This window comes from Sturnus vulgaris, chromosome 5, assembly GCF_052056855.1.
Source record: "Sturnus vulgaris isolate bStuVul1 chromosome 5, bStuVul1.hap1, whole genome shotgun sequence".
In the NCBI taxonomy this organism is placed as follows: Eukaryota; Metazoa; Chordata; class Aves; order Passeriformes; family Sturnidae; genus Sturnus; species Sturnus vulgaris.
The window spans coordinates 30538369-30672452 of NC_142247.1; the positions used below are offsets into that span (position 1 = coordinate 30538369).

Below are 134084 nucleotides of genomic sequence, written 5' to 3' on the forward strand. Positions count from 1 at the left end.
TGACACCTCCCAGTGATATCAGGCTCATGTCACACATGCCAGGGAGATGCCAGACACCAGAATCGGCACACAGTTGGCAGGAGCAAGTTACTCCAAAGAGCTGGTGCTTACCACTGCTTACACCTCTCCCATTTAATCTACCCTGTTCCAGGTGTTTGAACAACAGCACTCTATTGATGTAGCAAACCAGCCCCTGCAAGGTTAAAGATGAGCTTGTCAGCCTGAGTGATAAAAAGTAGGATAGAAAATAAGAGAAAAGAGTCATTAATTAAGGCAAGAAGCTGGGAGCAGAGACTGCAGAATGCCAGTCAGTCTGGAGGGAAGGCTGCATGGAAAGCAGCAATCAAACTCCTTCAGTTTTAATTAAACCTGACTCTATATCAAGGATGTGACATCTTCGCTTCACCTCTGCTTTTGAGCTGAGAAACCAGCTGGAGCATGTACACTGGTACTGGATAGACAGGAATTCCCTTCTGGCTCCAGAGCTTCCCACCCAGGCTCAGCACCTGCCCTTTCTGCTCATGTACTCCCCAAAACTGGGGCTTAGCACCAGGCAGAGCTTAGTGAAGGGGTCCAGGGCTTGTAGCCACTTGTCATGCTAAATGCACCTTCTCCTCAAGATCTTCCCTGTCCTCTCTGTCCTGTTTCATTTAGGCTTCACCCCAACACGCAGCAGTCGGTCCTGATCTGATCTGCTCCTTTTGCAAGCTGGGATCAGGATTAGGGGTGAGCAACATCCCAGCTGCTTCTAGGCAAGAACAAGCAGCATCCAGCCACATCATTGTTCCTGCCTGCTATTCCCTCCTCCCCCCAATGCTTTGGGATGCGGAGTGAGTCTTCACCTGAAAAAATGATGAGGCCATGTGAGCTGGCCACCAGCCATAGCATCATGCACATAGGGTGTCTGCAGAACTCACTGTTCCCAGGAAGGTAAGGCACATTGGACACGTTTCTGAAAGACATCACTGTAGAGGAGTGGCAGCCACCATGAAAGGAGACAGGTGGAAAAATCAGAAACAAGGATAAAGGCAAGGGAGTCTCAAAGTACAGAAAACAACATCAAGCACTTGAATGGAAAAACTAATTCCTAGCACAGTTGGCCTTCCTCTTCAGTTAGCCTCTGCACAGAAAAAGGGATGTCCTTGGAGCTGAGCTCTAGCAAGGTGAACAACAGCTTCAGTGAGCATTAGAAATACCATGTCACCTGGGGATTAAGAGTGGGCAGGACAAAGCAAAAAGGAAAGATTTACGTAAACAGAAGTAGGGAACAGGAAAAGAAGACAAATAAGGGGGAGATCACAGCTCTGCTCATGCACACCACAGCTCTGCAAGCTGCCTGATGTCACCCAGCCCCACTGTACAATGCCTACAGCACTGTCTGGGGCTAAACCCACTTTACTTTTGACACTACTTCCAGCACCATGCATGGGGACAAGTGAGGACACCAGAGGATTTTGTAGCCCGTGCAGGGCTCAGGACACCTACAAGTGCCATGGCAACCTGTAATTGTTTCCCAGCTTCAGTGTGGAAGTCTGGGTGTCCCACAGTGTCACAGCTTTCCCTAAACACTTTTTCCTGAGCTTCCCATCTTTCATCTTCTCTTAAGAAATTATAGGTGCAGATCTGCCTCACATGAAGAGTTACATATTCAGGAACCACACAGAACTAATAAAACGCCATACATAAATAAAGAAAAGGACGGCTGTTGCAGTCACTTAAAGTTTACTGTGAATATTGAGCTGGGATGATGGCAGGTCTCAGACATGGCTACAGGATTGTGGAGGAGGTGTTTGAGGAGTTCTAGGGGACTTGAACTCAGTTTACTGGGTCTGAACGAGTGAGCTCATCTCTCAGTGCCAACATAAAACCATCTTAGTGGGGATAAGGTGGGCACAATGATCCTGGAGAAAAGCAAAACCACTGCAATGTGGTCAGAAAATTTGATGTAAATGGATACTTCTTTCTTTGCTCCCTAACCTTTTTCTAGAGCTTCTTCTTGGTCTTGTCCAACAGTTCTTCTTAGAAAGGTCATATCTAGGGAATGGCCAGCTGTTGCCAAAACTTCCTCCTCCAGTAGCTCCTTCTCAGAGACCATGGCATCTTGTACCTGCTGAGTCCATGCTCTGGCTCGACTGGCACCTTCATGGTCCCTCTTCCTGGTGTTCTCCTCTGGGACTTGGGTCACCTCAGTGTTGCCTCCATAGAAATCTCCCGTCCTGTTGGCAAAACCTCTTTCCACATTGACCATATGGACTTTCCTTCCAACTCTCCTCTTCTTCTTTTTCCTGATCTTGTTCTGGAAGAAGAGGCAGGTGAAGGCCTGCTTAAAACGCTTGCGGAAATGCTTGGAGATGAGGGCGTAGACAATGGGGTTGAGGCAGGAGTTGGTGTAGGAAAGGCAGTGGGAAGCCAGGCGGAAAGCATAAGTGGCCCGGTTGAAGGGAAAGTGGCCAAACCAGAAGCAGAGGATGACCAGGTGGTGGGGCAGCCAGCAGAGGCAGAACAGGATGGCCACTGTGACAATCATCTTTGTAACCTTACTCTTGGCTTTCCGAGACACTGAGATTCTTTCTATGGGGTCTACAGAAGTCCACAAGAACTTTATGGTCCTAGTGTATGCCAGGATCACCACAGTCACAGGCAGCAGGTATCCAAATACAAACGTGATGATGTCCAGAATCTTCCGGCGCTGGTCCTCCCAGATGGGGACACAGATGGGCACGCCATGGTAATGGATTATCTGGTAGTAACTGAGGTAAGGCCCTGCGAAGAGCAGCGACAGTGACCAGATTACCACAATGGCCACTCCTGCATTTCGAGACGTGCGGAGATCCCGGGACTTCAGTGGATAGCGAATGGCCAAGTACCTGGCAAGGAGGGGAAGAAGGAGACAAAACACAACACAGGTGACATGAGGCACTCCTGCCCTATGGAGCTGCCATTTGTTTACCCCTTCCCATGCAGCCACCCATCTCTTCCCTCCCAAACCTTTTGGGAATGAGAGTTACAGTGAATTCACAAAAATATCAGGGTCATTCCAACAGTGGGTGTGGGATCTCTGTCATCCACTCTGCTGTGCTAGGTCAGGAAAGGCAAGCAGTGTATCTCTTGAACCAGGTAAGAGAAGCATAGGAGCAGGACTCTCCTGTTTCTTCTGAGTTGTATTGCTGCCCTGGGGGCTTTGCTGTTCTTGCTTATGCATGGTGGACTCCCCTCCTTCCCAGGTGAGCACTAGATAATTAGGCTGAGAGCTTGGCTTAGTAGAGGGGGAGGCCATGGGTAGCTGGGGAGATTGGCTCTGCTGGCCCTACCTCTGGAGAGACCCAACCTACTTCTTACAGGACACCCAACAGGATAAGTAGTGGCCTTTCTCCCACCCTTAGCTCAAGAGGAACAAACACAGTGTCCCTGAGCTGCAGAACTCAAACGGAAGGGGACACTTACCTGTCAACAGAAACAGCAGCCAGGGTAAAGCTGCTGGCATACATGGTGAGGTAGATCAAGAAATGCACAGCCTTACAGGCAAAGGCCCCAAAGAGCCACCCATCCAGGGTATAAATGGTGGCCTGGAAAGGGACACAGCAGATGATGAAGCACAGGTCAGCCACAGCCAGGTTGAGGATGAAGAGGTTGGTGGTAGAGTACTTGACTTGGCCATTCCACAGCAGCACAGCCAGCACCAGCCCATTTCCCACAATACCCACAAGAAAGATGAAGGAGAAGATGATGGGCACAATAATCCCTGCTGCTCGTAGCTCTGGGCTGTCAGAAGAGATGTTCAATCCCCCTGGCATCTTCCTGTCAGACTACAGAGACCTGCATTGGGAGAAAGGGATAATAGGCCCCAAAGTGCTTGACCCCAGCCTTTGACACTCACATTTTTCCCAGAGATGCAAATCCCAATCGGCTGACTAAATGATGCCTCCAAGATCCTCGTGACATCACTGGCAAGAATGCTGTTGTGGTCAGTCAGGCCATACCTGCCTGGGTTGAGCAGAGCTGAAGCCTCTTTCTCCTGCCCGGATTCACATTGCCATCAGAACATCTCCTGTGCTCCTGGCACTCCAAAGGATCCTTCCTGCCCTGCCACCTGGCCTCACCCACATTCCTCTTACATTCCCAAAGCTGCTAAATCCCATGGGATTGCTTGCTTTGGCAAATCTAAACCCTGGCTAGTGTTCAACAGAGCCATGGGGTAGGAGGCTACTATGGGCTGCAAGTGGTCCCAGGGCTGTGCCACTTCTGGCAGAGGGGACCTGATGCCCACATTCCCACCCCAAGGGAACTACCTCAGCTGGGACCACCTCCACCCTGAAGCTGGTTGCTCTTTGCTCCCAGTGCAGTAGTTATGCTCCATAGAGGAGAGGCAACTAAATGCCCCTTTTCCTGATGCTGAGAGGTGGTCAAGGGCTAGATGGTAGCAGGTAGGTGATGATGGGGAGGAGACCCTGGAGCCACCAGAAAAACATGATGATCATTGTGAAGGAGTCTGTTATTATCCCAGCTCAAGGTATTGTGATTTGCTGCAAAACTTCCTCCAGCCCTGAGTAACACTGTGCTCAGGCAGGGAACATCAACAGTCTATCTCCAAATAAGCCTTTCCCTTGTTGTGCTATCATTAGAACAAATTGTCCTTCTCTGAGCAAAAACAGAGAAGGAAAGACACTGTTATCTAGCTACCGTTGACAAGCAATTAACTCGATTTTGGGTCATGCAAGCTCCTTCACTCCATGCTCCCCCATCCCTCAGTTCATGCACTTCTGCTTCCCAGCTTCTTTGTGTATCACACCAAGAGACTGTCCCTGCCTCTCTGGGTCTTTGGTCCCCTCTATCCTACTAATAGCTACCAGCCTCCAGCTTATCCATTTGGCCCCATGGAATCCCCTCATTGAAGCTGAGAAGCCCGGTCTCCTTCTGGGCATGCATAATGCACCAGGGTGTCATTGCTCAGGGAGCCCGAGACCACCTTTCAGCTTCGGAACCTGGCACTCACCTTTTTGAGGAGGGGCCTGCAGCTTTGCCACTCGCTCAGGAGGAGACTTCCAATCCAGCCCACGCAGCGGTAGCAGGAGGATGCAGACCACAGAAGAGTTTATCTGGGCAGCTCGGTCATCCCAGTCGCTCCTACCTGCTGCTCCGCTGCCTCCCCCTCCCTGCCACCAGCTCTGCTCTCTCTCCTCCCGAAGCTCCTCTCCTCTCTCTCTCCAACTCCTCCTTTTCCCTCCCTCTGCTCTTGCTGCTGATCCATAGTTCTCTTGGTTTTTTTTTTCCCCTCTCCCTGAGGTTGGGTTTGAAGTTAACTCCTCTCTGCCCAGTTTTCCTGCAGGCTCAGCTGCTTCCTGCTTCTCCTGCTGAGAGAGGGGTGGCAGAGAGAAAGCTCGTTACTCTCTGGTAGCAAAGGGAGGATGGAGGGGGAAAGGGTCCCTAGGACCTCAGTGGCCACCTCTTGATGCTGTGTGTTTAGGACGTGTTGTCCAAAACGTGTTGTTCTCTGGGGAATGTAAGCCTGTGAGCCTGGTCCCTGCCCTGTCCCTTGAATATAGGGTCCTAAACCCTCTGGAGGATGAGCAATTAATTGCTGTCACTAGCTGTTATTAATTAATTGTTAATAGCACTGAGCAGATTGAGCCTCTCCCACAATGTCTGACCTAGGGAAGGAGAAGGCAGGTTTTGGATTCCATCCAGTCCAGGTCTCCACCCCACCAGTACTGCAGTATGGGAGGGAGGACAAGACCTCCAGCATGGTCACCTCCAGAGATCCAGCTCCATCACAGCTGCACGGGACACAGTGGGGCTGGTTGATGTGCCAGGAGAAGACAGTGACCCACATAGCCCGCCTGTCCTGACACTCTGCTGCCGTGTCCATCCTGGTGACAGGACCTGTGTCCTGAGGACTTCCAGGTGCGCTAAGACTGAGCGCAGCTTGGTGATCCTTTCTCAGCAAGACTCAAAGGCCGCCAGCTTCCTTTCACTGGGAAAGCTGTGGGTACCTCTTCCAGTGATGGAGCAGGATGTGGAGAAGGAGGCGCTGGCCCCTTCCCCTCCACAACAGCCTAAACTATCCCCATTAGCTCTGTGGCAGGAGGGACGATACAGCTTCTCCTCCCTACCTGCCCTTCTGGTGGGAAGGAGCGAGGTGTCCCCGCCAGCTCCCTATCAGCCGCTGTAACCAGGGAAAAGGGGAAGGCCATGCCTCGGGACGCGGCGATAACCCAGGGGATGCGGCAGAGTGCGAGCCTGCAGCCAGGCAGAGCCTGCCACAGTGCTGCTCGCCATGGAGGGACCACACCGCAGCTGCATCCTCCTCCTCCTCCTCCTCTGCCTGTTCCCACCGCCGGGCATCCCAGGCCCACCGCCGCCTCTGGAGGAGCCTCGGGAACCGCCGCTGCCGCCGCCCAGCCCCGCTGACCCCACCGCTCACCTGCTGCGCGGCCACCCCTCGGCCCCAGTGCGGCCCTACAGCCTGTCGCTGTCCCCTGAGGATTATCGCTACGCCCCCAAGCCCCGGCACCTGCGCCCCGGGCGGCTGCGTCGGCTCCTGGGCTCGGCCTTCGACCCCTTCTGGATGGCGACCGAGGAGCCCCGCAGCAGCAACGGGAGCGTCCTCGAGGAGAACTTGGAGTCCATGAGCAGGGACCTGGCCGAGGGTGCCGGGCGCTATCACCGCAAGCTGTGGCGAGAGGTGGAGGGGCTGGAGCTGCCCCCCGAGCTGGCGGGGGCCCTGGCCCGCCGCCTGCGGCAGTGGCTGGTGGAAAGGGCCACCTGCCGCCTCATCTCCGCCTGGGTGGACCTGGGACCCGTGTTCTGGCCGCGCTGGGTGCGCCACACCACGTGTGAGACCGGCGACCCCGGCTGCTCCTGGCCCCCTGGCATGGCCTGCCGGCCCGCACAGCTCACCCGCATCAAGCTGCTGGCCTGGCACTGCTGGAGCCCGCAGCAGCCCGGCCCCCCAGACTGCACCTGGCGGCAGATCCCATACCCCGTCGTGGCTGCCTGCAAGTGTTCCTGCCGCTGAGGGGCTACGGAGGTACTGCCCGCTGCCTGTCCTTGCGGCCGAAAGGCCTGAATGTCTGCCTGGACTCACCCTGGGAGCTGGGGGAAAATCCTCCGAACACAAATAAACTTCCAGGAAGGACGTGGGGATGGCTGTGGTCGTTGCTCTGTCTCGCCGAAACCCCCGGGTGGGGGGGTGCAGCTGCTTGGCCCCTCATTCAGCGCTGTGAAGCATTAGCACCAGCAGAAGCCCTTGCGCAGCATTTACCTCCAGCAAAGGATGAGGGATGAGAGACGGAAAAATTATGGCACTGAACAGCAGGTTCAGACCCCATTTGCACCAGCCCCAGTCGGCTCCGTCCAAACTGGAGCATCCCTGTCTGCCTGCACGGGGCTGCAGGCAGGGAGTCAGGGCAAAGGAATTCCGGCAGAGAAAGGGTAGAGGTGGGTCACTATTGGGGTGGAAACAGCAATGTGGAGGGGCTGGAGTGAATCAGTGGGCAGTGGGGTAGTTTGGGACTGCAACAAGACAGCCTAGCAAGGGTAGAAGAAGTGGGGGGTGGCTCAGGACCCAGAGCTGGAAGCATTTTGGGGGCTAGGCATGTATGAAAATGGGATGGGATAAGATAGTCCCCTACTTGTAGGTAAAATGGGTGAAATACATGCATCCCCCACCTTATCCCATGGTGCAGAGGGTGAGAGCTCCAGATTCAGGACTGCCTGAGCAGCATACAGGGTATGGGGTAGGTCAGGGTACCTAGGGTGGGAATTGCATTTTCAAGAAGTGGTATCTACCTCTACATTCCAGTCAGCAAAATTTCCTCTGCTTTCTGGGCTAAAAGCTACCTAGAGCTGTAGATCGGACCTAGGCTGGAAGGCCTTGAAGCAATAAAGAGCAGGAGGATTTGCCTCAATTAAGTATCACCATGATGCCTACAGGTCAATGAGTATGGCATTATTCAGTGCCAGTGTGCCATCATCTGACCCTCCTGCCTTCCCAGGATTCCAGCACTGCACAGTCTGTTCCCCAGACAGCTCCACAGTCTGCTGCTGAGCATGGCCTTGAAGGAGGCAGAGTGCAGGGAGCTGGCTGCCGATGGACCTGAGAGATACAGAGGTGAGAGGGAGGTCATTGCCTCTGGTGAGGAGAGGAGCAGAACGGCGAGCCCACATGTGCATGCAAAAACAATAAGAAGCATCACAGGAGGGAGGCTGCTGTTACTGCTCTGGCCTGCAGCTGAGCAGAGAGACACCTGCTCTGCCACTGAGGAAGACTTGAAAGCTGGAGCAGGGTTAAACTACTTGGGTTGTGGAGGCATCACAAGAGATGCCTGCAGAAGGCCAGGGAGAGGGGGAGTCCAGGGCTGGGGAGCAGCAGGAGAGAAACGTGAGGGAGGGTGGTAGAGGTGTGCAATGCAAGTGTGCAGGTAGGGAGAGCAAGGGGCACGCATGCATTGGGCTCAAAACAGCAGTGATTCAGTTTAGGGTCTCACACTCCCTAGACCTGAGCCCATCTGGCTGAACTTTGCTCTCAGGCCCCTTGTGCAACCAGAAGAGATGAATCTCCCTGCCTTCCCCACTACATTCTCCATGCCAAAATACTGCCTGTTGAAAAGGATTTGAAGCACTGTAAAAGCCCAGTGCCACAGAATTCTGTTTTGTCCTTTATCAGCAGGCTGAGTTCAGGGCCTGTGGAGATGGAAGATTAAACAAAATCAGCACAGTTACACTACCAGCTGTTCTAACAGGGTTTGGTTGCAGTCCTGTTGAACATACAGGACACATTTCTTCCCTGTCCTTTGCATCCTTGTAAAGCCCTACAATCCTGGATTAACACCTGTATTCTTCTGCAGTTGCTCTGGCTCAGGTTCATTATTGCCCTGTAGCTTGCTCCCTGACAGCAGAGTGACATATAAGGGCTTCAGAACAGGTCTTTGCTGATGTGACCCAGTGCTCCAGCACCCAGGCACAGCACACTCCATTTCAGCTAGAATCAGTCCCTGGCTGCAGCTACTCGTTCAGCACATGGGCAGCTGCCAGGACACACAGGTTCTGATCTGGAGCAAAACCGGTACAAACAAAGCAATCCTACGAGATACCCAGGTCCCATTTGTGCCTTTTTGAATGCTGAAATACTACATCAGCACAGCTTGGAGGAACAAATCCAGAGATTTCTGCCACACGGAAAATTAAAGGTTTCTGTCACCTGCTCTGCCCCGGCCTCAGTCATATGCAGATCCTCTCACCATGCTGCTGTCCTTTCCCACCTCACCTAGCCCACTGCCTGATGGGGGAAGATGTCTTTCCCAGGGCAGGTTTGGGACCACTGAAGTAATTGGCAATGCCTTATAGCTGGGGAGCAAGCAAGCCTCACATCTAACACCTGAGAGCGAGAAGGAGAGAAAGGAGCACCAGAGCTTTGGCTGGCCCATGTCCTCTTTCCCTAACCAGCTGCCAGTGGCACAGGTTGCAAAGGGCTTGGGAAATACCCCTGCCTCAGTGGGGAATTGCAGCAGTCAGATCTGCCAGGGTGATGCTGCTGGACCCACAGGACAGCACAGAAGAAGCAGGCAACCTCAGGCACATCAGCAATGCTGTATTTCCATCAGCAGGAGACAGCAGGAACTGCAGCGCTTCAGCATCTGGACTGAGGCTCCAGGGAAGACATGGCAGAATGTCTAGTCACAGCATAAGGGGATGGGGTGCAGCTCCTGGATGAGGAAATAGGAGGCAGACAAATATCCGCTGCACCACAGGACACCTTTAATGACACTTATAAGTGCTGGTTGCCAGTGCTACGGCCAGCCAGCTGGCTGACTCGTGATGCAGGCTGTGATGCCTTGAGGAACCGTCCTGCTTTTGGTAGTGTGCTGCTCAAGCCTTTTTCCCCATCAGAGGCACTTGGTTGTGGGCAGGGATGGTGCTGAGGAGGTGTTTCCTGGCCCCTCAAGACAGCGCTCCGTGCTTCCGTCCCACCTCGGTGAAGGCTTCCACGCAGCGGTCAATGTCCTCATCGCTGTGCACAGCTGAGATCTGGACCCGGATGCGCGCCTTCCCCTTAGGCACCACAGGGTAGCTGAAGCCAATGACATAAATCCCTGGGGAGGAAACGCAGGCAGAGTCAGAGCTAGCTGGGATGGAGGCAGGCTGAGGTGTACTGGGTGACAGAAAGGTTCCCCTCCAATAACCACTTCCAGGCTTCAGGGTTTTCAAGTGCCATCTGCTCCCAAGCACGGAAATGAGATTAAGGGCCAGCAATGGGGATGGAGTCCAGCATAACAGGACAAGAGCATTAATGTAAATCCCCTCCCTAACAAAGAAAGAAGATGCAGCCAGCAACATCTGAGGGAGACCATGAGAACATATGCAGCTGGAGAAGTACTGGATTTCATGCAGGAACATCCTCTGAAGGAGGGCTTGTGGTGGCACCACTGCCAACTGTCCCTTCCCTCAGGCAAGGTGTCTGCATACTAAGGTCCCTCCCCAGATCACCTCTGTTGAGCATGTCCTCTGCCATCACTGATGCCAGCCGAGCATCCCCCAGCATGACTGGACAGATGGGGTGGTCTTTCCCTGAGATGGTGAAGCCAGCTGCAGCCATCTTACTTCTGAACCTGGTGAAGGGAACAACAGGATGAGTAAAAACCTCAACAACCCAGTCCTTGGAGACCTGCCTGCCTTTCACCTGAGAGCCCTGGCCACTGAGAACTGGGTAAAGTTGGCTCCACTGTTCATCTTCTGTGCAGAGAAGAGACCTCTCCTCTTGGAGTGACCTCCTGCCATGTCCTGCTCAGCATAATGGGACTGCAGATCCTTGAGTGGACAATGCACCCCAGCTCACAGAGTATCCAGATGTGACACATCTGCCTGACACAGACAGGCACATCCTGCAGCTTCCCCTGAGCCCTGACTTGCAAACTGTCTTCACAGCTATCACCGGGAAAGGGGGGGGTGAATAAATCACAGACAACTCTCTCCTAACAAAGCTGCCCCTGCTCCCACCTCAATACGGCCCCCTCACCGTTGGGTTTTGGCAGCCATAGACTGTGCAATGGCATTGCTCTCCATGAGCAGGTCCAGGGCCTTGGATGCACAGCCCACCACGGCAGGGGGCAAGCTGTTGGAGAAGAGGTACGGGCGGGAACGCTGGCGGAGCAGATCGATGAGGGGTTTGGGACCTGTTGTGTACCCACCTGCAGACAGAGGAGAGAGAATTGGACAAGGCACCCCAGGGTAACCTGATTAGAGTGAGGCTTCTTCATAAAGGCAACCTGGCACCTCTAGTAGGTATTTAGGTACAAACCAGGTCTAAAAATCACAGCTGATGCTTTTGACCAAGAGTTTCCACCTTTGACCCCAAAGGTACATGCATGAAAAAGATGACAGTGTAAGGAGCACATGATTGGATCTCCCTTAATCCTGCAGCAACATCCCAAACCAAGCCTCATGCCACCAGTGGAAAAGGTTAGCATGCATTTATTACTCTATCATTAGGCAGAGGAAGGAAGCATAAGACTGATGCTCTTTAGGGCATGAGGACCCTGGACAGGAAAATGCCTTCACCTGCAGCTCCTCCAAGAGCTTTTCCCAGGGTAGAATTGATGATGGTGACTTTGTCCATCACTCCCAGGAGCTCATCAGTACCCCTGTAGAAAAAGGAATGTCATATTATCAGCTGTGCCAGCACGCACCAGGGAAGCTGCTGGATACCTCAAACGAAGCACTGTCAGCCAGGTCTCTGTCATCCTTCCTTCTAAACAAGGAGGAATAGTCCCTTGAAATAGTTCAACCCAAGTGCTGACGTTCCTCTCATGCAGAAAGCCTAAGCTGGGACCTCACAAAGTAAGAGCATGGGTTCTTCATCCCTTCGAGATGGGCAAGTGCTCAACTTCCCACACAGAAGTTTAATAGTCCAAACAAAGCACCTGTCAGGAGAAGTGGTACCCAGATGAGATGGTCACACCATCCATTACACACTGAGAAGCAGCTGTCACTTGGGGATGGATCACTGCTAAAGTATCTCATTTCAATCCAAAGGAGAGGTGCACAGCCTACAAGGAGTCTCTACACAAAAACACACTGGCCATCAGCACCTTTGTCCTTGCTTCAGAATTCATCAGGGTAGGGGGACAAAGCAGGGCTGAAGCAGTCACTTACCGCCCATTGGGTCCCAGGAATCCCGTGGCATGGCATTCATCAATGAAGACCAGGGCATCGTACTTCTGGGCCAGCTGGCAGATTTCCCTCAGGGGTGCAATGTCACCGTCCATGGAGAAGGCACCATCAGTGGCCACCAGCCGCAGTCGATGCTTCTATTGGAGGGAAAAAGGCATCCCCAGGGGTGAAGATGTCACCCTGAGGAGAAAGACTGGCAAAGGCACACACTCAAATTCCTGTACAGAGAGGATGTACCTAACTGAGATGGGGAGGGTGTGCATCACAACAGCTGCTTTGCCACCTCGCCTATCCATGCCTGTTGGCAAAAACAATGCCTATTGCACAGGAAAAGGCAGAGCTCACCCTTCAGGACTGGTTACTGCACAGGCTGCACAGCTAAGCATGTGCCCTGGCATTGGGGTGGGAGCAGCCCTCCATACCTGTGCTTCCTTCAGCTTGGCCTCCAGGTCCTGCATGTCCATGTGCTTGTAGCGGTACTTGTTGGCCTTGCACAGGCGGATCCCATCGATGATAGAAGCATGGTTCAGCTCATCTGACAGCACTGCATCCTCTGGGGTCAGCAGGGCCTGCCCGTGCCAAACAGAAAGGATCATCCTTGGCTCTGCATGCTGCCACCTCACCAAGATCTCCCAGACTCCCTCAGTACAGAGAACAGGCTGAGATTGATTCCAGCTGCCACGTCTTTCCTGGCAGTGCTAAACTTTATATTTTCTTCCTAGTCACTTTATTCCATGATTTCTTTATGCCAGGCTCTTGCTTGTGGCTTCTGAGCTCAAAACCTCCCTCCCCCTTTCCTAACATGCCTGTGAGAACACCCCTTCCCCTCACCTACCCTTTAAGGGGGAATACAGACCCCTGCAGAAATGGGAGCCCTCCCCAAGAGCTGGAGCTGTCTGGAGACAGCAGAGGTGAGGGTGGTTAAATGCCTCTGCATGGCTTCCCTGGTGCAAGGGCCCCGGGTCAGGGCTCTTAAACACCAGTCACTATTTGCTTTTCTGGTGCACAGAGCTCACAGCAGAGTCTCTACAAGGCACAGCAGCCACACTGCTGTCACCTCCCTCCTCCATGCACAACACAAGAGAAGCCTTATGAACCTCAAAGATACCAGCGTTGGCATCAAAGCAGCTGGCATAGAGAATGGCATCTTCCCGCTGGTGGAAACGTGAGATTTTCTCCTCCAGGTCCTTGTGTATGCTCTAAAGACAAGAAAGGAGCAGGAATCAACAGTGGGGCAGCACAAGTTCTTGCTTGCCCCACTGCTGTTAAATGCTGACCTGAAAGGGGAGGAGACAGACAGGCTTTATCCAGAAAAGGTGCGTGCGTGTGGGTTAAGTTACTTGCATTCAGCAAATACTGCCTTAAAGTATGATTATGGGTTTGGATGCCAAAAGCTCAGCGGGGAGACTCCAATCTCCCCATGCACAAGGGAGAAGTTCTGCTTGTTCTTTGCACTTAACCAGGCAGGACTCAAAAAAGGCTCCAGCAGGGATAAATTGGGCTGGGTCTGATGGAGCCACTTCAAGTCAGGTTCACCATAATTGTGACCCGCAAGAGAGGGGAAAAAGACATCAATTTTCCGAATTCAGAAGTGTGTTCAGTTTATTTGCTCTCAGGTGTTGTAATGGTTTAAATTGGCGTATTTCCAGATGCTTGGCTAGTGGGGACTTGGCAGTCCCTTTTCTCCTTTTCTCACCGTGCCACGCGTAACAACACTGTGCACGCATGCCGAGTGGGAGTACCGAGAGGGGAGTCTACGTAGACACCGTGCGAAGGACCCGCGGGGAAGGGAAGGGGATGCTGCCCATTACCTGGGTACCGCAGATAAAGCGCACGGAGCTGAGCCCAGCGCCGAACTTCTCCAGGGCCTCCACAGCGGCACGGATCACCTCGGGATGGCTGGAGAGTCCCAGGTAGTTATTGGCGCAGAAGTTGATGATCCCTGCGGGAACAGAGAGAAGCAGGGGCGTGGCACCGGGGGAAAGGACCGAGAACCCTCCTCCCCGCCGCCCCCCGCACGCACCGGCGCCGCCGCCCGCCAAGCGGAGATGGGGACCCTGTCGGGAGGCGATAACGCGCTCGCTCTTCCAGGTGCCGGCGCCGCGGATGTCCTCCAGCTCGCTCTCCAGCCGCCGCTGCAGCTGCGCCGCCGCCGCTCCCGACGCGGCCCGGGGGGCGCCGGCCCCGCCGCCCCGCAGGGCCCGCACCGCCGCCACCGCCCGCCACATCCCAGCGCTCCGCACCGCCCCGCACGTCCGAGCGCCGCTAATTAATCACGGGTTAATTACTGACCAATGCCCATTGGCTGCCGGGGCACCGCCCCCCGTCGGGCGGGGCGGGCGCCGCCGCAGCTCCAGTGGTCGGGAGCGCTTAGGCGCTTTCACTAGGAGGCGTTCGGCATCTTCTTTGGAGGATAGGATCTGTCCCAAGGGGTTTAAGCACAGGCGATATGTGATGCCCAGAGTCTGAGGGATTTTGGGGAAAAGCCATACATGATATTTAGGAACTTTAATGGGGTCGTGTACTAGAGTCTGAGAGATTTCATAGCAACAGGGCATCACGGACCTCAAGGATCAACAAACCCAGGTGCATTAGGTGCCTTTACCTAGGGATTTGGGGTCCTCAGCACAGGTGGCTTGGATGCTTGCAGCTAGGTGATTTATGGGTGTCCATCACTGGGGATAATGAACCACAAGTCTGTAGTAGGTGGGTGCATGCAGCTGAGGTGACCAATAATACATTGGACAGAGAAGTTTAGGAATTACCAGGTGAAAATTAGAGTACCCAAGCCCAGGGGATTTGAGCACCTCTGGCCAAATGTGTTTGTAAACTATAGGCTCAATGGCTGTAGACACAAAGGGTCATAGAATGACATGATAGCTTGAGTTGGAAGGGACCTTAAACATCATCTAGTTCCAAGCTCCTTGTCATGGGTTGCTCAGAGTCCCATCAAAACTCAACTGGAGTATTTTAAGGGATAAGGTATCCACAACTTCTCTGGGCAACCTGCTCCATCTGAATTAGGTATCTCCTTCCTCTACTACAGCTGACTAGGGAATTCTGTGGCCAGAATGGTTTAGACCACTTACTCCAGGGGAATTAGGTACCAGGCTCTTGAAAGGTGTTCAGGGTCTTCAGTCTAGGTATTCTAGGAGCCTTTGATCCAAGGGTCTTAGGAACAAGAGCCCACAGGGATTAGATGCATCCAGGCCAAAGATTTCAGTACCCTGAAGTACTGATTTTGGAGTCCTTAATGCCTGAAGAACTCATGCACCATTTACCCAAGTGATTTAGGAAGAACAGGCTGAAGGAGCCATCAGAGAATGTGAAGACCCCGGATTTATGAGATTTAGGCACAGTAAGTCCAAGGGCACTGGGCACCCAGAGCCCCAGGGATTTTGGAGCTCCTGGCCCAGGTGGTTGGGGATCCTGCTGATCAAGAAGTTTATCTATCTCTATCCAGGAGGGATTAGGAAGACCCTGCTGAGCAGTGAGGCCAGCCCACAGGCTCCCTGCCAGCCCTGGCTGTCAGGATCACTCAGCCCAGCCCAGGGAGGGGCTCTGGCAGGGGCCAAGCAGGCCCTGGAGTCGTGCCAGCCCCCACTGGGCACAAAGCCAGAGCCCTGGGGTCACAGCAGGGCTGAGCCTAGCAGTTCTGCCTCGCCCTGCCCTGGCTGCCCACCACAGCCCACCTACAGAGCTGTCCACTGCCTCAAGATGTTCCTCCCTGGAGAGCAAAGCTGCTTATGGCTGTGTTTGTCCTTTCTCCCCACGGTGATCCCACTTCACGGACACCCTCAACTCCTTGAAAGCCAACGTGGACAGACTCTGGCCCCGCTCCAGCTCCTCTGTCCATCCCTGCCACCACCCAGGCAGTCAGGCAGCCCCAGTTATCTCCAGCACCAGCTGGACCTCACACCCAGCAGCCCAACATTCCTCACCTCATCCCCATGGTGGGGATCTGCAGCAGTGGATGAGGGGACAGGGACCCTTTTTGCTCCCCCAGGGAAGGCCAGGCCATATGTTCCAGCTTCCCTCCAATGTTTTTGCCCGGCCCCAGCAAACACCTAACCCCCCAGGAGTTGGGGCAGGACCAGGAACTGAAATCCTGCACAACCCCAACAGACACACAGTCACCATCACTCCCAACACACAACAAGCAGTCCAGCATTAATAAAACCAACAGACACACACAAAAGAAATTTCTGAGACATCAGAATAAAAACCCAGACCAGTAACACTTTAAAATTGTGGTTTTTTTCATTCATCAACTGCCTTGTTTTAGCTACTTCAATTCCAGAATAGAGTAATTCTTTATAAAATGCAGTAGAAAGGAGTAAAAATAAAGGCAACAGCTATTTACAGAACCAACGGAGAGAGTACCGAAACGCCTCTAGTCTTCTCACTTCTTCTTGGGCGATTTCCGGGCACCGGACTTGGCTCTGGATTTCGACCGCTTTGCCTTCTTGGGTCTGGATGCCTTCAGGGACTTGGCCTTAACAGTCTTTGGCTTCTTGGCTTTCTTCGGGCTCCTTGACTTCTTCCTGGCCTTCCTGGCGGCAGACTTGGGCTTCTTGGCCGGGGACTTGGATTTCCTGGACCTAGCCGTCTTCCGGGGCGAAGTGGATCTCCTGCCTGCCTTCTTCCTCTTCCTGGAAGGAGACCTCTTCGCCTTGCTGGCCTTGGCTAGGCGGAAAGAGCCGGAGGCACCAACTCCTTTGGTCTGCTTGAGGACTCCAGTGGCCAGCAGGCGCCGAATGGCCAGCCTGATCTGGACGTCGGCGTTCTGGCCCACCTTGTAGTGGCTCTTCACGTACTTCTGGATGGACTGCCGGGACGAGCCGCCGCGGCTCTTGTCGGCCCGGATGGCTGCCGTGATCATGTCCGAGTACGCAGGGTGGGCTGCTGGCCGCCGCGCTGACCGGGCCCGCTTGGGCTTGGTGGCCGAAGCCGGTGGCAGTGGGATCGGGCTGTCGCTCATGGCGAGTGCTTCGTCCGGCGATGCCCCGCTATGCCCTCGCTGCTGGAAGCGTGGCCCGCCCGGCCTGGGACCCCCGCCCCTGGGCGGGGAGAGGCTGGCAAGGGAGCGGTGGGTGGCTGAAGTCGCAGCAGAGGCAGTGCCGCTCTGCCGCCCGTGCCCCCGCTGGTGCCTCTGCGGCCGCGCCCGCCGCGGGCTCCCTTTAAAGCCGCGGTGCGGACCGCGGGGAGGACTGCCCCGCGCGCGCCACCCGTGTCCCCGCGTGTCCCCTGCCACGCCCTGACCCGACCGACCGGCAGGGACAGGGAGGGACACTGCGGGGGACACCGTGGGATAAATAAGAGTATTTGAGGGAGTGCATGGTGGGGACAAGAAGGAACACTAGTGGGATCAGCGGGGGATAGTGAAGAGCGAGGGCTTGTAAGGGACATTTAGTGGGGCAACTTAGGTACTTAGGTACAAGGTGCATTTGGAAGGATTTTGTGTAGGGACAAAGAAGGGCACTGAGGACAAAACTGGGGATACTGGTGAGACAGGGACAGGCGTGTCAGGGATACTCAGAGTAACATCAAGAGGTGAAGAGGGACACTTAGGAAGGACACGGGTCAGGGAGGGACATTTAGGGACAACACAAGGAGACATGTTGGAAAAATATCAGGGGACAAGGAAAGACGCTGTGGAAGATATTAAGGGGGCAAGAAGGGACAGTAGAAAAGACACTGGGCACGGCACCAACGAGAAAAGGGGGAGCACTGGGCACAAGTCAGCTCAGCAGCAATACCCCATGGCCAAGTATCACTACTCCCTCTTCTGCCCCTTTGCTCTTCACCAGGTGCTTTAGGAACACCAGCTCAGCCCTTACACATGAATGGCGAGGGGTCACAAATAACAGACTGTCCCCTTGTTTTGGGAGACACACACAAGTCTTAGTGAGGGGACAGAGCAGGGACTTCATGGCAGTCAGCCATCCTTTCCCCACTGGGTGAGCAGTCGGCTGTTCCCGGGAGATTAAATATAGCCACTATCATCATCTTGCCTGCAGGATTTAGATGATGTTTTCCCCTTATTTTTTAAAAACATGCGGGTGCAGCCACCTGGTGCCCACCAACATGCCATGCTGGGCTCAGAGATGAACCAAACCTCCCAGTGCTTCAGTATAGCATTAAAATACACAGTGAGCACCTCTCAAGAACTTCTCAAGGACACACACATCAATAAAATATCAATATAGATACGTAAATACAAATATAAGTACAGAAATTGAAATAATAGAAATAGTAGAAATTGAGGAAATAGAATTACAGAATCATAGGATTGTTTGGGATGGAAGGGACCTTAAAGATCATCCAGTTCCAATTTCCTTGCATGGGCAAGGACATCCACAAGGTGACCAACTTATTCAGAGCCACATCAAGCCTGGCCTTAAACACTTTCAGGGACAAGGCATCCACAAAACTTCTCTGGGCAACCTGTTCCAATGCCTCATCACACTAACAGTAAAGAACTTCTTCCTGGTATCTAACCTAAACTTGTTCTCTTCAGTTAAGAGCCATTCCCCCTTGTTCCATCAGTACATTTAAATAGAAATAGAAATATTTGATAGCTGCTCCTGTATTATGAGAAGACCTGGCCTGGGAGAAGACATTCAGGCCCCTGATGCTTTCCCACAGACGGAAGGACCAGGTGCAGCTCCTTGAGCCTTCCTCCCTGATTGAGTTTCTTCACATGCTGTATTCTATTTGGGGAGAGGGAAAGGTTCTCAGCACCTGCAAACCTTTTGATTTAATTACGAGCAAACTGCTCCTAACTGTGGCTAGGAATAACCACTCTCCTGCCTCCCTTCGGGTTTGCTTTTGTTTAAGACCTAATAAATAAATGGCTTTCCATCCCATATGGAGCTCTGATGGCCTCTGAGCACCACTTTGAGCAGCCGAAGGACCTCTCATTTTTCCTATCTGGGAATAAACTGCCGGCGCTGGCTCTTGCACGTAGGCAAAGCCAGGCACAGAGATAAGGCACCATCTGCTTTTATTTGCATCCAAGTTTGTAACTGTCGCGAGTGGCTCACCCACATGCCAGGCTGAGGGGAGACAAGGAGGTTCAGGGGGGGCTTAGGAATTGGCCCCCGGAGTTGGCACAGCACCATGGGCTGCCTGCAGAGCCTCCAGCCCTAAAAGCCAGGCAGCAATTATCAATGCAGTGCAGTGATGGGGAGGCAAAAGCTGTGTGGGGGAAGGCGGCAGGGAGGGACACAGCAGATGCTTTACCTAACTCTGGCCACCTTCGGGGTCTAATCTCAACCGTTCACCTGGGCAGCTCCTGCAGCTGATGCAGGCTGCTCATCCTCCTCCGGCGGGTGCCGCTGCTGACAAACAAACATGATCTCCCCTGCCCTGTGCATGGAGGTTCTGCCCTTTCATACACACTAGATCCCTAATTTTTAGCCAGTCAAACTAAGGGGAAGATCCCGTGTTCTCAAGCAACTCACTGGAGGGAAGGCACACAGGTGGTCACAGCTCACCAGGCTGCTTTGCACATGGGGGATAACCTGGTCAAGGCAAACCTCCAAGCATCCCATTTGATATTGGAATGCACCCCTTGAACCTTGCACTGTTTTGACAATGCATCTTTAATGTGAACTGGTCAGGACTGAGAGGATGAGAGGATTTTCCAGTCCCTGGCAGGATGTCAGGCCTGGAGGTGGAAGGCAGATGCTGCCAAGCAACACAAGCCCTGCTGCCTCTGGGAAGTGGATCCAGTGCTTCTGGCACCCCACTGCAGGCAGCACAGGGGACACATCCAGAAGGAAGAGTTGTGGCACACGTGCCACCATGGCCGTCTTGGGTTCATGCCTGTATTTTTTGCCACAGGAACCTGCAACCATGCCCAGGATGGGGTGGATTACCCCCTACACCCACTTTTCTCCTCAGGAATTGCTACCCAACCATTCCAAGCCTCCTGAGCCTTCCCTTTCTGGCATTATTCTGCAGAGACTGGAAAATCCAACATCTCCAACAAATCCCAGAGGACAGAGCCTGGCAGAAGAATCCTCTCTGTAATCCTGTTTACCTTCTCTTCCCTGCCTGCACTGAGTTCAACCAGACCCCATGGGGATTTACACATTTCCAGCTGCAGATTTCGTCTTAAATGGTCAAATTGTGTCCACTGCGGATGTGCTATGGATCCACCGGGTAACAGCCCCTGCCTTGTAAGGGCAGAACAGCTGTTCATAGGCCTTCGAGAGCACCAGGGCACTTATGGCAATTAATGTCAGAGATAACATTTCATTTTACCCAGTTTCCATTTCAGAGAGACTCAAAATCCCCAGCAGTAGGACTTGGTCTTGGTGTACTCGGATCCAAGTGCTTCTGTGCTTTTTTAAGAGCAAAACAGGGAAACTAGCTGAAGTTCCAGCTGTGCTCATCAGCGTTTCAGCTCTGAGTCCTTCGTGTGCAATGCAGTGTGGTCAGCCCAGCATGAAGCCACTCAGCCTGGCCATTGCTAGAGGCAGAGCAGGCTTGAAGGACACAAATAAATGGAAAAGGGGTATCGCTCCTGACTGCTGGGCTGATTACCACTGTTTTAGAAGATTTAAGGGCAAGCTCCTTATGTGAGCTGGGGTGCTGGCTCCCATACAACCACAGTGCTGTACAGCTGTGGGTTTTCCCTGTACTTGAGGCTGCGATGTTTCTCACAGCCACAATCCGGCTGCAAACAAGCCCATGGGGTACGACCATCGCTTTGGGATGTTTTTTGGGCTCTGCCAGCCATCACGCCTGTCACCCACAGGCATTTTGGTCATCTCCTCTCCTGGCCACTTTTCCCCCACCCGGCTCCCCTGCTCCCAGGAGATAAGGATGTGGAGACAACAGGGTGACCATATCGCCCCAACACAGGCGGGACAGGGTCTGTCTGATTAACACGGCGCCAATTTTGGAGGCGCGTCCCCCATCACCCCAGGATGAGGGGATGACCCTACCCTGCTGGGGGCTGATCTGCAGACACAGAGCCTCAAGGAGGGGCAGCTCCATCACATGTCAGGAGCACACACATTTCGCCTGTGCTTACGCCACACATTTATCGGGCTGAGCAGTCCCCGTCAGAAAGGCAGAAAAAAACAACACACCACCCAACAAACCAACCCAAACACAAGATACCAAGCTCTTCAGGGAAGGTGGCGGGGGGGGGGCGGTGAGCAGAGTGCTGAGCACTGTGCAAAGAGCAGCGTGCAGTTCACCCCTTGATTATTCTCTGCTTGTGCCCAGTGTCCCACTTTTGGGAGTTTCCTCCCCCAGGAGTACAACTATGCAGACTGTTGTCTGAGTGGGTATTTTTTCTAAAAAACACACATGGCCCACAACACTATGCCCCAAACCCTTTTTTTCTCCTCCTCTTTTAGCTCCTATAAAATCCCATGGCAAGACCAAGCTCTGCAGCCTGAAAACAGCTGCCCTGAGTTGTTCTTTTACCTCTTGCCATCCCAGCCCCTCAAATGCCAAATGCTCGCCCCATTCCAGACTCGATGGCAACAGCCATGTCCTGCTGGGAGGCAGAGGGAAAAGCCTGGACCTTGGGCAGCACAGGGACAGAAGGGTTTTGAGGCCAGAGGCGGGAGACAAAAACCATTAACAGCAAGCCCTGGCGCTTGACAGGCGCAGTAGGGAGCTGAGATCATTGCTTGGACTCTTGCACCATCCACTGGGTTGCCCAAGGGCCTTGTGCACGTGACTAAAATCTGCAACCCAATTTTACCAGAATTTGTGACTAACAAAGTGATCTGCCTTACCGACGTAGTCTCTGCAGCCCTTCCCAAGGGAAGGGTAAGCCTGCACTCTCTTGCCCTAGGGGATGCCAATACCACGGCAAGGTGATCGCATCCTGAGTGAAAGAGTGCCACCCTAATACCCCTCATTTCAGCTGCCACCACATTCTTACACCCTGCTTCCATCCCCAGGTCTCACAGTACTCCAGTCTCTCAGCCAACACATCTGTCACCTCCATCCAAGAATCCTCTGCGATCCCTTTGTCTTTCCTTCTTCAGATGCTGCCTCCAGCGCCAGCATGTGACCACAATTAGACCTCTTCCATAATTGCCAGCACCCCCTCTGTAGAACAACAGCTCCTTTTTATATTGAATGAATAGTAGTCACCCCCAGGTTCTCCATCCTGACAAAAAAGCAACGTGCTTCACACAAAAAAACAGGAGGAGGAAAGCATTTAAGATCTCTATCACGATATCCATATACTGTTTACTCTGGCAGCAATTTGCAGTGCCATGTGCCCTTCCAAAACTGGATTTACTAATGCAGCCCAGGCTCAGCTCTTCCTCTGCGAGGCTCAGGATCCACGTGGAATTTTGGGAGCAGTGCAGTGAAGCAGATTATTTTCCCCCTCAAACCCAAAGGTGGGGCAAGCTGCTGGATAACAGCACTGCAAGGCTCCTCTCACTCTCTGGCCAGGGGTGCTCTTGCTGCTTTCCCTTACCAAATCCTGAAGAAAGGAAGCAACTGGTCAGTATAAACCAAAACCTTGAAAAATGACACATACACACACACACCCCCTCCTCTCACCACTGGATTAGGGCCACATGGCAAGCTTTCTTCTCAAGGAACACATTTTTCTCAGCGAAAGGGGAAGATTTTATTAAGTTAAAAGTTGAAGGGCACAGCGGAGCAGCAGCAGCTGCCACCTTGGGGAGGTTGGCTCGGGTGGGTGCAGTAGCAGCCTCACAGCTCTTCTTCCCCAGAAAGGAGAAGCCCCGTGGCTCTGGGCTCCTGCCAATTCAGGTTCGCACAGGAGCCAAAAGGGCAGTCACGGAGAGAGAGCTCAGTCATGCGGACTCTTGCCAAGGTGTCCTCTTTCAACCGTCTCGGGCAAGCACATCCATGGCAGGTTGCCCCAGTGGCTCCCTCCTATGGCTTGCATGTCTTCTCTGCAGGTCCCTGGGGGTGGCATGGGGAGGGGGAGCATGGTCCTTGCCATACATCCCGGGGGACCGTGGAGACATTTGGAAGAGAGGGAATATGTGCCAAAGGTGGCTCTGTGTGGCCAGGAGAAATGTGGCTAGAAAAGGGAGAAAAACCAGGTTCTCTTTTTCAGGTTAGAAAAATGCTGGTGATGTAGTAAAAGTTTTCCTCCTCCTCTTCTCCACCTTTCCATGGGGGAAAAAATTCCTCTATAAAATATAATTTTCACATATAAAATCCTGAAGAAGGTGCATGTAAGGAGCCAGTCCAAACAACGTGCTCAGGTATGCAGGCAAAAAGGGTTCATCAAAAAAGCTTTGGGAGTGGAGTGAGGAGGTTGGGGGTGTGTGGGATTCCTCACCAAGGTGGTGACGGATGGGGATTCAACCTCCCTCTCCCCACAAGTGAGGAATTGAGCAAATACAAAACAAGAACAGATAAACGTAGAGCAGACCTAGAGAAAGACAAAACCAGAAATGGTTTAGAAAGATTCCAGTGAGCACAGAAATGCCATCCCTCCAGCTCCCTGGGGAGATGGCTGTCTGGTGCTCTGCTACAGACCCGCTCATCTCAGCACCCGTCAGCAAGCACTGGTGGAGCAGGGTGACCGCAATCCAAGCAAGAAGCAGAAGCATTCTGGACAATAGGATGCTCTCTTTCCTGTCACCCTGCTCCTCTCCCACCATCTGTAGCAGAAATGCCCGCAGGTGAGTGTGTGAGAAGGGCTGGGTCTAGTCGGACCTGCTTGATGCAGACCTAAAAGTATTGTGCTGCAATAGGGAAACCACTTCAAAGGTGAAGGGAGCAGAAACACTGCCTGCACAGGGAATGTGTAACTACCCACGCTGTCACCCAAGCCACGGGGCGATGGCCAGCATTCGCCTGCCTCCCATAAGCAGCCTGGTTGAGCAGCAATTGGTGCTGGCTGCATCAAGAGCACCATGAAAAGGGGCCTGGGGCCCTCGGGAGAACATCAGGCACAACGGGAGAGCCAGTGGGCCAGGCCAAGAGGATGTGAGAAGCAGAGAAGGATGAGTTTAAGCCTAAAGTTTCACAACTGAGTGGAGCAAGAGAAACTGGCAGCTCCCACGCCCCTGCAGCAGCCAGTCTCAGCCACCTGCCCCCACTGGGGATGCCCCAGCACCCCAGGCTCACCGTTACTTGCTGTTGCACAGCGACTCCCTCTCCTGCAGAGCCGCCATGGCCAGGCGCAGGTGCTCCTTCAGCTGCTCGATCTCTCGCTCCGAGCGCACCTTAATGTGATTCAGCTCGGCATAAACATCTTGGTATTTCCCTGAGGCAAATCTCTTGTCCTGCCAGGGGAGGGAGAGGGGTCAGACAGGTTGCATCAGACAGGCTGATTTTAAGGAGGGTGGCAGCAAGGGGAGCCTAGCAGAAGAGCCAGCAGATGAGGAGGGGAGAGCTAGCCCTGGGTTTGCAGCCCATCCCAATCTGGGCCAGGCAGAAACCACTCAGAAGAGAAGCATGGAGGTATCATTTTGCAAACACCAGGCCAGTGAAGAACGCAGAGACACTGATCCCACAGCAGCGGGGATCTGCAGCATCAGGTTGAGGAGGTGATGTGGGCTTTACCATGGCTTGTGTGCATGTGGGACAGCCATATGGGAAACATAACCCCACCAGGAATGCAAGCCACTGAGAGAGCTGGGTGCAGCTGCTTGTATGGCCAAAAACTTATGTGAGTAATTTATAAATTCCTAGAGCATCACTGAATTCCAAAGCCTCTTTTGGGTTGCCCTTTGGCAGGGGCTTTTGAAAATTCCTCTGAAGGAGCTGCTGCCAGTGGAGGGAGCAGCACACCCAGAAACGGTGCCAAGGAAACACATCCACTCAGAGAGGGGAAGACTAGGGGAAGCAGAATGCCAGGCAGCCTTCATCCAGGTTTCCCACTTGCAGAAGGCGGCCTCCTGTCTTGTCCATGCTTATGTGTGCATGTATCTGGGGAAAGCAGCAGCTCAGTCTCTGTGACTCTTCTCTTGCTCAAGGTCAGTCTATGCCAGTCCGTGCTCTTTGAGCTGCTTTGTGCTGTGCAGTCAGCAAGGACAAGCAGCACATGTAACAAGAGGGTTTGTCTTGAGCATCCCATCAAACTCTGCTGATATGCAGCCCTGCTGCTTCCCTCCCTTCCCTCTCTTGCTCTTTTCCAATTGCTCTCAGAAAACACCGACCTTTTGCATCATCTGCAGCTCCTCCCGGAGGCACTGCACCTCCTTCTTTACGTACTGGAGCTCATTCTCCTTCACTCGCAGCAGCACCTGGGCCAGAGAAGGGGGAGAGGAACCAGGGGTGACTCAAGAGCCACCGCCTCGGAAAGGCCGGCAGGCCCTGGCGCAAGCGCGGCGGTGGAAAAGGAAGGAAGGGCCAGAAGGGCTGGGGCAGGAAACGGCGCAAGCAGCCTGAGAAAGCAGCGGAGGGGAGGCTTGCGTTCTGCTTCCTGCACCACTCCATTCATCAACTCCCTCCCGCTTGCTCCAAGCCAAAGCCATCAGGAGGAGAAGACCCCTGGGAGGGGCGGGGATGGAGGCAGCAGGGCAGCCAGGGGCACCCCCGTACCTCCAGCTCGCAGGAACTCCGCTCATTGTTGTGCGACGCGCGGTCCCCAGAGCCCCGCGATGAAATAAAGCTTCGCAGCTTCCCGATCTCATCCGAGAGGCGGGTTTGCAGCTCCTGCAGGCAAAGCCAAAGGACGTCAGAGTAGCCATGGCACAGATCTCTTACTGTCCTGACCATTCCATCTTCATGGCAGCCCTTGCTCAGCTTAGAGACCATGCTATAACCCCCCCGTCCATAGGCAATGGCAGCATCTATATCCAGCACAATACACTCACCATATTTAAGCCACGGTTAAGATAACCTCTAACTATCAATCTTTTTCTTTCTGATGATAAAATCTCAGAAGGGAAGAAATATGAACAAATAGGGGAATTTTAAGAGAGGGGCTGCGCTGTGTGAGGGAGGAACATGCTCCGGTGCTCCTCTCTGCTGGCAGGAAAGCCCTTCTCTTGCCTGATTTTTCTGGAGGAGGTCCTTCCCCTCCCGCTGACAGCGCTCCAATATCTGCTCCCGCTCTTCTGCCTTCTGGGTGAGCTCCCCGATTTCCAGGCACTTTTGGGAATACTGCTCAGAAAGCACCTGCAGTTCCCGCTTCAGTGACTCCACGTCCAACCTGCCAAAGAGGCACCAGCTCATCACTGCCCCAAAACCCTTGCCAGCTCCTGGCCCCTGGCAGTGCCTTCCTCCTTGCCATGGCCAGCCTCTGCCCACGTCAGTCATTTGCACAAGACAATGTTCCCTGTGAACTTGAGCTTCAGCTCCCACGCTTCTGCACATGAGCGTGGTGCTTCTTGGAGCTCCAAGCCATGCAGAAGAAATGGAGGAGGTTTCCATAAAAAAAATAGAGGGGAAATAGTTATAGGTATGAGGGAGGTGCCATAGGACAAAGAGCCAAGCAGGGGAAAAACCTCTCTGCCCTACAGCTGCAGCAGCCCTGGGAGCCACTACTGGGCACCCACTTGCTCTGAGGAAGGAGCTGGGGAAGTGGCAGGAGGAAAAGCTCAGGGCTAGAGCTGCAGATGGGTGTGGTGACAGTGGCACAAGGCGGCATCATCAGACAAAGGGAGTGAGAGAGATGCTTTCTTACTGGTGCTGCTTCTGAAGGGCTTCTGGGAGCGAGCTGCATTGCTGGAAGCTCCGTGTCCTGCCCAGCTCCTTATTCATTTCCTCCCGATGGGCTTTCTTCAGTGCTTCAATGGCTGCAGAGGGGGACAATGAGAAATGGGGAATCAGGCTGTGCCAGCTTCATGGAAAACACAGAGAACTGCCTAAGCTCTTGCCACTGCAGGTTCCCAGACCCATCTCTGCGGTTTGTCCCTCTTTCCCTTCTTCCCTCAGGGTATTCCCCACCATCTCTGCACTCCAGGATCATCATGCTGCCAAGGAGACTAACACAGGAGTGCTAACTGTGGGAGCTCTCTACCACTTCTGCCTTGCACACCGACAAGAAAGTGCTGGTCCCCTCCCAGCCATCCACAGAGGCATGACCCCATTTCCTTCAGTATCTTTACCACCCCATTTCCACCAGGGCCACAGGAGCGAGAAGCACCAAAGCTTGTGCTCCAAGGAGTGCCAGCCTCACACCACTACAGTCAACAGCGTGGCTCCAGATGCCTGGGACAACTGGCTTCTGGCAAGTGACACTGGGAAGAGGCAGGAGGGACCCAGCTTGGTGTTTGCTCCTACCTGCTGCTGTTGCTGCTGCCTCCTCTGCCAGGAGTCGCTCCTTCTCCTGCCGCAGCCGCTCCAGCTCCCGCTGGTGGTGCCTCTGCAGCTCCTCCATCACTTGCTGGTGGGATGACTCCATCTCAGCCAGGCTGCGCTCACAGGCCTCCTGTTGTGAGGAGGAAAGGTGTGAGAGACCAGGAGAGAAGAAGAGAGGGCTTGGGCCAGGACAGACACCTGGGTGCAAGTCCAGAGACATTTTGAAAGAAGTGTGACTACTTCCCAGGAGGGTCTTTTCCTTCTTAAAGTGAGGTAGCACTTTAATCACTGAACACAACCATTTGACAAGGACACACATCTTGCAACCCCCCTTTGTGCTTTACAGAAGAAGAACGTTGCTCTAGCTCTTAAAACTAAAGCAGTAAGACAGGGACATCCCTCTTGGTCCAAGAGCTGGGAATAGCATGCCCGATACCACAGTCCCAACCCTACATCAGGCTGCACTGCCTGGCTGGAAGAGATCAACAGTGGGAACTGCATCTCAGTATCTGCCTTTTAAATGAAGCAGCATCCCCTGGAATCAATGAAAACTGAGCCTCCTCTCCTGAAAAGTGACACCCCGCCCTACCCTGTGACACGATGGAGGCTGCCAAAGAGCCCCCCCCCACAGCCTAATGGTTAGGGATCCTCTTCACACAGCTCTCCCTCATTTCTGATGGTTCTGAGACCAAGGGGATGGTTCTTTCTATGCTGAGTGCTATGGTTAACTCGAGTTAGAACAAAGCAAAGAGGTTCCCACCTCGGCACTATGCCTTCGCTACCCCTCTAGATGCCGGCAGCCCCTCCCTGAGCCTCGCAGGAAGGATTTTTTCATCAACAAATCATGCCATTATGATTAACAGCCTGGGCCTCAAAGACATCAGCAGCTCCTAGCTGGAGCTGGGAGCTCCTTGCCATCCCATTCCTTCCCCACTAAGGACTAAGGCTCATACAAAAGACACTGGAACATGTTGTGTGAATGCAAATCCTCCCTGGCTACTGCTCTCTGCTGTGATGAGGGAAGCTTCACAGAACAACAGTGGAAAAGGGGAGGAATCAATGTGATCTATCCACAGATCAGCTGCAACCCATGGCAGACAGAGAGACTGAATCCTTTGGGGAAAGGCCAAGTTTGGCCTCAGATGTGAAATGCTGACTTTTTGAGGCAAGTTACTAGGAAGATAAGGAAGTTCCTCCCCACTGCTTTTGCCCCTTTTTTTTGACCATAAACAGGCCTGTAAGCTGTAAATATTAAATCACGATAACACTGAGACTGGTAAGTGTCTGGGCTGGGTGCTACAGGGCTTGTGGGTTTCTTTATCTGTGCTAGGTATGGCCAGCCCTGTGGAACAGACTTCACCAGCCCCAACTTCCTGCCCTGCCAACCCCCTCTGCCCCGGTATCTTCCAACACATAAGGCCCATCCTAAAAACCCCACTGTATGGTTGAACAGCAGCCTCCACACAGGAAATCCCTGCGGGATGTGACCCTGCTTGCTTTGGACGAGTCCATGAGAGGGGAAAATAAATAAACAAAGAGAAGTGAGAGGAAGCAAGAGCAAATTCTGCTTTGCTGGCTCTCCCACGTGCTGTCCCAGCAAATGAATGGGCTGTGCTGTCAAAGTGACCTTCAGGGCTTGGGCTGTCCCCAGGGACTGACTGAGTGACTGCTTATAACAAGACTCACGGGAGCCCCAGTTAGCAAGAACCACATGTGGTGAGCAGCAAACCACCAAAGAACGACCAGAGGCTCAGCAGGAAGCTGCTGACCCACTCCTAAGCTGGGGGATGGCTCACCCCCGTAGGCCAGGACAGCATTGTACCCACATGCAAAGCAGGATACAGCTCCTGCACCTCACCCCAAATTATTCTTCTCTCCCTTTATAACCCTGGCCTCTTTAAGGCCAGGCAACATGCACCAGCCTTTATGTAATTAACATTGATTACAAATGAGCTCAGTTAGGGTCCCCATGGCAACCCAATGATTAGCGATACCTGCTCAGCAATAAGCTGCATACCAGCATTTCCCAGTTTGGTACTGGGAGTGACTCCAAGCCCTGGGTCTGGCACTCTACTCACCTGTGAGATGTACCCCCGGGGCACATGGCTGTCCCCCTGGGACTTCGCTGCCTCCCGAAGGCTCTCATTTCTGGCCCGGCAGGACTCCAGCTGTGCCCGCAGTGACTGGATCTGTGCCAGGGAGGACAGAGAAAGATCTTCACCCAAGGGTGGAAAAGTGCCGTGGCCTGACCAACGTGCCACATCCAAACCCTGGGCTTAGGGATGGGGAGGACAACACACGGCCAATGGAGGCCTCTGCTTCCCCGGCAGTCTGCCAAGAGACCAAACTGGCAAAGCCAGCCCCAGCCAGGTTAGTGACAGTAAGGAAGGGAAGAGACATCCTAGCTTTCAGAGGGGATCCATGCTGGAGGAAACCACCACTGCATAGCTTCTTTCAAAGGCTGGCAGATGAAGTGCTTGCAGGCTTGGGAATAGCCAGAGAAGAAAGGCTGTGAATGTCCTCTCAGGAAACATAGATTCCACACAAATAGTACCACCAAATAAATTATCCCGGACCAAAACATGCTCTGGGGACCTCTGCAGATGTGTGAGAGCTGGCCTCTAGCCTTGCATTACAAGGTTCCAAAAGCTTCCATGCACTCGAGGAGCCAGAAAGAACAAACATCTCCCTGCGCTCTGCCTTGCTCTCGTGCAGAGCCTCCTGTAGCCAAGTACCACATTAAGGGGCCACCAGAATCCCAGTTTCAGAGAGGAGGGATGCTCTTACCTCCTTTTTCAGTGCCTCATTGGTGTCTCCCTGGCCCCCCTTGCTCTGGTTCAGCAATGTTGTCAAGGGCACCCGTCGCAAGTCCTTCAAGGGCAGGCGCTCCAGCTCCAGCCACTTCTTCTCTATCTCCTCGTTCAGACGAATCCGTTGGTCCTCCGAAAGTGGAGGAGTGGGGAGGTCCTGCTCCCCGGCCTTGCGGGAAGGGTCTCCTGCTGTTTGGGAAGGGCCATCGCTGTTTGGGACCCTGCCATCGGGGGTCTCGAACCATTTCCGCCTCTCCTCTGAACGGATGGCCAGATCCCGCTCCAGCTCCTCATACTTGGCAGTTCGGTCGGAGATCCTCAAGCTCCCTTTCGTCCTCTGCAAGGACCCCTGATTTCCAGGGTCTTGTGGCAAGGGAGACAGCTCCACATAGTCAAAGGCATGGCGCTGCCCATCCGCCTTCCAGTGACTTCCCTTTGAGTTCCCCTCAGAGCTGGAGCCCGGCCGCTGCTGCTCCTCCGTCCGGAGTGAGCCTTTCTGGGGAACAGAGTTACGGAAGTTCTCCTTGTCACAGTCAGGGAGTCTGAAAGCAGAGCGGGAACTGGTGAAGGAGACGCACCATGTGGGAAAGGATGACAGCAGAGGCACTGCCAACTGCTCAAAGCTCAGATCCTCACTCAGCCCAGCCTTACAAAACCCCACCCTGAGCACGGAGCTGGGCCTGTAGCATCCCATCCCTCAGGGAAATGGATTTCTCCACCAGGCAGCAAGGATCCACCCTGGTTCCAGCTATGCTGGTGGAGAAATCAGTATAAACTTATGTGGTGAGCCAAAATGCAGGTTCTCAAGCCTCGTCACTGCCTGGTGTAACCAAACCACTTTCAGAAGGGGCAGAAGGCAGGGCTGATCTGGGAGTGGTGAGATTTCCAGAGGAGCCTTCCTTGCCCTGCCAGTCAGGGTAGAGGGACAGCAAGGGAGAAGAGGACAAGCAGCACTGGGCAGCTCTTACTTGGTGACGTCTGGAGCAGTGACTGGGCGCACATTCTTCCTCAGGGCCTCGATCCAGTTGCGTCGGATGCCAGAGGTCATCGCTGACAGGGTGAATACGGCATCCTTTGTCTGTAACAGGGAGGTGACAGAGGCCCTCTCAGCACCCAGTGGATGTGCAGCAGCTCCCTCTTGCTCCCTGAGACCCACAATCACTCACATACACCAGCTCTGGGCTGTTAGAAAAGCCACCCTCTGTCTCAGGCTCTTGGGAACAGGTGGAGCGGTGAGAGAGAAGAGTTGGTAGGGGTGTTTGTATGAGGGGGATCCTTCATGAGACCATCTCCAAGCAAAGGCAAAAGAAACCCTGCTGGCACACTGGGCCAAACATGTACTGGTGCAATCCAGCTGTTCTGGTGCCAGAACTGGTGTACAGCAGCAGGGCACAGGGAAATCCTGACCATGAAGTACCCATCCCTGCACACACACGGAAATACCATTTCTCATGCTGCCTTAGCAGCTACCTCCTGCTGCTACAACAAATAGCCAAGGACAGAACTGTACTAGGGCTGGATCCAGGGCACAGGCTGTCACTCAGAGCATGGTCAGCCAGGTTACATCAAGATCTGCAGTGCTCACCACCTGCCCCTGCAGCTGTGGAAAAGTTGCCCTGGCCAACATGTCACTTAGACACGCCTGGCATTTAGCTTGGTTCCTGGACTGCCTCCAGTATAGCCTTCAGCCAGCCCTGTAAAGCCTCCTCCTCCTCCTTCCTTCCTTTGCGGGCAGGCAGCCCTGATGTCCCAGAGCACTGTCACTCATATGTCAAAAAAAAAGCCTGGGGCCACCATGCTGGCACAAGATCTGTATGAATTGCCTCTCAGCATCTGGGCACAGGGAGGGAGCACAGATTTCCAGCCCGTGTCCCTTGGTGCCAGACACTCACGTGTATCTGGAAGCCGTAGTTGCGCTGCACCGCAAACTCTGTCACATCCGTGCAGGACCGGAGGTCGATTTCTCCGTCAAGGTCATCAGCCTGCAAGCACAGCCACCCGCTAGGACATCAGTGCTCAGCCAGCTTTGAAAAAGGCCACCTCTGCCTTCATCCCACAGTTCCCTGGGAGCCAGGCTCAGCTCTTTGGGAACCAGGCTCAGCTCCCCAGCACAGCATGGCCTCTTCTAGCCCAAGGGCTGCCAGCAGCATGGATGGAGAGCATCCCAGATACCCAGCCACAGGACCAGCCCTTCTCCCCACCTCCCACCACTGACAGTCCCCCTAGACCTTGCCACCCTGCCTTCATCCTCCTCATCACCCCTTGACAAAGAGCAACTTGGCAGCTCTGCCATCCTTCAGGAGGACATGGTGCTTGTCCCTGGTCACGCCAGAGCTCCTGGCTCCAGAGAGCCAGTACTCCTCTCCCCCTGGCCAGGAAGGAAGAAAGGGCTGGCAAAAGGCTGGCCATGCTTACCTCCTCTGCGTTTGAGTCTCGGTAATACCTCAGGCTCGAGTCGGTCAGCACGAACCAATGTTTCTTCCACTGCAGGCGCATCAGGCAGGGGGAGGGAAGGGAAAAGACAGGAGGGAAATGGATAGGCAGTTACCAGGGAAAGCGTAGGAACAAGGAGGGACACTCTGCACTATGACCTCTTGGCCTTCTCTTCCCCCTCCTCCCTCCCAGATCCCCCTCGTGACCCTCAGCTGGGAGACAGGCACTCCATGATCCTCTGTGTCCACACACAGAGCGAGGCACCTCCACCAAAAGTTTCCCATTGCCTTAAACGGCAGGAGAGACCTCAGTAAGCAAGGAGGAAGGAAATCAGCTGGCTCACCGGGGTTCTATAACAGCAGGGGATAGGGGAAGAGGCAGACTCTCATCTGAGGCTTACCTCTCCTGGCTCGTCCAGGATGGACATCCATCCCTTCTTGAAATTGAGAAGATCCGGCTGGAAAACCAAACAGAGAATTACTGTCTTAGAGTGATCCACAAAAGGGCTTTCCATGACAGGGGGTGGAAGGTGAGTCCCCCTGTGGCAGAACAAAAATGGGAATAGCCTTTTAGGAAACTCATGGGGCTATGAGACCCTATGGCAAAAGAAAGCTGGGCATAGTTCTCAGCAGCAGGCAGTCATTCCTGTAAGAGGAAGCAGGAGATAAGGGAAGAGGTTTTTAAAAAGTAAAGAAAAATATGCAGCAAAGAGGTTTCCACAAGGTGCCTCAGAGGTATTTGTTCAGAGAGGGGGAGGCAGGGACAAGGAGAGTGGGCACAAGGGAGTGCTCCACCACCACCAACGGGGCTTGCCTCAGAGATGGAGGCAAAGCCACAAAGAACCAGACACGCCTTGTCCCAACCCTGGCCGTCCATGCCTCAGAGTTAGTCCCTCTTGTAACTTCACCACCAATCACTTAAAAATACAGTAGCTCAGCTCTCACCAAAAACCTACAGGAGGCAATTCAACAGCTGTGAAAACACGTTGACTTTAAACGAAGTGCCCCAGGGTAAAGATGAAGTCAGTGCTTGATCATCTCCCCTCTCCCTCCAAGGTTCAACTCTCTCTGAGATTCTGAGGAATTTTCTCTTACCCAGCTCTTTCTGCTCCCTCCCACTACAGAGCCTGCCCTCTGCCCAGCCACAGCTACAGAAGATAAGGATGAAGAGAATTTCACCCAGACTGTGCCACAAATAAGTTTCCACGCACTCTCTGCCTCCTCCTAACCTCATATCGTTGGTGCAGCATCCCAACCAGTTTATCTTCTTCCCAAGGTGGAGCACCAGAGAGCTGACTCAGGGGAACCTCTCTCCCTAGCTTTGCCCTCAGCCAAACAGGCTCGAGCTGGTCCCTCCTCCCACCCCTGCTGGTTCCCAGGAAGTTGCACCATCAAAGAATTCAGTCCAACACCTCTTCTCCCATGGAAGTCAGCTTTCCAGCCTGCCCTTTCTTCAGCAGCCGAACCAGGCAGAGGCGGTACCAGAGCTGGACCTCCCAGAGGTCCAGCACCAGACCTGCCAGTCCTGTGGAAGCCACCAGCAGTCCCCACGTGTCACAACCACCAGCTGAGATGGAGCTGGTGAGATAGAGGTGGCTCAGCAAGCCGATGGCCACTCCACATCCCCTGAAAAAGCCCAGTGGCCAACCACAGATTCCCCACAAGCCCAGCTCCCTGGCTGTACAGCCAGGCCAAGCCTTTCCCTGCTTTCATCTCCCTGAGCTGCTGCTCGTGGGTTACACCCAAGGTTATGGGGAGGCAAGAGCTGAGTATGTGCCGGCCCACCCTGGCGCTCTGGCTATTGGTTCAGGCAGGAGTAAGGAGTCCTGCCAAGGGGAGGTCACCGCCTGCTACAGCTTCAGGCCTGGCCAGAAGCATCCGGCAGTCCCGAGCTCCCTGGGAAGGCAGGGAAACCAGAGCAAAAGGACACGGGGGGCTCCCAAACCTCACCTCCCACTGAGGTGACAGGCACTGCTGGCAGTTAGGAGACAAATGGGATTTATGCATCCCCATCAACACTGATTTGTGGTGGCTCCACTGCTGCTTTGATAAAGCACCCCAAAAATCAACTATTTCTCTGTGGCAGCAGCTCCACCCTTTTTCCCGTTATTCCTTCCAGTCTGGTGACTTAAGCTCCAGCTCTGAATTCAGAGTGGTAAGAGGGAAGGAAAGGAGACAAAACATCAAAGTACAAACACCCCCCTCCTGGGACACACGTGCACTCAACAGAAGAGAGAGAGATGGGAAGGCTCCATGGAGGCAGAAAAACAATATAGGGAGAGAGTGGGGCTGTCATACAGATCAGCTGGGTCTCATCTTATTGAGGATTTACAATCCCAAAGCATTAGGTGCCAAAATAATTAATATTAACAGGACGCATGCTGCTGGAAAAACTGCCACGAAGTCCTGCCAGAACTGCTGCCCCCAATGCAATGCTGGGGCCAGAAAATCCCCCTGGAGGGCTTTTCCCAAGCAGGCAAGCTGCACAGGGTTTCTGCTTTCCCTGCCAGCCCTAAACAGGGAGCTGCAGCTCTACAGAATTGTCTTTGAACTATTCTTGTCAGAGCGGGGTCAGTACCATAAGTTGAGGCTTCAGTTGATACAGTGCTTAAAGCGACTTTTCTTCACTTCCCCACAACCAAATCCAGTCTCCTCACCCAGCATGAAAAGCTCAGGATACCATCAGAGATGAGCACGGGGCTCAAATAGAGCCCCTCATCCAGAGGAAACGGCCCAGCAGTGGGAGGAGGAAACATCCAGGAAAGCCGAGCTGCTGGGAGAGATCCGGGTGCCAGAGATGCAATGATGTGGCAGGATGCACCCCCAGCAAAATGCATGGCCCTGCAGCTCGCGGCTGCAGATGGCTTGGGAGGTGGTGGCAGTGATTTTGCCCATTAGCATCCATACCCCTCAGAGTTTTATGTTCAGCCCCACAGCTGGCCAGGTAGAGGCACTGGAGGGGGCCTCAGGTAGCTGGGGACATAGGTGATATCTGGAAAGACTGGCTTGCAACAGCAGGTTAAGGAGCGGCAGCTGCCTGCTCTGGTTGAAGAAGGGCTACAGGGAAGGTGATAACAGTATGTAAGTATCCGAAGAATGTAAACACCAAAGAAGGAAAAGGGACAGGGTGGGAGCAAAGGAATGGCTCCTGGGTGGTATTGAGGCGCCAGCATGGAGAAGTGGAGAAGAGGCTGTGGAAGGCTGAGAAAGCTCAGTGTCCGAGCAGGACAGTCAGGTGTGCCCTTTCATCACCAGGCCTTGTCATCACCGTGCCTCCTGCTCTTCCCGAAAGCTCCTCAGCACTGCAGGTTTTGGGGCACTGCTTCCTCTCACCTCCGGGAGACGGTGCAAGGGGCGCTCAAGCCCCGCGGAACGCACAATGTCTCCTCTCCTCTAAAAAGGGAACCCGCTTCATCAGGCGTGGGCCCCAGGCCAAAACACAAAGCAAAACCGCTCCAGCTCAGCTAGGTGAAAGTAAAATCACTCCCAGGCTGAAGCACTCATGCAGCTCCCGAATCTACACGCTCAGTAAGAAGAGCAGCGGGGGACGGGCTCTCCTTTCCCAGCGCGCCCGTGCGAAGCGCCGGCGGCACAGCCCAGCCTGTCACCTCCATTACCCCGCTCTCGGCCGGCACCCGCCCGTGCCAGGGAAGGCTCGCCCCAGGGGTGGGATGCTCCCTGCCCCAAACCGCATCTGTTTCCCACAGCGAGCAGGAGCTCCCCACGCCCGCGGGGACGCCAATTTCGCATCCGATTGCGGTCATAGGTGCGCTGAGCTGGCCTGTTCTCAGCCCGGTCCACGCTCATTCCTATCGGGGTGGGGTGGTGCCCACCGGGGCCGCAGCGGCCACGGGGAGTTCTGGGGGGACCCCAGTGGTGATAGGGAAGGGAGCCAAGGAAGAACCGCCACAGCCTGGAGTCCCGGGGCCAGAGTCCCCCAGGGAGCGGCGGCTCCCGAGAGCCCCGGAGCGCAGGGACCCCGGAGGCGGCGGCTGACAGCTGGGGTCCCCCGCCCCCTCCCAGCCCCGCACTGTCCCCCGGGCTCCGGGGAAGGAGTCCCCGCGATCATCGCCCGCCAAGTCCCGATCCCAAGTCCCGACTCACCGTCATGGCGGGGGCTCCGCGGCCGCCGGGGCCGGGGCCGGGGTCGCGGCGGGGCCGGGCGCTGGCAGCCAGGGCGGCGGGGCGGCTTCAGCGCCCGGGCGGCTTCCGCAGCCCCACCATGCCCGCTTCGCCGCCCGCCCCGCGATCCCCGCGCGCCGCTTTCCTTCTTTTTTTTTTTTTCCAAAGGAAAAAAAAAAAAAAAAAAAGGAAAAGGAAAGGAGGGGGGAAAAAGAAAACCACCCCAAAAAACTTTTCTTTCCTCCCCCCAGAACTTCCTGGGAGGACCCGGGCAGGCCAATGGCAGCCGCCGCCACCGCCCCGACCGCCCGCAGCCAATGGAGCCGCCGGGGCGGGCGAGGCCGCCGGTCCTCACGGAAAGGGGCGGTGGCCCCGGAGCGCTGCGGGCGGGACGGGACGGGAGAGATGCTGGGGCTGAGTCGTGTCCCCTTCCCGCCCCGCTGGCCCGGGAAAGGTGAAGCTCTGGGAGGGACGGGTTCAGGCGCTGCTGCCCCAGGAAGGGACTGCCAGGAGCCCTGCCCTTACTCAGGCAGGGTTTGCTCTCAGGCTGGGATTTTGCGCAGGCAGAGATTTTCAGCAGTGCACACAATGGAGTCCTCGCCTTAGCTCCAGGAGTTGCTCGGTTTTATCCAACCAACTGAACCTCTCTGGGCTCGTGGCAGGGGTGGTAGGAGGTCATGGGGAGACTCCTGGTGCCCCTGGGAATCCACGCCAGCTGTCCTCAGGAAAGGGAATTGCTAGAGAGGGTTCCAAAGGAAAAGGGAAGAGGGACTGCACATCACAAAATGCCAGGCTGTACTGTGCAATCACACCAAAGTGATGCTTCTTGCTGCAAGGCAAAGGGAAGGTGCCAGAGCTCAGTGCTGGCACAGAAAGAAACCTGGCACAGGTGGAGCTATCTGGCCCAGTTGTACAGGGTGAGTTCAGGGCTTTGGGCTCCTCTCTGGCCTGATGCAGGGAAGTGAAGGAAAGAATGTCACCCGTTTCGAGTTTCAGAGGCCTTTGACAGCATCTTTCCTGGCTGCAGTTTGTCCTTGTATAAAGAACAAAGCCAGGTCCTAGCAGAGGATGACCTGGCTGAGGTGACTGATGTGCACAGTGGGAGACAGAGGCAGAAACTTGTGTGCAGCTGCCTGCTACACAGGCTTCCAGAATACTTTCTGCAGCCCTCCATAGCTACTGCAATGCCATTTTGTAGGAACACCAACACAATACACTGTATCTTATTTCACACCACTAAAGCCCACTTCATCCCTGTAAAACCCTCTGTGCCATCACAGCACTGGCCAATAATAAAGCAAAGGAAAGTAGCTGTACTGAGATTTTAGTCCCAGGTCCACTATTTGCCCTTCTCTGGATTTATGAAAAGGCTCCGTGCCTCAGTTTCCCCACTTGAGAAATGGGTGAAGGACAAAGTGAAGGGGAGTGCTAGTGAGCATGGTGTTCAGGACATCATGGAAAGGCAGCACCATGCTGGACCTGCCCAGATCAAGTGCTGGAGACCTAAGTCCTGCCCACAGTGACCCCCAGAGAAGGGCAGCTGCCCTTCCTCACAATTCCCAGGGCCGGGCCCCTACCTTGTTGCGTTTCTTACTGGCATTCAAATGTGGCTGTGGGCTTCCTGAGGAGCCAGTGCTGCTTTGCAGTGGGAAGGTGCTTCCACCCAGCTGGGGCTGCAGGGGAGAAAGCAGGAGCTGAAGCCATTGGGGTTTAGTCCTCACCTCAGTTTCCCAGATCCGAGCATCTGTCTCCTGGCGTGGGCCAGGGAAGAAAGCATCTTCCCTCCTCCCAGTGCCAGGCAGGCAGTACAGTTTCCCTGGAGAAGCAGAGGATCCAAGGGAATCAGGGTGCAACCCGGGGGACCCACCCAGTCTGTGCTTATCAATTTTAGGGCTTGCAGGGTCCCCCATCACCTCTGGCTCCTGCCCTACTCACATGGTAAATGAGAAGACTCTTGTTCCCCCAGTCAGTTTCCAATGGCTTCTCAGGGCTGTGTGTATCTCGTGTGTGCTCACGACCCTTCCAGTCCTCTTCCAGATGCTGTGCTGGACTCCCAGGCCTTTTCCAGCTGTCATCTGACCGTAGTCCCACATCCAGACATCTAGCAGGGTTTTTCCAGTCCCTTTCCAGCTGGCGCATCACATCTGCATGGCACACGGGCGTCTCTTGGCGCTTCCAGTCCTTCTCCCACACTTGTGCTTGGTGAGCATCTCCCCGGCCCCTCCAGTCCTGCTCCAGTGCTCGTGTTGGGCTTGTGGGGCGCAGGGGCTTGCCTCGGCCTTTGCAGTCACTGCTGGTGCCTTTTCCAGGTTGGGAGGATGTCAGCTTTTCCCGGAGGCTCTGCCAGCCGCATTCAAGTGGCTTCCTGGGCCCTGCAAGGTGCAGCGGCTCCCCTGGCTTCACTCGCTGCCTCTCTGTCCCCCGCACCAAGCTGGGAGGGGAGATCTCCTTTTGGCTTTTCCTCGTGCTCTCTGTACGTCTCCCAGGACTGAGGGCCCATGGTGGTGGCCCTGCCCGGCTCAGTCTGACATTATCTGAGCTCTTCCCAGCACCCGTGGAGTGCAGGGAATTCCCTTGGCTCTTCTCCAGCGTTTGCCGTATACCCCCTGCTTGCCAGGTGGCTTGGCCCCTGTCCGAGTTTGGGGGGCGGGCAGGCTCCCCTCGGCTTCTCCAGCTTTTGTCAGTGCGACAGGGAGGGTTCACGGGCTCCCCTGCTCTCCTCTCCGACCTGTGGGCTGGGCTTGCAGAGCGTGGGCTTCGGCTGCCTCTCTCCAGCAGCCAGCCAGGGCTGGCAGGTCGTGGGGAGTCCCCCCGGGTCCTGCTGGCCTTCTCGGGGTGCCGAGCTGGGCTGGGGGAACGCCGGCGCTCCTTGGGGTCTCTGCTGCGCTGCTCGAGCTGCCAGGAGAGTCGCTGACTCTGGGTCACAGGGGAGAGAGAGCAGGGAGTCCTCTTAAATAAGTGCCAATGAGCAGAACAAGACAGGATTAGGGCTGGCAGGTGATTTGGTTAAATGGTTCCCCAGAGAGCAGTTGTAGTTGAGAGCTGGGATTAAAGGGAAGAGGGAGAAGGGGAATGAAAGAGAGAAGCATGTGGAGAAGTAGATGAAAATGTGACAGGAAAAAGGAACTCAGCTTGCAGAGCTGGGATGAAGTCCTGCTGTGCAGCCAAGCCTCACCTCCCTGGGCAGGTTGGGGCTGGACCGCCTCCGAGTTAGGTGGCCTTTGCTGGGTGGCACCGGCGTCTTGCCATCCAGCCGGTCCACACGGCCCTCCTCCAGAGCCTGGAAGGCTTCCAGCGTCTCTGATTTCCTGTGGGCACACACAGTCGGTCCAGCTGCCACCCTGCTCAGCTTGGAAGCAGAGGCCCTGCAAACCCTGCTCCACCTAAGCCTGACCCCACAGACCTCCACCTGCCCCCAGACACTGTGTGCACCGTAGCCTCTCCCTGTCCCTATCACCTAACCACCTCAGCTTTCATATCCTGCTGCCTCACCCCTGTCTTCTTCACACTATTCCTCAACCTTCCCTCCATCTTTACCCCCTTGCCCAGGATACTTTCCCAGTCCCTCTTTATGTCCCCTCCTGCCCTGTGCTACCAGTACTGGAGCTGCTCTTGCTCCTCCAGCTAAAGCCTAAACAGCTACTGGGAACTTTTTGGCATCCCCTATCATTTCCTCAGTGGCTCCTACAGTGAACATGGAATCCCTGGGGAACTGTTGATGTTGGGATTGGGGAACGCCTCTTCCCTTCCCCTTTTACTATGGGGAGCCCTGCTTTCAAGCATGTCCTGCAGCTTCTGGGTGCCTGTGAGGATGAGGAAGGTGGGCTGCTCCCTTCTAGCAGTGCATCTTAGCTCCACCTTTCCAACAGCCTCAGCTGCCGCAATGAAGGAGGCTCTGAGCCTAGATCCAACTCTTGCTTTGAGGGAAATTTAAGCACAGCTGAAAGCTGAGCTCTGCCATCTAGCCCTGCCTTCCCCCTGAAGCACGGCCATTCAGAGGTGGGGGCCCCCCAGCAGCACAGAAGGGCAATCCCCTGCCTCTGACCACTGTGGATTCCCGTTATTTCTCACCTGCGTTCGCATCCAAATATCCTCTCCACCTCCACTCGGCCAGGGCTGAGTGTCCGGGAGCCAAAGCGGTCAACAGCATCCCGCTGGCTGAGGCGTTTGGGCTTGGGCAGGTCTGCCAGCACCGTGTACTCCTGCCTCTCCAGCCCGTGCCGCCCCTCGGCTCCCCCAGCGCTGGAGTGCCCGTGGGACTCCCGAGCCCGTGGGCCAGAGAGGTGCCCACCACCACCCAGCAGGTCACTGCGGGCCGGAGGGGAGCCCGCTGGGGCACGCGGCAGGGTGGATGCCCAGGGAGGGTCAGTTTTTCGGTGCTTTGGCCAGCTCTCCTCAGGCTTCTGGCTGGCAGGACGGCGCTCTGGGACGGGGAGAAGGCCGTTACTGGGGGAGGCGCGAGCGACGCGGGATGCCACCACGTCCACGGCAAAGCAGGTCTTCGGAGGAGAGCTAGAAATGGTCCAGGAGGGCAGAGATAAAACCCAGACTCCCTCGAGGCAGGGTGGGAGCACTGGAACACAGCACTTCGAGCCAAGGGCATGCCAAACCATGCAGATAGAGAGCACCCGAGATGCCCACGGTTCACAGTCAGCACACACAGATGGACTCTCACACAGTGCCCATGGATGTGTTGAACACTTCCTGGGACCAGAATTAGATAAACAGATGCTAAATCTAAACAGAGATCAGCCTTGAACCTCAGAGACCTCTGGGTGGAAAGCAAACCAGAACAAGGATCTCACACAGGAGCAAACCAAGAGTACCTGCTTTCAGTGGACAGATTTCTTTCCTGAAGCCCTGGGCTTCAGTTCTCACCCAGGATCCAGAGGGAACAGGCTGAGCCCACCTGGGTCTGTCTGCCTGTGGGGCTCGTGACCGCACCTCCTCCTTATGGCCCAAGTAGCTCATCATGTCCCGTTTGCCTGATCCCAAAGTACTGTCCCACAACCGGGTCATGTCCCCTTCCTGGGAGACAAGATAGGGCAGATCTCTGCAATGGGGACTAGCAGCTTTTGTGGGCTGGAAGGAGGTAACAGTACATATGAAAACTTACAGCCTATTCAGCCCAAAGCTGCTGGTAAAAAGGAACCAGAAGAGGAGCTGTGTGAGTATAAGATGATCCCAGACCAGTGATGGCAAGAAACAGAAAAATCCACATGGGCATATCCAAGAGCAAATCTCGTAAGCTCTTTAAGGGGAGAGCCTCCTTTGTGGGGACTCAGAGTCTCAGCTGATCCCCCCTTGCATCTCAGAACCTTAGAATCATAAAATATTTCAGTTTTAAGGGATCCATAAGGATCATCAAATCCACCTCCCTGCACATGATTGGGCTCCTTCTTCCATCTGCCCAAGGCAGATGGGCAAATTCAACATGTCTGTGTGCCCAGGAACCTGCTGAATGGGCCCAGCAAAAGTGGCATTGAAGGGCCAAGGGAGCTGGGGAGACCAAAATAACCCAAACCACAAGAGATCCCCATCTCACCCTGGCAAGCGTGGAGCTGGCTTCGGCACAGGCGCTGGGGTCGGTGCCAGTTTCTCTGTGCTCACCCTCAGCTCCGGGGCTGAGTGGGGGATATCGCCTGCTCTCGTGCCAGCTGTGGGGCAGGGAGAGAGGACAGCTGGTGGTCAGCACAGCCCGCAGAGCTCAAGGGTGAGTGACAGCACTGGCAGCCCAAGCCACACTGACTCACTCTCTACTAGATGGGCGGGGGCTGGCAGAGCCCATCCTTAGACCACCAGCCTTGCTCTGGAGGGAATGAGGATGAAGGAGACTCTTTCAGGGGCCCCCTGACCTCTCCAAGGATGGCCCAGAGGAATGGTTAGAAGGCATGGCACGGGGGTTTCTCAGCTCTTTTTCCCAAGCACCGGTGTACAGAGCATCCGGGAAAAGGCAGCTGATTTCCCCCTGCTTGGCTTCCTGCTCCCCCTCCTCTGTTCTTCCCACCGAAGGGGCTTGTTGGAGCTGCAGGGCTCCTGCTGGTACTCACCGCTCTGTGCCCTCCGCCGGGCCCACACACACGTATACCTCGCACTGCGGGGCTAAAATATGGAGGGAGTCCCAGGGCTCTCCTGGGGCTGCGTCGCTGCAGGCATCGCGCCCTGTGATCTCCGTGGCATGATCCTGCGAGGAAGAAGGGGTGCAATAGTGCTGTCAGCGTGCCAAGGATGAGGATGAAGGCTGCCTCTTAGAAATGCCTGCTTCTTCTACCTCCCCTGAGAGCAGTTTGGCCTTCAGGGCTCTTGGTATCTCTCTCAGCCCACCGTTGAGATTTTTCTCCTATATCAAGAGGCCAGAGAGGCCCAGCGTGCTCCTATTTGACGCTGAATGTTGCAGACATCCCAAAGACTTCATGTGTGGATGAGGGTTCAGGGAAACTGCCCCCCCCATGTTGGCACTGATGCTGCTGGTAGCCACTCTCTCTCACCAGCAGGATAGCTCAGGGAGAAGCAGTGGAGCCAAGAGGAAGGAAGATTTTTGCAGAAAAGGCTGTAGTCCCAGCCTCTGCCTCTCTCTCTGTCAGGGCTTGCAGGCATCTCAGCATCCTCCCTGGCTCCCGTTACCTGCGGGGCTTACGAGCAGCGGTGGGGGAGGCTCCGGGGAGCCGGCTGTCTGCGCCGCCTTCCCTCCAGCGTCTCACCCGCACCAGGATTCGCTCAGAGGTGACAGCTCTGAGCAGATCGAGGGTGAAGGGCTGAGGTAACCTTAGAGGGCCCAAGGCCAGGAGGAGAGGGGGAGAGGGCGAGAAAGAGAGAGGGAGGCTCATTACTATTTCATCATCCTTGGCCAGTCGCTCCTGGAGGACGTCAAACAACACGAAACCCTCTGTGAACATGAAACCAGCTGTAGCCCAGTCGGGGACAGCCAAGTAGCTTGTGTGGCCAGCCCTGTCCCAAAGGATCATGTTGGATCGAGGTACCTGGAGCCCAAAATGCCATGAGATTTATCCCTCTCCTGCCTTCTCCTCTGGGAACATCTTGCTGAAGCTGTCACAGGGACAGAACTGAGCCCCGGCCCCAAGCCAACAGCTGAGGCCACAGGGAATCGACCAGGACCATATTTAAGGTGAGGCAAAGCTGTAAATGCCAGCAAGCATCAAGCAGAGATTAATACAGGGTGTGTCCCTGTTCTGCCAGTCTCCAATTCCCTCCTTGTAGCTTTGAATCTGCAACACCCCTGCTTTTCCTTCCGGGCTCTATCAAGCCCCTTGTATCCAATGTTCAGCACTTCCCTGCTAAGCTTGGTTCCCAGCTTTGGTTTGGCACAGTTAAATTAAGCACTCCTATGCCTGGAAAGACTCTCTGCCCATAGAGGTTTTCCCCCCCTAGAAATCCTGGCAGAGCCTTTGTCTTAGGGATTTCTATCTCTAAAAAGGCAGGTGGAGTCCCAGTATAGAACAGAGGCCCTTAATGAAGTATCCGTAGCTGGCAGGTGGGATGGAGGAGCTCACCTGGACAGCATGCTGGTGAGCCCCTGCGGCTCGGAAACAGTGCTGGCACAGGCTCTTTGCAAATATGTTGGCTTCAAAGTTCATGCAAGGCATGTCATCCACGGAACCAGACATTGTGCATAGCAGGAACGAAGATCTTTGGTTGATGGGCTACTGGCAGGGGCCAGCCAGGAGAAAAAGGAGGAAGGAACAGCAGCAGAAGAAGCTGTGGAAGGAATGTTATTTCCAGACTGAAGTTTGCTGCTCCCAACTGTCAATACTGGAATCAAAGGGAACCCAGGTACAATGTGATCCATATAAATAGGGGTAATAAAAGAATGTGCTCTAGCAAAGACCTGTTTTAGAAGGGGCACTGCACCCTGAAACGACTGCTGACACTCCTCAGTTTGGGAGTCCTTGTGAACAGAGGAAATGATGTGCACGTCGTGCTATTTTGTTTGATGGAAATGTTCTTTCTCTCTTAAAAGGTACAAAAACAAAACCTTTCTTCTTCATTGTGTTGGTCATAAAGGGATGGCTCTAAGCAGCTTAGGAAATTTGGAAATCTGCTTAGACTCTTCCTAAACTTGTTAATCCTACTAAAATATTGAGACCTGTAGGACAACGGACTGCTGTGAAGGGTAACAAGCATTGCTAGCATGGCAGCTGGATCATATTTCTGTTCTGTTTTTTTGCAAGCATCCTGCCCACCATCACTTTCTCTGTCCTGCAGAGTTTGAGAGTGAGTCCTCGGATTTGAGGATGTCATCTGAGCCAGGATGGTTCTGCCTAATTTCCCCGGAGGAGGCACCAACAGAAGGACAGGAAATCAGACCAGCATCTCAGATGTGAACATGCCACTGGTGCCATAAACATGGACATTTGAGTCAGAACAGCTGATCACGGCTATGGCTGCTCCCCAAAACAACCAGGGGTAAACGTCAATGCCAGAAACAAAGCTGTATTTTTTGTTTGTCAGTGCACTCATTTTCAGTACAGCAAATTGCACTAGGTGCCAGCCTTGCAGCATCCTTTCTCACACTGGGGCATGTTTGCTTGACTTGTTCACACATAATGCTTGACAGGAGCCTAAGCACTCCCCTGCCAGGGATGCAGCACAAAACACGCCAACATCGCTGCCCACCACTGCCCATGGACTGCCACCCGTGGCTGGGGCCCCTCGTACCCCACTGCCTGATGGGCAAATCATTACTCCCCACATCCCCTGGGTCCTACTGTCAGGACAATGCTGTGATCCCCAGGGCCTCTGGCATGCATGCAGCCGGCCGTGCTCAGTGCTCCCAGTACCTCCCAGTATCCCCAGTACCTCAGCTTCCCTATGGCTCCCAGCACCTCGCCGCCCGCCGAGCTCCCCCCTCAATGAAGCTCGCCGTGGGAATCGCGGGGAGCGAGGCTCCGCCCCCTCCTCTCTAATTGGCTGCCTCCGGGCAGCGATTTGAATGCCGCCTCCTGAGTGGCCGGCGGCGGCGCGCGGCCATGGCGCCCGCGGGCGCGGGCTCACACGTGTCGCGGGCAGCGGGCGGCGATCGAGCGGCCGGAGCTGTGGCCGGGGCCGGGGCCGGGGCCGGGGCTTGGGATGGGACCGGGGCTGGGACCGGGGCTAAGACCGGGGCTAAGACCGGGGCTAGGACCGGGGCTAGGGGTGCGCCCGGGCAGCGGCACAGCGGCACAGCGCTGCCGCTCGGCCGCCAGCCCTTCCCCTCTGGGAAAGCCCCCCCTTGAGGCTGCAGCTCCCAGGAACCGCTTCATCGCTTGCCGAGGGACTTCCTCTGTGCTCCCCGGAGGCAGCACCCCAAGAGTTAGTTATCCCGAAGCCGAATCAGATGCCAAAGCAGCGGTCTTACCCGCGAGCACCGAGAGAGCGAAACGCCACCGTGTTCCAGCACAGCTCCAACACCGGGTCATGCCTACCCACAACACTCAGATTTGTCTGACGTGAGCTTTACCTACCAAACACAAACCCTGCCTGACCCTCGCTATTTCTAGCAGAACGCCCTTAACACCTGTCCTCCACTACTCGTTCTACAATTCAGACTCCTTCTCTTCCTGATGCTGGTGACAGTTACAAAAATTTCAATTTCACTTTTTGTTTTACATTAAGGGCTGAATCTGAAATCCACTCCTCAAACCTACCTACCCCTCACAACCAATTATTCAGCTCCCTTTTGGTCCCTGAAAATTCTCATCACTCCCCCAGTAATTTTTTTCGAGTTCGTTTCTGGTACACAATGCTAGAATCAGCAGTGTGACTGTATTGAGTACAGCCTTGAGCTTGATACACTACAAAAGCAGTAACTACAGTGCACTGATTATCACATAGCTCATGCACTGCAACTGCAGCCTTTCCTGCTTTTTGATGCACTCCAATTTTGCCCAACTGTCTGATCTTTTTGGCTTCCAGTCTGCTTTTGATCCTCTGTAATCCCAATTATATTTTTGCGTGTGCATGTGTGTGGAATTGCAGTGTAGCCAGTGAAAACCATCATGCATGGCAACCCCAATGTGGCAGCCCGTGTCAAAGCCCTGCATCTCTGTGCGAGCCTGGGGCACGTGCACAGCAATGTGCAGGTGCCCGAGGTGACCTAGCTACAGAGCCACGCGTGAAATGCTTGTGGAAAAGGAGGTTCAAAGAGAGCTGCTGGTCTCTGCTTTTTCTTTATGGGGCACCAACTGCACTAACAAGTTGATTTTTGCAAGTACTTTACATTTTGCAAGTACCTTACATTTGGAAGCTTCGTCCTGAGGAGCTAAGGTGGGGTGGGGGAAAAACCCCAAATGCTCAAATCCATCTTGAAAACATGTGGAAGCAGCAAAGAATTTTAAGCCAGAGTCTGGAATGAACTGTCATGTGTCTGGCAAACACTTCACTCACTAACTTTCGTATGAAAACTCATATCCTCATTTCAATATATCCAGGGGTAGCCTGACGATATACCCTGTGTGTAACAAAAACAGCAAGCTAGGGCTGAGTCAGTAATTCACGTTACAGAATAAAGCTTTAATTAATCAAATGGAGAAATCAATAGTGTACTGAACAATACTGATGGTTAATGCTGTACAGGACTTAAGAGTTCTTTTCTCAGTTTTTCCATACACTTTTTTGGTTTCTTAGAATTTGAAAATTAATTTTATAGCAGGAACTGAAAGACTTCAGAGCATGGAAGAGGCTGTTGGAGACTTCAGCTGACACTTGAGAAAGGCTCAAAAATGTTATTAGGCTAAGGAAACAGCAAACTGAAAGATTCTTCTAGATCACCTGGCAGCAAAATGACAAAAACTGAAGTCACTCTTAACGCCTCATCCAGAATACAATGAGGTCATCCAGCTCTGTCCCAGCTACCATTCCAGGCTGCCTACAGTCTAGGGAAGGCAACTGATCCACATTCCACACTCCAGCAGATTTCTCAAACAGATAGTACAGCTCTTTTACGGTGGCCATCCCAGCTCCAGGGCAAACTCCTCGTGTATGGAAGCACACAGGTCACCTTCTGTCCACGGTATCGGCACAAGGCACTATGTCCTGGAGAGAAGGGAAAGCTGCTGTATGATCCAGACCAAGGATGTCACCCTGTCCTCCAGCTTTGAGCTGCAGTCCCTTTGGTGTGATACTCTCCAAATAGAACTTCCTTCTCCTTCCCTCCTTCATCCCTCTCAAATCCACCAAGCACAGAACTCTCTAAAGTATGTAACTCCCAAACCAGAACAAGACATGGGACCTCTTGGATACTTTGGCTGAGGTCCAGTTCAGCATAACGCTTTTGGCCTTGCCTGAGTTGTGTTTTTGCAGCTCTGAAACACCCAAGAACCCCAGGTGAGATAGATGGATAGGTAAGCTCACCCATTAAATCCCATGACCTTTCTGGAGTGACCTTTAAGGCAGCGTTTGAAAACTATTTTGGAGGTGAGGGAACCGCACATGCACACCTTAATAATGTGACTGAGTTTATTCTGTGTTAGTGCCCAAGAACTCAGCCCAGGGTGGGACTCTGAATCCAAGCATACAAGCCACCAGTGATAACAGTGTCCACTTCCCCAGCAATTACCTTCTTCAGAAGGGAAAGGGAAGTGCAAGAGGAGCCCATTCCTTACCACAAGCACACGTGTCACCTGGTTCCCTCCAGAACCCTCCCTCTAGCAGAAACTGAGCTGCTGCTGTCAGTGTTGAGATCATACCCTTAGCACTGGAGAACAGCTCTGTGTGCACACCCTACAAGAAACAATGGAGAGATATACCAGGCTGGTGCCATTCTCGTTAGCGGCTGGTGGCCATCAGCATTGTTCTGATGTTCCTCCATGAAGCCTCAGGCACTGCTTTACTCTTTTCCCTGCCATTTCTGGCATGAGGAATCGATTTACTTGCCCATTGCTGGGTTGCAAATTTTTCTGGTGTGGGTTTTGGACACATAGGCCTTTTCTTTCTTTGTCATTTCCTTTCCAGTGCACACATGGCATGGGAGGAGGCCTGGCTCACAGAGGCAGAATACTCCAGGATACTCCAGGACAGAGGCCAGCATTCTGCCTGGGCTCATTCGCCTCATGAGAAGATTTACTTACAGTTTTGCCACCAGTATTCCTAAATCCCAACCATAGACTGCTGAGGGCAAACACAGTAAAAAACATAAGCTAGGTCCTAAGAAGAAAGGCAATTAGCTGCTAATAACTGCAGCAACCTGAAGTAAAGGGCAAGGGCAACCTCTGCCACTCCCACCCCGGAGAGGGCCACACACATACAGCAAGGGCATTAGGGCATTTCATACTCCCCTGAGCTATCGCAGTTACAATCGGCATATTCAGCAGACAATGGAATGAGCCATTCCTGCTCTAGCTGGCTCTGCCTTGCCACAGAAATAGCTCCTAGCTATTCCATTTTCCAAGCACCAGTGGATTTCAATATCCTTTAAACACCAGGAATTACCTCCCCCTCTTTCCAGTTGGTACTGGCTTTAGCACAGCTCCTGTTATGCTTCAAATAAGTCACAGATTTTATTTTTTTTCTTAGCAAAATTACTTCAAGTTTATTCATAAAGTTACCCAATTTCACCTGGCACAAGTACCAAACAAAAAGTACCCCTGCATTCAGGTGTGGCACTGTGTTGTGTGGTGAAGAAACACAGGAGACAAGATGACACCATGTCTCCATGGAAAAAGGATTTACTGCACAGCAGAAATGCCAGGGCACTGATGCAGGAGTGCAAGCAGAGCTCTCCCAAGTCTCTCAAACTGCCCTGACAACGATGTGCCTGTTGGACTCTGCCCCAGATCCTCTTCTTTGATAAAGCCAAGTATCAGCCCTGAAAGGTCGGGGGGGGGCGGGGGGAGGGACAAGGACAGAAGGGTTATGTCAAATAGTGAACATGACCTTCAGCAGAAGTTTTTAAGAGATTCTGTGGCACCCAGGCACTTAGCTGGAGATTACTGCAAAAATAAATGTGTAGGGTGTCTAGTCACCCTGGCCAGTGCTCAGGAGGCTACAGAAAGGCTGAACTGGGTTCATGGCTAGTCAGAACACCATGTAAACAAGGTGCTTGCACACAATGACAGTGTCCGAAGAGCAGCAGGCCAGACACAGAGCATTGTCCCAACTGGTGTCTGAACATTAGTTTGCTTCTCTGTTAATCTTGGTCACGGCCCATTTTGCCAGTCAGCCTCCGACGCTGAGTCTTGGTGGTTCGCCCTGTGCTGGACTTCTGGATTTTCTTACGTGGGCCTTGCCCACGTTGAGATCTCTTTCCTTTTGTCTTTTTCCGGCTGTGCATGTGCAGTGTGGCAGTAAGAGAAGAGATTCTGTTTAGGGCAGAAAGAGAAAAATGTTTGGGGACCAAAGCCTGGAGAAGCAAGACAATACCACAACAATAGCTGGAGAGCTCTGTGTGGCCCAGCAGGAATGGATGCCAGACACGGCAAGTCTCAGAGGGACTCTAAGCTATGCAGGAAACCTCCAAGTCTCCATGTACGGCAACAACAAAAATTCATGTTGTGAGCATTGTGCTGCCCAGACCCCACAGAGTTAAAGTAACTCTCACACCCTCAAAGCAGCTGTAAAACCCGCATACTGAAAAATGTGGAGGACGCCTGAGCTTCCAGCTTTAGGAGGCTCTGACCTTCAACCCTAGGGACGAGCTCAGCGCGCTGCGGAATGTGCCCGATGAAGGAGTAGGTAAGAAGTGAGGACGAAGCCCACCCTCCTCCTCCTCCTCCTCCCGCGCTGTCCCCGGAGCCGCAGGAGCCGAGCGGGCCGCGCTCCGCCAGCGCCCCCTGCCCGCGCTGCACCGCACCGCACCGCACCGCCGCCACACCGCGCATCCCGGAACACAACATTCCCACAGGCTTCCAGAGCCGAACAGCCAAGGCCTGCAGGAATCTGTACATACTTTTCAGACAGAAAGGGGTTTCTGGACTTCTTGGGCATTGTTCTCACTGGCTTGTTCACCACCTCTTCCCCTTTCTCTTCTTCAGATCCATCAGTTTTTCCCTTAAAAAGAAAGCACTTTAGTGATTCTGGTGTTTCCGTGGCCTTTTTGGTTTCATCCTGTTTTGTGAACTAACTAGTCACAGATGAAGATTTTTTAAATTCTCCACACTCCTCGCCAAGGTTTCCTATTGCAGTCTTGCAGAAAGGCACAACTAGAGATGCCCTACAGTAATCCAAGAACTTCAGCATGATTTTAATGGCCATGCAACTGTAGTTTAAACTTGAATGAACCAAGGTCCTTGGCTTTTGCATAAATTACTATCAAGACCTCTTTGAGTAGATTTTCAGATTAGATGACCTTACAAATGTAAGCACAACCAGTATTTGAGAGTCTCTATAAAAACAAATACAAGATTTTAGTTACAATGTATTTTGAGAATAAAAGTGACAACCAGAACTGAATGGTTTCATTATTTGTGGTCCAAGCATGGGATCGTGGAGAGAGAAATGCCTCTGCATGCAAACAGTAATATTTCTGAACAGGACACAGGAAAGAAATCAAGGACAGACCATGCAGCAAAGTCTGAAATCTTGCTACTTGTCTTGTATCGGCTTTTAAAGTTGCCATCCACTGTTGCCATCCAGTCCACTAACACTTTTCCTTTAACCAGTCAGTCGGGACTAGCAAAGAATTCCAGGGAGGTTTGGAGTGAGCTATTCACACAGGACATTTCCTTCGCTTTAGAGGCCCAATTTAAATTGTGAAAAAACATAAAAGTTATGAGTTTTCCTTTTCATCTCTGTTCCCAGCCAGCTTCAAGGCCTTAGACATACTCAGGGACCACCAGCCCTACCTTACCAGCCCCAGGAGTGTGTACAGCTGATACAGAGAGGTAGCAAGAGGCTTTACCACGGAGCTGGTCAGTCCCAGCTGGCGTGCCCCTGAGAGGTCCAGGTCACTGATGGTGGTCACTGTTACGATGTGGTTTGGGTGGTCGATGTTCACAGACTCTGTCCTCGATGTCACCAAGTGCTCCAGTTCATCAGCCTCCTCTGGGAACACAAGAAATCCTGCACTGCAAAGTGCCCACCTTTTCACGGGATAAACTCACTTGTTCCTGATGCACCATGCTGGGCAGGGGTGACACCCGGCCTTGGCACGCAGCGATAAAAGGCAGAGGGTTTGGCACTGCAAGCCTAGAGGGCAAGCTCCTTCTCCCCCCTGAGGGGACCTGGTGACACCTTGGAGATGTCCTCCAGCTCCTTCCTTTCCTTACAACCCTCACGATTCCCGGGACACAGGGCTGCGGGGTCACCGCTCAGATTGCTGCCCAGCTTGCCTGGGGAATACCACAGGACGGAGCAGCTGCTGTTGTGGGACAGCGTGCGAGCATCCCTGCCCCAGCTCTCAACACCCAATCAAGGCTGATGGACCACGGGCGCCCACTCCCTCCCCATCGAGGGCCCAGCACGTACCGAGCGCCTCCTCCCTCTCGCTCAGCATCTTCAGATACTCCTGGTGCCGCTGAGGAACGCAAACATGTCATGCGGCGCCTCTGCCCGCCCCTCCTGCCCGCTCACTGCCCGCCCGGGCGAGGGGGGACACAAGACCCTTGCCTCACCTCCTCTTTCATTTTCCTCTGCTCTTCCTTCAGCTTGCGTTTGATCTCCTCCAGCGCCGCCTTCCTCCGCTCCACCTTCCGCTTGTGGAAGCCGGTCAGGTACTCCCTGCCGCCGGCAACACAGAACCGCCCGGCTTTAGGGACCGGGAGATGCCTTCCCTCCCCGCCTCCCGCCCTGCGGCCCGCCCGGCCTCACCTCCGCCGCTCCTCGTCGAAAGTCACCACCAGCCGCCCCTCGCGGCCGCCCGGACCCTTCTTGTTCTTCTTGCGGCCCATGGCGGCCCCACGCTCCTGCCGCCGCTGCTGCCGCCCGCCCCTTCCGCCGGAACGCCGGCACCTCTGTGCGCCCCGCCGCCCCCGGCCCGGGCGGGACACAGCAGCCAGCCGCGGACCTCCCATGCGCCTGATCCCGGCCCAGAGTCCAGCCTGGGGTGGACGGGCTTTGCTTCAGGCATTGGAGCCTCCGGCTACAGTTCTCTTCACCTTCCTCGCAGCAAAAGATTCTGTGGCGCTGCCTTGTGCGGAGAACGTGACAGTGTAGCACCCGATCTCACAGCCCGAGACTCGTTCTGACACTCCAGAGTGTTTTACATCTACACCTCTTTAGTAAATGTCACTCTTCCAAATAGTTAGCATCTGCAGTTATTCAACTGAGCATTCTTTAGTACAGCTCTGATTTTATTTCAATTGTCATTTCAGCTATTGTAATTTCTTGGTGTTAGCAGAGCATGTGCGGCTCCTCTTATCCGGGGAAGGCAATTGTGGAGGTGAGTCTTGGCTCTGATCCAGTGTTCAAGTCGCAGCATCTGGCTGGACAGCCATGATTTCTGTATTGGTGGAAAGAGGTACTGGCATGAGTTGGTGGGGGCATCAAGGCTGCCATGTTCTGATGGCTTAGAGTGACATTGGCTGAACTCCTGAGCCTTTATTGCTTCCCTGTTCTCGCCTTAAAAATGGGTGTAATGCCTGTGTGGTGGCCAGCTGTCTTCGGTGGAAGCTTCTGAAGTGTTGTGGGGGCAGCCAAAGCCAGCCCCCCCAGCCCACGGAGCATGATGAGTCCTGACAGGAGTCCTGTCACAGCCTGGCAGTCACTTGTCCACAGCCAGCTTTCCTTTATCAGCTTGCTTGCTGCTTGTGCTCTTTTCCTGGCCTGTCCTTTCACCAGCAGAAATGCGGAAAAACCAGTTCTGTGGTTAATTGCTGCACTTCCCTCCACGCCCATGGGGCAGGTCTTCTCCTCCTCCTCACTCCTCAGGAACAGTCTGGGTGCACTTCAGCCTCCAGCCTCTCTTCCCCTGCCTGTGCTCAGCCGGCTCAGGTGCACCGACAGGCCTCTGTAGCCTTCCCATTAACCTTAACCTTAGGCTTCTCTTGCCTTTCTCTTTTCCCTCTGTCTGCCAGAGCTTGTCTCTCTGGTGGCTCCTTCTCTCCTGGATAACACAGTGGGTTGGCCTGCAGGTGCATAAGCTGCAGGCAGCTGCCCTCCTGGCCCTGTCCTGCCCTTCCTGGAGGGATACCATTCCGAGGTGATGGCTGGAGGAAACGAGCGGAGCACGAAGGCCCTGAAGGAAGTGTGGAAAAGAGCAGAGAACTCTTTGTGTGCGGACTGTGGGAAGCCAGGTGAGTCCCTGAAGGATACTGGAGGAAGAGTTGGAAGCAGGGAGCTGGGACTGATCTCTACCAGCCACTCAGTGCTGGCTATCTGGACTGCACAGGAGCCTGGCGGGGAGAGAAAAGGGAGGCATTGCTCTGGATATTCATTTCCTCTCCCTGGAGTTGGGTTGGCAAGGGAGGAGGGAGAAGATGCTGCCATAGCACTGGTGGGAAGGACAGCAGTCCGGGAGTGCCAGATTAGCAGGGGCTGCATAGCTGCAGCACTGTGGGCTGTAGCCATGTCAGATCTGAAATGCAAATCAAGGTCATGCCCAGTCAGGACCTGACAAGAAAGCTCCCAGTGAAATCCTAATTTCTCCAGAAAGAAGGCATGATTCAGAAGGGCATTGTCTCAGCCATGACTCAGCTCTAAACTGACAGTCTGTCATAGTTGCCTGGGAAATTTCATTTGCTGAAGGATTTGCCCTCTCAGAAGGGTATCCAGTTTGAGGTCCTACAAGTGCTGCTAAAAACACCCATCATACACCTCCAAAAGAAGTGTACTACCCAAGCCAAATTAAGACTGGACAAATTGGTACCATTTTGCCCTATTTAATTATTCCAGGAGAGTTTTTGATTCAAGGTTGTTTTCCACTCCCTGAGCTAAACGCTGTTAGGAGTTTGCTGTGATGCACTAAACAACTCCTGAGGTCTTTTCCCAGTGGTGGTTTCATTTTCGTCTGGGTTATCCTTTACACAAAGGGACTTCACAGAGCACTTTGGTGTTTTTCAAGATATAGGTCATTAAAAAATCAGTCAAAGTGATTGGAACGGAGAATGAATAGCTGTGGTTTTTTTGACTGGCATCCATGCCTTGGGTGTTAATTACTTAGCTCAGATGAAACTGTGGTCACCAGTTCCCTGTTTCTCAGGACTACATTCCCAGGTGAGGCATGTCTCCCAGGGATACTCACCACTTCTAGTTATACCCTTTTCCGTATTCTCAGATCCTGATTGGGCATCCTCTACTTTGGGTGTCTTTATATGCCTCAGCTGTTCAGGAATTCACCGCAACATCCCCAGCATCAGCAAAGTCAAATCCCTGAAGATGGACTACTGGGATGATGCTCAGGTGCAGGTGAGATCTTTATCCCCATGGGCATGGCAGGTGGTTTGGACTAGACTATACACTCAGTGTCCTGGCAAAATCAGTTCTTTGACCTCACAGAGTTGGAATGCAATCTGGTTTAATCAGTCTCTTTTCTACTCATGATAATCAGGGATAACTCCCCACAACCTGCTGGGAGAGGGAGGATACACTTGCCTTATGTGTCTCCTCATGTCCTGTTACTTTATGGCAAATGCAGAGCTCTTGCAATGTGTCTTATTAAGGCTTAGGGTCTTTGCTTAGGGTCTAGATTACTTGTTTTCCACTTGCCACGACCACCCGGCCTCAATGTCTCCTCTTGATTTCAGCAGTCAATTCCATTCTCCAAGAAAAGTTTCCAGATATAATATGATCTCTTGAGAAAAATGGCACTTATGAGAACTTGATTTCTCCCCGTTACAGCCCCCTCAACTCACTAATCTTCAGGGGACTGAAAATATTTTCTGGAGATCCAAAGAAAATAGTAGGTGTCTTGTTGCTCTTTGGCAGAGGTTGGAATGTCCTTCCAGATAGCATTGCAGAGCTGTTGTCGAGCTCTGCAGGAGATGTGGGACATGGCAGCAAATCCACTGAATGTGTGTGCACCCAGCCTTACGGAAGTGACATTTATGGCACTCTGTTGATTCAGTGCAATCACTGTAATGTCTGAGAGTAGATGAGACCTTTGAGCAGCCAGACTGCTGGCATGTTGCAATGGAGGGGAAGAAAAATGCTCCATTAGAGTTTGATGTACATCTAGCCCTGTAGTGGGTCAGGAAAGAAAAAGTGCACTATGAGTCTGCATCAAAGGCAAGGCACGAACTCTCTGTTTTACTCTGCAGTTTCTGGCCAAGCATGGGAATGCTGTGACTAAAGCCGTCTATGAAGCTCACATCCCTATTTACTATTACCAGCCAACCTACAATGACTGCCAGTAAGTTGCTGCATACAGAAGAAAAGGGGGAAAGGGAAATCTCTGTTCCTCTAATTCCTCTGGTTTGTTTCTGAGCTACCTGTTACCTCTCTCCATAGAGTACTGAGAGAACAGTGGATACGGGCCAAATATGAACGCAAAGAATTTACTGAGCCAGGAAAACAGCTGCCATATTCTGATGGTAAGAGCACACAGCATCAAAACATCCTGCTTGTTGCCTTTGCTGAGCATCATGAGGTGTCAGTGTTGCAAGTCCCACAAGCACTCCTGAGGACCCAATTGATACTTAGAGGCTTAGTTTTGGAGGTATTAAATTCTGGACAACATAGGCTGGCACTGCCACAGGTAGCTTAAAAGCCTGGTATTATCAGGTGGCGTTTTTCAAAGGCATTTGATGTCTTGGTGGACACAGAGATCTACAGATATCTATCCTGCTGCATGCCACCCCCTTTAACCATGGCAGTTGTCCTTGAAATGGCACTGCCAGTCCTGTGACAAAGGGCATTGGTACCCAAGAGCCTGCAGAGTCAAGTGAAAAGAGTTCTGGTCCAATACCAGAGTCTGCATGGGCCAGGACTCTAGTGTTCACAGGAGACAGCTCTTGCACTGTCAGAGGTAGTAATGGGAGCAGGACTAGGAGGTGGGAAGAATCTGGGACTGTCTTTTAGTGAGCACTTATCTGCACTGCAAACATGGGAACACCACCATCTTTAGTTGTAAGTCAGAGGTGAAACATCTGAAGTGTTTATTGTCAGCAATAGTCCATCATGTTCTTTGTCCCAAAGGGGTGGCTGTGCCTCAGGCTGCATGCAGCTCTCTGATGCCTCCCATGCCTGTGGGGGAATGCTATTATAAGTGGCTTTTCTGCTCCAAGGGGTGAAGGAAGGCATCCTTTGGAAGCGAGGTCGAGACAACGGGCAGTTCCTACCCCGCAAGTTCCTCTTGTCTGAGAGAGAGGGATGTCTGAAGTATTTCACCAAGCAGGATGTGAGTATGGTGGTCAACTCCCACCTCACTGTGTACTCCACCCAGAGCAGTGGGGTCACAGAGATGTTCTGATTTCCTATGCATGTTTCTGAGGTTGCCTTGCTCATCTCAGCTCAGGGATGATAACAAAACATGTCACTAAGGAGAAGGGTTCCCTTCCTACTCTCAGAGTGACTTTTCCTCATGCTCTCCCTTTGTGCTTCCCTCACTACTGAGAAAAGGGCCGATCTTTCGCTTCACTCCTATCCATTTGCCTGGATGTGTAATCCTGCACTATTCCTAGAACTAACCTCACCTCACTGTGAGCCAAGTTGGCTTTTCTCTGGTTGGTTTTGAGGAGGGCTACTTTTCTGCCCATTCATCTCTCTGAAATGAATGGGACGAGCTAAAATGCTGTCACAAGGGTGGGAATGGTTCAGGGCCAGAGAGAAGCATGACACACCATCCAGAGGAACCTGGACAAGCTCCAGAAGTGGGATGGTATGAACCTCAGAAGGTTTAAAAAGACCAAGTACAAGGTTCTCCACCTGGGTCAGGCCTCTGACCCTGCCTTACCCCACTTAGTCAGTAGCTCAGGTCTCTTTCCTTCTAGGATTGCTCATGCATCATCAATGCCGTTCTGTTTTCAGGCCAAAGAACCCAAAATCAATGTTAAAATAGATGTCATCAATGCTACATTCCAGCCAGAGAAGATTGGGAACCCCAATGGCCTGCAGATCACTTATCTCAAAGACAATAAGACCCGGAATATATTTGTCTACCATGAAAGTGGAAAGGTATCTGGTTTTAGCATCAAACACTGAAAAGCCATTGAGGTGCTTTGAGGAGCTGCTGATATTAAATAGTATGAAGCATGGGTAGGATGGGGTGTGTGAGTGTGAGTTGCTGTAGGTAATAGGGTGAGAGTTCTGGCACTGTGTTTGTGTATCTGTGAGAGAGTTTCGCTGCAGGGAGCAGGGCAGGAGCACTGGCTGAGTTGGTTTGTGTGGGAGGAGTTCTATAGAAGATGTGCTGTCTGTGCATGTGGGGAATGGGGCAGCCGTGCTGGCTGTGTGCATGTGAGGGAGATGCTGCGGAGGGAGAGCTGACAAAGCCGTGTTTGTAGTTAACACGGGGCTGGGTGCAGCTGGGTGAATTTACATAGCCCACTCTTGCTCTGGCTAAGCTTTCTATCCTGTCCTATTCCATCCTCAGGAGGTAGTGGACTGGTTCAATGCCATCCGCTCTGTGCAGTTCCATTACCTGAAGGTAGCATTTCCCATTGCCAGCGATAATGAGGTAAGGCAGCACTGGAGCACGGTGCTGGGTCTCCTGCTGCTTATATGATAAAAGATCTCATTAGTTACTGTTATAACCCCAGGTATGGAAGTGGAAATTGCAGGGTAAAAATAGAGGGATGAGAAGGTGCTTTTAAAAAGGGCCTGTGGTTGTCAGAAAACAACCGCTCTCTGCTGTTTCTGGGCATTTTGGAGGCAGAAGTGATGCCTAGCTAAGCCGTTTGGGAAATATAAATTTAGAAGGTGACTGAATTTGGGGGAATAGAAGGGTGGGGGAGGGAAATGAATAGCGAAGAGGCACAGCTAAGTGAATGTTACTCTTGCCATTTTGTCAGATTAAAAATCGTCTGACGAGAAACTTCCTGAAGGAGGGATATATGGAGAAGACTGGTCCCAAGGTGAGCTGCTATGGTAGAAAAAATCTAACAGAGGCCTGCCAGAGCACCACTGGCTTTCCCTACTTCAATGTTTTTCTCCTGCTGTTTCCTCATTCCCCCCTAACTCTTTAGACACCCGTGGGAACAGTGTGTATGCACCAAGGGAGGGGAGAATAAAAGGAAGGGGAAGGACACGTGTGAAAGTAGATGAAGCCAGAGTCCCTGCTTTCTCCCAGAGCAACAGATCTCTCTGCATGTGTCTGTGTGTGCGTGACCTTACAGGTATTTAGTGTCCAGATTTCTCCTGTCTCAACTCTGGGGTCCTTCATCGAAGTTCACGAGTTGGGGACAGCAGCTGGGACTGAATAACCCGATAGTCAGCCCCACTCTCAGCTCAGAAAGGGCGAGGAGGAGGTTGCTGTTAAGGCAGGGGCTTCCTTCAAGCGGTTGGTTTGAGTTTGGGGTATCCATTCGCACTGCTCGCAGCAGAGGGCACTGTCCCCTCACACGTGTCACCTCTTCCCTTCACAGCAGAGAGAGGCTTTTAAGAAGCGCTGGTTCACGCTGGATCACCGCAGGCTCATGTACTTCAAGGATCCTCTGGTGAGAGGGAGATGTGACCGCCGGGCAGCTGCAGGCAGCGGTGCTGAGGGCAGGGTCGAAGTGCACACAGGGTCTGTGCTCTGCACTAAGGGTGGCTTGCAGGTTTCCCAGCTGCTATGAATGGACTCCAGGTCTTTCCCTTTCCATCCCACTTAATTAATCACATGCTTTCTGTGTTTGTTTCACTGCCTGCAAACAATAGGAACCGGGAGGGCAGTGGTGTAAAGGTAGTGACATGGGAGGGTGACACAGAGAGATGAAAGCATCAGTTCCTCTCCCAGACCTCTTGAGATTTATGCCCTTATTTTTATCTTTTCACTACTGCCTTTGCGCACAGATTCACTGCTCTTCTGAATCCCCTGACCCCGATCCTCACACACTCTCCTCCTGTCTTTAGGTGCATTGTAATGATTCCCTTGTTCTTCTGGGATTCCATAAATCACTGTCTTTCCCTCTTGATCTGCAGGACGCATTTGCTAAGGGTGAGGTATTTGTGGGCAGTGGAGAGAATGGATATAGTGTCCAGAAGGGATTGCCTTCAGGGACACAGGGCAACTTCTCTTGGCACTACGGCATCACCATTGTCACCCCTGACCGGGAATACCTCTTCACCTGCGAGACAGAGGCTGACCAGCTGGAGTGGATCAGAGCCTTCACTAGTGTCATCAACCAGGCCATGACACCACAGGAATATGCAAGTAAGTGCCTGGATGCTGTTTCCTTCCCCTCCTGCCACTCCCATTCAGGATGTTGTCCTAATGCACCACCTTTTTTCTTCACTACAGTTGAAGCCTACTTCAAGTTTAAATCCTAGGAAGCTATGCAGGAATCTCGCTATGACTCGACTCTACCTTGTCCTATTGGGTGGCTGTCAGGACAGGAGAAGAGATTGACATCAGAGAAACACAGTACTCTTGGAGCGCCCTTTGAAGCACTTTTGCCCCCATAGAATATCCACTTTATTTTGAGGGCCCAATTAAGCTGCTTCTTTTCAAGTGCAAGATTTTGTGCGTCTGAATCCTCAGTACAACCTGTCCCTATTAAATTGCTGTGATCTAGCTGGATACTGACAGGTCTTGCCTGTCAGTCGGGCCTTGAAAACTTTGGCACTTACTATGTTGGACATGGGACCTAGCATGAAACTCCTGCATGAAACTGCAGACAGCCACCCACCTGACGAAAGAAAACAGATGTCTGGCTGGAGCCAGGCACCCCAGCAGGCTACAGGAGCTGCTGGACTAAAAAAGCCTGTACCTTTACAAGAAATATCATACCTGCTGGTGACAGAAATGTGAAACATCTAGATATTTGATCAGTTAGTGTAATGGTTGAGAAAGGTCACTTAAAAGATGTAACACAACAGCCGAATGTGAGGCCTGTTTCCTTATGCCATGGATGGTCTGGAAAGCTTCTTCAGATGACATTTGTGTGCAGACCTTCCACCAAAGGCTTCAGAGAAGATTAAGCGATTGTCTCAAAAAAATGTGGACATACATTTGGGTATGTGGATAATGTGTGTGTGCACACATAAGAAAAAGTGATGGAGGCAGAATACTGTCCTAGGGAAGATACTGTGAGGGATATTCATGCCACTGAAGATCATCTGCCAAACTCAAATCTCTATCAAACCAGTGGAGAGGGGTTGGGTCTTGCAGAGAGGAACTGATAACGTGTATAGAGTTCAGAGTCTGCTCTATCTCTCCTAGAGCCTAGGGTTGATGCCTGAATATAGTAATACATGGATCTCTGCTCCCTCATTCTCTGTATGTCAAAGGCCTGGCACTTTCATTCTGACCTTCACATTGCATGTGTTTATCTTGTATATCACACATACATATCGTTGTATGCAGTAGTATAACAGGAGAGGTCTGTATGTTCATGTTCTATTAGTAAGAGTTAGCCTAAAACACTAAATCAATCCATGATTCATGTCTTAAAGCTCATCTCTTAAAGCTCTCTTGGGAAAGCTGTGTTTCACATGCTGGAAGGAGTAGCTGAGTTCTGCTGGTGACTGTCATATCTGATGTATTTGCAGTCTTACACAGGCAGTGTGAGAGAAGGTATCTCATGTGTTAAGGGAAGCTAACTGGAATTAATGAGCCAACCAGTATTTTAATTAGCTCCTAAAGAAATAAATTAAAAAATCCCATTGTAATTTATTTTAACTTCCTAAACTAGCTGACCTGTAAACTGTTGAGGTATGAGGCTGTTTCTTGGAAAAAAGCACAGACAATCAAACAAATAGCCATAGCTGTTCATTGTATTTCCTGGGGCATGTGGACTGTGATTATTCCCATCAGAACCAAATGGGCAGACTCACGGTGCCCCTCTGCTTCTGTAGGGACCCTTCTGTGCCAAGACCATCACAATCTGTTTGGAACATCAACTTCCTGGATGAGAAGAAGCACCCTGCTACCATGGTGCAATGGAAATATCCACCTACAAGTATACTTTCACTGCATTTTGCTGATCTCTCCCAGATTGGAGCATGATTTTCCAGAAAACCAAAGGTCATTGCACAGTGGGGGAGTACTGATGGGATGCCTCCTCCTCCTCCCGTTTGTTACTGTATTACCACTGCTGGATATGAGTAGAGGCATTTGACTCAGCCACAATGAAGCTAATACACTGATGATACAAAAGAGTGTGCGTGGCTGGAGTGGCCTGAAACCCTGAAGTAACAGCAGCATACATGTAGCATGGCACATCTGTCTCTGCTCTGCAAATTCTGTCCCACCGTGTCTTCCTTGAGACGAGGCCCAGATGTGAGCGAGGAAAGGGCAGGGTGGCATCGGGCATGGGTGTCATGTGATGGTGTCTCGCTAGAAGGCGGTGGTGCCTGCGTAATGGGCTTCTGCTCCGTGCTCTGAGGCGAGGCAGCTTCCCAGGGCTTCGAGGGAAGGAGGGGAAAAGCTTAGAGGAGGAGGATGAAAAGGACAGAAAGACCGAGTCTAAAATATACAGTCCTTTGAGTCTTTAGGAGCTTGCTGCTGACTTGAGGGCAAAGGAGGAAAAGGGTCAGGACAGAAAATGTGAGATGTCCTACCATCTGGTGGGCCTGCTTGCAAACTGGGGACTACATCCACAACACCCAAGCCTCAAAGGGCCCTGATGTCTTTAGGAGGGAGCAGGGGACAGGTTCTTTCAGTCTGGCTTGGCTAGGGAGAGCTGTGTGGCTGCTATTGTGCTTCCAGGGCTGGCCCTTGTTTCCCGACTAAAGCCACAGCATGATGCTTTCTACCCTCCTCACCATATTACAGAGTTTTGTCTTTCAGCTGTCTCCTGTCTCAAATGAGGACAACTGTACAAGGAGAAATGGGAAAAAGGAAGGGAAACAAGAACAAGAAGGAAGATGGAGCAGGATAAAAGTGCAGGAAGATATGGGGGAAGAAAGCATGTCTGCCAGAAAGAGGAGGGAGCTTGTGGGGCTTCTCAGCTAGTGGCTAAAAGCCCAGTATAAACTGGGAGCTGTATTCACACCGGTGTGTGAAGCTGTGAGTCAGGCACATTCCTCCATGCAGTTGTCAAGGCAGCTCTCAAAGGGCTGGTTCAGTGGGGCAGGGCCCACCTCCCCAAAGTCTATCTTAGCTGAGCTGACACAGATTCGGGAGCAGAACTCTACTTGTTCATCCACTGTTTCTGGGGTGCCAGCAAACTCTGAAGAAGCAACAAAGGATGAGCTAGTGAAGAAAAGAGACATTTCCTCCTGGCTGGCAGAGGTTATCTTGCATGTCTTGGTCTTGAAGGAAAAGGCAGCGTCCCTTTCTTGGCTCTTTCATTGTTAAGGAAAACAGCCGGACAGAGCTTGTGATGGACAACATCAGCAAAATGGACTGGGCAGCTGGAGGTGAGGAATAGACTTCTCTGAAGCACCCTGTCTATGTCTGAGGAACTCTCCCCATTCTTCTCTGGGCTGCTTTGCTGTTAAGGATAGACGTGTCTCATACAGTGAAGGCGGGAGGAAGGAACAGGTTTCCGAGAGCTTGATTTGCTCTTGCTCAGTTTACCCAAAGATGTCTTACAACTCTTCTCTCCTCAGCCCAAGTCCTAGAGAGGATCCCAAGGATGGCAGTTTCTTGGAGGAAAGCAGTGGTGGAGGTGATGACAGCAATGTTCTGGGAGGGGACAGCCTGGTCACAGGGCCGCTGGGCGCAGTGCTGCTGGTCATGTGCCTCACTGGCATGGTGGGGAACATCTACACAGTGGCAGTGGCCTCTGGCAGGGTGGAAGGATGCTCAGCAGGCTCCTTGGGGGTCTACATGATCAACCTTGCCCTGGCTGACCTCCTGTACCTCTCCACCATCCCCTTTGTGGTTTGCACCTACTTCGCCCACGACTGGTTCTTTGGGGATGTGGGTTGCCGGCTTTTGCTCAGCCTGGACCTCCTCACCATGCACGCCAGCATTTTCCTCCTGACCGCCATGAGCCTGGAGAGGTACTGGGCAGTAGCCAAGCCTCTGTGGGCCAGGCGGGCCAGCAATGCCTACCGCAAGCTGGCCAGCGCCGTCCTCTGGCTCCTCTCACTCCTGCTCACGGCCCCCATGATGGTGATGACCCAGCTGCGGGAGGGGGACGGCCCCCACAAGCGCATCTGCGTCCCCACCTGGACACCATCAGCTTTCCGGCTCTACCTGACGGTGCTGTTCACCACCAGCGTCCTGGCACCCGGTGCGGTGCTGGCCATCGTCTACGCCCGCCTGGCCCGGGCGTACCAGTCCTCGGCCTGGGGCCTGGGGCTGCCGGTGCCTGGCCGGGCCCCTGCTCGGCAGCTCCTCTCCAGGATCGCTGCCATCGTGGTGGCCTACTGGGCCTGCTTCCTCCCCTTCTGGGCCTGGCAGCTGGCCGGGCTGTACCAGGGAGAGGGGCTGGGCATCAGCCCCACTGCCCAGGCCTACCTTAACTTCGGTGTCACCTGCCTGGCCTATGGCAACAGCTGTGTCAACCCCTTCCTCTACACTCTGCTTGCCAGCAGCTACCGCGGGCACCGTGGCCGCACTGGGATGGGCATGGCACGGCCTGCAGCACCCTCTCAGCAGGCTGCAGGAAGCCATGGCATCCCCCTGGCTTTCAGGGAGGTGTTGGGGCCTGTGAGGGAAAGTGTGGGCTGAGCAGGCTGGGAACATCTGACCTTTGGCTGGGTCATGTTGAGAAATAAAAGTGTGTCGCCTTCCATGCCAGCATGCAGTGTCTTCCATCAATGTTGTTGCAGTGCTTTCCTCTTTGCATGGCTGCTCATCCTACTCAGCTGGGTGGGGAGAGTGCTTGTCTCAGGGATCCTGACTCCATCCTCAGATCCTGCAGCCCTCACATACCAGCCTCCACCTTGCACAAGGCTGGGGAGTGGGTGGAAGGGAGCAGTCAGCTTCGATATGTCTAAATTATATATCTGGGGAACCTTTGCCACCCCTCAGCTCCTTGCTAGCAACGGGCCAAGCCATAACAAAGTCAAGACAACAGTGAGTCATAGATTTCACAAGAACGGTGAGTCACCTCAAGAAACAGCCACGCTAGCAGGAGACTTCACTAAGATTCATACTCCTGTGGTAAAGCTACTACTGAGCTTTCTTCAAGAAACAATCACAAAAAAATCTTCGAAGAATCTAAAGAAAGGTTGCCAAGTGCAATTAAGAGGCCTTGCAAGATTCCCCTGTAGTACAGCCCAGGGAGTCCAGTACATTTGCTCAGCTCTCAAGATCAGCAGAGGAAGCTGCAAGGAGCGAGCTCTCCTCTGTGTCCATCATGACAGTTCATGGTACCCTCACCAGCACCTTGGCCCTGCTGTGGTTGAGGGAAATATCCAATACTCTGGCCTACCCCATGTACCCCAGTCTGCCAGACTGTGTCAACACCACTGTGTAAACTGAGCCAGGTCTCTTGTCTTGAGACCATCTAGCTTAGCATGGTTCATTTTCATACTGCTGAACCTCTCTTCTTCAGAAAGGATGGCTCCATCCTTATCACCCCGTGGGAAGAGTCCCCAGGCTATGTTGTCCCCCTGCCATGCCTATGCACAGGGTGGCAATGTTAGATGTCATGTTTACAGTTATAAATGTAGCCCTAAATAGTGTGTGATGTGATCATCCAAAAGAGATGGGCTTCGGGCAACACAGGACTTCAAGAGAGATCCAGCTGCAGAGACCCAAATTGCTCGTACACCCCAAGTGTTCCTACCTTTAGGCTAAGCTCTCATCTTATCTCTCTTCCTCCTCAGACCCACAATTCCTAGCAGCCCAGCCTCTCTGTGCATGGGTACCGAGGACACAGCACCTGGCAGAGCCTCACGAATTATGAAATAAGAATGGCAGGTACAGCTGCTGAAGGGGAAAGTCCCTGTTCTCCAGCTGCTGTGCAACTGCTTAAAGTGAGGAACTAGCCCAGCCAGGCCGGCAGGGAATCCTGTAGTACACCAAATTGTTAGTGCTCTTTGTTGCTTGTAGTCAAGCCTTTCATCCCAGACCAACCTGGTAACTGCTGTGCACTGAGGATAGGGAAGATCCCACCTTTCCCATACCCACCAGGCACAGCATGCTCAACAGCAGTGCCAAGACAGCATTAGACTGAGGGAGTCCCTGAGGCAGCCATGCAGTAACATCGAACATGCCTGACTGCCTCTGACTCCTCAGAGTCTAGCCTCAGCTTAGACTGACAAGTGCTCGGGTTCATTTAAGCCAAGTTAAACAGGAACAAAAGCGTAGTGCACACATCCTTAGCATCCCACACTCCAGCTGGACATTGCTGCCTCCCTCAGCTCTGGATGGAACAGGCAAAGCACAAGAGGCAGAATAAAACCAGACACTTCCACATTACTGCTCTCGTGTGCCACAGCACCACACTTTGTGCTCCTGCAGTTACTGGAAGAAAGGATCTGGATGAGGAAGCCTCTACATGCTCTGCCACACCCAGCAAGGCAGCTTTTCCACTGTCTCCATACAGCAGCAAGAGGTCCCTAGCAGACAAAGGAGTAGGACCAGCCTCTACAGAAGGGTGCAGCCAAAACTAACACAGTTGAGGACTTGCCCCCTCACTCCATGCCCCACTAGGATCACCTAGCACAGCCACTAAATGCCCTCTGATGTCAGCCAGGAGTGCTTAGTTTAGGTAGAAATAGAGTTAATATATTCAGGGAGTGTAAGGTGTCAGTCTAGACCTCAACAGCAGGTCACCTTGCCGAAGGGACTCTTTTACTGTCCCTGCAGTGACAATTAGCCCCAATGCCTCCTCCTGCAACTCTCCTTGGACTTTTAACCTATCCATGACTTTCAAGGACCAAGACTGGGACAATTGCATCCACTTAGGGTACTCAAGCAAAACTGCCTACCCCTATCCACCCATTCACAGCAAGGTGCCCAACCCATGAGGACTCACAATATTAAACAGATTAGATTTTGAGACTTAGTACACCAAAACTCTTATTTATTGATTGCTTTTTCTGTATCTTTGATATGAAGATGTCAAAGGAAGTTATTCCCAGCTAAGGGACTGGAGTGTGAAGTCCCCTTGTATATCAAAGTAGTCAAAGACAGAGAGGTTAAGCCGGTTAGGGAACGTGAACTGGTGGCCTGGCAGGTGGACTGTCACATCATTTTGGTTGACACTGAAAGTGATCTGCAAGGCAAATGGAAAAGTTAGAGAAAGTTTCCTCAAGCCTCTCCCCTCTGCAGCACTGCTGTGCCACCCCCTGCTTCACAGGGTGAACAAAGCTCAGTAGAATAACCTGCTCGTCAACAGAAGGAGCATTATTCTGGTCTCGCAAGAAATGTCCATTCCCTGCTCTGTTCAATAGTAACATCTTTGAGCCAGATGGAGGTTGCACATTTGATCCCCACCCTCCATCAGTGCACAGAGCTCTGAGTGGTGGCACTGGCCAAGCAGGAGAAGCCAGCCACCTTCTGTACAGATAGTCCTGAGACAGCCCCTGCAGCTGGGTGTCTTGTGCCAAACACTCTCCCTTCACCAGAGCATATACAGAGAGTATGTATGCATATATATAAATATATGCATGCCTCACCTCTGCTGTGCCCCCTTTCTGGAAAGGAAAGACAGCCTCCCTGTGCTCTGCACCCCACTCTTCCACCTTCTTTGAGTTGCACACAATGGTGTTCACATCACCATGAGCATCAAAACGGGGATTGAAGTGAAGTCCGAGGAGGGTAGCATCCTTGCCCAGATTCATCACAAAGCTGCAGAGAAAAAAAGTGGACATCAATACAGCTTAAAAAAAATTAAAAAAAAAAAAAAAATCAATACTATGGTAGCATGATTCTCATTACCATGAGCATCCCTTTGTCTGTTTCTTCAAGCCCAGCTTAGGGTAACCCAAGATAAACCCTTTGTTAAATAACACAGCTTCTCTAAAAAGATGTGCTGTGGCAGTTAGGGGCACTTTTCTGGGGTGATAGGCTCGTGAGTGCCATCCCTGGGAGAAACATCACTTGGTTTCCTCAAAGCTTTTAACAAGAGAATGGTTCAGCATGCAGTGCTCTGAACAGAGTTATACACCCAGACCAATTCCCAAGGAGACAGTTGTTTTCCATAGATTTCCTTTCAGTCCTGAACAGTTAGCTAGTGCTGCATCCTGCTTGACAGCAACTGCCTTCTCCCCATCCTGCAGGCAGCTGAAATAATTACCATGTCATTAGCTATCCCAAGTATCTGCAACAGCAGTGGGAGGAAGTTTCCTAGGCTAGTGTCCACCTTTCCTTCAGGCCTCTTACCCAGATGAGAAGAGGCATATTACTTGGCAAGAGAAAGCCTGGGAGGCTTCACTCAGACAGTATCAAACTTCAAAGGCACTGGGAAGAGCTGGGACATGTTTCCTGGAACACCGCTAGTGCTGGTACAGCAGCTACAGGCTCCACCTTACCTGCAAAGGGGGCCCCCCAGCCACAGACCTACACAAGGGCTGGGGGCTGCTGCAGAGGCTTCGCTGGGAAACAGCCACCCCAATCCCTACACATTTAGGGGTACATTTCCACTTAAGCCCACCTGCCTGCTCACCACCTTTCTTCCTTCTTTCCACACCACCACGTGAGAGGTAAATCCACTGGGGTACCATAAATGTCCCTACTCCTGGCCATCTTCGTGCAGGGGAGAGCATGTGGTGGAACAGACGATCTCAAACCAAATCTCAGTATAGACACAGCTTCCATTTCCTTTACCCTGCACTAGAGAGGATGTGGTCACTGCCAGCGTGTGCAGCTGGAACTTCACATCTGCTTTGGCTTAGCCCTGTGGCAGTACTGTGACTGCAATGTGCATTAGGGGATGACTCACTGAAAGCACTGCTGGTATTAACCCCTTCTCCTCTTCTACCCAAGGGACCCTTTTGCAGACCCCCTCAGTGCAGTGCCTTGGCTGTGCCTGGGCAGCACAGCACAACTCACCTCTTGGCATTTGGTGCAATTTTCCCCTTGACAGTGAGGCGCTGGCCAGGCTTGAGACCCAGGTTGGTGCACACTGGTCCCTGGGGAACATGGAAGGAGAGACATTAGCTCAGTACCTGCTGGCTCACTTGCTCTGACTTGGCAGCTTTCCTTGCTGCCTTTCAAGATATGCTTTGCTTTGGACCCAAGGAGAAACAGGGAAGCTCCCTTGCCCTAGGGCATTGCAGCAAGGGCATCCCAGAGAAGTTACCCCAATCACATGGTACATTTGATTGGAGCTCGATTTCCTAATCTGTCTCCTGCTGCTCTCATCAACATGTGTATTTCACAGCAGTAAAGTGTAAGTACCTTCACACTCCAATCACACCCACCCCATCCCAAACACACCCATGTGCCTTGCGGGTCTCGTGTCATCCCACACAAGTCTGTCTGGGATGGATGGCAGGGATGGAGATGCCACTCCCTTCCCCTAGTTCGTGTTTGAACTTCAAGCCTTGCCCACGTCCAAGGGCTCAGACACTTACCATCTCCCAATGGCTTGAGCTTTTTTTTAATGTAGGCTCAGTATTTGCAAGAGCATTCTTATGCTCCAGAGAAGCACCTGCCCCCCATCTTCTCTATAGGAGGACCAAAGTATCCTGGCAAACCCATATGTACTCATTTTTTTCATCGCAGCAGAGCCAAAACCTCAAGAATACTGAAAATATTTTCCTACCCCACCTTAAAAAAATAAGCTTTCTCTTTGGACAATCCCTGCTTAATCATGCTCAGCCTAACGAAAGACAAATTAATCAAAGAAGTGCAATCTCTCTTTCAACACAAGCATCTCCCTAGCAGTCACAGAATAGAGCTGGACAGGATCTTGGAGATCAAGTCCACCCTTCTGCTAAAGCAGGTTCATGTAGAGCAGGTTGCAGAGTGTCATATCTTTTGAATATCTCCTGAGCTGCAGACTCCATAACCTCTCAGCAGCCTGTTTCAGTGCTCTGTCACCCTCACAGTGAGGAAGTTGTTCCTCATATTCAGCTATAACTCCCCGTGTTTCAGCTTGTGCCTCTTGTCCCTTCCCCTGTTGCTGGGTAACTCTGTAAAGAATCTGGCCCCATACTCTTGATATCTGCTCTTAAGATAACCTCTCTAACCTCTTAAAGTATTTGAACGTAGTCCTTGACATTTACAGAACACTTCTGTAAGGCACATTCCTTCCAAAAAAGAGAAGAATAACAATTCAATGACTCATGAAAACTTCAGCCAGAAAGCAAGCGGCAAGGCTGCCCAGAGAAGATGCTCAGACAGCAATAAATGAATGCTATTGTAGCAGCTTCTACAGAGTAGAGCTGCAGTAAAACGGGTTACCCCAGCTTAGGACTCAACCCAGCAAGGATCCCCACACATACTGCCCCAAAGGGATCCTACAGGAAAAAAGAACCACTGCTGCCAGAAATATAAAAAAATAGCAGCCAGCCCTCTGTAGTGGATGCAGCAGGGATCGTCCCTCACCAGTAGCAGGCATCCAATTCTAACAGACCCTCCGATGCTGGGGCTGATGTGCAAGCTAGCACAAGCACCCTCACACCCAGCCAACACAGCCCCACCTCCAGCAAAGCTGCCCCATCCCTTTCCGTACTCACACAAGACATGGTGCTGCTCTGCAGGGTAATGCTCCTCTCAACCGAGGTGCAAGGCTCCCTGGCAAGTAGCTCCTACCGCCCCGCCCTTGCCTTTAAATAGATGGGGAGCTGAGTTGTCCCAGCCCTTCTCCACTCCATGCACCAATGGGAAGGGTGGCAGGGGTTGGTTTTGGGAGGAGGGAGGGTCTATTAGACAGAGCTGCCTCCTCCCACACTCGCCCAGCCTCCTCTCCAGGATGCTGAACGCGCGTCTTCCAAGCGGGCTGCAGGCCACTCCAGGAAAAGATCCAGCTGTGTGTGGCCATGAATCCAATGGAAAATAGTTTTACAATGAATGTTTTATTAGCCAAGGCTCTTATCCCACAAGGAAAATGGTCATATGGATCGAGACTTGGCGGGAAGGGTCTGTAGTCAGGGCGGGGCTCTTCAGCTCAAGTTAAATCAGGAGTAGAAGATATGTCTCAGAGCACACATGGTGCCTCAGAAACTCTTCGTGGTCCAGGTGAAACTCCAGTAACAGAGGACTGAAGCTGCATCCAGGGTCACCCAACTGCACTATGAATCCTTTCTGTCCCCAGAGACTGCCCAGCTGCTGACCCAGCCTTTACCACCCACTTTTGTAGGTATGAGAACCAAAGGAGGGAAAACTCCTTTTTCTACAGAACCCACAGGTACCCTCAAAACTGTACAGTTCATCTTGGCTGCAGGGCAGTGTAAGCCAGGAGGAAGCTGCTTTGGAAAGTTGGGAAGAAATTATCTAGAAAGTGCCATCCCTGGCTCTTGCTTCTACCCTGAACACAGCTAGGGGTCTGAGGAAGAAGGGGTAGGGGCAAAATGCTTCTATCACAATAAGCTATAGGATCTATATGTCTTTTATCTGCCTCTGTGTTCTCTTTGTGGCAAGTATGATTCACTGGGTGAAAGGATTCCTTTGGAAAAAGTTACCCAATTACTACATGGCCCAACTGTAATTATACTGAAAGAGGAGGGAAAAATTCAGGCAGTGTGCCAAGCCTGTGGCTTAGAGCTCTCCTTGTCTTGCATATTTGTCTCTAAATCACAAGACGCTCTGTGATTTCCTTAAGAGGCCCAGAACTGAAACTCTCTGAAACAATTTTTTCTTCCAAGACTGTGAGGCCCATCAGTTCCCCCTGTGCTGAGGACATAAGAATCCCCAGCCCTGTTACTCCCCTCCAGTATGACCCCTGAGGATGGCACTAGTGAGTATTTACAGTTGATGCCATCAATGCCAGCAGAGGTAGCAGGGAGACCCTCTTGCCTGCCTGCTGGGGAGGGCAGAAACAGGCTCCAGCCTTCAGCCAGGTTGCTGATCACTCCATGACACAAGAGGGCTAGAGTAAAGGCCAAAGTGGTCTTCTCTGCTCTGACATGCCTGCTCCCCCTTTCTCCTTCTTGTCACTTGTCTTGAGGTTCAGCTCTTGAGCCTGATCAAGGGATCATGTGGTGCAGGATGAGACGTGCTTCATATGATGAGAAGAAAAAGTAAATAGAGTCAGCTTCTCTCTTTTTGACATGTGTGTGTTATTAAATCAATTCTTTTCAAATCCAAGATTTTGTGAGACTAAACCCCAGGCATCTCTCCAAGTACTTGAGCTGCTGCTGGAGCCATGGTCTAGGGGCCTGGACTGGTAGGGACTGTTGGATGGGGAAGGGAAATGTGTAAATATTTGCTCTCTTGGAGATGGAGGTGGAGAGGGCCATTTAAAAGCTATGGGATAATTTCTGTGTTTTCTGCAGCATTTCTGCCAGCTGGGCACTGTGACCAAGCCTTAGCAGCCACCAGGTCCTTGAGTTATGTCTGTACAGGGACCTTCATCCAAATGCTGCTGGGGAGATTAGAGACCAGCTAATGGCTAAGAGATGATAATGGAGGATGGGCTACCATTCCAGAAAAGGTGCTTAAAGGGCTATTCACATCAAGGAAATTCTGGTTTCAGGCTGGAGTCTACCTCGGGCAGCCTGTATTTGTCTGATAGAAATCCAGGTGTCTCCACTGGCTTTCATGAAACCTTGAATTAAATGGCATTAGCACAACTAGCTAATAACACAAGCAAGGGGGCCATGTGACGTCCCCTCGCCTGTAGGCCATGGGCCACCTCCATCAGGACAATGTCATGTCTGCCTTCCTACCTCTGGGTTGGAGACATAGTGATGAGATGACAAACTAAAGCTCCAGCATCAGCATCCTCACAAAGGATGGCTGAACTGAGGGGAGGAAAGGTCCCTGCTCACCCTAATATCACACCAGGCAGGGATGGTGTCCTCAGGTGTACTGACACCTACTCCACCACACTGGAGACACAGAGGTGCTTGCCTGTGATTTTCAGGAGCAATGTGGTATAGGAAGAGCCACTGTGGGCTGAGAAGGGCAGAGCCAAGCTGGCTAGAGCTGTCAATATTCACCGCCTGTCACGTCCTTCCTTTTATCAGTGTGCAGTGGGCCAGCCAGGGGATGTGCCAGCAGTTTAGCAGTCCATTCGATCTGCAAAGGATGCAGATGAGGAAGATGGGTTCAGATCACAACAGACTTTGGTGTCATGGGCTTGTGTGGGACATCTGCACTGGGACAGGCCTCTTCTCCTCCACCATTCCTGCTTCTCCTCACCAGGAGAGCTCTCCTGCATAACATTTCAAATCCTAGCTTTGTATTAGAGGGAGAGTCACTGATCTGCATTGTAACTTGAGGAGTAAAGTTCTTTGTTCAGTCCAAAGGAGTTCAGTGGATGCTGTTGCTTCAAACAGTGCTCTTGTCGATGCCAAACTCTTGGCCAGAGGGAACCATGAGTGTGGAGAGAGGAGTAATGACTGTGGGATATGACTTCAGCAGTGCCTTACCTCTGGTTATGAGGGTGAGGCAGGTGATGTTTGCATCTGCACTTGCTTTCTGGAAACTGGGGTTTTGTCCTGGACAGGATGGGGCCAGGAAGAGGGGGTGTAAAACAACCAGCTGCCATGACAGGGACAGACCAAATTCACAGACAACACAGATGTCCAAGCCCAGGCATCACAGCAAAGACCCCACCAGGCATGTACTATGCTAGGTGTAGGCACCCCATTCAGGTCCTGACCGTGGGCATCTCCAGTGTGACCTGTGCTTCAGTCACCTGCCTCCTGGGAGCAACGTGCTAACCTCTCACTAGCCTTTCCTTGCACAATCTGCTCATTTGTCCTTGGAAAGTGCAAATTGCCCTTGTGAGCAATCCCAGTCAGTCCTAGAACTTTTAATGCCTTTGGGGCCTGAATCCATCCCCCAGTGCTGGCTGTGACACAACATTCCCATACAACGGACCAAATGTCCCTGTCTGTCCCTAGGGCTGCTCATGGTGCTCATTGTAGCTCTTCTCTCAGGGCCTCAGCCTTCTTCCTACACTCTCCTTGACAGTTAAAGATCCCAGGCTGATCTCTCTATGCTGAGATGGCACGTTTTCTCAAGATCACAGCCTCCCTCATGGACATGCTCACACCTCCCAGCCTCCAAGCTGTAATACACCTTAGGTTGAAGAGGGAAACATGATTGCTAAAAGAGAGTTTCATCATTGTAAGTAGCTTTGATTTAGAGCATGCCTTCTGGTCTAGCTGATAGGCAGTGGTATGCCTCAGCATATTCGGACTGGTCCTGCAGTCTGAGGGCTGGAGTCCAGCTAGTGCAAGCTGTGGGGTTGAGTTGGAACACAGGCTGAGCTGAAGGGTGGCTCTAAATAAGGTGGTTTGGCAGCTGCCAAAGGAGAAGCTCAGTCAGGCAAGTGTCTGAAGCAAAAGAGGGAAGATCTGTCCCAGATCTTCTTGTGAGGGATGCAGCAATGGATAAGGCATCCTGAGTGATGGCCTGGGAGGAATGGGAAAGGGCCTGGCTGAAAAGCCTGTGGACTATGTGTCCAAAGCCCAATTATACCCAGTGTTCTTCAGCTGGCAAAAGCCTGTTTTGGCTGCAGTTGCTCTTGCAGTGATTCGCAACATCTTTTCACTGGGAGAGAGCCTTTGTACCTGTTCAGCCACTTCATGTTATGTGGCCTGTGGTATTTTAGATTAAGGATTAGGTGTGCTAAACTCAGATTTATTATCTTGTGGACACAGAGCCTTGCATCAGGAATGAGCCACAGCAGGATCTTCCAAGCTTTGACTGCTGAAACATTTCCAACCACATCCACTTTCCTGGATTAGGAGCCGTCTGTGAGGCTCCAACTCCTGCTGACTCCAGAATCTTTGCTTTCATTAAATCAGTATGGAAATATGTTCCCAAGTGGTGAAGATAATCCAGCAAATGTTATCAAAGGGTACCCGGACAAGTGATTTATCCGGGCGAGCCTGATGTTACAGCTTGGGGAAGCAGGAATGACTCTTTGCATTAATGATGCTGGGATGTGTTAGACGCACGTCTAAGTGCATCCTGAGAGGTTCCCAAATCCATGTTCCCCACTTCCTCCCCTGCAACTCTGGCTGGTCACACTGGGCTCCATCTTGCCTTTGGGGTGCAAAGTCTCTGGTCTTTGCAGTGCTTGGTGGGGAAGGGAGTGCTCCTGGTCTGCCAGTGGGGCGGTATCTCTGTGGCTGTGGGATGGACACAGAATCCCAGCCAGGAAGGCAGAGAGGGAGCTCGGTGCTGGGTTATGGCCACGGGCAACATGGATCAGCCTGTGTCAGCCCATGGAGGTGGTTGGCCCAAGCTGTTCAAGTGCTCTGGTGGCATGTGAGATCAGTGAGGAGACACCCACTGATGAGGGTTAACTCCTCTGTCTGCTGGGATAACAGGCAGCAGGGCTCCTCACTTGACCATGCTGGAAATCCTGACAGCACAGCAAAAAAGCCTTTGGTTACCTTGGACTTGAAGGATCCCGACTGTGAGGCTGGAGCAGGGGCATTAGCAGATCTTTAATCCCAGCCAGGCTGTGAATGGTCAGGAAGGCTCTAGGCCATCTGCTCTCCACTTGAAGGGCACTTGGCCCGGAGCAGCACAGCAAAGGTAAGTCAAGGAGGAAAGCTTTAGGAAAGCACGTTCTTGGTTTTGACACAGTGAGGTTGCTCACAATGACATAGCCTGGACCAGGGAGTTGCTGCATGTAGAGTATTTCCAGGAGCTACAAACACAGGTTAAGCAAAGCCTGGCAATTGCTGCTGAGCCGGAGGGGAAGAGCCAACTGGGGAGAGCTGGACGGTGACTGGAGCAAGTCTTAAGTTCTGCTCTGGACAAAGTACAATACAGCTCTGAGTTTGAAATCGATACTGTTTTTCTTATTTTAAAAAAGTAGAAAATCAACTTCTGACTGGTAACATGAATTTCCAGTTTTCTTCAAATAAAGAAATAGAAAGAAAGGTAAAGATAGAAGTGAAAATGAGTTGGGGTGCAGCATATGTTATTCAGGTTGTGCAGGCACTGAAGACAAGGCTTCAAACCTAACCTATAAGAAATGACCAATTTTGAAAGCAGAGCTGCAAGCTCAGTAAATGCTGACTGTAGAGGTGAAAACATTGCCACCGCTTGTCTGGATGTTGGCTAATGACTTCCAGAGGGCCTGCAACATAAGCCCCACACCACCACTGCAGGATTGAAAGCCATAATTGTGCTAAAATATGACGCCAAGGATCATTCCTGTACTGGAAGTTCAAGGGCAAGGAAAGGTAGCTCCATGCATAAGGGGCAGATGTTTCATCACAGGTGTGCTGGAGCAGGAGAGCTGCCGGCTATTGCCTGACTGTGGCCATCGGCTCTGCGCTGCTGCAATAACCAAATTGGTATCCTTGAGGTGCCTTAGAAACCTACCATTTACCGAGCTTATTTCAAACCTAGAAACAACCTGCTGAGGCATATTCGCTGTCTCATTTTTTGTCTTTTGTTAAAGTGACTTTTGAGATGCACCGGGCAGAAGTTTGTTTGCTGAACTTAGTATGCAAATTGTAAGTGGATGCTGTGTTTGAACATGTTGCAGCAACCCAGATGCTGGTTTCAGGTCTTCCAACAAACAGTGCTCAGGAGAAATATGTTCATGGAACACAGGCACGTCCTCCTCCAACACCCTTGAGACCGAAACTCAGCTGCATGCCATTTTTCAGCAAGCAATGTGTGTAAAAACCAGTATGGAATAATAATCCCGAAGAAAAGGGTTGCTGTGAACAGGCTTTGCTGCCAGGAATGACAAGAAGCTTGAAAACACCCGTTTGGTATTTTTTTTTTTTTTTGTATGGGAAGTGGTACCTAGGGTGTGGGCTGTGATGTTAGTCTCCACACATGTCAGAAACAGCAGCAGAGATGCTCAGGAGGTGAGGCCAGCAGGGAGCCTGAGCACATCAGATTTTATTTCCTGAGACAAACACTGCTCGGGCCATTGCATCTACTTTGTCAAATGCATTCATCCGCAGCCAGCCCACGAGCCGGTATTAGGGGCACATCTCGTGCTTGGAGAGTCTCCAAAGCACGTGGGACCACAAGGCATCAGCACAGCTGAACAGAAGCCAAGGCAGGCAAAAGGCCAGCTCAGCCTTTCTGAAGGGAAATGGGGCCCCACAAGACAGCAGGGGCTAGAGAAACCAGAATTGCGTTGGGCAAGCATAGAGCTGCTCTCCCTGGGGGTCCTGTGGGTGGCACAGTTCACCATCCCCCAGCACGGATGCACCCTTCTGGCAGGGACAGAGCTGGTGTAGCCTGGGACTGTCCTCCATGGCTTGACTGGGGACCCTGAGTCCCCAAGAAACACTCTTGGGGGTTTCCGTAACATGTGCCATCCTTCCTTGGTGCTCCAAACATTTAGGTGGCAGTGAGCTCTGTTAGGCAGCTGCTGCTTGCCACCCTAGAGCCAGCTGTAACAATTACCCTGGTAAGCTGTCTGTTATCTGCCAGAATCAGCTGCTGAAATGGGAGGGTGTTTCAGCAGGGCTTGGCACCCTCATTTCCCTAAGGCCTGTGCTATTTGGGGGGAGAAAGTGCAGGGCGCTTTCTGATGCTATCACAGTTTGGAGGCTGTGGAAAGCACTGGGATGTGTCAATCCCTGCCTTGCTGCTGGTTCCCACTCCCTTGCAAGGGGCCCCAGACACCCCTGAGGCTGATGGGCACACACACATCACTGCTGTGGTGAGGCTCTTGCTAGCAGATCCTTCCAAAGAAGCCCTTTGCAGAGCCATCTCTACTCCTGCCACCAAGAACATCCACCCATCATCGTGTCCCACACAAGGGCCTGCTCTCCCTCACCTCTGGTTTCTCCAGCTTCCTTTGCCCCCTGGGCAGAGAGCAGGTGCTGAAGCAACCCACCAATACCCAAGCTGGGCTTTGCCAACCTGCAGCACCTGGGAAGAGCTAACCTTTGGTGCTCAGTCCAGTCCAGGTGTTGACTGCCCACATCTCATGCAAAAGATAGGATCCACACTGGGGATCTCCTCGGTTCCCTCCTACAGATCCTGAGCTGGGGCAGGTTCACAGCAACAGCTGGTGGGGTAGTAATGCAGGTCATTTTGTCAGGAGCATGAGCTCACACATTCCCAGCACTGGTAGCATAGACTTACTCTCCCTCTCTTCTGTCCTGTATTCCTGGGCAGAAGCTCCCGGGGCTCCTCAATCTTTCCCAAACAAAGATTGTGTCATTTTTCCAGAAGAAAGCCAAGGACCACCTCACATCCCAGTAGAACTGGGTGACCTGTGAAAAGGGGAGGAAGTGTGTTAATGCACTCAGCACCAAAATAAAAAACATGGCTTTGTTCTACAGGATTACAGTCTTTCTCTTGTTGTGATGGACATGGAGGCTGAGCACTGACAAATTCCTGGAAGAGGCGAGATGGACGTTCACTTGCAGCATCCAGACGCCAGTGCTTTGGTGGCCAGTGCTGCTCGCATGAGCATGAAGCCTGCTCTTCTCACCCAGCACAGAAGGTAAGGGAGGGTCCATCAGCCAGCCAGGTATTTTTGGATATACCCTCCCTTCCTCACAGGCAGCTAGTCTGTGAGGCATTTCCACGCTGACTGTTCAGCCCACAGCAGGTTCACCAGGTACACCATGAAGCCAAGGGCCACTGCACCATCTAGAAATTTCCTTTTACAGGGTGGATTATCTTAAAAAACCATGGACATCTGAGAGGTACTGGCCTCCAGGCCCTCAGGCATTTGCTCCAGAAGCAGACAACAGCTGGGATTCATTATTTCCATTCCCACTGAAGCAAACAGGGTAAAAACAGGGAGGTTCTCCTGGTTTCTACACTGGCTATATTTAGTCAGGCAGGTTCAATTTGTAACATAATCCACCTCCTCCCATTCAAAGGGAGGATGGGAGATGAGAGTAGTCCCCAGGTCAAGCCCATGATAAGGAGGTAACCTTATAGGGAAAGCTCCGTCTCTACAGAGTCTGCTGTTGTGTAACCTTGCCCTGAGCAGGACAGGACCTTTGCAGGACCTAGCCCTAAGCCAAGCTCTGGGTAAGGCATCCCCCATACCAGGCAGGGTGAGCATCCTGGACTTGTTTCACTGGCTCTGCTGGGAGCGGAGAGAGATTGTTCCTGGCAGGAGCAATCCATGGGCCGCTACTAGGAGCAGATGTTGGGTTGGAGCACTGTGAACTTGGTGCTGGGCAGCCTCAAAAGAAGGCAACTTCTTTAGAGCTCAGTTTTGGCACCCCATGAAATGCCTGCCAGCCCAGGGGCACATGGAGAGGTCCAAAAATGGGGGCCAGCCTCCACACCCCTTGGTGAATGCCAGGCTGCTGTCTATTCAGGATAAGAGCTGTGGGGGAGGGAAGTCTCCCTGGGCAAGCAGGCATGAGCCGTGACTTTCTTGGAGAGAAACAAGCAGGGGGCAAAAGCCCTGGCCCTCCCAAAATGCACCCCTTCTTAACAATAGTACTGTCAGCAAGGACTTGTGCTGTGACAGAGCTCCCCATGACTCTTGGGGACTTATCTAACCCCTAACAAGATGCAGGAAGACATGCCATTCTGACAGTCCTTCCCTGGAAAACAAAGGCATTTGTCTCTCTTTGTGGTGTTCTGATTATTTGGGGGAAAGGGAAGGAGAAACAGCAGAGAGCAGAACAGGGCCTTGCCACACGTGATGCTTTATTCATCTGCCCTGGGGATGCAAGCTCAGCTTTGTGGGCAGGGGATGTTTTACCTGCTGAGCAAGTCCGTGAGGATCCGTGCCCATGAGCAGGGATGAGCAGTGGAGGGAGAGCAGTGGCTGGGAGAAGGATCCATCAGGCCTGGTGGGGCTGGGCTGCTGAGGGACAGCCCTACGAGCAGACAGAACCGCTTCTCCAGCCATGAAGGTTTGGGTCCGAGGAGGGTGGTCAAAAATACAATCAGCCTGTCAAAATCAGTCAAGGCACTCAAGGAGGGTATATCCTAGCTGGCAACCCACCTACTTGGCACAGGCTCCCACCCCACCCTCCCTGGGGCCTGGTCCCCTCTCAGAATGACCCAGCCAGTCTCTTTGCTTGGGTGCCACAGAGCAAACAGGGCTCTGTTTCTCCCTCTCCCTATCCTCCTCCTCCTCCTCCTCCTGCAGTGCTGATGACTGCGGTGGGATGACTATCTGCCATACTCAACACTCCCAGCTGGTGGGCGAGAGTACCCATGAACTTGCTCGACAGGTAAAACCTTCCCTCTCTGGGAAGTGTCTCCCTGCATTTTATGACTGCTTACCTCTGAGCCAAGGGTGCCTTTTTGGCAGCTCCAGGTGAGGGCCTGGCTGGGTGCGGAGTGCTGTTTTTCTCTGGGATTTTATTACTTGCTTTCTTTCTCAGGGTGTCTCAGTTGGCCTTCCTTCAAGTTCACCATTGCTTCATCACTATCCACTCTTTTCTTTCCACCAGCCCTGCATAGACCCCACACACGGCAGAGAAACCACAGGCAGCACCTGGAATCTTCTGGAAATCTGTCTGGCCAAAACACCCACCACTGAGCCTTGCTACAAGCTCTGTGTACACTGAACCATTCAACATCTTTGTGATGTGTCTCATGGCCTAGGGAGGAGATGGGGTTCATGCAGAACTTCTGCTGCTGTTACATTCCCATCTCCTCCTTATCCCTGGCTCTGCTCAGAGCAGCCCTGACAGAGAAAACCCAACCCCTCCACATACATACCCATTCTTGGGCATCACAGGGTTGCTGAAGTTTGGTCAGGTCAGCCTCAGAGATGCTGGGTTCAACTTCTTGAAAGCATGCAATGTGAGTGAAGGCCACGACTGACCAAAGCTGGTGTGCTGCTGCTGCCTGGGGAACACTCTCAAGGACTGACCGTGGATGCTGACCAGCTCCTCATCAAGTTGCCATTTCCCCTTTGTAAAACTTGCTTTCCTGCTGCAAAAAGGTTAGGCTGTGCCTACCACATGGCTGCATCTTAGCTCACTTGGGAGACTGATGGTTTTATCTCTCAGAGTGAAATGGAGATGCTGGGCTCTGCACTGCTATTCCCATACAGAAGTGGGAATATTCTTGGCCATGCTGTGAGCTGACCATCCATCTCAGGCAGAAGGAGAACTGTTGGCTCTGAGTGATACTCTCCATGGAGAGACTGGACACTTTCTGAGAAAGGCAGGCTCTTGGCAAATAATGTGCCACGAGCACTCTCTAGGCAGAGAGTGAGAGCTGCTGGAGATGGGATGGCCCAGTTTGCTGGGCATGTGCTCTCCCTGTATCAGGGGAGACTCACACACAGTTCAGAGAAGTTTGCATCCTTTAGGTTTTTTTGGCCTGGCACAGGTCTGCCAAAGGTAGAATGACACCCCCATATGTTTGGAGGGCCTCCCTCTGTGCTGAGTGCCCAAGGAAGGGTGGCTCAGCCCTGGCAGAGCCCCAGAACTGTGCCTGGGTATGGGTACCTGCAGTGGGCAGGGAGGGATGAATCCCAGGAGAAGCCAGAAAGCAGGACACATATTACACTTCACAGCTGAGCTTATACATATTTTTTAGCTTTCTGTAGTATTTCTAAAGACAGTATACCCAGTATACCCTCCAAGAGGCTGAAACATAAAACGCACTGCATTTGTTTCCTACTTTCCTTTTCAATGCAATGCTGTTCAGTCTTCTGGGTTGTGTATGGTTGTGATCATGATTCCAGAAACAGCATGATATCTGCTAAAGAGAATCATCCAGCACTGTCCCACCATGGATTAGATCAGCAGCACCAGCAGTACTGATGGGACTGAAGGCTTAAGCATGTAGCACAAGAGAAAGTCAGAGCTGGCCTGGTCACGGGAAGCAAGCAGTATTTTGGCATGAGAACAGGGGTCCTGAGGCTTCTAAAGGCAACTCCTCCCTGAGGGATTACCATAAATCTCTGGATCCCTCCCATAACCCACCAAAACAATTTTGACTGTATGTTTTGCAGAGTACTGGCACACTGCTATTATCACAGAAAAACTGAGTGGCTGGATGAAAGCCTGCTTCTCACCCACACCTTGCACAGGTGGCTCCCCTGGCTCCCACTGCTGGTGGCATCTCAATACCACCCTGGCTGCAGGTGGACCAAGTCCCTGTCCTCCTCTGTCTGCAACCAGGACAAGCACTGACAGGCCCAATTCCCCAGCAAGCCTTTACCCAGCTGGCAGGTTTCAGCTCTGCCTGAGGAAGTGCAATGAGCTCCCTCTCTGCATTGCACCAGGGTGCCAAGCCCAGCTCCACTGCTGGCTGGGCCTGTGGGACTTGTGACCACAGCCCTGGGATGGGCTGGGATAGCTGGGCATGCTGTGGTGGCAACCCCAGTGGTGTGGCAGCTGCCCTGCTCCGGCTAAGTGTCTGTGGCCTCCTCCTGTTGAAACATCACCACTGGAGGGCAAACCTGCCAGGCACCAGTGAATGAGCTGGGATGAAGGCGAAAGCTGCCATTACATCATCAAGTTTGCATTCGTGCAGCTTCCCAGCATCCTGCAACCACAGTCCCAGGTGCTCTCCTTCCCCCTCCCTGGCCAGCCCTGTGTAGCTGCAGAGGAGAAGGGGCACTGTTCTGTGCAATCTGGCTACTCACCCACTGGATCGGTCACTGCCCTTCATGTGAGTCTGGAAATGGGCACTGCACATGCATTTGAGATTGCTGTATCCCTCAGAAGGGATTGCAGATGGCTGTGGATGTTTCTCCCATCCTGCTCCTTTCATAGAGATTTAAGTACCTGAAAGTGCTGCTCAGGGGTTTACACCAGTGCTTGAACAGATTACATCCTTTTTCACTTTGACTTGGAAAAGCAAAACTAATGTGGTATGGTTCTGAAAAATAGAAGATGAGACTCCTGTAGTGATACAGCTGAAGGATCAACGAGTAAAGCAGCAAGGAGGGTATCTGGTGTTCATCAGGAGTGGATGAAGAGTACTGCACAAGTCGGCTTTTGAAAGGAGAATGATGTGCAAACTGGAAAGCATACATCTACAGCAATTAAACTATAGAGCACTGGTGGAGGGCATGGTCCCTGGAAATATAACAGAAAACGCCTGGCACAGAAGGAGCTGATTAAGCATCCACAAAGGAGAGCTGTGACTTGGATGCAGACTGCAGGGCTGTTGGCCACATTGTGTGCCATTTGCTCTCCAGGACACAGCCTTGTGCTTGCCAGCAACCAAGCTCTCCTGAGCAGAGATGCTTGCGTGACCAAGCCGCTGCCGATTGGAGCTGTGGGCTGAAGTAAGAATGAGCTGTGATGAGAAACAGCTCTGGAGCAGGAGCTGCAGCTGCAGGGTGGCTGGCTGAAACCAGGGAGCCAGCAGTAGTTAGGGCCCTGCAGTGTCAACAATGTCTAGTAAAAAAGCTGACACCCGAAGTACAGCCAAAATTGTCTGTGGGTATAAATCCAGCTTTTCAGCTCTTGGGAAGGGGTCTTGTTGAACAACTCAGAGAAATGCCAGATTTGAATGTGCAAAGGGACAGGATTTCACACTCTTTCCCCAACTAGCTGCCATTTTTCAAGCCATAATTCTGCTAGATTGCTCGTATCGGCTGGGATGACACCCCACACCATCCCATTCTGCTCTCCAACCTTCAGCTGTTCACCCCTGCCTGGCAAGCCTCCTCTCTTGTCTCTTGAATGTGAAAACATTCCTATTGCTGAGCATCAGATCGATGTGAAAATAACTGCGGTTTTTGCAGCACCAGCTTGCGTTGGGTTTACAGATCTACGGAGAAACTCTGATGTGGAACCTCCCACTCCTTTCCTCCTACTGAGACAGACAGACAGACAGACAGTAGGCTCAGGCAACAGCGAAAATGGGGTCTTGCTGGAAAGCAATTTCAGCTGCACTTCTTTCTGATCAATTGTATTTTTGTCTCTTATCATGCCCAGCACTGAGGCCTCTAGGTATCACCCAGCTGTGTGCTAAAGGACAGGATAGCAGCTGGTCTTGGTGGGTTGGATGGTGGCAGGGATGCACAACTCACACCGTTACACAAGGAGCAGTCAGGCAATGGAGTCCCTAGTAGTGGTAACAGAAAGGTAAAAGGAAAGAGAACATTTAATGTGAATATTATGAAATGGAAGAAAAATCTGATGTCAATTAACTTCAGCCAGCATAATGGGAACACAATGCAGCAGCCTCCTACTTCTAGATTTATTTTCAGCCTAAAGAACAATAGTCCAGGGGATGGGAGGGTGAGATCCCTAGACTGATACCTTACCAGGGTTTTCTAATTTACTTATTGCACCTGGCATATCATCCAAGTTCAAGAGACAAGGAGCATATAAGGATGATCCTTTGCAGGTGTCTTACTCCCCTGCATTGCAAAACATTGCCAGGAAAAGAGGAGGAATTATGGGTATTAGACAGGATGCCTACATGTTCTGAGCTTGGAGGCTTGCTGCCAGAAGCAGTCCCAGGGTAATTCACATACTCCTTTTCCAGGTAGATAACTCTCTTTCTAAGTCACTACAGGAATCAGACAGGTTTTCCTGATGCTGTTTGTGTCTCACTGATGGACATGCTGTCCTGGAAAACTTATAACACACCCAAAGGAGTAATGACAGAGATTTGCATTGCACCAGCAAGCAGGACTATGGGGTCTGCCTCTGATCCCACGACTTAAAGGGTGTGCCAGCTAGGACTGTGTGCTACTTGCAGTGACCAGCCACCCCAATCCCTGGGTGGACCTGAGGATCAGATATGCTCTTCTACTGTTCTACTGCTGCTGGGTCATCAGCAAGTGACAAGTGACCAAGAGGAAGACTACTTCTGTAGGAAGGTCTTCTGAGAATCCTTAATACCAGGCTGCTGCAACTACATGAAAGCAGCAAAAACCTGAACCAACAGGCAGATTTCCAGCAGCATTGGCTCAAGGACATTCAGAGTTGTTTATGGCCAAATAGGAATCAAACACAGTGTGGAATTGCTCAATGACATAGGTCCTTTCAGCCTTGAAATTGTTGTGGGAAGGCAGCTAATGAGATGTGATGAATTGCAAGACAATGAGCATCATGAAACAACCTGAACACAGCCTACACTCTCCACTGGAGGAATATGGCCACCCTGTCTCATGAGCTGTATGAGTTTCCAGGTATCCAAGACTGGCAGGCACATGTTCCTCTAGTTGTACTGAAGCATTGAAGAACAGCATATTACCATTCTTCACACATCTACCCCCAACCTTGGACCAAGTGCAAATAGGGACTGGCACTGCTCTGTGCCACTCTCAGGATCTGCCCAAACCCAGCTGAATCAAAAGCCTCCAAACACTAGGCCAGAGAAGGACACCAAGTCAGGAACACCTCTGTTTCATGAAGGAAACCTTGCCAGAGCCACAATCATGTTGTCCCAGCAGGTAGGAAATCTCTAATCTACAGCCCACAAAGACTCAGTTTCCTCTGGCTTCTATGCTGCAGGGATAAACTACCTAACTTGCACATAAGCAGCTGTAGTATTACAGTGGAGCGTACCTGGAGGAAAGAGAAACATGGATCTGAGTTGTTTCATCCTGCTTGAAACAGGTCAAGCATGGAAGCAATATCTTCCATAAATTACATCCAGGTACCACTTTCTGTCCAGCTTCTATGGAAGCCAGGCTAGAGGTTCAGCAAGGGCAGAAAGGCTGGCACAGGACTTCTGAGTGACCTGATGGACAACTGTGTCCATTTAAAGAACAGGTTTCTCTCACCCACAACCCGTGAAGAGAGCATGTCAGTGCTCAGCAATATCCTATACAGACTGGAAACTGCTAGTTGCTGGAGCTGCACATGCAGCAGGCTAAATCAACAGGGCAGAACAACCTGGATCATAACAGGCAGCTGCCCTGTGATCTGGAAATGTTTCTGACATCATGTCTCCCTTGTCTCCATGCTGAAAGCATACAGAGCTGACAGTGCTTTGCTGCAGTGGTGTACTGAAGCTACAAAGACCAGTAAAACTCTGAAAGCTGGTGGAGGCCTTAACGGTTTTTAATTCCCCTCAGCAAGTTCAGCATCTCCCAGGGAGTATAAGGAACACCAAAACAGCTTGTCTGCCAGGGGCACTTCCAATACATTATCCACACACAATTCCCAAGCAGAGTCCAACAACAGCAGCAGTTCCTAGATGTGCATAACCACGTAATTCTCCTGAGCTGCCTGGTGAGTTTTCTGGGGTCAGAGTCCATAGAGCAAATGAGGCAGCAGTAAGGAAGGAAAAAAAATGGATAATGATAGAGAGATGGCAAAGAGGAACTTGAAAACCCACATTATGGTGGGGAGGGGACAAGGCTTTGAGTAAAGAGTGAGGAGAGGGAAGGTATGCTGCAGAGAAGGGACTTGTACACACACTGCTGCTGGAGGAAGAGTAAATGCTGGTTGGTTCACCAGGGCAGGCAGTAACAGGCTGCTGCTCCTCACCTTCTCGTCCTCCTCCTCCTCCCTGCTCCAGCTGCTGCGGGACAGGGTGGCGCCAGAGCTGCCTGCCTTGGCAGAGGGGGACTCTCACATCAGGTTGGGCAAGTATCAAGCGAGCTCTCAGGATCATGATCCTTTCTTGGCTCTGGAGGCACTTTCCCATGCAAAAAAACCTCCTCTGTCCTGCCAGTCTCAACACCTTCCAAATTCTCTCAGTTCTATTACCATGTCATGTGGCTGAACATTAACATCTTCCCAGCCAGGATGATCTCTAGTTCCTCATGTTAAAGGCATCTACTCACCGATTAATATTTTTGGGCCCATTTGTTGTCTTCCTGAAGTACCAGTCACTTGACCAATTTGACAACCTTCCATGATGAAATGGCTGCCTTGCTTGATGAGAGGATAGCAGTGGACATATACCCTGACCTCAGTAAGGCCTTTGACATTGCCTCCCACAAAATCCCTCTAGAGAAGACAATGGAAGTATGGGCTGGCTGAGGAACCAGTGAAGTGGAGAGGAAACTGTATGAACAGCTGGGCCCTAGGAGTGCTGATCAGTGGAATAAGTCTAGCTGGAGGCTAGGGGTCCCCCAAGGGATCAATACTGGTGTTTTTGTTTTGATTTGCTAATTTAAATAAACTTTTTTTGTTGTTGTTGTGAGACAGAACCAGGAGCAAAAGAGCAAGGCAGGCCTAAAACTTGAGAGAGTATAAAAAAAAATAAATTATTAACTACACAAACAAAGAGAAGGAAAAACCACAAATTCAGAATAAGATTTTTTAGATTAATTCTTCCTTCCTTTTCCCAACCTTCATACCAGCAAAACAAACATATAACAAATACTTCAGTTAGTCCCCAATTTAGTCTTTTTCAGTTCACTTCTGGAGAGAGAAGCTTCCTTTTGTTGAAAGCTGTAGGGATTTTTTTACAAGAAGGAAAAAGACAGTTTTCTTGTGGTTTTATCTTTCACGATTTGCATCTGCCTGGGAACTTGCAACCTTGACACTTCTCTTAACTTCATAGCCTTCCTAAAACTGCAGATGTGGGCTATGTTTGTCTCATGAGGTATTACTTTTAAGAATGAAATGTTCGACAGCAAAAGGTTTTCTTTATTTCTTTTTTTCTGTTTAGGCTTCATCTTTAAAAAATCCAAAATCCCTTTTTTCTTCAAGGCAAAGATTCTTAACACAGGTGGTCTTTGGTAAAATCATTTATTAAATAGAACATTTCTATCCCCACATGTCTTTTTTTATGATTTATAGGAATATTTAGTACATCAGTTTATCTCTACAATTTTACAAGAAGATTTTCAGCCATTTTAGCATCTTCTCATTTTCTTTCCATCTAAAAAACTCAGCTTTTACTTCACTGACTTTAGAAATCTTTTTATTTCCTTTCATATTCGAAGAAAAGGCTGGAAGTTTTGCAAATTTTATCTGAATACTAAAGAGTTAAGGTTTAAGACAACTACAAGAGTTGGGCCAGGCTCAGGCCGCGCTGGGGGTGCAGCTGAGGTGTTAATCAGCCTTTCTGGGGCTGGGCTGCAGCCCCACACTGCTCATGGCCACCCGAGCAGGCCGGCAGCAGCAAGAGTCGGCCTCCCCTCCACACCAGAGCCGCAGGCCCGTGGAGGAGCAAGCCGTGAAGGTTTTATCACAAAACTTTTCCTCCCCCCGGCCATCGGGTCCTCTCGTTGGCAAACGGGGCCCAAGCGGCCTCCTGAGCCTCCCCCCGCATGGAGGGGGGAACTCGGGTTGGTGTTACCTGCTCAGCCGCCGGAAAGAAAAAGAGCCTCAGTTCCGGATTACTTCCTTCAAAATGTGTGTGCACGGAGCGAACTACCTTTCTCCAATTGGCTGTTGCAGGTGTTCCAGCCCACACAGAGGAAATTCCCTTAGAGAGAACCTCTCTGAGTTTCTTCTTCTCAAGTCAACCTATCACAACTGGGTATTTTGTTTAGCATCTTCATCAATGAACTGTAAAATGACGCAAATTTGCTGCTAACACAAAATTGGGAGGACCAGCTGACACACCAGAGGGTTGTGGTCCCATCCAGAGTGACCTTAATAGTCTGGGAAAATGGGCTGGCAGGAACTTCAAAAAATTCAATGAGGAGAATTATAAAGTCCTTCATCAATAACAAACAATAACACCAGGGACCAGTAAATATTGGGTACCACCCAGCTGGAATGCAGCATGACAGAAAAGGACCTGAGGTCCAGTGCTGGGTCCATTTCTGGGCTACCTAATACAAGAGTCAGAGACATACTGGAGACCCCAGAGAAGAGGCACGAAGATGCCTAAGGGACTGAAGCCTTGCCCAGAGCAGGCAATGCTCAGCAGGTTGCAGCTGACGTCATTCAGCCAGTGGTTGCCACAGTAACTGCACTTATGGATGAAGGATAGGAGTTTTCTGGTGTAATGGAACAGCTGCCACCTGTCTTGGTGTTGTCTCTGTTGCATGGCAGGAAAGGGCAATGCAGTTTTCTGAGGATGAGAAAATAAATACCTTTTCCTACACTACACCAAGTGGGGCTACCCATCTGCTCCACCTCCTGTGTGCTGCCACAGCTCTACACTTCACAGCCCTGTCCTCCCTGGCAACTGCACTGCTTCCCTAAACACTCAACCCAAGAAGAAAAGCTGCGCTAGACAAGAAGAAATCGGCTGACTTAGGCAAGAACCATTGCTTTTTTCACTTTCAACAGCAGATGTTATCTGCAGCCCTACCAGACCTATCCCAGAGGGAACCAAAGCCTGAATCCCATGAGGATCACAGACCCCTTATTGTCAGCTGCTGAAAGGATGTCTGACAGGCTTGGATAGGGAGCTCATCACCCCCAGGGGTGTTCTCAGTCTAGTTTTCTAACAAGATCTTATCACACACAGTAATAGTAGCAGGGGGAAACCACACACAACCAAAGCCTGACAGACCTGATGGACCCCTACAGTGCTGCTCCATCCCTGTTCAGAGCAGGAGCAGCTGCACTGATGTTTACAGGACAGAAGTCACCCCTGCCTAATGTCCTCACCTACATGATGAACCAAGAGAAGGACAGATAAACCCTTCTGCTCCAAGTCCACGCCTGCTTCATAGCAAAGCCCTCATGGAGAAACAGACCAGATGAAAAGAAGCTACATGGTCACAAGAGATAGGGATCAGCCATCACCTCTGCTGAACTCTGTTTTCAGCATAAGTCACATGAAAAAAACCTACTCTGCAAGCTCACCATTTGGAATCCAAAGGACAAACTCCAAAGTGTCTTTGGAGAGGGCCCAAGCACAGGCTGGAACACTCTGACCAGCTACTGGATTTCCTGTTTCGTTTCCAGTGTGCCAGCCTGGGAGACTACAGCCTCCAGCTGTAGTCTCTGTATCTGCTGTCTGGGAGAACTGGAAAGAACAGAGCAGACAAATGTTTACCCTCCAAGCACCCTAGGAAAAAGGGGGCATGTCCTGGGGATGTTCTCACTGTGAAGAATCTTCTCTGTACACCCACTCAGCCTGGGAAATTTGCAGCCATACAGAGCATTTCCAGCTGTGGCCCCAAAGTCACAACAACAGCGCTTCAAATTTCAGCCTGATAAAAGAACTGAGAGCTCTGAAAAATAAACCAGGGTCTGGGTATCTCTAGATTGGCAAGACAAGTTAGCAGACACATCAGGTCTCAATCTTGCTCTACTTAATGATGCAAGTGTTGGTCAAGTACTCATTAAGGGACTACCAGACCTCTAGTGGCCTAATTTGAGATGGGACAAAGAGAGAAACTGGCATATACAAAGCAGACTGATTAAGAAAATATTTGGATTTTCTTTTATTTTGGAGGGCTGTTTCCTAGGTTATTTTGGACAAAAAAACCCCAAACAACCAAAAAACAAAACCAAAACCAAAAGAAACAAACAAACAAACAAACAAACAAACAAACAAACAAACATACAAAAAAAAAAAAAGAAGAAAAAGGCACTCAGTACCTGGAACTATCCTAGGGAAGTTGCATCCAATTCTCCCACATGAGCTGACACAGCACTACCTTACACAGAGCGTAGTTATTGAATGTTAAACGCTGATCTCTCAAGTGGAAGATGTGATGCTTGGTTGCCACCACCAGCAGTTAAAGGGGTCTGACAGACAAAGGGGAGGATTGGCTCCTCTATGAGGAATGGAGGCAAAATACATTTGAGTCACTTCTAACTTTTCTTACCCCATCTGTTTTCTCCCTTCAGGCTGGGACTACAGACAAACCCAGGACATGGCAGGCTACAGTCTGGTTAAGGCCACCCCAGGGATACAGTGACAGCCACCTCCCTGTCACTTAAAGCATAGCATAGTCAAGAAGGGTCACAGCAAAACCTTGCCTGGGCAGTTCTCACCCCCTGCAAGCTCTATGCACACAACAGAGATGGCACCTCACTCCTACCCCAGCAGAGCCGCACAGATGATTGGGGTCCACCTGGCTAGCAGAGGACAGCCTGAGGTGCAGCACAAGAGGTTCCCAGCAATGAATCTCCCATGCTGTGAAACGCAAAGGCAGCTGACAAGGGCTGCATCACCCACTGCCCCAAGTGAGCTGTATGGACGCTGCACCCTAAGCCACAGCCCCACCAGACACCTCCAGCCAGTTCTGAGGTACCAGTGATCCAGAAAACGGCAGCTCAAAGACACTCGAGCAGACTACCCACCTGTCTTGTCTACCCAGCAGCACCCCCTTGAGTGAGGAAAGGTCCTGCCATGTCCTCACCTGTGAGGGCTCAAAGATACCGAGGGCAATTTCATTTTGATGGGACCGTGAGTGGGAAAAAAAGGTCATTTCCAGCTTATGTTCACACTTTATTATATACAGAGACATAGTGAGTGTAAGAACATCAACATGGGACATGGACAGTAAGGCATGCCCAAAGGCACTGCCTTCTGTCCCCTTGGTGCAGTCAGCATAATTTATACAAATAATACAATATTTGAACAATAAATAAGTTTGATAAATTAGATCAAGAAATTAAAAAACCGTAAAAAGACAAAGCAGCAAGGAATGATTTTGAGGACTGTGACACATTCACAGTAGTGACAACACCATCACCATCTCATTTGCACACCAGTGGCTGGAGCACAGACCCCCATCAGCACTTTTCTCCCACTGTACTATGATAAAATCCAACTGAGAAGGGGCAACCAGGGAGAGTCATACAGTTCACTAGTGCTGTGTTGTCATGGTCTAGGAGCCCTCTGTCCTTCACAAACCCCTTCAGAAAGGGTGCTTGAAAACAAGGTACAACTGCAGACTCACTGTGGGCAGTCACAGCTTGTCTGTTTGGCACAGGAAGAAACCCTCAAACCAGTCTCGTCTGTCCTTCAGATGGACACTGGCACAGTTATTAACTGGGTTGGGGCAGGGGGGTAGTGGGGAAAACATCTCTAAGGAATAGGGGAGAGATGAGGCAGTGCTCTCTTTCACTTGTGGGAGGCAGAGATGCTCTCATTCATGATTCCAAAGCTCTGGCACACTCCTTCCACCTGCCTTGGCACTGATAGACACCAGCTGGGTAACAATGCCAGCCAATCCCCTGGCAACAGGGGGTGCCACAAGGACTGCAGGGATGCAGCTCAGAAGTCAAGAGCTACAAGTCAAAACACAGCAGTAAAAGGCCGCCACTGGTTATCCAAGGGAAAAATAATACTAAAACAGCCAGTCCTAAACTGATGCAGGAAGAGAGGCCACATAGACACAGATGTGACACTCCCCCAGCAGCCTCAAGGCCTCCAGTTCTCTCCAAAAGATGCTGGCAGCTGGCAATGAGGGAAACAAGGATTCTGTCCTTCATGGACAGCTCTCAGCAGAAAGGAGTCAACTTGAAACCTGTCCCCTCCTGCCAATCCCCTTCCCATTTTGCCCCCAAAGAAGGATGTTGGCATGTGAAGAAACTAGGAATTGAGGGAATAGGGCAGTGAGAGAGAAATGGGAACAGATGGAGATCTGGGATGGGGAGCCTGACCCCTCTGCCCTCACATGTACAACCTGTTACTCATCCAGGCCTGGTATCAAGTCTGCAATACTGTCCACATAATAATTGGGCACCAGATCCTTGGCAGCGGCGCTGTCGCTGGCCATGTAGGCCTGCGCCTCTTCCAGGCGGGAAACGCCTGTCAGGGTGAGAATGGTTGCAAGGCCGCAGTTCTTGCCGAAGAGGATGTCTGTCTCCAGACGGTCTCCCACCATGAGGGTGCGGGATGGGTCGACACCGAAACGCTCCACGATGCAATCAAACATGTACGTGTTGGGCTTCCCCACCACCAGCGCCTTGCGGCCCGAAGCCGTTTCCACTGCGGCTGTGAGGCTGCCAGTCCCTGCAGGGAGGGAAGGAGGAGGAACAGAAGTAGCCGCGGGAAGCTCAGCATCCCGGCTCCCGCCACAGGGACAGGCAAGCGAGATGCTGGCAGCACTGCTTCGGGAGCTGGCAGGGACGTGCCAGGGCATCCCTGCTCGTTCTGCCGCTCAGGGAACCGCCTCGCCCGCACCTGGGACAGTGAACCCCACCCGAGGCCACCCCCGCCACCAGCCCCTTCCCCCCGGGGCGGCGCGGGACGGGGCGCGGGCTCACCGGGGGTGCGCTGGCCGTCGCTGAGCGGGTGCCAGGGGTCGGGGTCGGTGGCCACCAGCAGACACTGTGGGTCGCGCAGGTAGCCGCAGGCCTGCGCCAGCTTGGCGAAGGTGAACTGGTCGTCGTAGCCCACTAGGACGGCGCGCACCGGCTCGCCGGGTGCCGGCTCGTCCTCGCCCGCCAGGCGCAGCCCGGCGTCGCGCACCTCGCCGCGCAGCCCCTCGCCGCCCAGCACGAAGACGCGGCCGGCCCCGCTCCCGTTCCCGTTCCCGCCGCCGAGGAGGCGCTGGCGGAGGAAAAGCGCGGAGCAGAGCGCGGAGCTGAAGACGTGCTCGGCGCGCACGCCGCGGAAACCGAGACGGGTGAAGCGCCGCTCCAGCTCTGCCACTGAGCGGCGGCTGTTATTGCTGACGAACAGGGCGGCCTTGCCGCTGCGCCGCAGCCGCTCCAGCAACTCGGGGGCGCCGGGCACGGCGCGCTCGCCCGCCCACAGGACGCCGTCGCAGTCGAAGAGCAGCCCCTGCGCCGGGCCCAGCACCTCCCGCAGCCCCGCGCCGCTCAGCCGCCGGCAGCTCGCCATGCCGCCGCTGCCGCCGCCGCCGCCGCCGCAGCCCGCCGGCCGCCCCGCCCCGCAGGGCAGCCAATCACCGCCCCCCGCCGCACCACCGCCACCAATAGGAGACCGTTACGCTCCCAGGGGCGGGGCCGGGCCGAAGGCCGGACCCAAAGTGACGGCGGCGGGGAGGAGGCGAGACTGCCCCGGACGCGCTGCCATTGGCTGGAACCGCCGTGCCCGACCAGCGCCCCCCGCCGTGCCCGCGCAGCCGCGGAGCGCCCCCTGCCGGCCGACGGGGCCTGTGGCAGCGCGGTCGCCATTACGGGTCGGCCCCGCGTCTCCGCCGGCCGTGGGCTCTCGCCGCGCTCTCGCCTCCCTTCCTCCCCCCTGCGGCCCCCCGGGCTGCACCCTCCAGTACTTCAGACTGCCAAGTGTGCCCTGCTCATACCGGCCTGCGACTTTGACACCAGCTTCTCAAATATTGGCAAAGTATCACAGAACGACTTAGGCTGGAAAAGCCTACTAACATCATCGAGTCCAGCCTAAGACCAAACATCGCCATGTCAACTACACTACGGCACTGAGTGCCACATCCAGTCCTTCCTTGAACACCTCTTTGGAACTGACTCCACCATCTCCCTGGGCACCCCCTCCCAATGCCTAATCACTTACTGTGAAAAAATTCCTCCTGCTGGCCCACCTAAACCTCCCCTGGGGAAGCTTGTGACTATATCCTCTTGTTGCTTGGCAGAGGTCAATCTCCATCTGGCTACAGCCTCCTTTCAAGGAGTTGTAGAGAGTGATCAGGTCACCTCTGAGCCCCTGCTTCTACAGGCCAAACAACCCTAGCTCTCTCAGCCAGTCCTAATAGAACATGCATTCCAAATCTATCTATCTATATATCTGTATTTATATACATCCATCTATGTGCTCCTGGGGCAATGCATTTTAAGGCAAGACGGGGCGGGGATCATGGCTGAGCATCCTCAAATGCCCATGCTGGCCCAAGTGTCTGGGCCTGCAGTGGGGAATCTGGGCAGGGATCGAGGCCCTCACTGGTGGCTGGGCTCCAGCTGGGACATGGTGCTATGGGGAGGTGGAGACTGAGACTGGAGAGCGAGAGAAGGCAGGCAAAGCATGCCAGGTGGTGTGAGCCAAGGAAGCAAGGTGGAGGACCAAGAGATTCACTCCCTCAGGCCACTCTGGCATTTTCACAGCACCTGCTGGATCTCAGAGAGGTCCCATCTCTCTGACCTGTGATTCCTTCACGTTCCTCACCCTGTTCAGTTCTCTGTGGGCTGTCCTTCTGGGGCTGATGTGGCTAGGGGGCTTCCTCCTGCAGGCAGTGGCTGCCCCTCCTCTGTGGCTCCCGGCACACAGTTCATGGCAGCTGCTGTGTCAGCCTCACCAGTGCAAGGCTTGGGGGATGGTAGGGCATCTCGGCTGTGGCGGGGTGCTGGCTGCGGAGGGAGCGGCGGCGGGACGGAGGGGGCTCGGCTGAGCATCATCCGTCGTGGCAGGGCTTTGGGGCTGGCTGCCTGGGCTGGAGCTGTGCTCCGGGGCTGCGTCACAGGCGGTGGTGGCATTGTGGGTCGGGCTGGAGCTGGGCGTTTGCCTGGAAAGAAAGCTGAGGTGGGCTGAGGTCCTCTCCACTGGGGTCTCTCCAAAGGGCAGAGGGGGCTGCAGTGCTAGCCACGGGTCAGGCAGGGGGGCTGCAGACAGGTGCAGCCAAATTTCCCCTTGCCCAGCTCCTGTCCTGAAGACACAAGTGCACAACAGCTTTTCTGGAGGCTTTTTTCTCTTCCCTTCACCTCTTTACTGGAGGTGTTCAACCCAACATTGGAGGACATACTGCCTCCATGCCATGGTCCCATCTTGGCTGGATCCTGGCCATGCTGCCCTGGCCAGAGGCCTTTCCCCTCATTTGGTGATGAGGACATCCCCAGTGCCTACTTGTGTGGGGAACAGCAGGATGATGACTAAACCACAGGAGGTGGCATTGGGAGGTGTAATTTCCCAAGCATCTGGAGCACCCTAACCTTTGCGGGTGGTGTTGTCAGTCATTGTCGGAGCTGGTGGCCCTGCAGCTTCAGGAGATGGCCTGGGCTGTGCTGGGGATGCTGGCTGGGACCTGGCCTCAGGGTCCCTGGAGGTGCTGCACAGAGAATGGGGAAAGTCAGGCTTTGCTTGGGCATGGTGGTCCTGGCTGCAAGGTACCTTGCAGCCACCTGTGAGGGTACAGCCCTTATGAGGGGTGGGAGGGAGGGAGGACATGAGGAGAGCTGGGACAACCAGAGCCTCTAGCTCCCATCAGACTTACGCCTCTCCATCCAAAAGGGTGGGAGTGCTGGCTGGAGGGATCACAGGAGTTGGCTCTTCCACTGATGCAGCCTTGCAAAGTCCGGTGTTTGTGGGCGGCATGAACATGCCTGAGACATTGAAATCTACCTCTGGGTGAAGAGAAAGGAGGAGATTCTGTGAGGAAGCACTTGCCACCCAGAGCAGTGACCCCACAGCAGGGACCCAGAGCAGCATCCTGCTTCTCTCCTCCTGGAGATGGAAAAATGTTCCATTCCCTTCCTCTCCCTGTCACTCTCTGCTGTGACCCACCAAGAGATGCCCTGGCCCTACCTCCAGGGAAGAGAGTGTCCACGTTCTGGATGAGGGCTTCCACCACAGCCTGGATGGAGGAGACTGAGGCCAAGTCCAATTGCATGGGGTCTCTGAGAGAGAGGGGTGGGAGAGGCATCAGAGAAAGGGTTTGGGGGCATTAACCCCAAATGGGTTTCCATGTTCATTCCACAGGGGTCAGGGTCTGAAGGCAGCCTAGACAAAGGCCATGGCAATGTGGGTGATGGGCCTTTTTCCCTGTCTTGGGGACCCTGGTTTGGTGCTGGAGGCCAGTGGTATTGAAAGCCACCCATGTGACAAGTGCTTTGGGTCTCAGCCCGCTCCTCTACTACTTTGCAGAGTGGCTAAGAGGACATGTGCTTGGTGAGGGGACATGCAACCTGGGGAGCGTGGGACTTGTGGATGGAAGAGGTGTAAGTGCTGCAGGCCAGCCTGAAGGCTGCTGGATCAGCTTTTGCCATGACATTTGCCTTCAGGGCACCCTAGCTGGGGCAAGGGAGCTGCCTCCCACCCCTTCAAACCAGAACTTACCCTGTGCTCTGCTGTGACCACAGCAGGTTTGGGCCCAGCACAATGGCAATATTGCTGGGGGTCATTTTATTCACCTCCTGGTGTTCAGCCAGCTTGGCTAAAAACTTGATCAGATACCTGTGGGGGGAAAGGAGAGCAAGGGTTTAGTAGGTAGGGATTTGAGGAGGGAATGGCTAACCCTAGTGATTGCTTGGGGCTGAAGAAGCCCTGTTCCGACAAAACACCTCAGATTGTTGTAGCTGTCCTGGGGCAGGCGGCTGCAGGTGTCTCGCAGGCTCTGTACACGGCTATCAATGTCCTTCAAGCTGTAAGAGAGAAGGAGGAGCAGAGAGCTCGGCCTGTTCCCTGTGGCAGAGAGGGAGGACAGACAAGGAGGAAGGCCAGTGTTGGCTGCCTTGTGCAAGGCCATCGCCCTGGGGATGGAGATGTCCTGCTTTACTGGGCAGTGAAAGCAGGCATCCACATCCACTGTGTTTGTATCTCCCCAAATGAGACAGAGCACCCCTGCTCCAAGTGCTGGGAAGGATGGAGGGACTTGACTGGGGGCTTTTTGAGACCTGCCAGGGATTTCCACCCCAGTGCCTCGACCCACCTGGCCACTTTGACCCATTCATCATAGAGTTCAAAGGTCATCAAAGGCTGGGGCAGCTCCCGCAGGTAAGATTTCAGTGCACCTGGAAGGAGAGAGGGAGCAGTGGAGCTGATGGTAGCTGAGAGATGGCCGGGACTGCCCAGTCATGTCCCCCCACCCTGCGTTGCTGGCACTCACCAGCCACAGCGTGGGGGTCTGAGTAAAACTCCTCCAGGGCATTGGAGCCGCTGGCCAAGCTGCTCTTCAGCTTCTTCAGCACTGAGGCGCCTGCTGCCAGCCGGAAGAGTCCCTGGGGATGGGATGAAGAGGGAAGGGATTCATTCTGAGTTTAGGAGGAGTGCATTTGGGCAGGGAGAAAGGTGATGAGGGGGTCTGGAGCACTCTGTACCTCCTCCTTCATGCCGGAAGCCAACAGCATCATGACACAGGCTTCAATGGGAAGTGCAATCTCCCGGCCCAAGCTCTTGAGGTGTGTCTCTAGGGGCACACCATAGTACCCTGCCACTGGAGTGTCTGTCATGAAGGAAGGCTCTGGAAGAGGAAGGAAAATGTCAAGGAGGATGGTGGACACTGGGACCATCTAGCATTTGGCCATGGCAACATCCACCTCCATCCGAACTTGGCTGGCTACAGGCAGAGGCAGGACAGGCAGCATCCCCAGCCCATGTCAAGCTGGAGTCCCCAGCCTACCAGCCCAACATGGTAGGCAGCAGCAGGTGTAGGGAGGGAAAATGAGCCTTTTCCAGCTTTGCTGGCCACACTTGTATTCCCCAGGCTCAGCTGCAGCCCTTGCCAGGCTGCATGGAGAGCCAGAGGGTACCTGTCTGTCTGTGGCTTTCCCTCAGCTCTGCTAGAGCTGAGTCCAGAGAGTCCAGTGACTGCCGGTGGTACTGGGCTTGGATTTCCAATAGCTGCCAGACAGGGGACAGGCAAACAGCATTCAGCTGGCACCAGCTCCTCTTGGAGAGGTGCCCATTCCCAGGACATCGCACCCACATGAAGACAAAACAAAGAGGGACCTGCAAGGGGAGCCCATGGGACTGTGTCTGTAGTAAGGGGTAGAGGGCAAACTGGAGAGGGGTATCATCAGGACAAGCTGCTTGTTTGCACTAGGTGCTAGTGGTGGCATTAACCTGCAGTGCCTGGAGCAAGGCCAACTATAGGCATCTGCTGATTCCTGGATCTGTCCCCTGCCCTGCTCAGGGGCACTTGGTGTGGATGGGCGAAAGCTGGGCTCAGACATGTTGCAGTTGATGTTCACACAGTGGGGAGAAGTGAGACAGAGGACTTACTTTGATGATGTAGCTGGCATAAATGTCCTCTTTGGTGGAGAAGTGGTAGAGGTCAGCCATGTACTCATCCTGGGAAGGGAGACACAAAGAAGAGCAATCTTCCATCCCCTCCCTGGCACCCGAGGAAGAGGAGACACCTTCACGAAGCCTTTTCATCTGGTCTGTGAGTGGTCTAGACAGGGTCTCTGGGTGCAGTGGGGCTTTCTCCTTGCTTCCATTAGTTGTGTTTGAGTAGTGGCAGCAACCTGCCCCGTGATCAAGGTCCTGGCACAAGTGGCTCAGGAACAAGTGATCTCTGCACCTTCAGCTCCAGTGAGCTCACAAGCTCTGCAAGACGAGGTGCTGGGCTTTTCAGAGAAACAGGACAGAAGTGGAGAAAGTTGATGTGAAACTTCCCTGCCACCCACGGCAGATCCTATCTCAGCTGGTTCCCAGCCTAAGGGGACCCCATATGATCCCTGATTTAGCCCCTGAAGCCTCCTCTCTGCAGCAGCTTGCACTTTGAATTCCTTTACTCTTTTTCTTCCCTGGGCTTGGACCATCTCTCTATTTCTACTTGAGGGGCCCATTTGCTTTCAGAGGGCAGGACATGCCGGCTGGCTGCAATCCATCTCAGTGTGGGGTCACCTTGGACAAGACTGGTGGAGGGGAGCAGGTCTGCAGGCAGCCCTGGAGCTGATCCATAGGGGAGAGCAAGTGACCATCTCACCTTGCACTGCTCCACCTTCCTCTTCACCTCCTCCTCTTCTTCCTTCAAGATCTCCAGTTTGTTGGCAGCAGAAGATGCCCCTGGGCCAACACCAGCCCCAGTGCTGTTACTAGAACTCTTGGCAGCTTGGTTCAGCCTTTGGGGTGGGAAAGAAGAGGCACATTTATGGTCTCAGTGCCAGGAATGCTGGGTAGAACAGGTATGCAAACTTCCAGAGAAATATGGCGAGGGCTACCACTGGCAAGAGTTGGTACAAGGTGATCTTAGTGTGTCAAGCAGCACAGGGGCGCTTTGTTACCTTTAGCAGCAGAGCTGCCCTTCTCTCTGGTGCTATGGAATCAACATCTGAGCCCAGAGCAAGATGCACGTACAGAGAGGAGCTAGCTGGGTGCTCCTGAAGACCTATTGGAAATTGACTCCCCAGGGCAATTATCCTCCTGTCTCCCCCAACTTGGGTCTGGGGGCTGTGCTCTGTATGTCCTGGCCCCCCAGGACTGCAGGGTGCCCCATACCGGCTCTTGATTGTGTTCCAGTCAGAAATCAACTTCTGGAGGGTCTTCTTCCGCTTCAGGATGGTGGGAAGCTCCTCCTGGGGGAGAGAGGGCCAGAATGAGTGGGGGAGGCCTGGGAACACAGGAAGGAGTGGTGAGATTGGAGAGTGGAGCCAGTAGGGCAGCTGGGACTACCTCACTGAGCTTGTTGAGTGGCTGCAGGACATAGTGCTCCAGGGCAATCTCAAACTCAGCCACGATTTTGGCCAGTGAACTCTGTATGCAGCAACCCATCTCCAGGGCTCTCCTGTGTGGGATAGAGATGAAATGACTGCAGGCTGGAGCCATGCCCCTCTCTGACCCAACATCCCCACTGGACCTGTACCCATGTGGGACCCTGAGCCAGCCCCTTACCCTACGCTGCAATGGGAGGCTGAAGGTGCTGGCTGTCCCTTCTCCCAGTGCAACACCAGTGTTTGCTCTGGAGACATGGTTTGAGCCATGGCAGCCCCTGAGCCAAGACAGTGTCACTACCAGGATCTGGCATCTTTTGGGGTCACCCTGGCACTTTCTCCTGCCAGTACTTACCCAAGGCTGGACTCTATGTCCAGTTCCTTGAAGCTCTCAGCCATCGCCATGGACAGAGCCATCAAGGGCAGCTTCTTCTGCACAGAGAGAAGGATTTGGGAGAGAAGTGGTGACACCACTGAGCCTGGCCACACTATGGTGCTCCTTACCGCAGGGCACCATGAGTGCCAGAGTTCACAGGGGTTTGGGAAGAAACATAGACAACAAGGGCTTTGGAGGGGTATTCAATGCAAATATACTGTCTCTCTTTTCAGCAGTGTCCCAAATTAGTGATGATTGAGAGCCTTGCCCTGCTCTGCTCATCCCAGGCATGTGCTGGAGACCACTGCTGACAATGGGACCTGGGCTTGGCATAGCTTTGGGCCACTCTTCAGCAAAACTGGCAAAGCAGGGGTCTGGCATCCCCATTGCTGGCAAGGGACAGAGCTGGGGTGGACTGTGCTGGGAAGATTTTTCTCACCACTCGCTTGTCCATCTCGGAGCCACATTGTCCCTGCAGGCAGGCTTGGAGCCTCTTGGACACACTGTGAGCTGCTCTCTTGGCTGGCTCAATCCTCTGTTCAATCTGGGGGCAGAAAATTGGGACTGGGGAAGCCATTTTGTCAACCATGGGCACCTTGAGGCCATTTCCCCACTACCCAGCCCTGGGTGATGGCCTGCTGTGCAGGCTAGTTTTTGGTAGCAGGAGGCCACATAGGTGGTTTCTGTGAGAAGCTGCCAGAAGCTTCCACCATGTCCTGCAGAGCCAATCCCTGATGGCTCTGAAGATGGACGTGCTGATGGCCAAGGCTGGGCAAATTAGAGATAGTGGTAGTGCCTCTGTGAAAACATATTTAAGAAGAAAATCAAAACAAAGCAGGAACACAGTTTTTTTCTAGCCAGAGAAGAGGAGGAGGTGAGAACATGTGAGGGAAACAACATGGAGACACCAAGGTCAGTGAAAAAGGAGGAGCTGCTCCAGGTGCTGGAGCTGACATTCCTCTGCAGGCCATGGTGATGACCATGGTGAAGCAGCTGTGCCCCTGCAGCCCATGGGATCCACATGGGTACAGAGATCCACATGGGGACACCTGAGCCCGTGGGGAAGGTGTCCGTGGATGCCTGGAGGAGGCTGTGATCCAGTGGGAGACCCAGTGGAGAGAGGGGGCCCTGCTTCCAGGCTGGAGCAGCCTGTCCTCAGAGGACTGCACCCCGAGGAAGAGGGACCCACGCTGCCGAAGTTTTGGGAGGACTACTACTCATGAGATTTGGAGCCGCACAAACTTCACAGAGAATGTCTCCCGTGGGAGGGACCCCATGGTGCAGCAGGGGAAGGACTCCTTTCCCTGAGCAGCAGCAGATCTCGGGTGATGAACTGACCAAAACCCCCACGCCCTGTCCCCTGTGCTGTCAAAGGTGTTTTTAAGGGCTTATTTTACTTCTAATTATCCTCTTCTGATTTTGTTAGTAATAAATTCACTTTGTACCTCTAAGTCTAGCCTGTTTTGCTTTTGGAGTGTTTTCTCCTGGTCTTTAACTCATGAAGCCTTCATTAATTTTTTCTCTCCTCTGCCCAGCTGTGGCAGGGCAGGGTGAGTGAGCAACTTTTATGGGTGCATGGTGTTTAGCCAGTGTCAAACCACGACACCTGCCCAGCATTGTGCCACAGTCTGGAGCATCTGGTCCAGTGAAAAGGGAGCACAACTCCTGCTCAGGATTCATCCTGAGCTCTGTAAGCAGCTGGGAAAGCCCTTCCTGGTAGCCAGACCCTGCCAATCCCTTAACACCATGGTCCTGAAATCACCCTCCGGCATGCAGGCAGATCCCAGCCCCATGACTTGGACATGCTGGCAGGGTGAATGGCAAGCAGGAGCGGGGCAGGTTCCCACACCCAGGCACAAGCAGACACACGCCTGCCAGCCCAGCCCATGCCTCACCTGCAGCAAATCTTCTGACAGGAGCTCAGTTGCTTCTTGGGCTCTGCAGAGGAAGGAGAAGGAACCATCAGCAAATGGGGATGACCTCCACCTGGCTTCCTTGGAAAGGCAGGTCCTTATGCATACTACCCGCCTCTCTTTGGGCTTCTGGGAGCAGGAGACACAGGCTATAGCCTGGACTATCAGACACAAGGCTATGGGTAGAATGAGCCTGGGAAAACAAGAACAGCAGGAGCAGAACAAGGGAGCCAAATTTGCTGGCTGGTGAATACTCCATCAGACAGGGTTTCCAGCTCAGTGCGCCTCAGTCAAAAAGTTCAGATGTGACCTGTGTTTTTGGAGTCAGAGTGTTTAGCAGGGCCACAAGAAGGATGGGATGTTTACTGCCCCTGACTGCCCATCTCTCCCCTGAAGGTGAATCCAGGGCAGTGATATTGCAGTCTGGCACACATCTTTGCAGGCCAGGGTAGTCAGTAGCTGTGGGGCCACTGGTGCAAGAGCAAGGGTACCCTTGTAGTCAAACTGGGGTCCAAGACCAACACCAGCCCTCCTAGAAATGCCTACACAAACCCAGATTGCTGTGGTTCTGCTCAAAACCAAATTCAAAACCCACCAGCCACCATGACCCTAAAACCTCCCTGATGCCTCCCATAGAGGAAGCCTTGCTTCACAGCCTGCTATCATTGCTATGTCCCAGGAACCCTGTTTGATTTCCATCTGCTGCTGCTTTTCCCCAGTTTATGTTTCTCTATTTTCACTGCCTGCCAAAGCCAATGTGGGACAAGGATGTGGAACTGCAGGAAACGTGGGTGGTGTGTTTGAAGGCAACCAAAATCCTGTGAGGTCATGGTCCACAGAGGAGAGGCTCTGCAGCAGGTGAAGAACTTGCTCTTGGACTTCACAAGCTGCTTGAGACTTGCCTGACTGGCATTAAGCAAAAGGGAGGTGCATCTGCCATGGAGATGAGAAGTCTTGAGGGAAGAGGGATGCGAAGGGGCATCGTGCTCCCTTTCAGAGAAAGCAAGGAGAGCAAGAGGCCACCAGCATATAGGAGTTGCTTCCCAGTGGTTGATTTGCTGGGCTGGCTGAAGGACCTCAGTGGTTCAGGGGACACACTCGGTCCCACTTAGCCACCCAGTGCTGGGAACCTGCAGAGGTGGCAGTAGGAAAGGGAATGAGGGGGCTGGGCAGGGAGGGCCCAGCCCTGTAATTTCAGTTCTGGGTTTTGCAAGGGGAGAGCTTTGGAAAGCCAAAGAGAAAAAGAAGGAAATGGCAGAGGTAGGACAGGGACAGAGGTTTTTGTGTGAAGCTGTAAGTCCTCCATGAGTCCAACCAAGGTCCTCTCCTTAAGGGGCATTCTGGGCTGCTCATGCTGCTGGGCTGGCTAGAGCTTTGCAGGGCATTTGGTTCCTGCGGTGCACCTCAGACTCAGCAGGGAGGGAGGTCCCAGCCTGATCACCCTCCTGGTCATTGCACAGCCAGGGGCATGTGGCTGGAAGGTCCCTTCCCATTGCCCCACTGCCCCACATCCTGTTGAAGCTAAGCTTGAGAAAGCCCTGTTTCCTGGTGAATGCAGTACCTATGGGCCCTGGCAGAGGTAGCTGAGCCTGAGAATAATTTACTGCTGAGCAGCACCAATGCAGCCTTCCCAAAGCCCCTCAGCTTATGCTGAAGATGTTCTAAAGCCTAAAGTTTTTCCCCCCTTTCCCCTTTTCTCAGGCCGCCAGCACTGGGAGGTCAGTCCAGCCCCAGTGCAAGCCCTCCAGGACCCGCATCCCACTCCCTCCAGTACTGGTAGTGGAGAAGTACTTACCTAATGGTGGTGTTGGGATGGGACAGCTGCTGGCGCATCCGATTAAACTGTCTTTTCATCATCTTGAGAGGCAGGAAGAGACCACAAAAGCTGCTCTGCTCGGCTGTACACGCTCAGCTCCCCTCGGTAGTTCTTGGCATTGGATGCCTGCAGCCCCTCTCCTCCCTGGAGCCACTTTGCTTTTCCCGGAGGACCTCTCCTTCCTTACTCCTCTTCCTCCTTCCCTCGTTCCCTCTTTTTCAGTTTCCCCAGCTGGTCCCCTCCCTAGTCCCTCCCTGGGGATGCCCTGCCTGCTTTCTTTTCCCCTCCCTTGAGCTCCCTTCTCTCTCTCGCTCTCCTTTTCTGAGCTTCCTTCCTCCTCTGTCTGCCCCTCCACCGCAGATCAGGTAAGAACAGTTCAGAGCTCCAGCTCCGTTCTATGTTCCTGTCACCACCCCACAAGTAAAAATAACTTCAGCCCAGCCTTAAAGGGGAAATTTTATTACAGCATACACATAACAAGGCAGGACAAGCACACGCCGCTGCCGAGCCCGAGTGAAGGGCCCACGCTTTCTTGCTCTGTCTCAGCTGGGGTGGTTCCCCTTCCTCCCCGTGCCCACCACCAGCTGTGCCACGGGACAGCCCGCGACGGTGCCAGCTGGCTCTGCAGTTGATACAGGGCGCCTGATGTACACCCTGCCCTACCTGGTCACCCACCTCTGCCAACACTCCTCAAGCACCTCTCCATGCTCACGGGTGCAGCTCCACCCTCTTCCCCCTTGTTGTGACAAAAGCAGCAAAGCACAAGCAGCAAAGCCACCTTTGCACCCTCGCCTCCCCCTGCACTTCTCACCCTGCTTTCCCTCCTTGCCGTGGCTGAGACTCTCCGGAACCACCACAAAGCTGCGGCCAGCGCCTGTTGCCTTGTGCATTGGGGAGGTCCCTCCCCCCGCTAGCAGAGTTCCTCCGAGCAGAGGCAGCAGCACCCGCAGTTGCACCGGGACCGCAAACTCCCGGTTCTCAGGCTCGGCTGTTGCCTGCTCTCTGCAGAGCTGCATCTCCCTTCACACCACCACGACTTTTGGTCCTGACTCTATGAGATGCAAATCTCACCTAATTTCTGGCTACCTGCAGATAGGACTTTCCACCTGCACTCAGAGAGAGCAGAGGTTGCCGTTGGCTGAGTTACATGGCTGGCAAAGGAAGCAGAAAACCAAGCCAAAATGAGAACCGGTCAGCTCATGGGCAGAAGAGACAAGCAGCAAAGGAAAAGGAGGCCAAAGGGCCACTCCATCTGTGCCCTGAAGACAGAGGAGCAAAAATTTGGGGGCTGCTAGGCTGTGCTTCTTGGCAAGGGTCAAGTCTCCAGTTACTCTAAGTGGTGCTTGCAGTTAAGTGGTTATGGGGTGACAGAGCACCACTCTCTCTCTGCCCAAAACACCAGGCTGTTCTAAACCTGTGGCAGAGCACATCTGATCCCTTACCACAGAGCCCTGAGGGTGCTCCTAACAGGCAGTTTCTTCAAGCACTGTTGCAAAGATGCAGCAAAGTCCCCCCAGATCCTCACTGGCTGCATCAAGTACTGGCTAGGCCATTCCTTATATGCAGTATCAGAGCTGCTCCCAGCCCTGGGCTGCTGCTTGCCAGAGGAGATCCCCCTTTGTACCCCTGAAATAAAACTGCCTCATAGAGCTGCTTCCAAGCACTGCTACCAGCAGTGGTGACGCTGCAGTCATGTGGGGCATGGCGAGCTCAAGCCCTGCTTCCACTGGGCTGTCAGGTACAGATTCCTGCCCACTGCCTCTCCATGGGGCACAAGGGAAGTGGGTAGCACCATGTTCACAGCTGGAAGTGACTGCTCTCAAAAAAGGAATTGAGAACTGCCAGGGGAATTCCACCATCTCTGCTCCCTGTATGTGGGAGAAATCATTGTGGCAAGGGCCTGAGGGAGGGATGAACTACAGGACTGAAGGGGCAGGATTTAAGCTGGGCAGGGTGCAGAGAAGCTCCTCGGGGTCCAGGAAAGTCCAAGGGGAAAAATGCATTCCTTAGGTCAAAAGACAGAGGAGCAGGATCAGGAAAGAACTTTTATTTCCCATAAATACAGCAGATTCTTCGCGCCGGGCGTCTCATTTTAAATGTTTGTTTTCTTCCATTTACAGAATTTTGCACTGAAAATATATACAAGTCTATTCAAGAACCAAACAAGATCTGCAAAGAAAAAACCCATACAAAACCCTGAAGAGATGGGAAAGGGAAGTAAGACACAGCAGAATCCCAGCATAAAAACCTTGCTTCCCCCTCACCTTTACTCTGCCTGCTGTGCCCAGCTCTGAGACACGTCACCTTCACTGCCCCAAGCCAGGAGTGCAAGGCACCCTGCTCGTCTCCAGCTCACACATGCTTCCTTCTGCCTCTGGCAAGCCAATGCAGAACACAGCTTGCCTCTGCTTTTTATGATCAGGCCCTCTCCAAACCAGCTTAGGGATGGGAAGCAGCTCCCACGGTCCTAAGTCCCATGGGAGTGGGGATTGCTTGGGATGTGCTACCCTCAGTCTCCTCTGTGCCTGCAGATCCCAGCTCTTGTGTCACAGTGATCAGGCGGCTGGGGTGAGCCCCCTCCCCGCCACAGGGAGCCAGGCCTGCCCTCAGCTGCAGCAAAGGTGCACAAGGCACAGCTGAACCCCCCCAAGCCCCAGTGCAGAGCTTTGTGGTGATGAGCTGGGCTCCCATCTCCCCGACTCCCAGCCCATCACTCACCCCTCTGCCAGAGGACACTGAAGAGCTGAGAAACCCCCCCACCCCACCAAGCTCTCCAGCCCAGCTGTAGAAAGGAAGCCTAACTGCTGCTTCCTCTTCCCATCTGCCAGAAGGCTGCAGGGAGACTCAACCCCTACAGCACACCCCTCTCTGACCACCGTTCCCAAAGCTTGCTATGATAGAAAAAGCCTGTGGGAGTGGTGTAGGGCTCCCTGCTGTAGGGGTTCAGAACACCAGCTGAAGGGGTTGGGAAGGCACAGAGCAAGCCCTTCCCAGCCCCTGAGGCCCCACCCCTCACCAACAGCTCTGTAAGCAGCTAGAACAGAGATATGTGATGATCACTCCCCCTGACCCCCCCAAAAGCAAGGACAGCTGTCTGCTTTCTGTCTGGTGTTGGAGAGATTTCTAGGCTCTGCCCAGCCTTGTTCCTCATCAGCTCCAGTGATCCCACCAGATGGAATCACTGGGGCCCAGCTCCAAGGAGGAGGCAAGGGGGACAAGAGAGAGCACCATAGAGCACGAAATAGCTGAAGGGCTGAGAAGTGCAAAGGGGGCAGACAAGGAAAAAGATCTTCCTTTGCTAGGCCTTGCCCTGGGCTGAGGTTGTTAAAGGCTCCCTGTCCTTGTTCCCCTATGCACCTAAAGCAGGAAAGCAGGGTTAGAAGAGAAGCTGGACAGACTGGGGAGGGAGTGTCATCTTCAGAAGAGCAGGGAAGGCAACTGTTCACACACATGAAGCTTTCCATTCCGCTTCTAGTCTTGTGAGATGAACATCTCCTGGCATCTCTGCTCTCCTCCTTGAGGCACGCTCCCTCTGGCCCTTGCCCGGCCATCTGGAGAATAGAGCGTGAGCACCAGCCCCCACCCACCCTCCCATTTCCTCTGTCTGCTCCAGCCCCACAGGGTTGGCTTCCTAAGGAATCTGAAGTGTAGTGCCTGTAACATGTGGCCCTAGAGGTTTCCCCAGGATTCTGGTGGGGGAAACTGGTCCACGTCCCCAATTTCATTGTAGGTTTGCTCTCCCATGGTGAAGGTCAGTTTGTACCGTAGCCTCACTTTCTCCTGGAGACGGGAGAAAAAGGATGAGCAGTCAGAACAAGAGGAAGAAAGGCATGAGGCACAAACCATTCATATCTCAGATGTTGCAGAGTAGAGGGAACAGGGTAATGAGGCTTTGCCTAAGCACCAGGACCAGCCTCTGTTCGTGCCCCAGGGACAACGCTGTTACCTTCTGTGGGTTAGCAAGCAGCAAGACTTGGGTGATGGCACTGGGGTGGACAATGGGATTGAATGCTGGCAGCTCCGTGCCTGAGGGAGGCTGTAGCTTCACCTTCATTATCTAGGGAGTGAGTGAGAGAAGAGAGTGACCACATTCCTGAGAGTGACTCGGCAGCTAGAAGCCCTGCTCCTGTACTCGGGAAGCTTCTGCTGTCTAGTCAGAGAAAAACATTGTGCTAATCTGAAGGTAACAGAATTTGCTCCCATGCTAACAGAGCTCTCTCCACCCACTCAATTTTTCCTGCGGAAGTAGAATCATGCTTTGGCCCAGTCTGGGGACCTCAACCCCAGAAGCTGTCTTACCTTGGGGACGGCAGACTGAAAGACAATATTGCGGATGGGCTGCGGGGCCGTGCTAAGCATAGAAATCACCACCACAAGCACATCAGGCCTCTCAGGCAGGGCATCCTTAGCAAAGTGGAAGAGGACACGGAAGCCATGCTGATCATACACTGTCACAGGGAGGATGCTGCCTGTAGGAAAGGCAGGGACAGGCAGCAGTCAGCCAGGTGGGAACTGGCCTGACAGCACCTTTCCCCATCACCCTAATTCCACAGAAGTGACAGAGGCACCATTCCTCTTCAGCCTTCACAAAATCCAACAAGCAAGAAGTTTCTTCACATTCTTCCCTTCCATGTGTGCAGGGTTTAATCCCCCCATGCCTACCCCCCTGTTTTTCCCCAGCTCACTGGGTTTGATTGACTCCAGAGGCACAGTGATGTTGGCCAGCGAGATCTCCTGGGGCAGCACAGTGGCAGGAGGCCGTGGTGGGACTGCAGTACTTCCTGCTGGTGTGGTGGCAGCCTTTAGAAGTGTAGCAGGGGCAGGCAGCTCTGAGGTCAGAGGCAGCGTGGGGTTAGGGGAAATACTCTGGAGCACAGGCGGAGCACTGGGATTGTGGGCTGTGGTGCCAGAGCTGCTCCTGTTCTGCAGATCCCTCAGGGTGAGCCGAGGGGGTGGTTGCTGCTTCTCCCTGCCAGGGAGGAGAGAGAGCAAGGAGTGGAACAGGGCTCTGAAATGCTGTGCAGCACCCCAGAAACGGACACAATGGAGAGAGATGCGAGACTATACTACTAAGTGCTTACCATCGAACTTGTTGAGATTCTGGAGGCAAAGACTGCTGCAGCAGCGTCTTGCCCAGGAGGTCCAGGTCATCCAGGCCACTGCTGCTAGGAGATGGTTTGGGGGAGGATGCACCAGCATCTGCTTTAACTGGTGGTGTTGCCATGATAGGGGTGATACTGAGCTCATTGCTGTCTGATGACTATGAAAAGAGCACACAGGAGAGCCCCAAAGCAGGGTTGCATATCAGCACCGACCATCAGATGTGGCATGTTTCCCTACCTATATTTGTTGTTTCTGCTACCCTCCCCACCCTCTGCCCTAGCTCCCAGTGCATTACCTGGAAGCTGTTCCAGCCACTGTTGTCACTGGCCTGGACAGGATGTGGTGCTGGGTCATTCAGGCCTGCCAGGAGTAAAAGCAAACATGAAGCTTACCTACCAAACCAGTAAGAGCATTACATGTGGCATGAGTAAGACAGAAGCAGCAGGGCAGAACTACCAATGTGGCCTCCATCTCTGGTCCCCATCCTTGCATGGGGGAGAGCCAGAAGGGTGATAGTGGCTTTTTTTATGTCCAGAGAGCTTCATTTACAGTTTAGTTCTCACTGCAATTGGCAGAAAAATGAATACTACTGAGCTGACCAGTCTGACTGACCATGTTGTCTGTTTGATGCTGTTGTACTCAAAAGCGCTTGTCTAAGGAAACAGACACTCTGTCGTGCAAAGCAGGACTCTAGAGCCTTCTAAGATTGGCACTCACATGATTTCATGTGAACAGTTCTCAAAGTCCCATGCATCTGTTGTCAACTCATGACTTCAACAGCAAGCAGAAAACATGAGGAGCTGGGGGTGACCCACCCTTGTGAAACCATCTGGGGATGGCCATTGCATCACTCTTGATTTACCTGCCAAGTCAGTTTACCCAGAGCAAATCAGTGGGAACATCCCTACAGGCTCTCTCTGACTAGCCAGGAAAACACCATGGGACTGAAGTTCAGAATCACAGCAGGGTCTTCTTCCCTGCTCTCTCTCACACTAAGTGAAGGACACCTCTTTGTCTTTCATTATTCACTTCTACCAGCACTCTCTCTTATTCGTGTTCCTGCCAAAGAAGAACTATGCAGAGTCAAAGCTTTTGCTCTGGATTTCTCACCTAAAGACATGAGTTCATCATCCAGCAAGGAGACAGAGCCAGCTTGGTCAGGCACGGGGGCTGCTGAGCCACCTGAAAGGGTGGGCAAGGCTGGGTAGGAAGGGCATGTTGCTGGAAGCTCCAGGCCAGACAGATCTAGAAGCGCCGAGGTGCTGCCTGCAAAAAGAATCTGAAAACGTTATCCCGTCCTTATGCAGTGTGGTGAGGCTAGTTCCCATCCTTCCTCACACCCCCCTGCTCTCCCTTATAGTTCCCTTTCTTCATGCAACAGCCACATCCACAAGCCATTTCCTTATCTCACCAGCCCTACTCTAAGCTCCTGCAGATTTCCCCTTTCCACTTCTCAGTCTTCTCTTACTCCGCAGGAAACCAGCAACAGGGTCCCTCTGCTTGACCTTCCTGTCCCCATTCTTCAAGTCTCCTCACCTCGAAGGGGACTGGCCACCGTCTCCCCATTGATCTCTTCTCCCCGTACAAGCTGCTTGTAGAGATTGATCACCTGGGTCAGATTGTCATTGGCTTGCAGAATCTCCGCTGAAAATAAGTGTGAAAATAGTTAAGACAGTAACTTTTACACCCCAAGTCTGTCTGTTTCTTCAAAGCAGGGCCCAAGTTTCTGCAAACGAAACCGCTGCAGAGAGCGTTTTCCCCATTGCTGCTGCAGGCGGCATCAGGGTACACTGACACCTCCAGGGCAGTCTCAGCTGGGATGAGAAATGCCAGATATGTTTACCTAGAGCTTCATCATTGTCTTCTGTGTCACTGGCCAGCCGGAAAAGCATGGGCCTCATGCGCTCACAGCGCTGATACAGCTCCTGGGGAGTGGAGAAACAGTGATGAGGTGAGCGGGATGCTCAGCTGGGTGTGCAAAATAGGCAGGAGGATGAGGGAATAAGGGTCACCCATTTCTGCTAAGCCCAAGAAGGATTCTGGGATTGCCTTTCCTTACCTTCATTAGGTCCTCATTGCTTTCTGTTGTCTCTCCCTTGCTGTAGTTTGTCACCATCTCCGTCAGCAGCTTCACGTTGTTGTTCACCTCCTCAATGGCATTCACCCTCTTGGAGATCTTCTCCATGCGCTTTTGGTCCTGGAGGGGAAGCACATGGGGAAGGATGTCCTAACTTGGAGAGGAGGAAGGCCAGGCCAGCCAACTATCCTGGACTAAAGCCAGCAACACTGCCCTCAAAACAGCTCCCACTCCAGTGGAAAACTCCAGGTCATCTCTGGGCAGCAATATGCCAGACAGGGATGGAATTGCTGTAGATCTAGTGCTGCAGCAGGGCTTGGGTCACAAAATGCACCCAGAGCCATTCCTCCAAGTAGCCAGGGGATGGCAGAACTCACACAAGGACTCTTTCACAGCTGCTGCTGCAGCCGAATTTTGGGCAGAAGCTCCGTATGTCTGCATGAGGTCACAAAGCCAGTGCCAACCATCACCACCCAGACCATGACTCCCCAGCTCCCTTCTTCCCCAGTCACACCTCCTGAACCATCTCCTTGATGAGCTTGTTGGCAGCCCGGAGATCCTCAGGATGGGAACTTTTCAGGAGGCGAGCCAGTGTCTGCAAATGAAAAGGAATTTCTGAGCCCAAGCTGAGGGACGGCAGCCAGAGACACTTTCAACACTAGAGCCAATTATTCTCCCTATCCCTGTGTCTGGCAGAGGACAATTCCAACCGTTTAGAAAGCCCAGCCACAGGAGCTTGTGGGCTATCAGGGATCAGGGAGAGAAGTAGAACTGGCCCTCCTTTTCCTGTTGTACTTCTGGTTGTGCAAGCTAGGTTTTTCCAAGATCCCCTGCACTCAAAACCTGCTTCCCATTACCCAACATGGAAAGTCTGGAGTACAGCAGCACTGAGACAGAAGAAAGGCTGGTTTATACAATAATTGCCACGGCACTGTAATGGACTCCTACTCGTACATCTTCACATCCTCTTTGCTGGTGAAGACGGACAGCCCCCACTTTCTCTCCCTCTCCAAAGCCAGGGAACAGTCCCACTGCCCACCTACAAATCCCATGGAGGCAAACTATATCCCTTGCAACAAAGTGGCATCACACTTCTGCAGAACTAGACCCAGAGGAGCCCAATACTTGCTTAAATGTATCAGCACTGATACTGCAGATGTTTGCCTGAGTGGTGACACAGTTCTGATGGGATGGAAAGACAACACAGGATGGGTCCAGGTGGCTACAAGTGGTTGGGCAATAAGCAGATTGCAGTGCTGGGAGTGGGGAAGAGATAACAGCAGCATCATCTGGGGCTGGGATTTAAACCTCATGTGATAACTCCAAAGTCTAGAGAGCTCACAGCAGCAAACCTTCCTGAACCTGCCTGGGCCAATGTCAGCGCCTCACCCTTTGCACCATCCTGCAGCTAAGTGCTCCAAAGGTCAAACAGACCCACATGCCCCACTCCTCTGGATATTTCCTTCATCATGATTTTGGAACATGCCCTCAGTATTCCTGTGATGCATTTTCTGAAGGACAGCGTGAAGGAGCAGGAACCTTGACTGTCCCACACCAGGGAGACGTAAGGTACTGCAGCAGGAAGATGATGCTTACTGTCTCTCTCCTTGCACAGAGCCCTTACCTTGGATTTTTCTTCATCATCAAAGATGATGTTCTTAGGTCGAGGAGGAGGTGGTGGAAAAGGAGCATCATCTGGAAGTTTTGGGTCACACTTCACAATCCCTGCAGAAGAAACCAAAGGAGAGATCAGGAGGACTCACTCAGGGATGGCACTGCCACCCAGGTCTTTTTTCCAGTCCAGCTGAGACCGAGCGTGTGTGAGTTAGCTCCTGTTACCCAAGATCCTGGATTGTGTTTCCATTCCCCATAAATACCTTCTCTTAGAAAATTCCAGCATATACTGCCAAAGCACTTCAGCCCTTCAGCCCCAGATCTTTCCAGTGTCCCATCTCCCATGTGAGCAAGCAGATGTGCCCTCCAATTCAGCAACTCATCACCAGCAACTCCCTCTGCTCAACCAGGAGCCCCAAGGTACCCGCTCCTTCTCCTGACCCTGGTGCTGAGTCAAACTGAGGGATGCCCTGGGTCTGGGCAGAGGGAAGGGAGAGCTTGTTTCAGATTTTGCCCAGGCAAAGGAGGGGTGAAGGAGAGCAAAACCATCTGTCCACCTATCCCTTCCAGACCACTGCCTCTCACCTTGCTTCTTCAGCATCTGGTAGGCTTCTGATATCTTCACCTCATGAGGCAGGCCTAATGTCCAGCTGTACATCAGTTCCAGGATCTTTGACTTCACTTTTTCAGATGTCCGACTGCCAAGATACTAGAAGAAGAGAGAAGAGGTGGCTTGAAGCTGATCTCAGCCGTTGCAAGTCTGGCCTGTTCCTCTCCTCGCCCTCCCAGGAGAAGTGAGACCACTCCCAATGGCACAAGGAGGAAAGAGGAAGCAAGCAGGAAAGCTCACGAGGGCCTTGCAACACATCCTATGCTGTGCCTGGTTTCCATCACAGGAAAAACAAGAGGTGCGAGAAATCCTGCAGCAGCAGCTCCTCAGCAATACACAGGGGCAGGCAGGAAGGCTCAGGCAGGTCTCCTGTCACCTTGTGAAGGGACAGGTTCTGTGAAAAGAAGCTGCTCAGCAAAGCAGCCCTTTAGGAATGAGAAGACAGCAGGGCTGGGAGAGGCATGGGGGCAATGGTCTTTAAGGCAGGGCCTGAGCAAGGTGAGCTCCAGATGACCAGCACCCAGAATGTGCCATGCAATCATCTTTCAGCCTTCTCACATGGCTCTGATGGGAATACTGGTGGTAGAAACAGTGTGTGTGCCACCAGAGACAAGTGTCTTAAGGCAGAGGACTGGATACTCTAGGGTGCCAAGCAAGAGGACTTTAGGATGCTGCTGTCACTGTCCAGGGCTATTCATCATCACAGATCACAAGCTGTGACTGGCAGACAAAGGTTTTCCTTAGTCATATTTAGCCTGTGTTTCCTTAACTCTACTTTTGCTGGTGTTCACTGCCTTGACTGAATAGGGAAGCCTGCACAGCTTGTTCTGCTGCAGGAACAGCAGCATCAGCAGAGGAGCAGGTAATGACTTGGTCCTTCAGATGGACTCACCAGAACACCACTGACCAAGCCTGGGCTTGTCCTCCAAGAGTGTCTCAATCAGGTTGGGACACCCCAGAGAGACACAGTCCTGTCAAAGCTGGGGGAGGTTCCTGAGCACATGCAGCACAGACAAAGCCCAACAGGGATGCAGGGAAGGTGACTCCAGTCATGCACATAAACTCAGTAGTCTCACAAATGCTGGCTGCACCATGTCCAGTTGGCCCTCAGCTTCCTACAACAAGAATCAGGCTAGAACAGAGGGGTGAAAACTCACTTCCCACCAGAAAATGCACTGGGAAACAGGGACTAGATCTCTGACTAACACTGTCCTGTTTCACCCACATCTCAGCGGACTCAGTCACCACTTTTTCCCAAAGCCCTCCTGCCACCAGGCACTAGTCCCTTCCAGCATGATGCCGTGAGACCCACCTTAGGGGACACCACCTTGATGAGCTCATTGAGGAAACGGAACTTGCCCACCTCATCGTGGAAGCGTTTGCCACAGCTCTTCATGCAGGACTCCAGCACCTGGGGAGAGGGGCCAGGTGAGTCCCAGCATGGGGTGAGCAGCAGGATCAGGAGCCAGCTCCTTCCTGCTTCCCTCTCACCGGGTACAGAGCCTGTGGCTACTGTCACAGCAGCACAAAGGGACATCCCCTGTTCCCTCCCAGGTGGTCAAGCACCCTCCCACAGGGAAGCAAGATTCTCGTCTTTGGGGCTAGTTTCTGCAGAGATGGCTCAACAGCCTATCCAAAGGGATACCCTTAGAGAGGTCACAAACACTAGGGTTTCAATGTGTAGATCCACAACATGATTAAGAATAATTGAATCCTTTAGGTTGGAAAACACCATCAAGATCATGCAGTCTAACCATTAACACAGCATTGCCAAGGCCACCACAACAAAAGCCAAAAAGCTTCCTATCCAACTTCAACAGGCTATGAGCCTTCTAGGAACAAAACCTTTCCAAGTAACTTCTTCTGACTTGCGGAACCACCTTCAGTCCCTCTCCCACCCAAGGGACCAGGTGCTCCAGGGCTTTCTCAGAGGGAATTCAAAACTTCTTGTGCTTCTCCAGTCAAGCTGGAGCATCTCCACGCCCTGCCCCTCCATCTAGTTCTACCAGCCTGCAGATGCCCTTACCGTGAGGGCCTGGATAGCTTCCCATTCCTGTGGAGACTGGATCTTGTGGGCAAGAAGCCGAGTGGCAAGTGGAGGACTGGAAGGAGTGACAGGAAAAGAAAAGCTTGCCGGTTATTGACAAAAAGCCTGGTACCTGCATTTCTGTCGGGGAATCCAGAGTTGAAAAGCATGGTGCAAGTTGAAGATGCTGAGAAGGCACTGAGACATCTCAAAATCCGGAGGGAACTTTCCATTAGTGGACTAGGACCCCCCCACCTACCCCCACCTTGAGGGCTTTCATGCCTATTCAGCTCTTGGGACAATCCCACTGGATTTTGCTGGGTGGGGAATCATAACTAGGCCTGTGACCTGGAGAAGCCTGAGGAAAGGACAAAGCACTTACCCCTCTAGCTCCTTATTGAGCTGCTCACAGAACGCATTGATACCATCCCAGTCCAGGTCCTTGTTCAGGGGGTTTGTGGCTTTGTCTGCGGGCAGGAGGAGGGGACGGTGAGAAAAAAAAAAACAGCAGGCTCCCACCCTCTGGAGGGACATCATTGATCCCACTCTCCCCCTGCCAACTCCAGCGGGTGCAGCAGCAGGGGATGGCGTGAGAGGAGGAACACACTCGCGTCCACTCGCCCCTTCCCATGGCAGCCCTGTGCACAAACTCTCGCCCCTCCTCCCTGCTGACCCACGGTACCCCTGCCTCCGGCTCGGCCCTGGGGTCTCGCCCGCAGCCACGGCCACCACGTGCGACCCCCAGCCCTTCTCCCGCACACCCCTGCGCCCCCCACCGCCGCGCCCTCCCCGCCCCATTGGGAGGGGAGCGGTGGTCGCAGCCGCACTCACTGATGCGCGCCTCCAGCGTCTCGGGCTCCATGTCGGCGGCCCGCGGCTCCTCACCGGGGCAGCGGCGCTCCCCCACCCCCGCCCTCCCGCCGGGCCCGGCGCGGCCGCGCCATGAAGAGTTCCGATCCCTCTGGACACAGAGACCCGGAAGTCGGCCGTGCAGAGCGCCACTCCGCGGCCAGCGCGCCCCCTGCTGGCCCGCACTTCCACTCCACCATGAGCTCACCTCGCAGAGGCGAGGAAAGGCGCGGGATGCGGAAGGAAGCGGAAGAGCCTCCCGGAGAAGGACACAGAGGTCAAGCGAGGGCGGAGCGGGGCGGGGCAGAGCGCCGGAAAGCAACGGCCGCGCGGGAACCGGGCAAGCCGGCCCCTCCCGGAAGAACCGGTGTTACTGGCAGGTGAAGCCACTTCCGGTACGGAGAACGGGCACTTCCGGCGGGTGCTGAGCAGCGTGTCCTTTAAAAGGACACGGGCCCGCCGGGTGCGGCGCATGCGCCTTGCGCGCCCGCCGGGGCCAAGGCGGCCAGCTGGGGTCAGGTGCCGACTAGTAATAAATATAAATATAAATGGTAGTATGTGCGGTCTCCTACACTGTACTTTAAATAGCAGTTGATTTTCTGGCAGTGCTTGGCCTGGCCCTTCTGCCTGGCCGAGGAGCATGTGGGGCGGGCGCGGGGGTGGTTGGTGATGCTCTAGAAGTCGCTGGATCGTTCCAGGAAAACAAGCCCCGTTTGTCCCCGCTTTCCGTGTGGCTCTGGTGATCTAGGCCAGCGCAACTGTGACACCTAACACAGTTGCCTGTTTTCTCTGTGCTCCAGGGGTTCTGGCAGGAGCAGCACGGCTTCTCTCCGACTCGCTGCTTTTGCAGTTTGCTTTCCTGCTTTTCGGAGCCCGAGCGACTTTGGGGAGCGCCTGTGTGAGGGTGCCAGCGGTGGGGATTGGGGCAGGGGCTGGCCAGAGCCCCGGCGATAAGGGCACAATGCAGCCCGTTCGGCGTTCCGGGCTGTGATGTGGAGACAGTGTGAGCCCTGCCTCCCGGGCTGGGTTACTCATTTACAGTGCTAATCCCACCGCTGACGAGGGAACTGCCCTGTTGTCACACCTAATGGCTTTTCCTGATGGATAGCCATTGTTTTGGTAAAGGCTTTCTCGTCATTAAAAAGCACTTTTTTGGCGCCTGAATGTAGCTCTTTTTTTAACTGTTACTGTCTTGCATCACAAAGCCCTTTTAAAGTGCCTTTCATAGAAAATTGCAACATCCTTCCCTTTGCTGTGTTCAGGCACGTTTTACACAGGTTATTTTAATCTTATGAGTCAGCCCTGCCTGTCACTATTCCTTTGATATTTCTGAGAATCCTGAAGTCATCTCTAGGAGCCCTCCAGGTCATGTACAATCTGCATAGAAGGCACGCATCGCTCCATCCCCCACAGCGATGCTTCTGAATGAGAGGTTTTGCAGGCTTGTGTTTTACACAGCCCCCTTTTGCTCAGGTTTCGGTCTGTCTGAGTCTCAAGCTTGTTTGTTTTCCTTTCTTTGGCAACACCCAGTGGTTACTAAGTCCAGAATGAATGGAAGGCTGCACCTCTTTTCGGCTGGTTGCAAACAATGGCGAGTGCACTCGTGCATAAGAGTCTTGCCAGCGGTGACCTTGCTTTTATTTCTCACAAATTTAGGAGCCTCTTTCCCCTTTGATACATCTGCTTTTCATATAATAAGGACTCAAAGTGCAGCCAATGGAAAAAGAGATCAGAATCTGAATCTTTGCTCCCTGTAAGAATGGCTGGATGATGAGTGAGGAACAACCTTTCTCCCCCCGATTTATTTTTACCGACAGCTGGAATTTTAAGCTAGGCTTGGACGGAGCGAGGCGCTCCAAGTTGTAATTAACACCGCTCCAGAGGGAAAGTACTGGAGCTATAATTAGCTTGTAGCCAGTTGCGGAGGAAAGTGATGGAGTGCAAGCCAGAGGCCTGGATGAACACAGCCCATGGCGTCAGAGCATGACCCTGTGCTCGGCACAGGGGTGTGGGTCCCAGGTTGGGCACAGAAATGCAGTCCGTGGTTCAGCAGAGGGGTGCAGATCCCGGGTTTGGCACAGGGATGCAGTCCCAGGTTTGGCACAGGGATGCAGTCCATGGTTCAGCAGAAGGATGCAGGTCCCAGATTTGGCACAGGGGTGCAGTCCGTGGTTCGGCAGAAGGGTGCAGTCCCAGGTTTGGCACAGGGATGCAGCAGTCTGTGGTTTGGCAGAGGGATGCAGATCCCAGGTTTGGCACAGGGATTCGGTCCGTGCCTGTCAGTCTCCACAGCAGTCGCCCGCAGAGGGCACCAGCAGGCAGGGGAGTGCCTGCCTGAGCAGCTCAGGCTCAGCAAACACTCCTGCTGCTTGTGCACTCGAGGTGAATCCCAAACAGGCCAAGTCCCTCTCCATTGGGAAAGAAAGGCCTCAAAGGAGAGGCTGGTCCTCCTGGAAGAAGGGTTTTCCACCCACCAGGTTGTATTCTGCAGGCCAGAACCACTTGTCACTCCCTCTCTGTCTCAATGTTGGTTTGGTTTGGTTTCTCTGCCATGTGTGTTTATGTGAACTCTGTGATGTTTTTCAGATGTGCTTGTGTACACTTCCTCCTGGGTCATCAGCTCTGGCCCAGGCCATGAGCTTCTCTTTCCCCATCACATTTCTCTTTCTTGGGCAAGGTGTTCTGCCAGAGATCTTTCACTTTCCTGAAGCTTGGTACTGTGGCCTTTTGTTAATTTTTTTGCTTTTTTGTTTTCCTGCCCTGGCTGACTCCAGCAGCCAGTTCCTGGGGGGTTAGCTGAGTTTGCACTCTGCTACTTTCTCTTGGAACAAGCTGACAGCACCTTTTCTGGTATCACCTTGGACCATGCACCTCTTTATGCAATCCTCTGGGTCTGCAGCCCTGCCATTCCCTGACCTTGGCTAATCTCTTTCCTTTTGCAATACTTTTAAGCACCTTTCCCAGCAGAGGCTTGCAATTAGAGAGGCAAGTATAGAGTTGCATACTTCTCTAGAGGGAGAGCAGGTTTGAGCTCCTTTAATCTAATAGGAAATGTCTCCTTCCCTTTCATATGCAGCACTTTCTTGTTGTATGCAATCATCAACCAGGATTGCTCCCTTCCATTTTTTTCAGCAGTTTCCCTTTTAGCTGTAGGAAGACCTGTCACCAGTGATCAAAGGCATCCTTCTGCAGCTACAGGAGCAGAATGAGGAAACAGGATGCTGGATAAGGGATCAGAAAACCTGCTGGCTAGATCTCTGCAATTAAGCATGTCTTGAAGCAAGACTCGGGGAAATACTCAGCTATGCTTGCTGCCTCAGTTTCCCTGGTGGTTAGCATGGGGGTATAATTTCATTTTCTTCCTTTGGGGAATTGCCTTGACCTCTGTATACCAATTTTCCTTTTCGCATTGGTTCTGTCATTAGAGCAACTGGCTCAGCGAGACGAGTGAGAGAAGCAAATAGCAGAGCTAGAGGTGACCTGTGCAGCTCCCTCTTTCCTTGTGTTCAAGCCTTGCTTTCCAGCTCAAGGGGTTTCTTGGTCCCTTGACTGAGCAGGCAGCAGTGCCCTTCTGGACAGTGTGAGGAGTGAAAAGTATCTGCTTACACCCTGGGGAAGGCTCAAATGGATTTGCTGATGCTGACAGCTTCTTTCCAACAAAGTCCGGGGCATTTGGGGTGTGCTCTGAGAATATGGGAATGCTCTTGCTGCTGAGGAACTATATCTGCATCAGGCAAAGATGAAATAAAACTGATGGGATGGAAGCCCTCGTCGTAGCTGTGACTTGGGGGCTGGTAGGTTTTGTAGCTGGAAGCTAAACAGGGAGAGGAAGACCTGCCAGGTTAGAGAGAGCTGCTTGAATTTATGGGGCTGAAGTGAGCGCTGAGGGCTCTGAGCCCGCAAGGGGGAGCCTCGATGGAGTCATTCACAGCACTACTGGTGAGATCAGCTCCGGACTGGAACAGAGCCATGACCAGCACTGTGCACTCGGTGCTCAGGAGTCGGCAGAGGCACTGGAAAATGTGAACAGATTCATCCATTCTTGCTTTACCCCTTGCTTGCAGTGTTGCAGCTGGCAGATGGAAGGGGCATGATTAGAGAGCACAAGTATTGGAGAGAAAAAAGTAGTTCAAGAGCCTGGATTTTGCTGAGATACAGTTTGGCTCTAAAGAACAGCAGGAGGGAGGAGTAAAAGCCTGTTGCAAAGGCATTTTTCACGGGCACCCAAGCGTGATCTGAGCAGAAATTGGCAACATGAAGCTAGGTGTCCTGAAGCAAATCGGGGAGCCCAGCTGCAGCAAATCCCCAAGCTTGGATGATGAGCACATCCCCGCATTGCGGCGACAACGAAGTGTGACTTAGTGAAGCGTTTGCTGGGGATCTTTCATGTAGCAGCTGCCGCGGATCAGGGATGCAGTTGTGTGCAGCCTCTCTTTTCCAACGTGGCTCAGGGAGGAAGCATTCCTGCTGCAGAGTGCTCCAGTGCTGAATGCACGTGTACTGGGCTGTGCAGCTGGCTCAAGTGTGGCATGATGAGCTTGAATAGATGGGTTTTGGCCCAGGCTTGAAAATCCTCCATTGCCAGCAATCCCAATTTGGCTGCAGCTGCCTCAGGTTCCCTAGGAAACTCCAGTGCTGGCTTAAGACTGGGCTGTGAAACAGCAGGAGGAGGCAATCCTGTGGCGCCCTCCCTCCAGCCTGGCTGCTCAGTCTCTGCCGCTTGGCACTACAGCCAGCTTCTGCCCCGCTGCTGGTGATGGTGAGGAGCAGCAGGGCAGAGTGATCCCAGTGCTAGGGCATGGTGGACGTGGATCTAGGGATAAAAAGAAAACTGTGACCCAAGAGGAGGGGGAGGGAGACGCGTACGCAGATTTCCCAAGGGTGGACCTGGCTTTTCATAGGCTCCTTTCTAGTCCCTCTGGCTTCATCTGTCTTAGTAAGTGCAACAGGAGCAGGGCGGGGCCTGGGCATTGCCTCAGGTTGATGGCTCATGCTGTGCAGTTGTGAGCAACCCCCTTGTCTCGGTTTTGAGCACTGCCAAAGTACCCAGGCATGGCTGGGGACAGGACAGGTTGGGGACTGTTCCCAACAGAGCCTTGTCGCCATACTTTTAACCACGGATGGGAGCTGTGTTCTGCTCCTTGGCTTTCGGGACCAAGGGTGAAACACCTATATCCTGTAAGCCCGGGTCCTTCAGAAGGCAGGTTTTTGAAGTGCAGTCACCTGCAGCCTGTATATTTATTCCCTAATTTTCCAGCATTTCCCTTCTCGAAGACTGGGGAATGTCATGCAACAGGTCGTGGGTGAGTGTGTGGGATGGGAGTGTGTGTGCCAGACTGAAACTGGGAAATGCTCTGTCTGCTGGGTACGGCTGAGCTGTGGGTTGTGACTCAGTGTCCAATACTCCATGCTATGCATCATTGGCTACATTTGACCTTCTGTCATGTGGGGTGGGTGAGGTACTAGGAGAAAATGTTGCCCAAGCAAATGAGGGCAGTGTGGGGGCCTGCTCCTGGATGCAGGAATCAGACAGGCCTGGGCACATAAACACGTTGAATTTTCCCCTCTGGCTCTCCTGCCTGAGGCCAGTAGAACAAGGAGCCCATGGAGCACATGCTTCTGCAAGAACTTCCCATGCACACACACCTGTGTTCTATTTCCCCTGCCTTTCCAAGCTACATCAGGTTTGGGAACTCAGGGAGCAGAACAGGGCTCATGTATACCCCATGTAATGTGCTGCTGACAGACGTGTCCCCCAGGCAGAAGAAGGAGCAAATGCATTTGACCAGCCTCTGCCTTGTCTCCACTTGGAGGGGCTCTGTTCAAGCAACTCAACTGTTCCCCTCAGCTCTGCAGGCTTTTCAAAGACAGTGTCCACGTTCTGGATCTTGCTGCTACCATATTGCACTTTTGCTGTCCCTGATGTGCAGCCCAAGTCCCCTCATCTTGGAAGGGGGGGAGATACTCCTAGCAGAGGCTGTTCCTCTTTCCACAGAGGCTGCTCCTCCTCGAACAGAGCAGCTTTGCATCTAGAGTAGCCTGGCTCCCAGCGGTGGTGCTCCAGCTGAATTTCAGGAGGAGGGTGTGTGCTGGGATTTGATAGTGTTAAAAGCTGTGATGTCACATCATGGTTCAAGAGTGGGCTTTGAGACTTCTTCCTTCTGACTGTTGTGCTTCTCCTGCTGGTGTGAGGCACTCTTCAGCTCATCCTGAGCCAGCACTCAGGGAAGCTGTGCCTGACAGAGCTGTTCAGGAAAGATTCCCACCCCTTTCCTAATGAGGCCGAGTGAATAATAGAGATGCTCCTCAGGGATGGTGTAAGCAGTGCTACGTGCACGTTCAGGACCAGAAAACAGGTCTCCACTAGCTTGTCCCTGCTGTTGTGCAGTGGATGTGTGTCCCATCTTGACAGAAGAGATAAGCTATCTGTGTGCAGATGGGAACTTGCCTGGCAGTTGCAGCCACCTGTCCTCACATTGTGCTTATCAGATCTCCTAGTTTGGGAAGTCTGTTTGAGTCTGTTTGTTGGCAACTGTTTGAGGCTATTCAGCCTGGGATATGATAAAATTAGTCTGGGGTGAGTAGCACTGAAGGCATTTAGTTTCGAATACTCTTTCCCCCCCTCTGGAGCAAACATCCTCGGTCCAGGAATCTGACTGCAATTAAAGCCTAGTGTTTGTTTTGCTGCTGGGGGCTCTCCAGGAGGGGAGCAGCACAAAGAAACTTGGGGGCAGCTAGAGAGACACAGCCAGGTTCTGGCCCCTGCGTGTTGCCAGTGGTGAGGAAAAAAAGGACAGCAGGAAAAGGCACAAACTGGAAGGAAGGGAAAGAGAGCCAGAGAGAACAAAGAGCTTGGCATGACTGCCGGGAATGCAGAGTAAACATCCACTCTGCTCAAGTTAGGGCTTATGTACTACTGGCTACATGAGTCAGAAACAAGAGTAGAGGCTCATGGGCTCTGTCCAGAGAAGGGTCAGGATACTTATATGGGACAGGGTGTCCCTTAGTGCCCAGTGTAGTGATGGAAAGGGAGATGAGGTGTCCCATCAGTTCAAAGCAGTCACTGCCCTACTCCCTGGAGTATCCTGTGGAGATGAAATATCTCAGGGCAGTGCTGTGGCCCAGCTCTTTCCCCGTGTCTCTCTCTGAAGGTCCATGGATTCAGGTATTTCTGGTGCCCTTCCCTCTGGAAAGTAGGAGAAGAGGAATATGGAGAGTCATTTGTGTGGGACTGATCTTTTCTTAGATCTCCAGATGCCTGCAGTTCTCTCTTTAGATGCCCATTTCCCGCACTGAGTCAGTCATTTGGGGATTTGGACTCCCATTTTTTGGCAGCTTTTCTTTCCCATGTTCGTCTGGTTTGGTTTTTACTGTTTCATTTTGCAGCGCCATCAAAGGGAGTTTGTTCAAACTGATGTTGCAGCAACACAGTTTTGACTTGACAACCCCTTCCTCTGCAGACCTCAGTGACGGCCCTAGATCCAGGGTGGGTTGCTTCTTTAGATGCTCTCAAAGCTGGCGTGTGGTAAGGTGGCTTGCTACTTCCCAGTGGGGATGAAGGATATTTGGCTTTAGTGACGTGAGCATGGAAGAACAGACTTTTTTTTGCTCCCCTTCTTTCTAGCCTATGAGCTGTTAATTCTTGTGGCTTTTCAAAACTTGCTATTTCTCCCTTAGCATTTCTTTCTCTTTTTTTTCAGTGGATGAGCTACCCTTGGCACTGTGCCTCATGCGTGTGACTCAGATGGATTCTGCTTGCCTGAAAAATTCCTGCAAGTCCTCAGAGTTGTCCAACCTGCCTGGGATCAGTGCTGGAAGCCGTGAGAAACACACTGAAAGCGAGTCCTACAGCCTTGCTGTCCCTGTGCGGGATGGGGACTCGGGAGTCACTCTCACTTCTTGCCCTTGCTGTGCTGTGGGGTTGAATCCAGCATGGCTGGTCTGTGGAGAGAAATCCCCCAGGACCTTTTGTATAATGGTGCAATGCTGCATTTCTTTTTTGCTTATTCTAGTTCCAGCCAGCTGGTCTCATGCTGTGTGATGGAAAATGGTCCCCTCGCAGTCAGTGAAGCTGGGCTTGGGGCATCTTGGAAGTGCCATGGCTTCCACTGCAGGAAGGCTTCTGTTCTTTGAATGCCTCTGGTTTTCAGACTTAATTGGACCCACCCAAGGGCTGATTTTTTCCAGAAGCACCGAATGTCTCAGTACCTCTTGCTGATAGTAGATGGTGTGATGAGAGACCAGCATGTTTGATACTCCAGCTGTATCAGCTAGGGGAGCACAGCTTCCTTTAAGCTTTTTTTCACAGGTTTGCAGTGATTTGATTTGATTTGATTTTGTGGCTGTGCAAACTTTAGGATGAGATTTCAAATAGGAGGAGTTGATTTTGGATGTGAACTTGGGTGTCTGTGCCTCAATTTCCTCATGTGAGGGAGCTGTGATCTTCCTTGCTCAGGAGATAAAACTGTTGTAGATGTTAATATTTTGGTCGAAGATGCAAGTGGACCATAAGATCTCATGAAGCTGATTCTTTGTGGAGGTCTCTTTGGAAGATCTTTTTCCCATTAAGCTAATAATATCTCATCCAGAAGATGTGGGTTAAGCTGGGTGATCCCAAAAGTCCCAGAGAAAGGGAAGCTGTGAGCTTTCTATACATCTTCGCTTTTCCAGTAGGGAAGCTTTCAACACAAGTGAATTTTTATCTCCAGGCATGTTTTTGAAAGCCTTTCCCACAACCCACATTCCTGGCATGCATCTATGAGTGAAAGAATTAGAGAAATGAAGTCTGGAAATGAAACTGGGTGGTATGTCATCAGTCTTCTGAGTTCCCTTCTCCTCCCTCTGCCAGTTGTGTTCATTCTCCTGCCCCTTAGCCAAGCTGGGGACCCAGACAACATGACTTATCTGTTTGCTTGGGTTGATAAAAACAGCCCCTTATGAACCAACTTCCTTGCAAAATGAACCATCTTTCTCTCCTTCCCGTGCACAACTTGGACCACACAAAAATGTTTCCACAGACTTCAGAGCTGCCTGAGAGAGACATCCCCTGCAAAGGTACAAGAACATAACTTGGAAACCGTCCATCAGAGCACATTTGATTGCCCCCATGGAGGTGGGAAATGCCAGCCACTGTGGCACCACTGCCCTTCTGATAGAGGAGGGAAAGAGATGGAGTCTGAGGCTGGACTTGTTCCCTGTGCTCTTGATCTGCTCAACTGCTTGATGCAGACTTCCTCTCTCACTGCTGCCCCTAGCCTTGAAGAAAGGTGTGGGATTTCCCCCCACATTTTAGTTCTTCAGCTTTGTCCTTCCTCCTCCTTTCCCCTCACATCCCAAGGAAGAAAAATTGCACCCTACAGCTGAAGAGGGGTGATTGTGGAGAGCCTACTGGATGCTGATGGCCTCTAATGTCTTGCCCTCTGATTTAGATCATGGATGCTACTTCTGTACTTCCCATAGGTGCTCTGGATGATGCACTGTGAGTGAGTTGAGGCAGGAGGGATGACAGAACATTAACCTCCAGTCCTTTGTTCCTTCCCATTTTACTTGATCTGAATGTGACGCCTTCGATGCTTTCTCTAGAGGAGCCATCTTACTCTGGGTAACATCTTAGGCAGGAGCTTAGTGCTCCTGGGCACTTTTTCCTTGTGCTCATCCTTGCTTTGGCTTCTCCTGTATCTCCTGGACAATTCTGTCCTGTACACACCCTTTGGATCCACAGACCTGCTTACCCAGTTTCTTGCTTACCTCAGTGTTTGGCTGAGGTAAGTACAATTTGTTCTTTCAGTCCTCCTCTGTTAGGAAGCTGGCTGGCTTTCAGAGCTCAGGGATCAGTTGGGTGTAGGTTGCAGCATTCTGCTAAGAGGCCAGGCAACACTTCTTGACTAAAGGGGAAGCCAGTCCTATTCAGGAATTTCTGTACTGGCAGGTGGAGGACTGAGCATCTCCATTAGGAGGTGGTGGAAGCTTCTTTTCAGTTGTATTCTGAGCCCTGGTCTGAAAATCCACCCCATAGCCCTCTAAGGCAGGGGCCATTCCCCCCTAGGCTTAATGAAGGGAGGAAATCAAAACAGAAACAGGGCTTAATCACAACTGCCATGAGGAACCACAACCAGGGCCCAGATGAGGTCAGAGAACACAGTTTAAATCAGGTCACTGCTTGAGATTTATTGTGTGGAGTTTTTCTTTTTTCTTTACTCTCGCACTGAAATCTTTCCCCAGAGGCTATTCAAGGAAATAAATAGCCAGTGGAAACGGACAATAGCTTGCTGTGGAGTACAAATTATATGAAGCAGTAGGAAATAATAGCAGAGTAAGCAGCTGCTACTCCGAGAAAGAATGCATGGTTGGTCTTTGCAGCTCCCTTTGCCTTAAGCAGACACTGATGCCTGGTCCAAGGCACAGGCTCCCTTAGTGCCTGGAGTGCAATATGGGACAGGCACCTTATCCGTGCTGCAGTGTCATTCTCCAGTGCCACTTCTTTGGTGCCTAGTTAGCACCAAGCCCTCCATGAAGGTGCTAAAGGGATTTCTCCCCTCTTCTTGCAGAGCTTGGGTTGATGTGGAGACAGTGGCACGTGAATCCATGCACCCAGCATGGCTGCTTTGCCTTCCTCTATCTTCTTCATGCCTTCTGGATTGAGCATAATCTCTGGTGGTGACCTGTGTCAATCCTGCAGGGGACTGTTCATAGTTCACATTGTCTAGAGAGAATGTGTTGGCTACCCTCTCCTCTGAGCCCCTTGCAGCCCTTCCTCAGAGTACTGAGAGAGAGGGTGGGGATGATTTTGGTGTGCTGGTATGGATTCTGGGGTCTGTCTCTGCCACAAAAGGCCCTGAGAATCCTCTAACCGCTGAGTCTGCCTTGGGTGAGAAGTGGAGAAGTCTGCGGTTTTCCTCAGGGCTTCACACCTAGCTGGCTTATCTCCTGCCCAAATAAACAAAATAAAGACTGCTGCCAGCAAAGATGCTGCTGAGGATCTTGACAGCCTGCTGGGGAGGATGGCATTCAGTCTGTTCAAAACAGCTGTGTGGGTGCCCTGTGGTGGAGGTAGCAGCTCTAGGCTATGGTACATCAGGTACTGCTGTCTGGAGGCACCCCAAGGGTCCTGAGATCCCATTGAGATCACCTCAGGACTAGCAGAAAGGCTGGGAAAGATTGTTGACCCCAAAATCTACCATGTGGGACCTCTGCAAATAGAGCTGCTGCATCTTGTGGGATGAAAGCACTTTGCAGGGGACCTGCTCTGCCATCCTTCTGGCTGAAAGCCAACGTGCTAGCATTAGGCTCTTCCCTTCTTAAAATATGTTTGGGGTTATTTTGTTTTCTCCATGCAAAATTGCACGTCTGCCTGCTCCCTGTTGGAAGCTTGCCCTGCCCTTGGGTCGCATATGGCCCCCACCCTCACACCAAGTGACTCCTTTTTGAGTCTTTGCTGTCCCTCTGGGAATGCAGCAAATTCTCCTCTGGTCACAGTGGTGTGAACATGGGTGTCCCATACCAGTACAAGCCAACTTGCCCTCTAGCAGTGGTAAAAATCTTGGGGGCCCTGGAGGGGTACTCCCAATTAGGTATCCTATTATAGGATCATCTCTCTGGGGAGTGCAGGATTCCTGGATCCTTTGCACCAGTGGCTGCCAGCTTCCACAGCTATTGTTTATGTTTTCCTTACTGCACAGATCCTCCACCTCTTTTGCAGATGCTCTTTAGCCGGATTTCCTCTTTCTTTGGGATTTACATTCCCATGCTATCATTGTTTCCCCAGGCTTTCTGCTTTGCAGTGTCAGCAGGGGAAGTATCAACCTGCCCCTGTCACCCTCCTTTCATCATCTCAGTTGCCACCTCCAACTGCAGTGGAGAATTTTGGCTCTTCTGGGGTCCCTAAAGTGTCATCTCCTTCTGATGTGGGGAGCACATACCCCTGCATAAGGGAGAGCATCTGCACAGGGCTGGTGTCTGACCATATGGAGGCTCAGCTCTGCAGACGAAGGAAGTCGCCAGTGCTGGCAGAATTGCTGTCTGGCTTCCCACTATTGTTCCCATTGGCAAATAAAAGGGGGGTGAACGCCCCTGCTGAGCATTGTAGGAGGGGGTAAATGTTATCTTGATAAAATCTCATGGCCCCTCTCTGAGCAGCTCATGCTCTTTCCTGCTTAGCTCTCTCTCTGCATATTCTCACATCCGTGGTACTTGTGGCTCTGCACTCAACTCTCTCCACGGGTAGTTTTACTCATCTGTTTGAGAGAATTGCAGAATGGGTCAGGTTGGAAGGGCCCACAAGGGGTTATCTGGCCCAACCTCCCTGCTCTAGCAGGATCATCCCAGTGCACATTGCACAGGATTGCACACTGATGGTTCTGGAATATCTCCAGTGAGGGACACTCCACAACCTCTCTGAGCAATCTGTTTCACTGTGTGGTCACTGCACTTCCTCATGTTCTGGTGAAACTTCCTGCGTATCAGTTTCTACCCATTGCCTCTTGTCCTATTGCTTGGCACCACTGAGAAGAGCCTGGCTCCATCCTTCTGACACCCTCCCTTCAGATACTGATAGACATTTGTGAGGTCCCTCCTCAGTTATCTCTTTTCAAGGCTGAGCAGGCCCAACTCCTTTCTCCTAAGAGAGATTCTCCAGTCCCTTCATCATCTCTGTAGCCTTCTGCTGGACCAGCTCCAGGAGCTCCATGTCTCCCTTGTACTATTGAGGAGCCCAGAACTGGACACAGTAAGAGACATATGCTGCTCTCCCTCTCAGGCAGCTGTAAGGAAAGAGTTAGTAATTTGCAGTATATGCCTTAAACAAGGGCTTAGTGCTGAACTTGTTGCAGAAAAAAGTCATGAGTACATATGCACAACCCATGAAGGAAGCAAGGTTTTGGTTTTGCCTTTGCAGTTCAGGTCAAAGTTCAACTGTGGTGTGCTAGATAAGAAGTGAACTCCTGTGCAAGTGCAAGAAGTGGGGTCACAAATAGGACACTTGGGTTTTGAGGTACTTTTCTCACACAGCCCCCAGAACAGACCCCTAGTGCCCATCAAATGAAGATCTGACTATGCATGATGGCAGAACCATGCCTATTGCCTCGTGTGCTAATGAGGAACTGAAATACACGTCTGCCTCTGCTTTTTACCCAAATAAGGGACTGCATAAGAATTACTCAGGAAATAAAATGAACTGGGTGCAATCCCACCATCAAGAAGCCCAAGACACAGAAGGACCAACAGGACGCTGCTGGATCCATGGAGGTGACTACCTTCTACTTGCCCTATTCCTTCTTCTCCCCTCTCTCTTTCTCTCTCCCTTTCTCTTTTCCGTATAAGATTAATTTTGTAAAATAAAGTCGGCATTGTTGAATGGGCATTTAGTCTCCTTTGCACCTTGATTGGAGCAGAAGACTTCAACAGCTAATCATAACATTTTAACTGGCATCACCATTTTCTGACCCAATGTGCGTTTAACAGTTCTGAACTTTTACGGTTCTTCCCACTTGGTGGGAGATTGACCCTCTAAGGGAGATTGACCAGGCTTGTACTGTTATTTTTTCTGTCCCTCTGTGGGTGCCAGCTTTCTCCTGCCTAGTGTGTCCAGGTTGTCTCCCTCTGAGGAGACCGAAGGAAAAAGGGTCACCAAGGGTGGCCAGTGTAAAGCTCAAGTTTTACTCTCTACTGGAGAAGTTTGGTAGTTGCCTCTCTCCTCCAGGGTTGGAATGGGTGTAAACTAATTGTAATTTACTAATTGTTGATAATGTACAGGCAATAGCTGATCACAATACTAGTTTGCAGGTCAAATGAAAAATGGGATGAGGAAAAGGTAAGTTGCCCATTAAAGGTAAGAAGATAAGTTATTTGTGCAGTATTGGAAGTTTATCCTGTGTGCAAAAGGAAATCTAAAGCTTCCTGACACCTGAAAAGGGTTGCAGGTGTAAAATCTATGACTTTGAAGTCAGAAAATGAGGTTCTTAGAACAGCATTGGCTTTTGAGAAAGAGACACAGGAGAAATTGTAAAAACTAGTAGATATATTTTTAAATAAAAATGAGCAAGTAGAAAAACTTCTGTCTGCAGCTGAAAGATGAGAAAAATAGATGCATAAAAATCTAGGCAAATTACTTGATAAAATCGCACATGAATCATCCTCTAATTCAGTCCAGCACATCTATAGGGTTGTATATTGTGGGGATCCTGAAACATGGAAGAGGGACATGTGGTACAATCATGATGATTTCTAGGCAGACTTTGACCCTTCCCCAAAAGCAGTAAACGTTCAGCCTTTAATTGAAACTGAAACTGCAGGGGAGGGGTGGTGGAGAAACCCACACTACTGTTCCCCACAGAGTAAGATACATTGCTGGAAGAGCAGTCTAGATGTTCAGGGAAATACAAAACTGAATGCAAGTTTCCCTTATGGGCAGAGATCAGATCTTGCTGAGTGAGGAAGAGGCAGAAAGATTCTGGTAGCATAGAGTATTTTTAACTACTACCCCAGGTAACCATAACTACTCATCGACTACCTGAGCTGCGGACTTGGCTGGGGGGCAGAGACCCACAGGACACAGGAAAGCCTACTGCTGTTTAAAACTCCAGGTTTCTCAGGTCTGGCAGCCTCTATGCAAAAGGCAGCATGTATTTAAGCAATTATGAAAGACATCAATTAAGGTGATTCCTGATGGTAGCTCCTGTCAGTCCAGCCAGATTAACTTCTCCCCTTCATGGCCTTCCAGGTAGGCTGAAAATGTTTGTATTAAATGCCAAAGATCACATACAAATGGATGGCAACATGAATATTACTGCAGCAGTGGCACAACCACTTATAGACCAAATTCACAAACCTACCTGGTATGAATTCGCCCAGGAAATAGGGAATTACGGGTGCCATATGAGATGGGTTGGAGCAACATCTGGGAAGCCACCTGAATCCCCCTGGTGAGTCTGTCAAATTAATACCAGCACAGCAAAGCCAAAATCTAAACCAAGACTTGATTAGATTAACAATATCCACTGCTGCAGATATTGATAGTGTGATTACAGAACTAAAGTTTTCTGGGCTACTCTTGGGAAGTGAAAGGTAGTTCTGGAAAAATCCATCAAATTATTGTCAGATGGATAATGCCCTCCTGTTAACCCAATGTGCACTGGTTAGACAGAAACTGAGCGTTCGTTTTTATGGTTTTTTCCAGGTTATGGGCACCCTGCATATTAGAAACTGCACCTAGAGCTAAGGGTTCTCCTATTCCAACTTTGAACATCCACAGGGGTTTCTAGCTTTTGTGTGCACTATGTTTTGGGAGTTTTAATTTGTGTATGTATCTGTAAGTTTTGTTTACAAATTTAACCAAGTAATGAAGGTTAACAAGTATGGCATTTATAAACTGTGTTGGAAAGAGATGCCTTAGTTTAATATGTTTATACTTAATGAAAATAAGCAATTACTGCTTGTTTGCTTTTGCCTAAATCTGTAGAAGACCCCCTTCTCATGGGTATATTTACTAAGACTGGAATACCCAGGATACCCTCCAAACAGCAGATCCTTACTCCCCAGATAAAAAGCGAGTTAATGTGCAATTTAGCCAGCCATTCAATTTTCTCCAATATTTGAGAAGGGGACCCTGAGCTCTGTATTATCCTTGTGATGGCTGCAGGGGAGCAGTGTGATGTGAAGTTGGGTACATGTGTGCAGTGGACACAGCAGTGTGGTGGGAGACACCCAATGCCAGATAACACCATCCCCAGCACTGTTTCCTGCTGGTTCCATGCTCAGCCCATGGAGGTTTCACCAATGGTTTCAGCATCCTCCACAGCAAACAAATTTCCCAAGCCTGTTTCCCCCTTGCTTGTGGGAAACACCTCCAGGGAAGGAATACTTACCAGCATTCATTTCTTTCTTCAGGATGTTTTAGGGAAGGGTAGAAGCTGTCTCCCAGCTGTCTGTGCAGCAGCAGGGTGACTGCACTCAGCTGCTCTCTGTAAGGCTTGGGAGGGGCACTGTGGGACTACTGGTCTCCTGAGCCTTGACCTCCTCCTCTGTCTCCCTTTTCCACTTGACTTTTGGAGTCTTACAAATCAGGGACATTGTCTACTGACTTACATTGAAGAAGATAAGGTGATACTCCCCTGTGAGGCCAACATTCCCATATCTAAGGGTTAGGGAGGATAGGACTATTGAACCTGATGTGGTTTTGTGTGTGGCTCCTCAAGCTAACAAATTTGGATCTAAATGGGGCTTGGATGGGAGGTTGCAGGGAACTCCTACATATGAGTGCTGCAATCCACACAGCTGAATCTAGAGCCACAAGAAGGGAAGGAGCTTGGATGCCACTATGTCACTCCTGCTAAGGGCACTCCATAACTCATGCCATCTAGAGGGGATGTGTTGGTTGTCCTCTCCTCCAAAGCCCTTTGAGCCCTTCCTCACAGCACTGTGGGAAAGATGATGGAGACCATTTTTGTGTGCTAGTATGGATTTTGAAGCTGCCCCTTGCCACAAAAGGAAGGAGCTGGAAAGTTCTTTTAGGTGAGCTGTTATGCATAGGTAAGAAGTGAACATGGTCACACCTCCTTGGGAAGGTGTTTGTCCTATGTCATGTCTAAAGCAGCATCTCTAAGGGCTGTGTGTCTTTCCACTGGGAGCCCACCAAGGAGGCTGGGATTTGCTTACATTTCCCAGAATCCCTAGTGAGACATGTACATATGGAAGCTTTTTCCTTGGATCAAAGTCTTCTGGTTTAACAGCAGCCGTTGGAGCTTACAGAGGCAGGGGTCATGTTAATGTGTAAGCCACAGGGAATTTAAGGCTGTAAGGTCCTATGTGCAAAGCATTTCTGAGCTAAACTGCTGGTGTCTCCCTGCCTGGTTACTCTACCCTCTGAGGAAGATGCCTGTAAGGGCTGCTGTTCCTGTCCTCTGGCACCCAGGGCAAAGCTGAGTGAGATGGAAAGTCATAGCCACTCTCACCACTTTCATTTCTTGGGCAGCATTGACTTTCCACCAAACCCTGCACAGTGCCTCTCTGCTTTAACCTTCTTTGTATCTCTGCTGTCCTGCTTTCTTTTCCTTCTGCTGAGGTCAAGCCAGTGTTCACTTCCTCTCTCTCTGATGTCTCTTCTCTCTTGTGGGTTTCACTCTGAATGAGAAGTTCATGCAAGACCTGCAGCATGAGGGTTTTGAGAGAAGCACCAGCTGAGAGCAATATCCTGGCTGGGATGCCTCCAAGCAGCAGCACCCTCTCAGTTGCAGTGGCAACTCAGGAGGAACGGCTGAAGGAGCCCCACAGACTTTTTCTCTGTCTTAGGGAGATATTGAAATCTTAAACCTGGATATGAAGCCTGGGAACATCCTGAAGGTGAAGGGCAAAATACTTGCTGATGCACCTGAGTAAGTATAAAAAAAACACTTTGGCATGCCAGGGTTGAAGGTGAGTTGTAGAGGAAGGTGGTTTTCCAAGGTTGCCAGATACAAAATAACACATTGTTATGCCACCTGCAACACTGAGGGAGGAACTGGGTGCAGAGATGTGTGTTGGATCTTAAGTCTTCCAAGAATCTCTTCTGTCCATGCATATGACTTTCCTCATGCTCATTTACAGCTTCAGCATCAACCTTGGCTACAACTCAAGAGATCTGGCATTTCACTTCAGTCCCCGCTTCAATGAGTCTGTCATCGTCTGTAACTCCAAGTGCTCCGATCGCTGGCAGACGGAACATCGTGACCACCACCTCTCTTTCTACAGGGGCTCCACTGTCAAGGTGAGGGGTCTGTGCCAGCGTGGGGTTATGGGGTGTATGTGGTGTGTGGGGGCGTGGGGAATGTATGGTGAGGGGAAGCCCCTGGTTAGCAGATTCCTATACCGTAGTTATCCTGGTCTGACCCAATATCTCCTGCTCCCTCACAATGGCCCCTCATCTTCTGGGATTTTGGTCCTGATTGCCATTTCTGTTCCTCGTTCAAAACTGCAATGCTGGTTTTGGGAATTTTATGCAAGTCCTGTCCGTCTCAGGCTTTGTAAGTGCTTCCTGGCCCCTCCATCTGCCCAGCAGGTGAGTGTTCCTGGGGCATGTATGAAAGTAAAGGGAATCTC

At 52.3% G+C, this 134084-nt stretch overlaps 13 protein-coding genes across 19 annotated transcripts in view; 4 read left to right on the forward strand and 9 right to left on the reverse strand.

Annotated features, from left to right (window-relative positions):
* Positions 1 to 1703: 1703 nt before the first annotated feature.
* GALR3 (galanin receptor 3) lies at positions 1704 to 6141 on the reverse strand. The gene is made up of 3 exons (XM_014885271.2): positions 4994 to 6141; positions 3445 to 3816; positions 1704 to 2867 (listed from the first exon to the last, which is right to left on the reverse strand). Exons 2-3 carry the CDS (start codon positions 3792 to 3794, stop codon positions 1973 to 1975), a joined length of 1245 nt encoding a protein of 414 aa, XP_014740757.2. The 5' UTR covers positions 3795 to 3816; positions 4994 to 6141; the 3' UTR covers positions 1704 to 1972.
* A 130-nt stretch (positions 6142 to 6271) lies between these two features.
* On the forward strand, positions 6272 to 7413 carry LOC106858507 (noggin-like). Its single transcript, XM_014885218.2, has one exon. The coding sequence runs from the start codon at positions 6275 to 6277 to the stop codon at positions 7013 to 7015; it is 741 nt and encodes a 246-aa protein (XP_014740704.2). The 5' UTR covers positions 6272 to 6274; the 3' UTR covers positions 7016 to 7413.
* Positions 7414 to 9734: 2321 nt separating this feature from the next.
* On the reverse strand, positions 9735 to 14449 carry GCAT (glycine C-acetyltransferase). Its single transcript, XM_014885269.2, has 9 exons — positions 14192 to 14449; positions 13980 to 14110; positions 13266 to 13367; positions 12591 to 12737; positions 12151 to 12305; positions 11557 to 11639; positions 11015 to 11186; positions 10486 to 10607; positions 9735 to 10091 (listed from the first exon to the last, which is right to left on the reverse strand). The coding sequence occupies exons 1-9, from the start codon at positions 14394 to 14396 to the stop codon at positions 9940 to 9942; spliced, it is 1269 nt and encodes a 422-aa protein (XP_014740755.1). The 5' UTR covers positions 14397 to 14449; the 3' UTR covers positions 9735 to 9939.
* A 1954-nt stretch (positions 14450 to 16403) lies between these two features.
* On the reverse strand, positions 16404 to 17380 carry H1-0 (H1.0 linker histone). The gene has a single exon (XM_014885270.2). It carries the CDS (start codon positions 17147 to 17149, stop codon positions 16571 to 16573), a length of 579 nt encoding a protein of 192 aa, XP_014740756.2. The 5' UTR covers positions 17150 to 17380; the 3' UTR covers positions 16404 to 16570.
* Positions 17381 to 22761: 5381 nt separating this feature from the next.
* Positions 22762 to 45634, reverse strand: TRIOBP (TRIO and F-actin binding protein). The gene is made up of 22 exons (XM_088165319.1): positions 45572 to 45634; positions 44266 to 44470; positions 42805 to 42938; positions 42300 to 42411; positions 41581 to 41782; positions 40826 to 41177; positions 39930 to 40062; positions 38690 to 39670; positions 38332 to 38427; positions 33034 to 33090; positions 32616 to 32684; positions 32093 to 32182; positions 31169 to 31278; positions 30178 to 30742; positions 29469 to 29579; positions 27373 to 27520; positions 26774 to 26885; positions 26140 to 26299; positions 25687 to 25800; positions 25302 to 25388; positions 24268 to 24425; positions 22762 to 23566 (listed from the first exon to the last, which is right to left on the reverse strand). The coding sequence occupies exons 2-21, from the start codon at positions 44377 to 44379 to the stop codon at positions 24270 to 24272; spliced, it is 3903 nt and encodes a 1300-aa protein (XP_088021445.1). The 5' UTR covers positions 44380 to 44470; positions 45572 to 45634; the 3' UTR covers positions 22762 to 23566; positions 24268 to 24269.
* Positions 45635 to 49246: 3612 nt separating this feature from the next.
* NOL12 (nucleolar protein 12) lies at positions 49247 to 52648 on the reverse strand. The gene is made up of 6 exons (XM_014885216.2): positions 52496 to 52648; positions 52300 to 52405; positions 52154 to 52202; positions 51588 to 51730; positions 50637 to 50737; positions 49247 to 50049 (listed from the first exon to the last, which is right to left on the reverse strand). Exons 1-6 carry the CDS (start codon positions 52573 to 52575, stop codon positions 49878 to 49880), a joined length of 651 nt encoding a protein of 216 aa, XP_014740702.1. The 5' UTR covers positions 52576 to 52648; the 3' UTR covers positions 49247 to 49877.
* Positions 52649 to 52652: 4 nt separating this feature from the next.
* LOC106858555 (arf-GAP with dual PH domain-containing protein 1-like) lies at positions 52653 to 61372 on the forward strand. Of its 3 annotated transcripts, none has more exons than XM_014885304.2 (13): positions 52654 to 52905; positions 52999 to 53066; positions 53701 to 53919; positions 54900 to 55030; positions 55882 to 55973; positions 56072 to 56154; positions 56848 to 56960; positions 57590 to 57736; positions 58155 to 58238; positions 58573 to 58635; positions 59146 to 59217; positions 59684 to 59915; positions 60003 to 61372. In XM_014885304.2, exons 3-13 carry the CDS (start codon positions 53829 to 53831, stop codon positions 60029 to 60031), a joined length of 1137 nt encoding a protein of 378 aa, XP_014740790.1. In that variant the 5' UTR covers positions 52654 to 52905; positions 52999 to 53066; positions 53701 to 53828; the 3' UTR covers positions 60032 to 61372. The 3 variants fall into 3 exon arrangements, with proteins under 3 accessions (XP_088021448.1, XP_014740790.1, XP_088021447.1); XM_088165321.1 differs by having other exon boundaries at positions 53758 to 53919; XM_088165322.1 differs by lacking the exon at positions 59146 to 59217 and having other exon boundaries at positions 52653 to 53919.
* Positions 61373 to 61522: 150 nt separating this feature from the next.
* LOC106858554 (urotensin-2 receptor-like) lies at positions 61523 to 64507 on the forward strand. Its single transcript, XM_014885300.2, has one exon. It carries the CDS (start codon positions 63231 to 63233, stop codon positions 64323 to 64325), a length of 1095 nt encoding a protein of 364 aa, XP_014740786.2. The 5' UTR covers positions 61523 to 63230; the 3' UTR covers positions 64326 to 64507.
* Positions 64508 to 66609: 2102 nt separating this feature from the next.
* LGALS1 (galectin 1) lies at positions 66610 to 70366 on the reverse strand. The gene is made up of 4 exons (XM_014885305.2): positions 70232 to 70366; positions 68601 to 68680; positions 67226 to 67397; positions 66610 to 66822 (listed from the first exon to the last, which is right to left on the reverse strand). Exons 1-4 carry the CDS (start codon positions 70238 to 70240, stop codon positions 66679 to 66681), a joined length of 405 nt encoding a protein of 134 aa, XP_014740791.1. The 5' UTR covers positions 70241 to 70366; the 3' UTR covers positions 66610 to 66678.
* Positions 70367 to 90809: 20443 nt separating this feature from the next.
* Positions 90810 to 93201, reverse strand: PDXP (pyridoxal phosphatase). Its single transcript, XM_014885349.2, has 2 exons — positions 92597 to 93201; positions 90810 to 92342 (listed from the first exon to the last, which is right to left on the reverse strand). The coding sequence occupies exons 1-2, from the start codon at positions 93174 to 93176 to the stop codon at positions 92017 to 92019; spliced, it is 906 nt and encodes a 301-aa protein (XP_014740835.1). The 5' UTR covers positions 93177 to 93201; the 3' UTR covers positions 90810 to 92016.
* Positions 93202 to 93224: 23 nt separating this feature from the next.
* Positions 93225 to 105617, reverse strand: SH3BP1 (SH3 domain binding protein 1). Of its 2 annotated transcripts, XM_014885312.2 has the most exons (19): positions 104412 to 105617; positions 103716 to 103777; positions 101903 to 101945; positions 100447 to 100551; positions 99987 to 100063; positions 99594 to 99705; positions 99420 to 99496; positions 98908 to 99043; positions 98199 to 98267; positions 97727 to 97817; positions 97295 to 97437; positions 97084 to 97195; positions 96907 to 96988; positions 96539 to 96619; positions 96315 to 96431; positions 95784 to 95875; positions 95473 to 95602; positions 95192 to 95307; positions 93225 to 94767 (listed from the first exon to the last, which is right to left on the reverse strand). In XM_014885312.2, the coding sequence occupies exons 2-19, from the start codon at positions 103775 to 103777 to the stop codon at positions 94436 to 94438; spliced, it is 1977 nt and encodes a 658-aa protein (XP_014740798.1). In that variant the 5' UTR covers positions 104412 to 105617; the 3' UTR covers positions 93225 to 94435. The 2 variants fall into 2 exon arrangements, with proteins under 2 accessions (XP_014740798.1, XP_088021450.1); XM_088165324.1 differs by having other exon boundaries at positions 100447 to 100805; positions 103716 to 105617.
* Positions 105618 to 105768: 151 nt separating this feature from the next.
* Positions 105769 to 116326, reverse strand: GGA1 (golgi associated, gamma adaptin ear containing, ARF binding protein 1). 3 transcript variants are annotated; one of them, XM_088165323.1, is made up of 17 exons: positions 116224 to 116250; positions 115549 to 115633; positions 115167 to 115242; positions 114453 to 114551; positions 113116 to 113239; positions 112541 to 112641; positions 111431 to 111511; positions 110899 to 111036; positions 110683 to 110764; positions 110376 to 110483; positions 109950 to 110105; positions 109135 to 109199; positions 108818 to 108996; positions 108422 to 108705; positions 108036 to 108205; positions 107683 to 107793; positions 105769 to 107516 (listed from the first exon to the last, which is right to left on the reverse strand). In XM_088165323.1, the coding sequence occupies exons 4-17, from the start codon at positions 114534 to 114536 to the stop codon at positions 107406 to 107408; spliced, it is 1794 nt and encodes a 597-aa protein (XP_088021449.1). In that variant the 5' UTR covers positions 114537 to 114551; positions 115167 to 115242; positions 115549 to 115633; positions 116224 to 116250; the 3' UTR covers positions 105769 to 107405. The 3 variants fall into 3 exon arrangements, with proteins under 3 accessions (XP_088021449.1, XP_014740795.1, XP_014740796.1); XM_014885309.2 differs by lacking the exon at positions 116224 to 116250 and adding an exon at positions 115998 to 116122; XM_014885310.2 differs by lacking the exons at positions 114453 to 114551; positions 115167 to 115242 and having other exon boundaries at positions 116224 to 116326.
* A 9584-nt stretch (positions 116327 to 125910) lies between these two features.
* LGALS2 (galectin 2) overlaps positions 125911 to 134084 on the forward strand; it is a 9155-nt gene continuing 981 nt past the window's right edge. Inside the window, exons 1-3 of one of the 2 annotated variants that reach the window (XM_088165325.1) lie at positions 125911 to 129257; positions 133143 to 133381; positions 133593 to 133752. In XM_088165325.1, coding sequence (XP_088021451.1) covers positions 133326 to 133381; positions 133593 to 133752 — 216 coding nt within the window. In that variant the 5' untranslated portion in view covers positions 125911 to 129257; positions 133143 to 133325. The remainder of the gene's footprint in view (positions 129258 to 133142; positions 133382 to 133592; positions 133753 to 134084) is intronic. The other variant, XM_014885280.2, reaches the window with a different exon arrangement.

Excerpts from the sequence above, each read along its gene's own strand:
- PDXP (XM_014885349.2), bottom strand. The coding sequence starts at position 93,176 with ATGGCGAGCTGCCGGCGGCTGAGCGGCGCGGGGCTGCGGGAGGTGCTG. Across the intron at positions 92,343-92,596 it reads CGACGGCCAGCGCACCCCCG|GGACTGGCAGCCTCACAGCC; the intron begins GTGAGCCCGCGC and ends CCCTCCCTGCAG.
- LOC106858507 (XM_014885218.2), top strand. The coding sequence starts at position 6,275 with ATGGAGGGACCACACCGCAGCTGCATCCTCCTCCTCCTCCTCCTCTGC.
- LOC106858555 (XM_014885304.2), top strand. The coding sequence starts at position 53,829 with ATGGCTGGAGGAAACGAGCGGAGCACGAAGGCCCTGAAGGAAGTGTGG. Across the intron at positions 55,974-56,071 it reads CCAACCTACAATGACTGCCA|AGTACTGAGAGAACAGTGGA; the intron begins GTAAGTTGCTGC and ends CTCTCTCCATAG. Across the intron at positions 59,916-60,002 it reads GACACCACAGGAATATGCAA|TTGAAGCCTACTTCAAGTTT; the intron begins GTAAGTGCCTGG and ends TCTTCACTACAG.
- NOL12 (XM_014885216.2), bottom strand. The coding sequence starts at position 52,575 with ATGGGCCGCAAGAAGAACAAGAAGGGTCCGGGCGGCCGCGAGGGGCGG. Across the intron at positions 52,203-52,299 it reads AGAGGAAAATGAAAGAGGAG|CGGCACCAGGAGTATCTGAA; the intron begins GTGAGGCAAGGG and ends TGCGTTCCTCAG. Across the intron at positions 51,731-52,153 it reads CGAGAGGGAGGAGGCGCTCG|AGGAGGCTGATGAACTGGAG; the intron begins GTACGTGCTGGG and ends TTGTGTTCCCAG.
- GALR3 (XM_014885271.2), bottom strand. The coding sequence starts at position 3,794 with ATGCCAGGGGGATTGAACATCTCTTCTGACAGCCCAGAGCTACGAGCA. Across the intron at positions 2,868-3,444 it reads GCTGCTGTTTCTGTTGACAG|GTACTTGGCCATTCGCTATC; the intron begins GTAAGTGTCCCC and ends CCTCCTTGCCAG.
- GCAT (XM_014885269.2), bottom strand. The coding sequence starts at position 14,396 with ATGTGGCGGGCGGTGGCGGCGGTGCGGGCCCTGCGGGGCGGCGGGGCC. Across the intron at positions 13,368-13,979 it reads GCTTTATCTGCGGTACCCAG|AGCATACACAAGGACCTGGA; the intron begins GTAATGGGCAGC and ends TCTTGTCTTTAG. Across the intron at positions 11,187-11,556 it reads AGCTCTTGGAGGAGCTGCAG|GTGGGTACACAACAGGTCCC; the intron begins GTGAAGGCATTT and ends CTCTGTCTGCAG.
- TRIOBP (XM_088165319.1), bottom strand. The coding sequence starts at position 44,379 with ATGTCTGGTTCCGTGGATGACATGCCTTGCATGAACTTTGAAGCCAAC. Across the intron at positions 40,063-40,825 it reads ATATTTGGATGCGAACGCAG|GAAATCAGAGACGCTGGAAG; the intron begins GTGAGAAATAAC and ends GTGTGCCCACAG. Across the intron at positions 32,183-32,615 it reads GAGACTCAAACGCAGAGGAG|GCTGATGACCTTGACGGAGA; the intron begins GTAAGCATGGCC and ends CTGTGCTTGCAG.
- GGA1 (XM_014885309.2), bottom strand. The coding sequence starts at position 116,028 with ATGGAGCCCGAGACGCTGGAGGCGCGCATCA. Across the intron at positions 113,240-114,452 it reads TCAAGGTGGTGTCCCCTAAG|TATCTTGGCAGTCGGACATC; the intron begins GTGGGTCTCACG and ends CTCTTCTTCTAG. Across the intron at positions 111,037-111,430 it reads TCAAGGAGATGGTTCAGGAG|GACCAAAAGCGCATGGAGAA; the intron begins GTGTGACTGGGG and ends CTTCCCCTCCAG.
- H1-0 (XM_014885270.2), bottom strand. The coding sequence starts at position 17,149 with ATGAGCGACAGCCCGATCCCACTGCCACCGGCTTCGGCCACCAAGCCC.
- SH3BP1 (XM_014885312.2), bottom strand. The coding sequence starts at position 103,777 with ATGATGAAAAGACAGTTTAATCGGATGCGCCAGCAGCTGTCCCATCCC. Across the intron at positions 100,064-100,446 it reads CCGAGATGGACAAGCGAGTG|AAGAAGCTGCCCTTGATGGC; the intron begins GTGAGAAAAATC and ends CTCTCTGTGCAG. Across the intron at positions 99,497-99,593 it reads CACTCAACAAGCTCAGTGAG|GAGGAGCTTCCCACCATCCT; the intron begins GTAGTCCCAGCT and ends TCTCTCCCCCAG.
- LOC106858554 (XM_014885300.2), top strand. The coding sequence starts at position 63,231 with ATGTCTTACAACTCTTCTCTCCTCAGCCCAAGTCCTAGAGAGGATCCC.
- LGALS1 (XM_014885305.2), bottom strand. Across the intron at positions 67,398-68,600 it reads ATTGCACCAAATGCCAAGAG|CTTTGTGATGAATCTGGGCA; the intron begins GTGAGTTGTGCT and ends TTTTCTCTGCAG. Across the intron at positions 66,823-67,225 it reads AGAAAGGGGGCACAGCAGAG|ATCACTTTCAGTGTCAACCA; the intron begins GTGAGGCATGCA and ends TTTGCCTTGCAG.